Source organism: Helicoverpa zea, chromosome 7 (genome assembly GCF_022581195.2).
Source record: "Helicoverpa zea isolate HzStark_Cry1AcR chromosome 7, ilHelZeax1.1, whole genome shotgun sequence".
NCBI classification, from domain to species: Eukaryota; Metazoa; Arthropoda; class Insecta; order Lepidoptera; family Noctuidae; genus Helicoverpa; species Helicoverpa zea.
The window spans coordinates 6555005-6670964 of record NC_061458.1 but is presented as its reverse complement, the minus strand read 5'-3'; the positions used below and the strand labels follow the sequence as shown (position 1 = coordinate 6670964).

Genomic DNA, 115960 nt, shown 5'->3' with positions numbered 1-115960 from the left:
GCAATTCTCGTCTATTCACGAATGTAATTTAGCAATAACGATTACACTTGGCACATCCTTCACAAAGGATCCAATAGAACTCGTGATATGAGTCACATGACTCGACAAATTGTTAGCTCACATGTCACAATTGAGAAAGGTAATTTCAGTGAGGGGGAAATTTTCACGTGATGATCGATTTGGATCCACGGTAACATTGATCTGACACAATACTTTGAGAGCACTTTATATTTCAAGCCTGCTTAATGCCGAAACATCCACAGTACATCTCAGTTTACGTATAAGTTCTGATTTTTCACACGCCACATTAAGAGAAATGTTGCATAACAGTTTTCTCAATGAATATTTGCTTGTGTATTATTATAATACTTCTAACAATCTGTTACTACATCTACGGAAGCCATATTTCTTTCAAATTCAATAATGTATAGAAAAAGAGAGCGTCGATCATTGAAATGATGGATAAGTACCTGGCTAGTTGCTCCACATGGCCCCAATCCGAGTCACGTAGTGTCGGCATCGTGCACAGCTTCTTCCTGCTTTCCTCGTAATTACCACCATTTTCTAAACTTGCTCACTTAGGTACAATATTTGTCGTTTATATACTTGAGAGGTTTGGAAGTGACCAGAACGTAATTCGGGAACACGATACTTACGCGAATATTAGACATTTAAATAGAACTATTTTTACGGAACGTAACGTTATGTGTCATATCTTATCAAAGCCATATAATTTTCAGGTCGTATAACGAAACGTACTTGTAATCAACAATTTAAAAAAAATTGAGAATCAAAATGGAATTGAAGGAGCAAAGAAGTCAGTCAGGTTATTATTCGATTGTCCCGAGAGATTTTGTTAACGATTTATCCAGAAATCTGAATTTCTTGGGTCTCGGCTCAAAGGGCTCGGAGCAAAGCTCACTATGTGAGGGGACTTTTTTTTTGATTCTCAATAAGAAAACCATACATGTAAACATCAACACAATCTAAGAGACAACAGGACCTCAATATATCACTGGCTGGAAGGAGTACCTACTGCGAGAATGTAAAAACATGTATCATAATATACATAAGTATCTACTGTGTATTAATTGGATCGACTGAATGACAGATGATGTCCGTGGATTGACCTGGAAAATAGCAATCACAATTTCTTCTGAGAAGTCATTGTGTTGACGCTGGGGAAAACTCCAAGGTTTCTTTACATCATGATCTACCAAACGAGTATACCAAAGGTGTAATCTAATAAATCTGTAGCGGTTTACAGAAGGTTCTTTGCTAAAGTTCTTCGAATCAAGCAAGGAGAACTTCATACATTGCTATGATTGTAAGATCTTTATTTCTTACAGAGCAATTCCCTGTAGGAAAGCCAATCCTTATTTTTAATTTGACCTCCCCGGTAAATATATACTATGGTATAAGGTGTTATTGACCAGGAACAATCCGTCCTCTGAAAATTTCAGGTGACACCAGAATTCATATGACACCATTTTCGCTGAGAAATACCTAGATGAAATTTTGAATAAGATCGCGTGATTGGAGACGCAAAACTAACAAATGCATTTATCAGCTCAACTGGTTGACTTAAACCCTTTGCCTAATGAAGGCGTGCGTACAATATAAACTTTATAGGTACCTACTGATGCAATCTACCACGTTACGGAGTCCGGTAGCAGCTGACTATGAAGGTCGAAGGTTCGTTGTCAAGCCAACTAATTTATCAGCTTCTTAATTCGAAAGGATTGAAAGGAGATCGGAGCTAAGGTCGCAGGACCAAATAAAACTATGCTGGTCACATTCTAGGCGAGTGTGTGAATTAAATTGATTTCGATTTGCGATGCCAGATTTTATATGCAGGTCACATCATTTTTTGCTCATAGAGAGATTTGGTTGATAACTACATATTTCATGAAGGAAGGACTACCAAAATCACTGGCATTTCAAACTTACCTATATTGTACTTAAGTATGTACTTACCTTTGTCATTATCGTCATTTCATTTTTTCTTACCTTGAATAAGATTACAAATTAATTCTCAGCTACTTAGACTGACACAGACCAATAGAAACACCTATCTTAGCAAAATCGTAAAAGCCAACTTGCTTCAATTAACTTTTAACATACTAGCAGCCACTCTACTAGATGTTTGCTAAACAGATTATGCATAAAATCTCGTAAAACCTCTTTTATGAAACGAGACCGGCTTGTAATTAAATGTAATCTTATGCACTCGATCACTTACAGACTTCACTTCAAAAGATAACTACATCTTACGTGAATATTTGAGAACGAAGCAACTTTTTTGTGGTGTCGAAAACCGGTCTCATCGGTTTCAGTGTTACAAATTATTGTTGTAAAAAAATAATCGAGAGAAGGCATCATGCCCAAAAGTCTCATCTTCCATAATCATACGTCATTTAAAGCGGTATGAAATTAAATATGGGACTACCTGCGAGAATAAATAGGTGTTGTTTATGATACTGCTGGTGAATAATGAATTTATACTTTTTTCCATACAGACAATAGCGTCATAAAGCACTCACATTCGTATATCCTGAAAGATATGCTTGTCATCATGTAAAAATTATGAGTGTAGGTATTTACATGACAACAAAGAGTTCATTTAAATATTATCTGCTTGTAGTATTATTAATAATTAATACACTCAAAGTCTGTTTCATAAATGCGTGAAATTCAGTTCCATACAGGGTCTATCCAGGAACTTACAAGAGGCGCTCACTCAGCTATGGAACTACATACTTATATTAGGTTTACCTACCTGCTTAGGTTACTTACCTGCTATTGTACGCACATATCCTTGTACCCTTGTCTGACTAAGATTTGGTAAGCATCTTTCCTCGTCAACGTTATGCAGCGAGTACTTAACAAAAAATCATAAAAAGAATCTGATAAAGTATTTCCACATACACGTCAGGACCTTCGCCTCAACCTCCATGCACTTCCACTCCTCTAAAACATTGAGCCTAAAGACTAAAATAGCTGGTTACAAGATCAAACCTTAAATCAGTAGGTAAAACACGGATTCTTGTAAAATTGGGTAACATGTTTAAAATGCATGACACGCGATACTTACTTCGTTTCGTGTTTACTGTCTGACAACGGACAGCTGAACATACTGCAGATTTTTAACGTTTTAGACATTGTAATGATCACTCAGGGGTTCCTAAATATATTTTTAGTGGACTACAATAGTTCAGACGATGGAGGAAGTAACTGTATGCATTAGTCCATTTGCCAGTTTAGCTGGAAAATAAAAAAGAGAGTTCTTATTTAATCATCTCCCCAATCTTGCATAACTATGAAAGACTTTATCATTTTCATTCTTTATATGTATAAACTTAATCACTTACATTTCAAAAAAACTGTTTTAAACTGTTTTTTTTTTATGTAAATATAGATTTAGTTTATTTTAAAATATAAAGTACAAAATAAAAAGGTTCCGTCCTGTAATAAAACAATCAATTAAAGGTTTCTCTTTGTAAGCCTAGAAGTGGCTTAGTACCTACTGTACAATACCTAGTAAGTTCGCAAGTCTGTATTATATAATAAATAGTACGAGGATAAAAGATACGTCTCAGTATGACTAGATTTTTTTAGACACCTTTAATCATGAGCAGCTAGATGAAAAGCAGAATTTATTTCTATTCTTATTTTGAAACCTGCGTTACCCTATATATAAATAGCTATTATGACGGAAAGCGAATAAAGATAATTCTGAATAAACAGATCGTAGCATAACATAAATAATAGATAAGTCTCCTGCTTTGACAACCTCAGAACAAAACTAAGATTTTATAACTGGCATAATTAGTTAACACAGTTAACTAAGCCGATAACAAATTGGATCTATATGGGCAAGTGTTCTAACTTTCCAGTATAAAATGATACGTCACTTGTTTGTCTTAGAAAGGAAGTCTTTCAAAATTGATAGGTCAAGTTAGGTTAGTTATACGTATTACCTTGTCAAGTATCAAAGTCAATACCGTTACTGATCACAATTGTTATTGTAAGGACATTAAGATGTATACACATTTGCTTTGCACGTAAAACATGATTCGACATTGAGCAACAACTTGTGTTAGAAATTACATAATATACTTACTGATTATACCTAATCAATCGTGATGCTCAAAATGTGTGAAGGATTAGTCGGTATAGGTTACCGACATATCATTAGTTATCTTTTCATTTTTTTTCATGGATATCACGACAATACACTCATGCAGTTATTATTCTCAACTCAACCATTTTACACGATGATTGCGCCTGAGTATGAAGGCTTCTTTGAAATTAAGCTTTCAATACCCCTCAGTCTTCAGTCAGGGGCTTATCCCCAAGTAGGCATAAACACCTAAAAACCCAATACCAAAATAGGTAAGTACTTAGTGCTTACGGTTGAAAATAAATATTTGAAAACTAAGCGTAGGTACTATGAAAGCTGAAGTATTTGTGTCAAGAAATACTTTCCATAACTGTTTTTTTTATTGATTCTGCACATTGCACAAGTCATACATATTTTATGAACAAAATGCACGTGTTTACAAAAATCGTGACCGACCTAAAAGGTAAATACGGGATCTCCCGCACACGGTAAAATGATGCAATATGAATGTTTTTGGGTACCTACTGTTATAAGTAGGTGATTGAAGTCATCACATTTAGAAATAAAAAAATTATGAAAAAGATTTGCACCTTTACGTAATTAAGATGTGGACTTGTAAAGCGACACGATATTGGCAGTGTTCAATCAATCAAATTAGGTATATTTATTAGTAAAGATTTGATAAAATATTTATTAGCGTAGGTATCTACCTAATTTGAAAGTTACTTACTTCAGGACTTCGCACCTAATAGTCCTAATTCCATCCACGTAGGTAAGCAAAACATCTTAGAGGGCAGCAGCTTATCTATCATAGCAGCACATAAAGCGATTTTTGCTATGTTAAACTTAAAGAATAGACGATGAACAAAACAAAGATTTATTTCGACATAATTAATTGCCGATTGGAGAACCAAACGAATGAATTTTCAATTTATTATTACGTAAAGATGATATTCCTTATTTATGACGTCAAAGTCATTTTGCAACGGACCCGGATTCACACTCACCAGGAAATTAAAAACAGTGATAGATAGAACATATTTAACTCATGTATATTGCAACAGTTAGGTAAACAAAACCGAAAGATCACTCGTCGCGGAAATGTCTTAGTTTTTTATCAATACCAACACTAAATAAAACTCTTATCATATTAATACATCTTATTTACGAATATTAATATGTAAACGTATTATTATTAAAGTTCAATCGGAACAGGTGTGGATTAATTAAATTAAAAATACTCTTGACGTGATCTCATCTAGGTCATTTGTCACAATTAGGTATGTTCAGCTCTAGAAGCCACGGAATGCTGAAAAAATAGCTCAAATTATAATTCTTACATTTTAATCATCTTTTGTTTAAAAAAAATAACTGAGATGACGTCAGAAGGAAAAGTAAGGAAAAAAATTAGAGACCGATCCCAAATAAAATTCGGATACATTACTACTATTATATACACCGTGACTTTTTAGTCGTCTTACAAAGGTGGTCCACTCAATCTATCCGACATAAAATACCACTAGACACGATTATTAATTTTATAGCCTTACTTAATTAAGATAGTAGGTGCAAAGAAAAATACTGAAAAAAAAAATGTTTACGTATCAAACGGTAGAAAGTAGATACCTTCCCAACGCGCCGCGCTCCATTGATACAAGATTCGGGCAGCGCTCACAACAGGGTGTTCTTATAATCTACGGCATGCATCATAATAATGAATTAATATTTATTTTTAAATTATTCAAATCACATAAATATTTTTTTTTTTATATGAACGTTTACTAGTCATTGGATACATGAAGTGGGTTGCCGTTGTAAGACGACTAAAAAGTCACGGTGTATATACACGGGGATAATTTGCTACCTTACATTTGATGGTTAGATAAGATAAGAGAGTCATTCGTATGCATTTTGTATGGCGAACAATTACCTCTAACCCCTCAGGAATTTACTTACGCACATTCTGACTAACAATCTGCAACTTTCGCCTATTCAACCTAACGTACGAGTATTATCTGTGATATATTGTATTCGTTAAGGCTAGGCGGGTCAAGGTGCATTTTATTATCAGCACTTACATAACGTTATGTCATCGTCATACTTACGTAACTTGTTAGATTTGACTTACTTAGGTAAGTACCTATGTATCTAAGTTACATTAAGATTCGCACGCGATTTCGTCCCCAGGCGAGGGAATTGAATCCCTAATCATAATGAAAAGAATTATACTATGTCCATATCCTATTTCACCTTAAGTGTTCAAGACAAAAAAAACTCTTTCGCATTTGTAATTCGATAAGCAAAACAAAGTAACCGAGAGTAGTTTCCTTAGTTAGTTCCTAATTCTGTAGGTAGAACAGAAATTGGTAATTTATTTTCCCCGGAAATCTATGGTTAATACTATTAATTATTTCCTTTTAATACAACACATTCAATGCAAATATAACGAGTGAAGATGTCACACAACTAGTTTCTTTGTTTATATAAAATAGCTTACCTTTATAAGAATAGTCGAAGGTTCAGCAAGATTCTTCACACGTATGGAAACCAAACATCTTACATGTGTAGGCAGAATACATACAAATACCATACTCATGTCTGACACCTATTTAACTCCTTTAGGGTTGCAATTCCCCAAAACAGCATTTGTCCTAAAAGAGATCTCCAATCTCCATGTAGAAATGTTGCGGCTTTAAGCAGTTGTGATTTCTGAAAATTGCGGACCTTTCATAAAAAAATCACTGATTTCAAAAGTCGAGCGTCTTTTGCAACAGATCTAAAGCCTCTATGTCCTTTCTCAAGCCGTAAGTAAATGAATGGCATAAAATTCTATAGACAGGCAGCTTTACTTCTATAGTATAAAAAAAAAAGAAAATCGACACATAAGTATCTACAGCTCTAGTAGACCATCTAACTTATGTCGGGTTTCTGCGAATCTTTATCAGTGGCTTTTGTACCTATTAATTTTTGTTTTTCAGTGTATTTTGAAGACAAAGTACATAACATGTAACACTGTGCTTAATCCGTGATATTATTGAATTTCTTAACATTTACAGAGCCTCCTATTTCACCACTAGGTAGGTTACCTACCTTAAGAAACCATTTGCACAAGCGTCGAACAATGGTGTTAAACGCACTAAGTTGAAATAGCAACAATATTTGGAATGAAAATACATAATATTGTGCAAATGCCAGCCCCACGGTGTGACTGGAAAACCATGGCCTACTATTTTCTGAACCCATAACATTTTTTTTACAAATAATTTTGAATGAGCATGGTAACGAAGGTACAGGAAAAGGATTAGGTAAAATTTTTACTACTAGGTACCTAATAGTGATCACCTTGGCTGTTAATTTATTACTTCTAGATAAAGATTATGTATAAACAGAAAATCCAAATTTTAAGAGATCGGAATTTGCTTAGAGCTACCTATGCAAGTTATTGTAGCTCTAACCTGCCTCTCTTCACATCTCCGTCATTGTCGGCCAACTGATTTGCCCCGTTTGCCCTACATGTCTAATAACATACTAAAACCACTTAGGTACCTAATATATATGCATTGCTTAACTATCACGTACTACTTGTTTATAATAAGCAGATCCTGGAGTTTAATATGGATGTTAACCTCGAAATCGCACTGCCATTTATCGCCTGATTGCAACACGTAGCAATCTTCAACCTGTAAATTAGTTCAATCATTTTATACGGGCACATTTATTACCGGTTCATTTTATAACTATAATTTTACTCTGAGTAGTGCCTCACGTGTTTATTAGCATATCAATTATGATTTATAAGACGTTGTATGGAGTTATGGATTGTAGAATTTTGATAGCGCCTGGCCACAATGAACAGCAATGGAGTGGAGTGATGCTAAAATTTGCTAATCACGTAGGCGCGATGGCCAGAATGAACGGTTTCTCTCGTTGTTTAAAACGTCCTACTAACGATAGACCATAGTGATAAAATATAACAAGAAAAATACCATCTTTAAACTAAATAGCAAGTATTATACCAAAGCATACCTACAACCAATTAAGTAGGAATTTTATGAAACAGTTTTTATGTAAAGTCCACCTTGAAAGAAAATAGATCCAGATAATTGGGACGTAGTAAACAATTACAATCTAATAAACCTAGAATTAACACACATGTCGGTCAACCAAGACAAGATTTGTAAATAGTTCTAATATTAATAACGTAAGCTACTAGATTAACTTACTAAAATATGAATGCCCAATGACATGTAGACAAAAATCCTTTCAGTCTTTCTAATTTCATTTTTTAATTCTACCTAGGTACCTTTATTTCACCCTTTACCTATATCGTACTCTCTATCCCAATCACTAGGTATGTTTGGATCGACGCAGCATGACTTAATTTTCTATATTTTCTTCTCTTCTTTGGTCATCCCTTTTCTCTATGGCCATCCTCTAATTTCTAAAATTCTGCATGAGCAATATTTTTTAAATGAACACGGTCATCATTTTTGTATTAGAACCCAACCAAGACATTCCTGACCCCTCAAATTTAGTGCGTCAATAGTTTTTAGGACCTTGATAAACTAGGCAGCCAATATTATATCACATACTGACCAGTCTACTTTAACCTATATTCTCCATCTGACATAAGTTATTTTAACTATGTATGTAAATTCATTTCTAAACAAACATGTCGTTAGAGGTATAAATAAGAAATTAATGGCCATTGATTATCAATGTTAATACGTAGGTACACCTCTATTTTGCCCATTTATGGAGATAGTTCATTAATTTAAATTATAAGGGTAATGTTTTGATTATTTTATGTTCACGATAGTATTTTTAAGCTTAATCTTATAGTTTTATAGAATTTAGTTGGATGATGTAAGAGGTGATGAAAGAATATAGGTTCTTACCCTTTGGAAAGAGCCTAAACGTCTGTGGTCCGGTATTTATGGCATTTCCGGTTAGGTAGGTATATCTATCCTTTATTTAAATTTGGTTAAAACCAGTAATGCTCAAGGAGAGAAGATGTTTCAAATAATGCTCGAAAGTAGGGAGATCACTCTCAAAAATCCTTGGGACTAATGGACGACGTAGTCCTTAATTAGTTTGCATTAATCCCAGTTTATAACCTGGATAGATCCAGATGTGACCACGTAGGTAACACTTACTCTCGTTCTAGAATTTCCATAAATCACAAAGTGGGTCACTGAACGGTGAATACCTAAATAAAGTACATTATTGCTCTATCATGGTATAAAAAATAGTTGAGATAAAGATATCTGTAAGGCCTTGAGATTCTCTCAAATAATGGAGTTTATCAGTATCAGAATGATGTTTCATAATAGATAATATGTAAACCTAAAACGAGAGCATATGGCATTACTCAACACTTAATGAGGCATTAATAACAATGATTACTAAAAATGTGGCTTAGGTATATACATTGTTTTGTCTGTGACTAATTTCACCCATTCAAAAACGTGACTGTCCTGGGAGGTTTTTTTTCTAAAGTTTTTCAAGTGTAACTATTTTCGTTCATGGGCACCATCCTCTAGCACCAATATAATTAAGCTCTTAACTGGCAAGTGCTAAAATCTGTGCTCCTTGGAATGCATCAGACACCTGGTATGTGTTATCAAGAGGACAGTTTACTAACCCAGAGAAAACGAAATCGAATTGTAATTATTAAAAAAATTAATAGTCACCCAGGTAGTTGCGCATAATTGACTCCCGCGACAAAATGCTGCACTGATAAGCTAATAAAGAAACAATTTAGTAGGTAAATTGAGTAACAGTTCCAATTTAAATATTTAAATTCTAACGCAATTTTACGCAATTAAACGCCAGCGCATATTAGGTAGATAAGATAATAATATTTGATCTCTAATAAAATAATGGGCAATGTTTTTCGAGAAGTACTATAAAAACCTTAGGGATGCTGTCGTAGGTACAGTATCAAATTTTGATTCAAACTCTTCGAGGTATCTTCCAAATCACCATGAAATATTTCACTGTATTCTGTGTTTTGGCCGTGGTAAGAATTTTTAACATTATAGGTAATATTTAAGCTATTTTTTTATGTTTAATCACTGTTGTTGGACTATCGTGCACATCCCTTTTCTTTATAGGTACCTACTATTAAGCAAATGGACAGCGCGATAGTCAGATGGGCGAATCTCTAAATTCCTCATTAATGATACCTACTGATGCTGCAACTAGATAGGTGGACTTCTAAAATAACTAGGTGCATAAATATAATAAATTGTACCTCAACCTTCCAGGTGTCTTCGGCATTTGGGGCTCCAAATGTGGAAGACCACGATTTGTTCGTGGCCAGCCTTCGTGATGATATCAACGTAATGGCTGACACGAGGTATGTATACCTATGTATTAGCTTATACTTAGTAATAACCTTTTGTATTCTCACCACACACCTTTCAGGAACATAAGGGTTGCTCGTACCAGGTCACTAGCTATGTACTCGACGTTAAGGTCTGATCTAATTTTCTTTTCTACTCAAATTACAGAAAGCTCATTGAACAACTGGTTGAGAATCTGCAGAAATCGGCACAGGAAGCTTTAAGTTTGGTTAATTCCTTCAATGCTGGAATTTTACATGAGGCAAACGATATTAAAAACAAAATCGTTGGTGATGTGCAGAAATTCAAAAACCGTGTTACGGACGCTGTTGACAATGTGATGCACAGGATTTCAAACTCCAGCCACGCTGTTAAGGAGTGTGTTGATGTAAGTAGACCATAAATAAAATGGAATTAATTGTCAGATAAAGATTGGAAGTTCGTATCGTGCTTTGGACCTACATATTAAACATTTGGAACAAAGATGATACCTAAATCATAAACAGACGTGTCACGATACCACTTACGAATATCACGTTTATATACAAATTGTAAAAAGATCGTGAGTAGTGCATTATTAACTAACTTAAACAAAGTGTTAAACTAATTCATGAAATGTATACTAGGTATCTACATTGTATTCTAACTCTATAATATAGGTGATGTGACCCGGAAGGCATTTTTTATTTCATTCCCGATACATAGGAAGGCAGTGTTGTTATTTCATCAATGTCGATGTTGATGTCAGTTCACAGCTAAACATAGGTATAAATATAGGTACTAACCAGGTAATAACAGTCCCACAGGAGTGCTGCAGCTACAGTCTTTAACAACACCTTATCCAACACTCTATCTTGCGTCGACGAGAGGATTTCTGAAGTCTCCAAGGAGATCAAGCACTTGATGACTATTGCCAATGAGGCCATCGCAGCTGGTTCCAAGGCTTTGGAAGATATGAAGAAGTGTACCGGAGACAGCACCAACATCTGGTACGCTGGGACTTGCTTGGCGCATGTTGCGTTCAAGACTCAATTGAAATCTGCCGGATTTCTTGGACAGTCTACTGTTTCGGTTAGTGTTTGTACCTTTTATACATTTGGAATACAATAGCCATAAATTATAATAGAAGATAGCTTTCCAAATAGCTTTGGAAGAGATAGGAATTCCTATATTAAGTAGATACTGGAAATAAATTCTCATCGGTATGAAGTGTTACACTGTTATCACCTCTTGGCATTACTGGTATCCAATTTATCTGCACTTAACACTGGAATGAGTCCTTAATAATGCGTTCCAGCAAGCTAGATATTGATTAATGTTTTGAGTTTTCACGTTTTGTTTTTCCACAGATCGGTCGCATCAACTTGGGCATAGCATCACTGCCAGCGGCACTTGAAGTCTGTGCTGGAATGCAACTCATCCAAACTGGAATCCAGACTGGAAAAATCATAGTGGACATTGGTGGTTGTTCGGCTAGTGGAGTCTTCAACTCAATGATTGGCAAACCTCAGGTTGAATAAGTACTTTCTATGTACAGTAAAATCATGTTTAAGATGAAATAAATATTTTAGCTTACTACCACCACACCAACCTGTTTTAAGTTAAACCTGTAACCCCCTCATTATGTACAGTCGCCGTTTTCACACTATTAATCAGACTTTCAATCATTGATTAGAAAAAGAGATGTAACCCAATACAGCACTTTAATAAAAACGATATAATACTTGTTTTAAGAAAATATAAGTTGAAAATGTAACAAGTAGAGTTTAATGTTTCAGAAACACATAAACACAGCTTAATTAGGTATGGAGGTATAAAATATTATTTAGGTTTCACATATTTTTCTTCCTTCGGATTTTATAAGATTTATTAACATTATCGTGGGCACATTGCATGTCGGCCACCATCAACAGCGATAGTTGCACCAGTTATATTACTTGCACCTTCACTGGCCAAAAATATAATTGTATTAGCAACCTCCTTGGTAGTTCCAGTTCTGCCCAATGCATGGGTCTCCTTACATTTCTCCAAATATGCAGCATAATCTTCTTCACTGACTCCGCCTCTCAAATGTATACCAGTCTCGATGACACCTGGGTTAACTGCATTGACACGAACTCCTTTTCCAGCCAGCTCTAATGCCACACATCGTGTAAATTGATCCAAAGCAGCTTTAGACATGCAGTAAGCTAGTACGTTAGTGAAAGATCTCAATCCAGCTACACTGGATACATTGACAATGTTCCCTTTAGTCTTTATAAGATGTGGTGTGGCCAACATGGTCAAATAATAAGGTCCTCGAACATTCGTATTCATTATGCTATCGTATTGAACCAAGGAAGTATCTTCTATTGAACCCATTTGCATAATGCCTGCATTGTTGACCAGCACATCAAGTTGCTTGAAGTTACTAATAGTTTCGTTCATTAAACGTTCAACATCAGCTTCATTATCAATATCGGCGACAACGGATAATGGTGTAAGTTTCTTGGGCGATGCTTCTTCACACTGCTTCGCTGTCTGCGCTAAATTGTCCTTGTTTCTTCCAGTGAGGACCAGTTTCGCTTCTAACTTTGCGAATTGTATGGCGGTCTCCGCACCAATTCCTGAACTAGCTCCAGTCACCAGGACTACCTTGTTGGCGAACATTCTGGTGTCCTGAAAACAGAAATGCAAGAGGAATAAACTTACGGCTAATCAAGAATGTTATTCAAAGCAGAGGCTTAGGTATTAGTTATCAGTTTGTGTTACATTGATGATGATTGTGATGGTGGCTTAGTTTTATCTGATATATTTTTTAAAGAAAGAAGCAAAAGTTGTTTGAGTGCGCAATAGTCTTGAACTGAAAATGCCTTACACTTCTTGGTGTGTTTAACCCTCGTAACAATAACAAGTTTTGAATATCTGCCGTTAATGTTATCGCCGTCGACATCAAGTGTCTACTGACTGACCTTCGCGATCAAATGGCTACGTTCAAATAATATCGCAAGTCACTTGACTGACACACAGATATGAATGTTTGTATAAAACTTTGGACAACGATGATCATATTGATAATAATATTTACTTTTGATATTTCCAAACTATGATGACTCTCATTATTGAGATTTACTAATGAATCTTCTATGTGCCTAAAATTGAGGCTATCAATCTTAACTTAACAATGCCTGTATTTCTAGAAACACATCTACTAAACTAACACAGTCGCACCTATGAAGTAATAAATAAAGAAAATGATCAATTAGTTGAATAGACACTTTATTAACACAAATAAGATATATTTAGCACATCTTATGTGCATTTATCACAATATGAGGTCTAATAACATTATCGTGGGCACATAGCATGGCGACCACCATCAACGGGCATAGTAACACCAGTGATGTTGCTAGCTGCGTCGCTTGCTAAAAACAAAATCACCGACGAGACTTCCTTAGCATCACCAGCTCTTCCCAAAGCATGGCTGTTGGCGCACTTCTTTATGAACTCTTCATATTCTTGAGCATTCATACTAGATTTCATGTGAATTCCTGTAGTAATCACACCAGGATTCACAGCATTAACACGAACGTTTTTCGGTGCCAATTCTAAAGCAACGCATCTCGTAAATTGATCTAAGGCAGCTTTCGACATGCAGTAAGCCAAAACATTAGGGAACGATCTCATACCAGTCACGCTAGATACATTCACAATATTTCCTTGAGATTTCACAAGGTGAGGAGCAGCCAACATTGTCAAGTGATATGGTCCACGGACATTTGTGTTCATTACACGATCATACTGATCCAGTGACGTGTTTTCGATGGAACCTGATTCGAGAACACCAGCGTTGTTGACCAATACATCAAGTTGTTTAAATTCAGCAATGGTAGCTTTAATAACTTTTTCTACATCACTTTCAACGTTCATGTCAGCAATAACGATTAATGGTTTCAAGTTATCAGGTGAATTCTCTTGGCATGATTTTGCAACTTTTTCTAGATTTTCTTTGTTACGTCCAGTAATTACGAGTTTGGCTTCAAGTTTTGAGAAGTCGATTGCAGTTTCCGCACCAATTCCCGAGCTGGCTCCAGTAATAAGAACCACTTTGTTTGCAAACATTTTCGATACCTGGTTAACAAAAGTGTATCTTAAGTTTCTTGCAACGCATCAAAATAGATTCGTATTTATAATTATTATCCACATGTAGTAAATAGTAACTGGTGTGTAATTATTTTATGTAGGCAAATATTAGTCTGATTCACTTCCTCTAATTCTTAATTATACCTAACTTTCTTTGTATAAAACAACATTGCCAATGACGTTTTTTTTCGAATTCAGACAGAAAATGAAGCCATTCTTCGAAGAAAATTGGTCTGTTTCTATAATCAAATACCTACCTACCGTGAGCTTAAATACGTAATTAAATATAACTGGGGCCCGATTCTCCTAAGTTAATAATGTCAAAATTGAATAGAATTCGAATCGCAATATGATCGCAATAGTAGTTTTAACCATATCGGGCACTCTGCTACTAATATAAGACCAATCGTATTCCAACGACATTCGATTGGTTTGCGATTGGTCTGCTATTTTGGTGATTTTGGTCTATACGGCAGTTTGCTCTACAATCATATTGCAATCGCAAATCATTTGTAGACAAAATGATTCATTATTGAATGACAGAAAAGGATAAAAACGTTTATTTCAAAGAAAAAATAGCGGAATGCCACATACGCTTCAGTCGTGATTGGATCGCAGTCGAATATGAATTGTAGGTCGCTTAAGTAAAATTAGAAGAATCGGGCCCCTGGAAGAAAAAGCCATTGCCAACCTAATCCTATACAAAAAACAGAAACTGAAACTTAGGTAGGTATCCTATACCTACTTACCTAACTTATTATTGAGATGGTGAAGAACAAAATGTTATCAAAGAGATTGAGTTTAGGTAGTACTTAGAAATTCCCTTCGGAATACCTACTAGACTTAGGTCTAGATAAACCTGTAAAGGTAAAAGGTAAGTACCTACATAAACTTAAGAAATTAAATACCCAAGTATAAGTACCTACCACCTTAGGTACGCAGGTACTTATGTAATGTATTTACCTACCACACCTACCTAATAGGTAGGTACCTACTACAACCATAAAATCGTCAATTAATAACCTAACTTTCTAGCCGGTCAGTACCTATAGGCTCGAAGCTCTTCTCAATTTGAATTACCCAACGAGGTATGGAAGTAAAAGAGTTATAAATTCCCGGATAAACACCGTAAGATCAAAAATAACAATAAAACATAATACCCTACAAGCAGAAAAATAGAAGATTTTACTTACAAAAACAATTTAACCGGTGGATAATAAAAACGCCGACTGCAAATCTGCGAGTGTGAAACTTCGTATGCCAGCTGATTGTTTAACCAAAGAGTTAAAACAAATAGAACCACAATGGATAAACGACTCGACACCGGTACTTTACTTGCTAAACTCTCAACTTGAAGGAAATTATCGACAGCTGGGCAGTACACCGACGGTAATCATGACGTCACTCACTATCAATGCACTTGGTGATACCAGTCTCCAAAGATATTTTCACTTTCGTGGAATTTTCTACAGACTTATTGAGGGATTTTATTTTTATTCTTTTTAATTCTTTTCCTAGCTGATGACTAGATTAGTGAATGAAAGGAACAGAATGTCATACTTTATTGACGTCACATCATTTTCAGAGCATATAAAGAAACGTTCTCGCCATCAACAGGTTTAACAATAGAAAGGAGAAAAGAAGTCAGTCAAATTATTATCCGAATGTTCTGAGAGATTTTGGAAACAATTTGTACAGAAATCTGAATTTCTTACGTCTCGTCTCAAAGTTTTTTTTTAAGTAGCAGGCAAAACGCTATCCGTTACTTTTTTGGGAACTATTTTTTTTAATTCTCAAAAAGAAAACCGCCCATTCAGCCAAACTTAGGTCGAAAATATTTTTCTTATACTGGCAACATGAGTGAATGTTGTCAAAAGAAAAATAGAAAAACTATTACTATTCAGTTATTCAGTAATTTTCGGCAAGATTTTTATAGCTCAAATAGCTTCAAGAAATCAGATAATTGTTTTGTATTGTATTTTTCCATCCAGCAGTTTTAACTGCAGTATTTTAATTAATCGACTAATCAATAATGGAGTGGAATGAAACCCTTATATAGACTATAACAGTTCTGTGGTGCTTAGCAGTTGCGAAATAGTGTATAATCTATGGTTGCGAACATGTTGCGAAACGCGACATGGTAGTTATCTGTGTGTGGTTGTCTGTGCTCGAGAAACGAGAAGGTGAAGCGAATGGTGAAATGAAAATTTTGTAAAACATTTCATTGTGCTAATTTAACTATTGTTAATTTAGTTATTCAGATATTTTATGTAACACAGAATAGTGATACAATAGCATAACATGTCTGCACCGTCTGCCGCTAGGTCAGATTCGTTCGACGAATTCTACACAGAGGTGAGGCTTATTTTGTAAATATTCCACAACATTCAATATTTCCACGTTTTCTTTATATTGTGATTCCTATTCATAACTTCCACTAAGTATAATTTGGATAAATTGAAGCTAAATTAGTATTGTTATTATTCGTCACCAAAAGAACGCCGTTGTCCAACATTTTTATGTACAAATACATTGATTTAACGTGCTTCCGTAACTACAATCAGATTACCATGTTTATTGTGATGATTGCACAACGTCTTACTCCACTTCGTTTTGCAGGTAAAAGAAATTGAAAAACGTGATTCTGTACTGACTCCAAAACAGCAACTTGAGCGATTACTACGTCCAGGCTCTACATATTTTAATCTAAACCCATTTGAAGTGTTACAAGTTGAGCCAGATGCTTCCCTTGATGAAATTAAGAAGAAATACCGAAGACTATCCATTCTGGTACATCCAGATAAAAATATGGTAAGTGAACATTTATTTGATCTAATCATCAACTAGAACTTGCCTACTTTTCACAACAAATCTATTGTATCCTTTCATAGGTAAACTTTCTTAAACAACAAAAGGCCAAATTGCATTTTGCTATTACAAAAATGAAATTAAAATATAATTTTCAATGAGTGACCTACTTTTAAAATTATCTCAATCCCAATTACGTTAATGATTAAAATTACGTTATTCAGTTCAGTTCTCAAGTAAGGAGATTTCGTATTCGTTTAGACGGTTACGTCCGTCAACATTTCGTTTTTATCCACAGATCGGATCATACCGAGGGACGTCCTGAGACAGCCAGTAATAGGTAAGGAACTACAAGGAACATAGGTGTGAAAAGACACAAAAAATATAGCACAGAAAATAATTTAATAAATCAAAGTTTAGTTCTTGAGAATAAATAGCCAGACAGAGCCATTTTTTTGTAGCTTTCATAATGAGTAATTGATTTCTTTGTTTTAATTTACAGGAAGACTTGGAACGCGCACAACAGGCTTTTGAGATAGTAAACAGGGCATGGAAGACACTTGAGAATGATGACACTAGAAAAAAGTGCTTGGACATTTGTGAAGAAGCTAAAGAGCGTACTGACCACATGGTAAATTGATTTTGCTGTTTTCAACAAAATCAATGCTATTTTGTAGTTGCTATTTCATTTACTATATCCCACGCTATTGAATGAATTATTTTTTTTAGATTGAGCAAAAAAGAAAAAAGCAGAAAAAAGAAAACAAATTGTCTGAAGGCATTCCGGAGGATGATCCTGTGAAATATAAACATGCAATTTATGTTATGACCATGAAGGTATTTTTGTTGCTTTTTTGATATCAAATAACAAGGCTGCCAGACTGGCCATCTAGGGTTTTATGTAGGGGTAGAGAGTATTCTTAGAATTTGGTCAAATATAAATGGCAATGCAAATTGTATGTCAAATATGTATACACATTGTGTACTTGACTTCATTTTGTATTTTTTGCCTAAAGATCCATTTATCTAATTTTATTTTTATAATTTTACATGCATAGTTTAAAATATAATGCACATTGCACATACTTGGATCAAAGATATTTTTTTTCGAATCTTGTTGAATTATCTTTATACACTTAAACAATTTTGATCAACTAGTCATATTTTAACCAAATAATTTACCTGATTCCAGTTGTTTGCTGACATGGAACGTAAACGCCAGCATCTTGAAGTCCGCGACATGGAGGAGAGGAAGAGGAAACGAGAAGCTGAAATTGAACAGGAAGAACAGAAGTCTCTTGAAAAGGAATGGGCTAAGAACTTTGAGGTAGGACTCTCAATTTCTGTCAGTCAATCAAACTCATAAACGATTATTTAAACTAAATTGAAAAATCAGTGCCGATTTTTCATCAAAACAAAAGACAGTCCTCAAAATGCCCAGCCTTCATCATCAGCTGCATTCGAGAACACATAAAACAAGTTTCTTTTATCGGTTTAGTTTACAAAGGGACCTTATTACTGAGTCTGCTGTCTGTCTGTCACTAGAATGTGGCTCATGAACTTTAATAGATACACAGTAAGAATTTTCACATATCATGATGTATTTCTGTTGCTGTTGTAACAGCAAATTAATTAAAATAAATTCTTAAATAACTGCGAAAATTATTTTTTAAGGGTAACCTTTAAATTAATGTACAATTCTCAGCAATTTTGTGTAGGAGACGTAATAGTCAGATGATATTCCTAAATAAAATAAATTAATAAGTACGCAAAATGTGATTACAGGAATCCCGGCAAAACCGAGTTGACAGTTGGAAAACTTTCCAGTCCGGTGGCGGCAAGGAGAAAAAGAAGAAGAAAATCCAAGGATTCAAGCCCCCCAAACCTAAACCAGAGAGCAGATAACTCTCACTTATCATTATACATAATTATAGTTCAGTTTAGCGCTTTATTTCGAATCTACGACTACGATAGTTGACTAGACTTAAAAAACAATATGCAATATCAATATTTCATAATGAAATTGGACGATCGGTCGGCTAGAAGTCTTAAGGTCTTGTCGGAGTTTTTTGTTCAAATTGTAATAATATCGGGAACTCGGCTGTGACAAATACGAAGCATTGCAATAGCGAACTTGTTCATGAAATATTTACAATTACGTGTCTTCAGTAGCCATTTTTTTGTGTCGCAGTGTTACGTAACTGTTAAGGATCGTAGACAAGCTAGCTGTTGACAAATAGTTGTATTAAATTACTATGTGATTTATGAATTCGACTTCTAAATTTCCGACAAAAATCTAGAATATCTACCAATATCAGTAAAATAAGCCTTAATATTAAAGGTTGGCTCATTTGAAAATTCTATTCAGTAACTTGCTCTTGAAATAATTACGTCCACTTCATTGATATCCCTAGAAAGGGGTTGATGAAAATATAAATAATTTTAAATAAATATTTTTAAGAATGAGATCTGTCCGGTAACAGTTCAATATTGTATAGTGTTCTTATGAGGACTCAAGCTGTATGCACAACTTAGTAGCGCTGCATTTGCGACAAATTAGTGCGAAACTAGCGCCATAATACAGCGATCTAGCAAACATGCAATAAAAATTCGCATGCAATTTAGAGGCGCGTTGTTTCATGGACTCGTGTCTGACTGCGTCGAACGCATTGTAATATTAGCAGTAATTATTAATTCTTCTCTATAGAAATAAAGAGAGTAAGTTAAAACCGCCTATTATTGTTCCTGTAAGTAACCCTGGCTTAAATGTTCGTAAGGTTCCAGACAAGCGTAACAATTGTTCGTTTAAGTAAACTCCTCTGAAAGTGCTCTTAGTTGCGGTTTTGCTGTACGCACAACTCGTGCGAAAATTGTGGGGTTTTTATACCAGAAAAAATGTAGTTCGAAATCGCCACTTGGGTTCGAGCAAACACGAACTCTCGCATTGCTCGCGCAAGTTAATTTAAATTTCGAATGCATCTTTTTTTACATTTCATTCTTCCGCGACCGCACAGTATGAGTTGGCTATCCGTCTATTTCTCTCCTATTCCGCAGCAATACACCAGAGAAAGAAGACGCTCACCAATCGCGGCGCTGGAAATCTTCCACCGCTAGATTCAAATTTTTAGAATGGACGGCAACACCGCTCCGCTATTTTATGTGGAAATAATTAATGAAACGCACCGCTACATCATTAAAACCGCATAAATCAGTGTGTTAGTGTAGCCGGCACACACGAAATAACAGTACCTAGTGATAGTGTAAACTGCGCTTAGGGGAAAACAGCACCGTAAAGCCATGTATTCACTGGGAAACAATATTTCAGATACACAGGAAACATCACGTAGATGTTTACAGCAACAATGTTTCACACAAAATTATATGTTTCTGAAACAAAACTATTTGTTTCGGACACGCAGATATTGTTTCTGAAACAGTGTTTATAAACAATTGTTTCTCAGTGAATACATGGCTTAAGCCTGCATCAACGTGCGCCTCCATATGCAGCACATGTACCCAAGTACCTTTTCTCTCAAAAATTACTACCTTCACTCATACTCGTGTCCCGGACTGCAACGGTCCTTCGGTATAACTTCGGTACCTATACGGTGGTTTACCGACCGCCACACCACCGAGTATTCTGTTCCAAAAATAAATAAAACGCTAGTCTGAAGTCGCACACGACCACAGCTCGAAAATGGTGGCTAACAAAATATATCCTAGTCCTGGAAATATGTATTTCCTTTCCTATGTATTTCCCTATGTACACTCTATGTACTCCCCTATATATTTCCTTATGTACAATCTATGTGCTTCCCCTATGTATTTTTTATGTACACTCTTTGAACTTCCCTATGTATTTCCTTATGTACACTATGAACTCACCTATGTACACTCTATGTATTCACCTATATACACTCTATGAAGTCCCCTATGTATTTATATATGTACACTCTATGTACTCACTTATGTACACTCTATGTACTCCCCTATGTACACTCTATGTACTCACCTATGTACACTCTATGTACTCCCCTATGTAATTCCTTATGTACACTCTATGCACTCCCCTATGTTTTTTTTATGTACACTCTGAACTTCCCTATGTATTTCCTTATGTACACTATGAACTCACCTATGTACACTCTATGTACTCCCCTATGTACTCACCTATATACACTATGAACTCCCCTATGTATTTATGTATGTACACTCTATGTACTCACATAAGGAATTACATAGGGGAGTACATAGAGTGTACATAAGGAAATATTTAGAGTTCATAGAGTGTACATAAGGAAATACATAGGTAGGGGAGTAAATAGAGGTTATATAGGAGGAGGAATAGGGGGGTAAAAGTCGTGGTGGCCTAGTGGGTAAAGGACCAATCTCTCAAGTATGAGGGCGCGGGTTCGATCCCAGGTCAGGCAAGTACCAATGCAACTTTTCTAAGTCTGTATGTACTTTCTAAGTATATCTTAGACACCATTGGCTGTGTTTCGGATGGCACGTTAAACTGTAGGTCCCGGCTGTCATTGAACATCCTTGGCAGTCGTTACGGGTAGTCAGAAGCCAGTAAGTCTGACACCAGTCTAACCAAGGGGTATCGGGTTGCCCGGGTAACTGGGTTGAGGAGGTCAGATAGGCAGTCGCTTCTTGTAAAGCACTGGTACTCAGCTGAATCCGGGACTGGAAGCCGACCCCAACATGATTGGGAAAAAGGCTCGGAGGATGATGATGGGAGTAAATAGAGGTTCATAAGAAAATACATAGGGGAGTACATAGAGTGTACATAGGGAAATACATAGGGGAGTACATAGAATGTACATAAGGAAGTACATAGGGGAGTACATAGAGTGTACTCATATAAATACATAGAGGACTTAATAGAGTGTATATAGGTGAGTACATAGGGGAGTACATAGAGTGTACATAGGTGAGTTCATAGTGTACATAAGGAAATACATAGGGAAGTTCAAAGAGTGTACATAAAAAATACATAGGGGAAGCACATAGAGTGTACATAAGGAAATAAATAGGGGAGTACATAGAGTGTACATAGGGGAGTACATAGAGTGTATACAACGTTATTTTTTGTTTGTGCGAAACCTGAATATAGTTTGTTCAGAATCAGTAACTGAATCGATTCCAATAGTTTTTACACAATGTTATATTTTTTCCCAAAATTAACTAGAAAACTTTGAATGTTGGACACCACAAATAGGTATTTATTCTCGCACAACAAAGGTCACGGCGAGTTCATAGCGGGCGCGAGCGCACAGTGCTATCGCGTTGCGCGGCATGTGTGCGTTTTGTGGTGATTATGTATTTTTACGGACAGTCCCGTAACTTAACAAGCTTATAACTTTGTGATTTTTCATGATACGGTTTTGAAATTTCGTATATAGATTCTTTACATAAAAATACTAGATAGGTGTATCAGGTTTCGCATAAACAAAAAATAACGTTGTACAAGGAAATACATAGAGGAGTACATTGAGTGTACATAAGGAATTACATAGGGGAGTGCATAGTGTACATAAGGAAATACATGGGGAAGTACATAGAGTGTACATAAGGAAATACATAGGGGAGTACATAGAGCGTACATAAGGAAATACATAGGGGAGTACATAGAGCGTACATAAGGAAATATATAGGGGAGTACATAGAGCGTACATAAGGAAATACATAGGGGAGTACATAGAGTGTACATATACATACAATTTACATACAATTTTATTATTTTTGTATGTGTGTAGGTATTGTGGACACCACTATCGAATTGGTATTACACTGTAATAATAGTGTGTATGTTTTTAAATAAATAAATAAAAAAATAATATAAATACATAGGGGAGTTCATAGAGTGTATATAGGTGAGTACATAGGGGATTGCATAGAGTGTACATAAGGAAATACATGGGGAAGTACATAGAGTGTACATAAGTAATTACATAGGGGAGTACATAGAGTGTACATAAGGAAATACATAGGGAAGTTCAAAGAGTGTACATTAAAAAATACATAGGGGAAGCACATAGAGTGTACATAAGGAAATATATAGGGGAGTACATAGAGTGTACATAAGGAAATATATAGGGGAGTACATAGAGTGTATATAAGGAAATACATAGGAGTACATAGAGTGTATTAGTAGGAAATAAAATAATTCATAACTAAAATTAGTTTATTGCCAGCAGCATACGGTTTACATTAACTATTCCGAGTCGTCGCATTCTTCGACTTCTTCACTCGGAGGGCCGGGTTGTAGCGGCGGGCCCCAGTTCAAGTATATGCTGTCGGTATAGAGCATCATGCCTAAAGAAAATATCCACCTGCAAAACATGCATAATTACTTATTGAACACTGCTCATTATTGTAGCTACATATTAAAACAACTACGTAATTAGGTCAGTTAATAGGTGGATAGGATTCTAAGAAATTTCCAACGTGATGAATTTCCAATCACGTTTCCTGTGCATGCTGTTGTCATCAGCCCTTTTTTTTAACGTCAAAAATCATCAAATGACCCCTCCCGCTGTGGGTTAGCAGCGGTGAGGGAATGTCAGACCCTTACTGACTAAAAACCGTCGTGTTCCGTCGTAGGCCTTTTATGTACCAGGGTCACGGTATCTCTTTCGAACAACCCGCAGCTATCATCCGCCCTCCGTTTTGCTGATAGTGAGAGAGCCTTACCATAGTATGCCAAGAACTAGGACTTTATTGTAGAAGCTTTGCTTGTCACTGTACCACGGCTCCCAAGGTACGCACGGCACCGGCAGTTCGTTCATGTGCGCATCGCAGCGGTCTGTTTGAAGTTATATTAATTTTAGTAGTGCCATATTCACACAACTGTAAATAGGTGCAACATAAATACAATCGCCATTTCTTCCATGCGGCTGTAGAAAATTCGTCCTCATTAATTCTTCATTGGAAAGCATTCATAGAAAAACACACCTAGTAGCCTGTACATTAATAAAAAAAATCTGATCTAATCATCATCATCATCATCATCATCCTAGCGTTGTCCCGGTTGCCCTTCCGGGCCCGGGGTCCGCTTTCCTGCTACTTCTCCTCCACTTCGCTCGGTCTTCGATCTAATGTTACTCCTAAATGGTGTCCCGATGTCAAGAAACAGTAAAAAGGTGGCTGAATTTTAGCTTCTGTCAGTGTTGTTGGAACCTGCCTAATGTTATGAGATGCCGCACCTAAGTGGAGTTACCTGAGTAAGTGGGTAAGTAGGTCCTGTTTCTTATACTAGTAACTATTTAGTTACCTGCTCATACTTACAAGTTCTGACAGACGTTACTAATGGACTTGTTGAGCCGTATTTAGCCGGGTTCAAAAGGCCGGCGGCGTAGTTATGTCGTGAAGTTACTTGAAACAAAAGTCACAAAAAATAAGTAGGTATTAGCCCACTGCAATTTTGTACAGTTATTTGGGCATGCCTACAAAAGGTATTGATACATAGGTAAGTAGGTACTGCATGGTCTACATATGTACCTTCAGAGAGGTATAAAATGACGATAACTAGTTAAAATTAATTTTAAACTTACATAATTTTCCACTGGGGTATCTCCTATTTATAACAGATATCAAACCTCTTCGCAATCCTAATATTTTTGCAATCATGATTTATTCCGTATCTACACAACGGACTTGAAAAACCTACAAACTGTCAATTGCTGTCAATGTAATTCAATTTGCGACCACTGTCAAGCCGAGCGAATACCTCAACTTATTTAGTGGCCAGTATTTTCAATGTCAAATCGACAACTTGCAGACGTCGATACTCTTTTAAATATGAGAACCTCCTCCTTTTTGGGAAATCAGTTAATAAGCATATGCATGAGACACATCCTGCATCCATGCCTCGATTTCTTGTCTCGCGGAATTAACACTTATGTAGGTACCTACGTAATATCTATCTTTCCTAGCATTCTAATGCCGTGGATTTCCGCAAAGTAACGCTTGATTCCATAATTTATCTTAATGCCTATAAAGCTTTTAGCTGGTAAAAACACGTGCTTACTAACTTTACCCCGTCGGCCTCAGACCTGAACTTTCAACTTAATTGTCATGCATTTCTTCTGAGAGAAGATACCTACAGTAGGTACCAGTTGAAACAACAAAAAGGTCGACCATGATGATAAGTAGTTTTCATGGTCGAGTTATTTCTCGTTGTTTCTATCAGTTCCTACCTAATAGTTACGTAGGTCAGTTCTTAGTACCTAGGTACCTAATCTTTGCTTGTCAGGCATGACTTAAATCTGTAGGTACGGAAATGTCACAGCATAGAATCTCCTACAATTAGATGATTTTCTAGATTTCCAACTTACGTATATTTGACTGTTGTCAATTGCGTTGAGTATCCAGTCTAGGTAGGTACCTAAGTAACTAAATTATATGCTTACTGATGACCTCGATGGCGCAATGGTCACCATGCTGGACTGCCGAACCTGAGGTCCCGGGTTCGATTCCCGGTTCGATCTGGGTGTTACAATATGTATTTATAAATATGTATACATGTAGGTAGCTTTATGTAGTTTATCAGTTGTGTTAGCACCCATAACACAGGTTAATTAATAACGTACCATGGGGCTAACCGACCGTGTGTGAAAAGGTGTTGCGATGTTATTATATTACTTATTAAACTTTTTACAACTACCTACCTAGGTACTTAAGTTTGTTTCATAACTGACTTCTAGAATTTGTTAGTGTGGAATTTGAGACAGTTTGTTCTCAAGTATTTAACATAATGTAGATATAGATTATAAGTATTTACTAAGTAATTGAAAATTCTGAAACATGACTAGATCAGGCCTACCTACATTGACGTCCTACTGAAACTTTGCCCATTTCACTGGATTACAATCGTGACACCATAACTTTTATTTTATATTGTAACTTTATTATAAACTGATGACTTTGGTACTGCTGTAACTGACATAAAAATCTTTAGAAATAGCTCTTGGTATAATAAAAACTTCACCGAGGCGTAATAAAAAAAATCTCAGTTTCAAAGCGTTAAATATTCCAAAAGTTTAACAATAAAAGTGTCCCTTGAGAAACTAATGTGTTATGTTGCGGAATAGCGGTCGGGAATACGGACCCGGCACACTGGGAAATGCCCACATCAATGATCTTTTTTATTGCAATGTCTTCTCATAATAATTCTGATTGTTTTATGTGGGACTTCAATGTGATGTGATATTGGGTCACATATTTTTAGGCACATGTTTTCCTTAAGGTTTTTATTACTCACCTCACGTTGTTTGTTAGATCAGGCTGTAAATAAATAATCTCACACTAAATAGACTTTAAGAGCAGTTAGCATAAACTTAAGCCAATGTAAGCTTTCTACTCGATTAATTTGTTCGCCATGTTGACCATGAAGTTGGAAAACCGATCAACAACAATCTCCTGAAACTACTCCGTGTAAGTGTGCTCTCGTAATGTTTGCTACTTTTATTATAGGCTTGATTTGTTGGAAGTGACGGGTGTAGGGAGAATAAAACAACTGGATAGTTAAATTTTGAAAACAATATCAAATTTAATACATAAATAATATTTATGTACCTCTACATACATGTTTTGTCTATATATTTACATTGAAACACATAATTTCATTCTAATTCATCTAGAGTTTCACATTTTTGTCGTACAGATTATTATAATAGTAAGCAACTGAAAAATAAAAATCAACAAAATTATTATACCTACTAAAGTTACGCCATAAAAATAATGATGCAAACATAGAAAATTTAAACATTGTACAAAATAATTTACACAGAAGTATCTCTTCTATGGGACGCACACCCATCTCCTATAAATACATGATTACTAATGCAATAATCATGGTCTAATATTAAAATATATTATCTATTACGAACTAATGACAATTCCCATAGGCATAAACAAAAGGGTAATTGTATGCGCCTACATGCGTTTACGCATTTCCATATTACATACCTACCAATTCAATCTATGTACCTAGATCAAATTGTTTACATGCTATCGCGACGTACACCTAACCACACAAGTAACGACACCGTCCAACAAATATTATCCCATACATTATCGATAAACGAGTTCGTAGGTTTTGTATCAACTGATACTGTACTTATCATGTGCATTGTACAAGCTGACCCGTATTTTGTGCCTCTAGTCAAAGATTCCAATTACATAATTTCGAATGTCAATTGTGCAACTTTCAGCATTTCCATTTAACTTTTTCTTAGTAGTTGTTAAAAAAAAGGTAAAAAGAAATATTTTTGTTCTCAATTTTGAAAAAGATTTGTTGCGTTTTCACATTATCTACCGCATACAAAAAGGAAGCCATTTATTTATCAAACCAGGGCTAAAAGCACAACAACAATCTACATTGTTTTTTCAATCATTCACATTAACGCTAGGCTTTAATGGAACAGACTTTTAATTCGGTCCATATTTAATTGACCACATGGATTGACATAAAATACGTCTCTTCACATTGTATGTATATCGTAATATTACATTTCAACAACCAGGAGTTAATATTAACTAACAACCTTAATTAATTCATGAGATACCTCCAAAGAGACTAATTGATTACTCGTCTAAAACATTCATTATACAAACTAACGATTTAATTCCGATTACACGTACATGCATATAATCGATTGTTATTGGATTTTACGTATTTATATTTGGCAAATGGTTACTATCAGAAACCCATCACCTAGGTAGGGCCGATGTCGAACATCCACTGACCGCACTACAGACTTTAAGTCACACAAAATTAACTTTAAACATTATTAACTATCTACATATTTATAGAAATTATAACGTGTGCTCACAACTCGCGTCGCTATCTTGAATTTTGTCTACTAGTACCAATATATACGCGCAACATAATACAAATTGTAGCGTATCAAATGAACCACATTGTACGTCATTTACACATGTATTTATGAAACTAAAATCTGGTCATAATGAGCTATACAATAAAATATATCTATAGCACCAATGTCAGCTGCAAATATACGTAACAAAGTATAAAAGCAGTAAAAGTTTGATAAATGGCATGCGTAAATAAACGTCTCGAAATACATAATGCAAAAACCAAATATTGTCTTTAAAACACATAATATATAAATGGACGCCAAAAGTACAAGAATTGACTTATACGATACACGTATTAAATTGAACACTTATTGGCTAAATCTATCACAAAAAGTCCACTGAGGTAATTCACAGAATGAACTCAATTTTGCTACGTTTATAGTTAACATGGGCTAGCCCGCAATAATGCTTATCTATGAGTAAAATTCTGCTTATATATCTGAAAAGTAGCTTACTGAAAAATAATATCTGGGACTAGATATTTGACTATAACGGATTTTGTTTGTGCGTCATCTATTAGACACAATTTCCAACTTCTCCTGGTTTTATTATACACAATTATTGAAAAATGAGCATATACATATACACATTATCAGTAGACACTTATGTTATAGCAATATTGTGAAGTCGGAGCTTTTGAATATTACGACGAACAAGTTTTGTTGATAGTTAATAGTATCACCGAGTTACTATTTATTCTACATCGTATAGAAAAATTTAACGTAGTGGTACTACCAACCAGCATACAAATGTACCAAGGCCTGTGAATAATTTGGTTCATGATTCCAAATTGCAATTTGAAGTCCGTTCCGAATTTGGCGTCTTTAGATGTATCGTTGAGCAATTACAGTAACGGTATTTGGTTAAAAATGGCGCACGTGTATGTAAATGTAACTATAAAATATCCTATTTACATTATGGCATGATTGATAAAAATAATTGCATTTTTGCTGACAGTAGTTCGTATTTTTGTGTTGTTTGATTAAAATTATGAACAGGAGGCAAACAATATTGTAATGCTTCATATTTGGTTTAATCAACCTCCTGCCATATGGATTTATCAGACAAATCTAGTTTGACATTTACTAGCAATATATTTGTACATAATTTTGGCCCACTCATGAGTTTCCAATTTGGCCAAATAAGCTGTTAAACAAATTACTTTACGGTCTTTGAATGCTAACAGCCCAATACTCATTCGGGTAAATAGAGTATCGGTAAGAACCGCAAAATGATTCGTATAATTTTATTCCCATTTTGATTGCGTAAAAGTCATAAATGATTATTTGGTCAAATCTTCTACTTTTCCGTAGCAAATCCAAATACAAAAGACTAAATTACCATAGTCTATTTAAGCATAGATTCATTTCAGACAGAATAAACTCTCGGTACAATACATTCAGAAATAATTCATATTCAGTCAGATGTGCCTCCTCACATTGAGATGTGGTGTGAACTTAATTTACTAAACACTAAGTCGGTAGATGCAGAAGGGGCTACAACCGCACTTGTTCACCCCTCGCCGAACTCCACGTCTACCAATAACACGTCGTTGATAGCGTTTAACTCGAAACTACACATTGATCATTAACGCGAGGTCACATTTACCTTAAAAATAAAATTCAATGTCTAATATATCACGAAAATGTCACTTTTGATCGTAAATTTTGCTTGCCAATAATAGTTTTAGAACACTTATCAGTCTCCATGATTCAACTGGTCTTCTCTAATTTGGTTCTTATTGTGATGAATCGTTGTATTCATTTGAACTGGCTCAGGAGGCGAAGAGCCATCAGAGCTCCTCGTTCAGCTTCAAACTTTGGTGAATAGATCACGTCAGGATCAGACTACTCCTGTATTTCTGATAGCCGATGGATTTTCGAATCTGTAACAAAGATACGTAAACTTTAAAATAAAGTTTTCAGTGTTGAGTGTTAGAGTGTCCCTACTGCATCAATGGATTCCTCGGGATTTATTGCCAAGCATAGTTTAAAAAATTCAAACATTTTGTATCTGACTTAAAAAATCTCTCGCCAACAGATATTTTGAGTTTGCTTCATTCGATGTTCCATGAATCATAATTGGCGTACCCTTAGAAAGATCGTCATTCATACTTCAACAATTTATTTCCTAGTATCAATGAACCAATTGATTAAAGTCAATCAAAGATCATGAACACTACGACTCTCAATTAGCAGCTGAACTACTTATATCTGATAAACTAGACCACGTTGCGTCTTACCGAGTCAAAAAATATGAGTAGACAAAATGTCCATGCTATTCGATCAACCCTAGGAGACATATACCACGAGTGTATGCGAACCAGCAATTTACATCCTAATTAAATATGTAGGAGTAATAAAACCGTCTCAGGGCAAGGCGGTATCATAGTAATCTCGATCTAATTCTCGCGCAACGTCTGTGGATGTGGATTATCAGCATTTCTCGTCCGGGCAGAGTTTCTGCTGAGTTGGTGGAGTGTAAATCGTAACCTGCCCGCCAAAGCGACGCCAAGTCTGTGGCGCCCCGCGCCCCGCACCTCGCAGGTGACGACCCCTAGGGTTGCACCACTACTATCGATTACATTATTTTACACGCTTGTGGAAATTGGTATCTTTTTTCAAAGTTATTTTTGTAGTTCTTTTTGAGTGGTAATTTTTTTGAAAATCTATTTCATAGCTCGTGGACGTAAAGAAAATATTTTTCCTTTAAGTAGTTTTAAATTACCGATTGCGCTTATGGGTGGGCCTGAATTTAGTTCACAACTTGTGAGTATAAATAGCAAATTATCATACATATATCATATAACATCTCAATGTTTGATTGCTAAGTTCAACAATTTGTAACAGTGACGTTTGCTTTAGACATTATGCTATTGTGAAAAACGCTAATGAATTAAAGTTGTTATAACATTTCAAGATAACTAGAGATTTCATGTTTGTTCGAACTCTAGAGCTGCTAGTATTATTTCTACAAAGGTAATAATGTGCCTTTTAAAATATATCGATAGATTGCGCAGATGTGGTGACAACACTACATAACCACGATAAATCTGTCGCATATTCAGCGATGTAACGGACTTTCTCCTTGCGTGACTCATTGCTCAGAATAAGTGCGTTCTTAATATGTGATGTGGATAATTGGCATACTTATCTCGGAATTAAAACAGCATATAATGAGTTCATTTAACGAATCATTTTTCAGTTTTTGAATTGAATGATTCCCCATTTTATTGTTCTACTTTTTCTACTCTTTGCTTTAATGGGTTAAGTCTTCAGGTAATTATTTTGGTTTTTAATTAATTAAATTGGATATGAAAGTCATGCGTGAAGTTTTAAAACAAAAACAATGAAAAAATTTATTTGTTCTTCTATTATTGCAACTTCCTTAGGACTTTAGCGATTAGTAACCCCTTTCCCGTTATGTGGTTCTAAATTGGGGGAAAAGTCTTCGATTTGGGTTATACGTAGTCGCAAGGTTTAATAGTTGTTAAAATTTTAACTGTTACATATCTCGGCGTATGTACTACATATATCAGATAGATTGAAGATTTGAACTTAATATAGTTTGCTATTATTTGGTACATACTTTCAAAAACATAGACAAACAATCTCGATACTTTTATCCTCATAAAACTAATAAAGCCATCCCTATTTCGATAACAAGCTATCTGTCCACTAGACTATAATGGCGATTAGTTCACGAATCACGCGTGTTAATTGATCTATAGGGAATAACCTTGTGCCGGAGCCATTTTGAATGTCATCTCGTCGCGTCTGAGCGGTTGACTTTCAAGTGTTCGCACGCGCCGAAGATTATTGCGACTCAAAAGATAATGAGTCATATCCTTAATATTATTGAATGTTAATAGAATGAAGTTCGTGGTTCTGTTTATCTGTCTTGGTACAGTTACCTACTGTGCACTATAGATCGAATTCCTTACAATAAATCAGCATCAATTTTCTATCCCTTTTTTTTACTCTACGACCCCATATTGGTCTCAAAAACTTGTAATAAAATATCATCCAGATAGGTTAAACTTCAACTATTTATTTTAATTTAATAAGTACTTAGTTTAATGTTTTTATTCCCATCTGCTCTAATTTTCCTTCTAAGATATTTGAAAACATCTTTTGTCCCAGACATTTTCCGACCATCTCTCGCAAAACATGATTGTACCTAAATAAAACTAGCAAGCGGGTACGCAGTATTAAATGTTCAGATCGCTTAGATTGCACGAGTGCATTACATGAACATCACAATATTGCAGATTATCATCGGTCGTATCATTTGTTTCACGTGCATTAAGTGCACTGGGAACTTCCCTAACGCTACGTTATGGTTTTATAATGATTTCTGATTACGCATTACAATTATGACGTAGAGGTATGTGTCGTGTTAAAAGGACATTGTTATTTGCCATATCAATGTTTCTTTGTGCTTGTTTAAAATATCATTGTTTTCTTAGTTGACGGCTACAAAATGTTTTCTAGTACTACAATGGTACTACGTCGTAGCTCGTAGCTGAAAAGCCTACGCAGATTTTCTTAAATGATATACTGGTCAAAATTTTTTAAGTGATAAGACAGTAGCGGCGATTGTTTAATAGGCGATTTACCTACTTTTGTATATTTTGTGTCATACTTTTACTTTATACTGCCTCAATTAGGTACCTAAAATACTTTTACTTATCTTAGCAATTTTTATGAATTATTTTTGAAATACTTAGCAAAAATCTCAGTTTGCCAATGCCAGCTAATTTGCACAGAAGAGCGATTTACAAAAAGCGGTATGCTCGTCGCACTAACATTTACGAAACTTTTCCGATTTTTTCTTCGAACATGACAGTGTGATAATAAATCGAGTTTCGGATGTCACGGGTTATAAAGCATAGGCGTCGTCGGTTATCGAGAGAATCCGGTGAGGCGGGGCGGTGTTTGGCGCAAATTTATTCATACTAGGGGACTGGCGACCTCTTAACTCTTGTGTTATTTAGGGCACACTTCCTTTGCGCCGATTTGTACGGACATTTGTTAGATGCTGAGTATTTTTAAATAGCTGCTTTAGCGCCGTGGTTATGTAATCTGCGAGGAAGACTAGCATAGATAGGGAATCTTTAAATAAAAGTGACTAAGTTTTTTTTAACCTTCCTATAAATTGCAGTTTGAATCCTTATCGTGTGCATTTGCTTAAAAAAGTCAGTAATGCTGACGTAGGTATTTTACGACATTATTAAGATACAAATCTTGATAGACAATGAAACTCTATCGCTATTATTTAGCCATTCTTGAAGACAAATGTCAGACAAGACATTCTAAATTCGAAAACCAATTTCGGTTTCTAAATTCGAAAGTAAATTTTCATAGCGATATCATGGCCAAACTACGGACGGATTGTTCGCAATTACTTTTACTGCGAAAGTATTGTACTCAATGGGATGGGAATGAAAAAATGGGATTGTCTTTGCGACGGCCCCGTTGGCTTCTGAAGAGGGGTGCGGGGTGCGGGGGACGGGTAACTTGTTGCATGAAGGCGGGGCGGAGACGCCCAACGCCCATCGCACCACGTGTCGTGAAATTTCTGAAAATCCTGAACATGTTATCCGAACAACTTGTCTAAAGAGGATTAGCTTACTGGCTTATTATTTCTACATTCTGTCAAACAGCTTTACGTTGCTCGGTAGAATCACATCATGAAATAATTTCTGTGCTGACAATTAAACGACTATTGGAATTGTCTTTTACTGGAATCGAGCTTATTAACAATACGTAGAAGTTACTCAAAGTAGATTAAAATAGGCATATACGGATTCGAATTTTAGCAACTGCATAATTAATTAATTTTAGGAAAAGTTATTATGTGACTGCAATTTTGCCTGCATCACTTGTATGAGATTCATTGAACAGGTTTTAGGAAGTGAACCTGTATGTCCTGAAATTTAAGTTTATATTTAGACGAATGCTTGTTTGTCGTGTTTTAATTTATTTTGGATGACATTTTCTTTCATTACAACTGAAAGCTTCGGTTCCAGAATCAATTTGTCTTTTATATCGATTTGCCCGTGTTACTGGGTTGTTGAAATCAAATAGGCAGTCGCCATCTGAAACTTAAACTCCATATAAAGTTGGGAGAAGGCTGAACTTAATAAAATATTTCAACCAAATTTAAAACTGCCTTCCTAAAACTTTAAGTTGATAATATACATCAAAATGTACGCCGACCTAATTTGTATCGTCATAATCTCAACGCATTTGGGGTTCCGCAATAAAATCATAAAATCGTTAGCTAGGGGCGTGCTTCTGTAGACAGTTAACACGTAATCCAATTTGGACGGTCGACATCAACGATGAATGCTAAAGGAGCTTGGCAAAATTACAGTACACACCCTTGAACATTTTTTTTGTACGTTACTCTTGAAGAACGCTCAACTTTTCGTGATCAGCCTGTATCTTAGATAGTAACGCTTATTTGAAATTGGATAGGGTCGCTTTTAATTTGATGGAATGGTATGCAACAACGTGTTTAGCTATGACTGTGTATGACTATGTATGTCTGCACATACACCTATCGATTTTAGTTTCCTCCGATCAGGCCCGCCGCAAGCGGGCGTGCAAGGCGTGCACCGCACGCGGGCGGCACGTCCTAGGGGGCGGCAAATCGAGCGACTTATCACGTAGTATAAAAAAAAATACAATATCTTTTTACCAATGATTTGATTTCAATATTTCCAAACACAGCGATAGCGCTAAGAATATTACTTACACTGCCGGTTTCAGTAGCGTCTGTTGAAAGATCATTTTCAAAATTCAAAAGTATTAAAAACTAAGATCAACAATGCTCCAGCAGAGACTAAGTAATTTGGCTATAGTTTCAATCACGGCAGTAGCGTAGCGTAGCGTGGGGAGGACAAATGGCGGCACGATTTAGGTGGCGGCAAAATTAAACCATAATTACTGATTAGGTACTGAATTATGAAATAAAAATATTTTATTATAAATAGATAAGTAGACAAGCAATAAAATTTCAGAAAAAGCCGCCCTCGCTTTGGTCGTGTCCTGTCAATTTTGATGGGTTCACCCTTTGCATCCCCAAAAAATTCGCGCTCGCTCCGCTCGCTCTTTTTTTCATATGGAATGTGTCTTGTGCGGTGACTTTTTCAACGAGAAACCCACAAAAAAGTTGACGCTATCAAAATCTTTTACTGAATGAATCTTTACTAAACATTGCTATAGATATTTAAGTTCTTTAGTTTGGGTTATATAATAAACTGTTCTAAGTACTTTGATATACACATGTTGTTACCCATTAATCACAATCTTTTAAAACATAGGGGCCACTTGGCTAATGATTGCACAAGGGCGCCACACAAGTTCATTTACGGACATTAGCTAGAGACGCCTTAGGCTCCAGTTACTTTTTCAGATTATAAACTATAAAAATTTCGCGCTCGCTTCGCTCGCGCTTATTTACGATAGCTTCTCTCTTCTTGCAACCAAAATCTATTCAGTTCATCGGTTGTTGTGGTATTGGTAATGACAATTGTTAACTTGAAGACCAGATTTCCACAACCTTTTATGGGCTGCATGTGCTAATACATAATACCTAAACTTGGGGGCGACAAAATTGCCTTATGATTATATGGCTTAGTTTTACACTTCAGTAAACAAATATAATTATTGTACCTAATTAAAATACATATTTTATAATCTTAACGATTTTATCTTTTTTTTTAAAACCCAGTATAATAATATGTAGTCGTAGGGCGGCATAATCAGTTTTGCACGCGGGCGAACAAACAGCTAGCGGCGGGCCTGCCTCCGATAGTTCCACGAAAAAAGATCTTACTTTAGATAAATAATAATTCATTAACGGTCTAATGAGTGGTTTATAATTTGAACGATATATTGCCGTTTATGATGTGCGTAACAAATTCGTGCGAACTCCACATAAGGACAAAACAATTAAATTATTTATTTTCACGGAAAAATTACTTCTAAAACAATGAAATTCTAATTACTAATAGGTAGGTACTCATACGTATGTGAGTTCATGTACCTGAAACATTAAGATATTTCAGTAAGTATTCATGGCAAAAAGATTAAATTACAATATAAAAAGGCTACGTAAAACAGCATTATAGTAATTTTGTTGAACTTTGAAATATGTTTCAGAAAGTCAAACTTAACGTAGCGCCTTAATAAGCACCACAGAATATTTACGCTGTAAAGTAGGGGGGAGTGGGAGTCACGTAAATCTCAAGAAAATTGACATCCCTAACTATGTTGGCACTCATTTAAATAACTGATCAAACTCGCCACGAAGCTGTCAAACAATAAAGAGCTACCAACTTATTGGATATGCGACGTTCATCCTTCAGACTTATATTGAACGCCGAAATTGAGCAACTTTTTGAATTGATAGCATTTTTTTTACTTCTTTCGTAAATTGAGATTCGATGTCACGAGCCTAGAGTATTAAATAAAAGGCTTCTGCACTAAATAATTATGAATTATAGTCCGTTATTGGATAATTGTGTCCTTCAAATAATCCTTTTGTCACTTGAATAAATAATCATATTTTATGTTTTTATTATTCGTATTATAGATTAATTATGAATACTGAATGTTAGCTGTTTTACGTCAGCGGTAAATTACCACTCGATGTTAATAAGGAAAATTGACATAGGAAGTCTTATTTTTGGACATGGATTATTTAAACACATTTTTTAATACCCGTCACTTTTTAAAATAAACACTCTTGTTTCGAGTGATTGTTTGGTGTTCGTTTTTTTTTTATTTTTAGACCGACCAACAGTTTTTGGATTGAAATTTCTTAATTGTATTTATTATAAGCAGTTAAGACTTACCCGTTGCTATAATGAACCATTTTCACAACTGTCAAGTCAGTTATGGAAATGAAAATCTTAATACTGTAATAAAAATTCTGAAATAAATGTATAATTCATCACTCATCAGAGAGGCCATGCGGCAAATATTTAAAGTACTTACCTATAAGGCAACACCGAGGTGGGTATAAAAGAGCAAAGGAGCTTTTTTATTAAGTAGAAGGGCGGGGGGAGAATATAATGAATAAATTCCGTGTAAGGACCCCTCCTAACGCAATTGAAAACTTTTAACAAGTGCCGGGAAATCGTGTGTAAAGGTGGGCCCCGTACCTAATTACGCAGCTAGCCGAATGGAATACCGGATGAGTTCAGAAATTTAAACGATGTCTCCTCCCGACTCCCGGACACTTTATGAAAATCAGCTCGTTAATAAAATCGTTGAGTGTTGACCGATGTCTTGGCACACGGATTCCACCCGTCAAAAGATCGGAATACGAAATTAACGAAGTGTGCATTTGTTCTTAAAATTGTGTTACAAAATGATAAAACAAAAATATCTCACGCGCCGATTTATTGAGCAATCTGTAAAATATTACTCCCATTACGTAATTGCGTGCCAAATGAAAAGTTAAATCACGTTTTGGTACTTTTTAAAATCGAGTTTCTCGATCCGGAGTTTTTACCACCCATTAACTTTCCGTCGTGTCCAAGTATTAAAAAATTAACAAGATATTTTCCACCGCAAGTTCACCGTCTGCGGAGGACGTATTCATTCTTTTGTAACCCTAAAAAACAAGTCATTACCGAAGCGGGTTTAATCCAGCGTCGTGTTCTGGAGATTTTTTCGTGATATTCCATTATTCGGAGGCGATCGCTCGTCACGGCGCGACGGGCACCGTTTACGCTAAAATGATATGATTAATTACGAGTGCCGGTAGCTCCGGTCTCCCTCATTAGCGCACAAATAGGATCGTTCAATGGTGAAATTGAATCTTGAACGCTGGCAAACCACACTCAATAGGACTCTAATTATAATTATTATTCATATTAAATAAACGCCGCGAATTCGGTGTTTTGTTTTGATTGTTGTTTATCAATTTAGATTACCTAATAATGGTAATATAATAACATATATTGAACTATCTCTGATTTGTAAATGGAGTAACCATTTACTTTCATTTATTTAAAATTTCAACAAAATAAAAATAAATGTGAATAGCTAGCCTAGCAAAGATTTCAAAATCTCAATTTCACATTCAGTTGTTTATAGTGGCAAAAAATATTCATAGGCATAATATAATTTGCAAACAAATGATATGGCCGAAGCCTTACACCTAAGACTTTTTCTTTTGGTTCTTACATAAATAAAGAAGGCATCACGTCTCATAATCCACGTACAAAGAAACGTAAACATGAGTGATGTACTTATCTTTTGTAATACCTAATGTCGTAAATATGAATGTGACAAGGAATCCGTTCTTTACTGCAGATTTTGGGGGTCGCGTGAAAATACGCAGAGAACTACATATTTTGTGGTTCTGTTTTAGGTATAGTCGTAAAAAGGGAAAATTCATTTACGCTCTGTTTTTTTTCATAGCAATTGTCTTATGAATAGAGAAAAAGTTGGCATGGTAGTGGTACTCTCTTTTTATGTCAGGCATAAGGGCGACACGACTTGGTATAAAAAATAAATACACAATGTAGAATAAAAGAAAAATATTCACAACGGTATTTTCGTGCATTAATTTTGTTTCTATTGGGCGATATTGCAAGGTTGAAGTTTAATTACTCATAAGAACAAGATATATTTGATGAAGAACCTAATAATATATATTTTTTATATATCACGAGAGAATAGTTTGTTTGGTGGAGGCATTTATCACTTCAGTGCCACTCGCTGCAGAACTTTGTTATATCGTTGATATACGAGATTTATTGCCAGCCGCATTAAACGTTCTGGAATTTTCTTTTCTACACTTCGCATACGCAGCTCATGTCTTTGAAAGAGTTTAGAAGTCGTTTTGAAATGTATATTTTCTGCTGAGAGAAAACTGTCATTCGTACATTTCTGAGTAACGAACATCTTGGTAGATTTTATGAAATTTCATGTGTATGAAATGTTTTAAGCCTGAAATAAATCCCAAGGAAATCTATTCAATTTGAATGGCTATTGAGTTTATGTTACATAATAATATAGGTATATGCAGAAATAGATTACCTTTCTCGTGTATTCACGAGCGGTGCACAGCGCTCACCTCCCTCCAGGATCCACAATCCGGATTACGATACCCTATCTATATCACAAGCTTCCACCTAGCTTAGCACTAAAGCCTACACTAACACAATTGACTGCAACAACGATCGGTAACCGTCCACTTAACACTAAATAAAACTCTAACATTAGTTAACATGATAAAAGAACAAAAAATCTCGACTACAATGCAAAAGTAACAAAAGAAAAAAGTTGCGTCACATCGTATTTACAGTGGACAATGTGAACTTGTAAGTAGGTAACTGGTCCGAAGGTCCGAAGGTTCGGATGGTATGTCTCAGTGGACCCAGGAGGGGGCGACGGAGTAGGGCGCGCGGGGCCCGTTGCCGCCCGACAGCGTGGTCGGCACGGGCGGCGCGGGCGCTGCGAACTGGCTCTCGGCCTCCGCCGCCATCGCGCTGTGCTGCTGCGGGAAGTTGAAGTCTAGCGTGCCTTCCATACTTAGCTCGTGCTTTATCACCTGCCACAAAAAAAAGAGTTTCAGTGGCCTCAAAAATAATAAGGTTAGTCAATTTTGGGTGGCTGTAGTTCTTACCTCATCAACATTGCAATCGAAACCATGTTCGAGTGTTTCAATGTTAAGGTCTTCCGCGAGCCCTGTGTTGAGAGCACCCATAATCTGTCCCATAACAGTGGTGGGACCCATCGCTCCCGTTTGCACCATCATGCCGCCATTCATCAGAGCTGCGTCCGACGTCGTCACCATTTGCGTCTGATTGTTTTCTGTAAAAGGAACTGTTTTTAGACATGGTTAATTATCAATTCTTTTGGAAATCCAATTAGTGTTCTTATAAGTCTTCGCACGTATAATTTTGGGTTAGGTTTGTAGCATACCTGTTTGCATAATATCAGCAGGATCTGCAGGTGGGGGTGGCCTGACGAAGTGATCGAGTGCGTGCTGATGTGGGTGCGTGGGATGCGCCGGGTGCGTCGGGTGCGTGTACAGGGACGAACACGCGCAGCCCCCGTGCGGGTGCCTCGGACACCCGCCGTACGGGCTGTACCGGTAGCTGCCGCCCGATGACGAAGACGACGTCGTTGGAACGTACCTAGTGGAAACAGTTGTTTAGAACAATATTCTAGAAGCTGTACTGACATTGATATAGTTTTTCTTAGGCGTTATTAATTAGTTAATTGATTAATTATTGTTTTGTTTTGAGATTCAAAGGCCAGTAACTCTCAAAGGCCAAATAAGAACTGTCAGTATCAAAGTATCCAATCAATAGCCCGGGACATCGTAAAATTATTGAATCTAAAGAGATCTAATAAAGCAAAGCGTACTCTAGGGCAAGGCATTTACGACAATAACTGAATAAGTGGTCGAGGTCGAACTTTTGGACTATAACCAAAATTCCAACGTCGACACTAAGCTTACTACAAAATGCTTACGTGTTGAGGAATGGATCTGTTCCGGCCAGTTTCATGGAATCGGCGAGAGAGCCAGCGAGTTCGTCTTGTCCGAAGTCCGTTTGCGAGTAATCGTTGGCGGACGTGTAGTCTGTGTACTCTGGGCCCCAGTCAGGTTCTGTCGTGATCATTGATGGGATCGGAGACAGGCGGCCACACGACGACGCGTTGGAAGACACCCTCGGACGGAAGTCCGGCGACAACTGGAAACTGCTACGCGCAAGCGAAAAAGCAATCAAAAAAACTATACCAATCTTAACTGACGATGAGTAGTAGGGTGTGTAATTAAATTACCTATTGTAAAGGTACTTTTGTATAATTAATAAAACAGGTATTATTAATTATACAGCCTTATCACTTCCTCATCGACAATTGAGACGCAAAAAATTATAATGGTTAGCAGAAATAAACCTTAAAGCTAAGTTGGACTCTATACAATCTCAAACAAGAAGTGTAATGGGGAGCATGCAAATCTAATGCCTATGTCGTCACTAACATATAAATTTGTATGCTAAATGAAGCGATCACTATAACGGGGTTCAGCGGTCATCTCAGAAATATCTTTATTACTACAAATAGTGACAAAATGTGGGGTAAGATACGGGCGGGTTATAGGCCGGCCCTTCAACAGTCACCGAACCATTGAAAATATATGTCGATGACTCTCGTAATCCAGATAAAATAAATCGGCTATAAAAATGTTAAATATCTGCGAAATGACGAGATTCAGCATCCACATAACTCATCATCTAATGGTTCTGAATGATTTAAAACCTTTTATCATAAAGTAGCAGAGTTGCAATAACTCAATTTTATTAGTCTGGTCAACGCAGCTTTACGTCGATGGTTTTATTATAGAGTACGCGTAACATGCGTGCCTCACTTTGTTTCTAGTAGTCGTAAAATTACAATATTCTCAAGGAGGTAACGTTATTTACTAATAATGTACTCTTCAGTATTTGTGGTTCTGGCAAAACTCGCTTCTGCATTAACCGTGTAGGTAAGTTATTGTGCCTTTAAAGTCAAATTAGATTCGTGAAACAGCGTCCGAGACCGTTACCATTATTGGCTTGGTGCCACTACTCTTTTGGACTCTTTTCTAATCTACCTGTATCACTTGGAAGATGGTACTACATTTCTAAATAATTGTCTAAAGTTCTATTGTAAGCTGCGAACATTTCGCTAAGATATTTCTTAGATAAAAGGTTATATAGTTACCTGTGCATCGGTGAGTCTGGGAACATATCGAGACTTTCTGACACTGAGCTACTAGGACTTGGGGTTGCGTCTGCTGTTGCACCGTTTCTTAATATTTCGGCCTATAAATAAAAACGTGATCTAAGATATATTATGTCATACCAAGCATCTATGATACTTCGAAAATTAAAAAAGGCAAAAAGGATGTAAGAAAGAAGAATGTTTCTAGGAGTTGTGCATGTATTACTTAAATGAAGTCTACTGAAAATGGGTATTCAACTACATTAATGACTGTTGATATCGTACCTTCTTCTTCACCCTGCCTCTCCGCTTTTCGAATTTCGACGTCTCCATGGAGGCGGCCCGCCGTCTGACTGACTTGCCCGGCTTCGCATCAGGGTTGATCATCCACCAGGACGACTTCCCCGTACCCTCGTTTTGTACCCGCATGAACCGGTTGTGTAGTGACAGGTTATGTCTGATTGAGTTCTGCAAAGAAATATAGATCGTTAGCTTTCAGTGTGCAGTTTATATTATACGGACAAGTATGGTAGGCACTTGTAAAGATTGATATTTATTAACTTCGAATATGAGTCTATTTAGTTTATTTAAAGCTTATTAATATAAGTTTTTCATAAATAAATAAAATAATATACATATAATAGTCACTCTTCCTAGGGTTAAAATCGAGAGTGAAGGGTTCATAGTAATTTTCCGCTTATTTTGCTAATTTACGAGTATTAATAATTAAACTAACCACAACTCATCTTAAATCGTTGTATCGGTTTTTGAAAAAATGTTAATTGTTACATGTTTTTTTACTCATGTATACAAAAAACCCGTAATATCATTTTATACTATAGGTAACATAGGAGGGAAATGGTATGTACGGTTAGGTAGGTACATGTTTTCACATACACCTTGAGTCCTGTGTAGGAAGTCAGTTTAGGGAGATAAGCTGACACTAAAAATGAAAGCAATAAACTCAAATGTCACTGATATATCCGGGCTTGGTCACAGTTGACCACAAAAAAAAACTATTTTAATTCCCGCTACTGTAGAAGTTAGTGCAATAACGTGTCCTATCTCACACCGGCAATAAAATCCCGCAACTTTTTCCCGTCGAAGGAATAAAAGCGACCGCAGCAACGAATGAAGTTAAGCTATAAAACAGTCCATAAATAATATCTGCGTGTCCTGTGAGAACTGCCACTTATGGTAAACTGTAGCTATACTCCACTTCACATAATTATGTGCATTTTTCCAAACGCAACTCTTGGAACAAAAAATATATCCTCATTCATATTTTATACAAAATTCAACGGATTTTTACGGGTAGTTTAACAAGAATGTCTGTCATTTAAACGTTTCAGCGAGAACGCATAAATTTTGGATACCTCTACCTATTATGCAAATCGCTGAAATGTTATGCATGTGTCGATGAAAGAAACCATTTCTTCTATTTGCGCAATATAGGTAGCGTGTTGGGTACCCTTGCGATGTCATACCACTATCAATGTACCGTTTTATTATGGAAAAACTTTGAAGAATACCGTTCGACTTTTCAAACTACGTCATATGAATTTCGTGGTGCCCTCAATTTTTTGTTTTCAAAAATTTAAATAAAAGAATCGTAGGAGTAAAGCCACAGAATGGAATAAATTATATAATGATTTATACAAGTGTACCTATTAAGTACGACCAATTAAGTTTATGTGATGTACAACAATTGGACGTGTACATAAATCCAGTAAATGTGGACAACTCCCGCGATTTATCAAGCGTGAAAACACACGCAACAAATGGCCTGTCGACGCTTTGATGGATTTGTCGCCAAGAGCCCTTACCATGAATTACGTGAGCTATAAAAGTGACAACCTCGCGTTGATCTTCGAACGCCCCTGTCACCGATGTATAAAATCTCGACCCATTCGCGACGAGTTTCGAGTTACAAAAGCGAGTGGAACGTGAAAATGCGTGATAAGTTATGGTTTCACCGATTTTCGGTTTTGTACGATTTAAAAGAAAAATCTTACGACTAAATCTAATGTAATAATTTATGAAATTATTTTATTGTTTTGTACAATCTACCTTAAAATAAATACAACAAAACTGTAATACTATGTTACCAGTACCTACTATGTCAAATAAGGATAATTGCTTTATTGGTTCATCACAAGTTGTGTTTTATTTATCTTCGTTAACCTATTAATAGGTACAGGAAAACCCATATACCTACTATATTTTATAGAGGCCTCCATATTAATGTATCCGATATAATAATTTCATGAAAATAATTTATGGGCAGTAAAGATATATAGTTTGCTGACAGGCAACTAAGTTAATCGAATTTTCTGCTACTGTGATATCACGTACGGAGTTTTCATGTAATTTACCTGTTTTTTTTTGGGCGGTATATATTATGGTTTATACGGCCGTATTTCTCCTCGCTCCGGTGAAGATTGAACGGGTACCGAATGCGGTACTTTGTACAGCGAATGCCAGGAATATAATCTGACGTGAAGCGTCGCATCTTGCACACAACTATAAATCTTCGGAGAATCGGCACGTTTATAAAATTTATGAAAAAATCTCAACCCCATGCCTACAATCCCGCATAAAACGAAATATATGTCATCAAACAACATCGACATCAGCACAAATAAATAGAAACACAATTCTTTTTTCAGCTAAAACTCATCGTTAAGTGATTCAGAAGTAGTGAATAATTGCTATTCGTAACAGGTTAATAATATAGGTCACATTCACATTTATGCACATTTAATTACACACAACCGCAGTAAACCACTGCGTACTTAAACAATAACAATTACACACATCTCCCTTTTATTACCCGGTTCCAACTTTCTTCGCTTACCTGACTCGTTAATTAGAACTAAGTAGCTGCATTCAAAACTGGAATTGAATAAGGTATTTTAATTATACAAGGCGACTTCGTATATTTTTAATTATACAGGGTAGATACGATTCAAATTAGGAATATATCGCAGTGTGCCAATTCCAGCACTTTGTGAAATGAACATCGCGACAAGCGTCGCACAAACCGGGGCAAGACATCGTACTTAGAATTTTGTCTACGGCAGGATCTTTGGCGCCACTGCGACCCTTATGGGGTGAATTAACCGTCTACGCTGTCTACAGTCCCCTTTAATGCTCCACCGACTTAAATTTTGTCGAATTTTCACCGCTATTATATAGCGTTACGCAATCTTCGAGCGATGGCTTATGATTTCCGCTCTTTATAGCCTTCGCTTGTTTTGTGGGACCAATAGCTGTGAATTGACGAGCCTGCTGATTAGTTACGATATCATAGTTTACTTCTACCCCGGTTTCGCGTTCTCGAAAGGAGGATTGAGTGTCGTAAAATAAAATAACTTTGTTCTGATAACTTACTGGCTTCAAATTACGCGTACCTATTAGGTATTTAAAAAGTTGTTTCAATTTCATTTCGTCACAGAATAGTAAAACAAGGTTATTAAATATTTTAGTGAAATAAGTATTTAAATTTTCAGATAGGTAAGTCTAAACGTTCATACCTACAAAAGAGCGTGGAAAGGCGAAGCAACAGTATAATCGATTGTTGAATAATTCAGCGGGATTGTTCTCTTAGGTTGACATTCCCGCTGCACACACGATGGACCTTCAAAATGAATTTTAATGTATTACAAAACTATACTCTGTTTTCGATTATTTTATACGGAAATTTTGTTATTGTGGCCGGTAGATACTCAATGATTGTGCGTATTATATCTTTTAAAATTCTGTTGGAACCGTGTTCGAAATACACTTAGAATTTTGAAAAATATATACCTAGTATACAGTTTGTGGCAAATAGGCATCAGTATCTTTCTAAAATAAGTCCATTTACAGAAAGGCTTGATCAATGAAAGTTATGTAAGTGTAAAATAGTTACTCCCCTATGTCCTTCGCTCAGTCCTCAGACAATGCGTCACAGCTGAATGTATGCGCATATAAAAATTTAGTACTGTTATTAGATGAATGAAATTATGGAAGCTGCCGAACGTACGATACATATTCTACGTGGTTTTACTAACCTCTCGTCCCTTTGTGTTTACTTTGCTCTAAGTAGGTGAGTATTGGCTAAGCGCACGTGTAGCTGCAACTTCAACTTCTATTATGAGCATAGTGCTTAAATGGCAGTCGAAACATTGTAGCAATATAGTAACATAATATAGTTTTCAGAAAAGTTATTAATATTTTATGAGAATTCAATTACAATTCGACTTACGGTATTTGCTGAAAAGATTCAAGAAAAAGGTTTTTGTTGGCAGAATTTTACTGTAGATATAGAAATTTACTCTAGATGCCACAACGGCAAACGTAGAGTCCACTCACATCCATTTAATTTAAATGTCTCAGCTGTCCCTTGAGATCATAGGAAAAGTGGTGTGAATGACAGAAAAAGCTATGGTGCCTTATACTTAACTAAAAAGCTTAGCGATGAAATGAAACGTTTATTGTAATAGACTCATACAAAAGTACCTAAATAAACATCAAATAAAAGTCAGTCTAATTACAATCGCCCAAATCGATATTCGATTTGAAGAAATCAAAGTCTGCATTGATAAAATGGCAAGAGAAAAAAATATAAAGCGTTCGAAATATTTCTGAAGTGTGAAATCAAATAATAAATAATTCAAATTAGAGAATCGGGATTACACAATAAGGGGCGTCGGCCCGAGGGGGGCCGCAAACGTGACGGCCCCAAGAAATTTGGAAGAAACCCGGTGACGTGTCAACCGCCACTGACAAATTTAATTATTCAACTTACCGAAACGTTAGCAAGATGACTTTTCCCGAGCCGATAACTAAGTAGGAATAAATTCACTTAGAGCTGCCGAAGCAAAGTTTAACTTAATAAAACATTGGAATTTTCGTAATTCGATTGTACTGAGGTCGGATCCCGCTGTCACCCTGATTTGAATACGTCATTAAGAACCGTTTGTCACGCTCACCTGAGAAGAGTTAGCGAAATAATGAACAACATTCCTTCAGTGGATTTGTATGGGATCTAGCCTAATTCAGCTTCATATCGAAACAACAGTTCAAACACAACAATAGGAACTCTAATGAACGAAAAGTTTTGTCAAATTTGAAAACATTTTAAGTAATGTTGTTTCTAAGTTTTCATCAAAGTTTTATCTCTGTACTAGATACCTGAATATTATTTATCTTATTTCATTTCCATAGTTTATCAGTTTGTGTGAGTGACCCATATACCCAAATTAATCTTAATATATTTTCTACTAAGGAAACTGATCACGGTCTACCAAACAAACGGTTTACACAAGTTATATGAATTAATTTGCTCTGTAACACAAGTTCAACCTTTACAAAATTAATTTGTACAACTTTTGATGATTTGTCATGAATTTCGAGTACATGAAATTAATGTAATTGTTCTTGTATCTGCTTTGAATTTATTCATGACATAAGTTCTACCTTTACTACGAGATTAGAATAATAAGCAGTGGATTGTAAAAATATGCTATAGATATTCAGTCTTGTGCATGTTTATCAATTTATTCATAATACTATGTACGCATATAAATACAGTCTTATCTTGTGAATCTTACAAATAAAAGGGGCCATAATGTAGGCCTCATAACAGAAAAAGCATTCATCATTCACCAATAATTTGCATGGAGCAGACTGTAGGAACTGACCACCAGATTTTCCTCCATTTTTTTTCGAAAAACTCGAGAAAATCGTGGGACGAAAAAGTGTCACAAAATTAAAAACCTATAACATTGCTCTTAACAGAATACGATTCAATAAAAAATGAATAGTTACAAAAAATCTAACATATATAAGAAATCCCAATAAGTAACAATATTCATTCATTACGCAAAGAATAAGAAAAATTCGACAGGCGTGCTCGAGCTCGCGGATTCTTGGATTTATATCTGGGTTCCGTATAAATCACGTTAATGGCCCGATTAATGTCTCGACCGTGCTGAGGTGTAAGATGTACGCAGAATAGACATATGCAACAGAATTGTTGCCAGCAAAAGAAAACAGGAGACATTAGTTACTGTTTATATCCGAGATATAAGTAGACAAGCGGGTAAAATAGAAACAAAAATACTTCTGCAGACGCTACCAATTATAGTTGCTATAATTATACGAAAATAAACATTGTTGCGAAAGTCTAATATTTCAAAGTGCATTTCATGAGCTTTTAGAAAGACGAATAGAACCCAAATAAGAAACTAATAAAGTTAACCATAATTATTATTTTTTGTGAACTGAAAGATAAATCAGACCCATGAGTTACTTATGGTATAAAAAATACGTGTGTCATAATTTTAATTTATTAATTTTATTACAAAAAAAAGGCAAAACGTAGGCATTTTTTAGGTAGGTATTCTTGTAATATGTCCTAAAGTTATCCTTGTGCTGCAAAGTTTGAATGTCGAATTCTTGCAATAGATTTAAAATAATAGTGGATGTAGACAAGAATGTTCATCACAAAATGGTAGATACCTACCTACCACAATATTGATCAAATAAAAACATCTGGATTTTTTAATCTGCGAATGATTTTCTTTGGGTATAAAGAGTACATAAGATAGAAGACTTTTGAACTGAAGGATGTTTTTTTTATGAAAGCACTTAGCTTTAGTACCGGGGGAAGAAGTAACGCTTATCACTTGACTGACCTCGGCCGCGCGGTACTGATATTGAATTATAATTAGGTCCAATGACTGCACTCACATAATCACGAAATGACCGGTGCATCACAAAGAGCGAATGTGGCTGCAATTCAAAAGATTTCATAATAAATATTAGTTCATTTATTACCTAAAACTATTTTGTGAAGAAGTATACTTATGCAAAAAAAAAAGTTAATAACTATTTAATGTAGTTAGCTATAAGTCATTGAAGAAGACAGAGCCTAAATTATCAAACCACATACAGTACTGCGAGTGAAATAATTAAATTGCATATTTACTTAAGGTTAAAACTGAAAGCTGTTTAATTGCATTTTATTAAAAATAAAAAGCGATTTTAATTTATGTAAGACGACCGAGTAAATCCGGAACAGTTGGCGAGTTCCCAGATCTAAATTCGACATCTGCTCATCATGCTCTTGACCCCACCTAAGATGCTTTGCAGTGCGATTTTATTATAACAATGTTCAAGAATGTACCAATTTATTCATGAGTGCAATAAAACGCATTCACTTGAAAGAAACCTCCCAAAAACTTGTAGGAGCGAAAGAAAAATCTTTTAAATAGAATCTTTCAATTGAACGAACAAGGAATGACTGTATAAATTTTTCCTTAGATCTATTGTTTGCGGATGACGATGGAAGTTTAAAACATTTCATTCTCGGGGTATAATAACTATCAAAGCCTAAGTGATTCCGAGACAACGTTTTAAAAACCGAAGGGGAAACCTATTTTGCCGCAGACGAACGCAAACACCTTTTCAATCCTTCAATGGGCCTAACGATGAGACGGTGGGAAGAGCTGTGAAGTACCAACTAGCCGTGGCAGTTTCTTAATGGTATTGTAAGACAGAAAAAATACCGGGATAGCGGTACAATGGTGCAAAGAGAAAGATTAATCGTTCGTTCGGAAGGCGCACTCGGGAACGTACTAGTATCAGAGCGCTTCTACAAAAATTAATCATTTTAACGCGTCATTGTCGTTCGGTCTCCTCCCACGCGTGAAAACTTCCCCGCTAATTAAATTAGAATTAGGGAGCCGTTTGACAGATTGCGTTCGAATTTTTCATTCGCTTTTCGAACCAAAAGATGAATTTCTACAACTGCCATAAAATCTGTCTTCTTGATTAATAGACGGATGTGAATACTCGGATAAGTGGAAAATTTTATTCCAGTAACTATCCTGAGATATAACGAAGAAAGAAGAATTACATAAAGCTTTCAGAAAGTGTGATGTAATCTCGACCGTCGTTTCCATAAACTTAATGGCGAAGTATCACAGAACTTACATATCGCTGTTATAACAACCCAAGTTGGCATATTTGTTACCCCCTCAGTCAGCATATTCGCGTCGAATGACCGCCAATTTATGTGAAAACTTCCACCGGTTAGAGCATGACCTATCTATATGAATAAAAGTTTTCACTCGTCAAGGAGCTATCGGTATGTTTCGAGAAGAATACCTTAAGTAAATATGCCAGGTTGAAGTTTTCGCACGAAAGTTTGCGTTACGACAGAGCTATGTGTCAATTTCTCGATTGAAATATGGCGACGGAGTTACCGTGCATGGGTGGCGGCGACGCCACTGTTTCCGTGTGCTATAACTCGATGCACCCTGCATGCTACATGCTCGCATACAAATTTCATACAAACTGGAAAAGAGCTCGTATTTCACACGAGGAATGGACGATAAGTTAGAGCGTCGATTTTATCTGTACCAAAATCGGGCACCTTGACAGATAACAGTGTCTACACGCATCGCGTCAAAACAATCGTCATGCATTACGATCGACTGATGTCAACGCATCGATTTTCTACCTATACACATTAATAAGCGTGTACAGTAATGAATGCCAGCAATACATCTCAATGTATAAGCTGGTAGGTAGTCGTGCCTTGCGGAACGCCTGGAGGATAAGTAAAATATTCCACTTAGTGAATTGCGTTCCGTAAATTGCCACAATTATCATACCGTTTTACCGGAGCCACAGTTGTATTAAGGGAACTGTGCTTTTATTTTTCTAAGTAAATCACTACGACATCAAAAAATAGTGTAGTTGGTGACAGGGTTTTATGGATGCGGAGTATGTACTGGAATTTCGTAGTAGAGGAATAATGTCTCATTAACCTAGTACGGAGGCCGTGGTTCGTATTCATGTGAGTCAGTAGTACTACGTATGAGCAATAAATAGACGGAAAATCTTACCCGGAATGATATCCGGAATGTGGAGAAAGTGGAAGTAGCGCAGCGGTAGTTAGGCGCTCGCTACTACGCCTAGCGGAGTAATCACGTAGATGCGTCATGTCTGACGATTTTACCGACTTCATATTTATGGGGAGGGGCGGATTGATGGCTTATCACAGAAATAGTGTTTTATTGGACATTATGAAAATTAAGTATTTAGTGTGTGGTCCTTAACTTAAATTTTACACAATTTCGATTTACATAATCTGAGAGTCTGTAGCTACTCCACATAACAATTTTCTTAGTCAAGTTACGTTTGAAGTAGCAGTATATTTTCAAAATTCAACTCTCCATGTAAGAAGAACTAGTTATTTATCAGTTATGCCATGTATATTTCCATACAAACTAAACTTTCAACCTACAAATCACTTCACAGTACAAAAAGTTATATTTGAAAAAAGTTACTAGCATAGCTTCATTCATCAAACGGATCGCATGAACGTCAATTTCCCCATAGAGTGCGACACTCAATAAATTTTTATTTTATACATATTTGCACATGTTGAAAATGTACGATCTGTGTCGTTAGATAGGCGTCCGTGCGTCGCGTCGCCAGGTACGTCGCTGGCGCCACATGGGCTTCTGCCAGATTAATGGATCATTGCCCCCCCCCCACCTCACTACCCCCTCCACACCCGCAGATGCGAAACTACTGTTCGACGACATCGCTCCTTCCTTCACTAGATATATGGCCTTCGTTCCTCCACTTAACACTATTTCAAATTACGAACGCTTTTCACCCTATGACTTCTATACGACGGCGACGTTTTCCTAATAGACTGCGAAGCTGGACTGGAAGCTATTTGCACCATACGATACTTACGAAAATAGACCATCCAACGCATTGAAGCAGCCTATAAAACACTGACCCACTAATACTACGATCATAACCCGCTTCGACCTTCAGTCTCAACAAGTAGTGAACTTACATTTATGCTCGATAAAACACTTTGAAACGGCTCGTCGTAAATCACGAAGACATCGAAAGTTAGCCGCCAAGCACTTAAAGTTTAACAGACAATAATAACTGACGATGAAAAAACCGGCCTTCATCGGTGGGGGTATAAAAAGTAATGTGGCTATAGTGGTGGGGCTAAAGGGCTAAGTTGGTGAGTGGGTAAGTTTTGAGGAATGTTGTAATGAGGCGCGCGGGACAATCGATAAATTTGAATGTTCGCCGGCGCCGCCCATCGACTTGCAACTTTTTTCGGTAGCGGGGGGAACGCGCGCCACACTGACGCCACCAGCCTGGGGTCGCTTTCCACTGGAAAAGCTACGCTATACTGTAAAAATCCTAATAAGGTCACGATGTAACTTTGCTGAGAAGAAACAAAAATATAATATATTTTGGGATTTTTCTAGTACCTAAATAAATACTTAAAAAAATACAGTTAATTTGTTTAATCTATGGTCAATTGGACCTAAAGTGGACCTGTCGAAGTTGGTGGATAAAACTTCAATAGCAAAAATAAAACCTATTTTTATGACATCATACACCTAAGTACATTCACCGATCCAGGATTAAAGAAATAAAACTGAAAGTACCTACAATCTACATCCAATAAAAATAAAACTCCTCGATATTTTGTATCGCTGGAGGGCAGCCTTAAAGGTAGGGCTGCCCTGCCGACCATTCACACATTTGATGCAATTGATATCACACTTGCTGCGAATACGTCTCGAGTCTTATGATTTATATTCAGGACTTTGGACCTGCAGTGTCTGGGCATCATGATTAATGAATACACGTTCCTACGTGTTCTTTATTTAAAATACTGTTGATTTGATTAGTCGAACTGGCCTCTAACTCATTTTCATTCGTCTGTGAAGAACGAGGTTCTATAAATAAGTTTTATAAAAATACTAAAATTAGTATGAATAAATCCGACTTATGAGTAGTTTCAACCCTATAAACAAGCAGGTAGCGTGTAGGCGAACGCGGAAGTGATAATCTTAAAAGTTAGATTGACATAGTTCTGTCGTATAAAACTGTTGCAAAGTTACAAGTTACAATGTCACAGGAATACGAAGGTACGTCCCCTGATTTATTGGGCCTGGCACTCTTTCAACTGGTAATTGGGACGAAATACGTAAACCCGTGGAATAGCTAAACTTTTTACGATAGATCCTTTGGTACGCCTTAAAATTTGCTTACGAAAATTCTTGATTTTGTTCGTATGTCTTGTCCGTAGTAAAAGTTTAATTTATCGTTTTATGTACCGGGCAAATGTTCAGGAATTTGTTTTATTCACTAAACTAGTTGTTTTAATTATCTTTGTAAGATACGTTTCCATTAAGTCTTTTTGTTAGTAGATAAAAGTAGCTTGTGGGAATTAACAAAATATGTACAATGGTACTATCAAGGTTAATATTTGTTGTGCTATTTTAAGTTACAAACACATTGTTAAGAGAACGCTACCAAAAACAAGTTAGAGGAAACGTTTAACATGTTTTTATTTAATACAACATTAATTATTAAATATTATAAAGTAAATTAGCACAACAATGCAAACTGACGACATAATTGAATTGATTCGTCCACATTATTCCTCTACAGAAATAGATGTGTCTATTATCCGCGATAAAAGGTACCGTACATAATGAACGATAATGTTTATACAAACTATCTGTTATGTTCACGTGAGTAAATTTACCCATACTCCACGGTATCTTTATCCTTGTAAAACAAAAGACGTGCTGTCATTGACAACCTGTCAGGAGCACGTGGTGAGTGATGGTAAAAAAAGGCTGTCTTCTTGTAATGTTGCTTGAAGCAAACTATTGTATTAGTTAGGAGGATAAAAAGCTGTAAGATTATTTTAACAGTTCTGATAAATTGAGATTTTTTATGTCATAAGTAAAAGATACTTAACCTCAAGTGTAATAAGTTACTTTAGAACAAAAGTAAAAAAAAAACTGCAGCATCGAAAAGAAGATACGCTACGAAGCATAACTGAAGATGATAATCGTAATCAAACACTAAGGAAGCAATCCATCATTGCACAAGTCATAGGAAATAAACTATTTACAAAATGCCAGATTCATGCTAGTTTTCATCTGGCATTGCTCAATTTAAAGAAAAGCAAAGATCTCTTTCCGACCGCCAAAACTAAACTTAGGACACAGCTATTAATCACGCTTACAGAAATGCTGTTATTCACAAAAACCTGAATGTCTAATAAAAGGATTACATCAGCGTAGGTGAAGCAGGGGTAAAGTTTTGTATTTGGAATAGTCGTAGCAAACTTAGCACTCACAATGAATTACAAGTTCCCTTCAAAGAAGAATGGATTAAAACTACTTGGTGAAATGTGGCCCAGGGAGCGGAGAAACTTTCAATTTTTATGACAAATTCAATTAGGACGAGATTTATACATCTTTGGCGCACCAAATCTATTTTCCATTAGGGTGGAACGGTAATGTGTCCAAACTAACCCTTTGATGGCTAAGTTTTGGTCGTAATTTGTAAATGCATTTGTTTGACTTGATATAAAGTTTTTACTTTTGTATGTAATTCATTTGAATTACCTTGTGAGTATTTGACAAACTACGCAGTTATGCTTTAAAGCCCTATTTAAGGACCAAGTTGCAGATGTTAGCAACAATTAAGTACGCTAAAGTAAGACAGCGAAATCACCAAATGAGCACAAAGAACAGTAACATTGTTGAAATATTTGAAACATTTAAAGTTAAAAATACTCTTCTCTAACGGACCGAACTTTATGCAAAATTTCTCGACTTACTCCGCACCGGCGACCCAAACTATTATCCCACGCAGGTACAATGTTGCCGACTAGCAGTTCGCAAGTTGACATTTTAAATCTTTCTGAAACTGGTGTCCGATAGCGACAGTAGAACTCACGACACCAAATCCCATTACCGATAGAGATCTCGCGACATCGGTGGACAATAAAATTGTTCCATCATATCTGAAAGTTTGCCCCATAATGAAGCGTATGGGGAGAATGGTTTACGACAGTCGTCGGCGAATCTTTATTGGTAGCGGACCAATTTAGATAAAAGGAAAGAGCTTTCGCCCTGAAACACCAGAGATAGCAGTCTTAACTATCGCCAAGTTAGCGGTAGTTAATCCGGTCCGTTCAGAGATAAATCAACAGTCGAAAGCGATAAATTTCGACCGGCCGCGGTAATAGGTGAAAACTATTAGGTACCCGGATTATTTAGGTGTGGAACAGAAAAAATATGAAGGCCGGTTGGGCGCCAGCTTTTACTCGCCAGGTAAATTGTTCAACTAGCAACATTAGGGAAAACTTTGTTCATGAATAAGTTATGGAAAGATAGGCTATAGTCTCTTTTTTCAATTATATAAATGTACGAAGTTAGTCTTGAGACATTTCAAGTGTTCTGTAAATGTAGAAAAAAACGATCATATTTGAACTTATTGTAAATATTACATACACGTTTATATTTATAAAACCTCTCAAATAAAGGAATGATGGAACGACCAATAATTCGTTTTCTTTATTCGAAACAAACTATCGTATAGCAGAAACCGCTGAGCAAATTCAATCGCTCGGATGAAAATATGGAAAAATCATGAAAATTAAGTTGTCAGGCCAACGTTGAACGCATGAACGGTTGGGGGATGTGAGAATAAAACTATTGTAGGGAGATTTTCCCTCAAAAATCCTATTACCATTTCCTACAACCATTCGTATTCAAATGAATAAATCAAAATATGTGAATGCAAAGAAATATAAAAATTCAATTGTTTGTAATTAAAAATAGGTCTCTACTGAGATTACAAACCTACCGAAACTCTGCACTGGAATCAAAAATGTTCGTAGAACCCTTTGTGTGAAATAAAGCTATTTCATTCAAATAAGTGCTGAAACAGCAACCTTCTAATCTAATTTAATTATCTTGTCAAATAAAGGTTGAAATAGGTCTAATTATAATGGATACCGATTGCAAAGCCTGCACGAAAACTTTTACGCTACTATGAACCTCAAAGTCGTCACACATCTCGCATAAACGACTATCTCGCGCATTATCTATTCAGTGACTTTAGAAAAGGACCAACTGAGGTGGGAAATGTAGAGAGGATCGAGTTCACGTAGTAGATCTCCGAATCCTTAGCTCATTCATTCGGCTGTCGTCAGCCGACGGCGCCCGTCGTCTCGGCCGAAGTACATTGGAATTTTCCGCGAAAACTTCGAGAAATTTCGGCAACTAGAGCAATAGATGACTGCAGGAGAGGTGATGGTTTGAAGATGATTTAGTTTTATGACTATTATTATAATTTTGAATGGTTTTTGTAAGGAATTAAAATTAGATGATCAGTATAATATTCATATTGATAAAACGTTTGCTTTGTTAATTTTTGAACAAGAAGACCATGTAAATAATGTAGATAACAATTTAATACTTTGAAAATAAAAGTTACGTGAATAAAAATACCTTAATTCTCTATAAAACTTTAAAGCTTCTGATTATGTAAAACTTTCTATGTAATGTAAAGGATGTATGTGCCTATATTATAATGTAAAAGTTGCTAACAATGTTTTAACAAGCTTTTGTCCGAAAGAAAAGATTTTCCAATTCACCGAAGGCAACAACGTAATCCACTGAGATCTTAAAGTGGACTTAGCCAAATCGGCGTCTCCCTTTCTTAGCTTGTTATCTCATATCCTAAAAGTTTAAAACGTAGGAGCCATCGAAACGGGAACTTATTATAGTAAGTTCAACTCAGTCTTGCGCGCGGCCTTATGTGTGGGTAACCCTTGTACATACACAGTGACTTTGTGTGCGTGACAAGAGGTACAGTCGGGTACAAATACAGTTATTTAGGGGTTACGGCTGTTTAAAGAAAAACAGTTATTATAGTTCGGCCATTCAGAGAATGCGTTCCTGACACGTCGCGATTGAACTGACGACGTAACTTTGCAATGGCGTTGCAGTTACGATAAAAATATTTTTGCTGGTTGTTTACCGTTTTAACAATTGAGGAGCATTAAAACAACATTATTATATCAATAATCAATGAATGTTATAATTTTGTGCCAAACTGAGTGTCAAATAACTTGGTAAACAATATTTTTCTAAATCTATACTGCGCTATTACAAGGTTATGTCAGCGGTTTATATTTTGTAGTGCTGTGCTAAAAATAACAGGCAAGTATCGTAATCTGTTCTTATACAGTTATAATATAAAATAATACGTTTTGATTTTCTTTTTAAGAATTGGAAAATAATGGACTATAAGACTTAATTATAACGTTTATGAAATATAAAAATAAAACTATGACCAAACCGCATTTTTATACTTAGATTAAAAATGGTAACCCCAAATGGCGTTATGGGCCGCCATTTTGTGACGCTAAAACAGTCGTCCGTTGTCGTTTCGTGCGCATAGACCACGTTTTTCAAGTGTTTTCGATCTGTTTTTATTTGATTACCCGGCTTTTGTTAGACCGAGATATCAGGATTGATTCTGTTATTGATAATAATATAATTATACATGTAGGCGAAGATGATGATGAAGACACCACCTCCTCAAGCAAATCGGAGTCTGATTAATATTCTGTTCGCACATTCAATTCAATGTACTTGTAACAAAGAATAAATAAAACAATTTTATTATATGAATATTACCTTTTTTTGGTTTCCACTTAAATAACTAAAATATAAAACAAATGATTCCGCCAATTTAAAACGAAAATAATCTTAAAATAATGCGGCGGTTCATTTTGAAGGAACGGTAACGAACTCAGTGTTATGTTGTGCCCATCACTAGTCGTGACTAACTGATAGGTGTCAGGAACGCATTCTCTGAACGGCCGAAGTATACGTAATTTAATGTTTATTTATTTATAATGATTCCGAATCGCTACTTGAAAAATCAAATGATGAATTTTCGGATTCGCTACTCTCACCGAGGTAAATTATAAATTTTGACTCCATGTCAAAATGTCTATAGTATTTTTCTTTTTTCTTTTGTACATGTCGACAAGTATTACCCAACATCCCTTCATCAATATGACTTAAACGTTCATTTATGAGTTTCATTATTTCCGTCTTATTTTGGTCGATATTATGCGAAGCAATATTATTTTTTAAAATTCCCCACACATTTTGTTTACATTATTATACTAGATTATACGTCTTTTTACATTCTTAGTCCACACTTTTATTTATTGTCCGCGTACCCCGAGATCTAGAAAATATGTAAGGAGTATTTAATTCATCTTAGATATTTCACCTCATTTATTTCTTAGATACTGTCAACGTCAATTTGAAAAAACTTATGAGAAAATAATGAAAAACTGTAAAATGTAATAATAAAAAGCTTTGAATGTTGTTTCATTTTTTGAAACGCTACCTGACTCCTTAAACATTTTCTCCGTGAAGAACTAGACATTTTCGTAAACGACTGTACCCATAACAAAAAGCGATGAGAACACGTCATGCTCGGACGACGTCACTGTCACACGAATGAAAGTTGTATATTTACAAGCCGACGCACACATAGGGCCGCGCGCAAATCTGAGTTGAACTATCTATAACTCGATGTGATCGCCCCCGTGGAAACTGCTTCACGGTAAAATGTTACAGGAAGGAAAACTTTCGACAAACTGCAAAAAGAAACTGACTAAAGTTTAAAAAGAGAACGCTAAATGCGATCCGTACTTAGCGAAGTAAAGCCTTGTCCACACAAGCAGCACGGAACTGTTATCATCAATAAGCTGAATCAGATTCTGACGAACTACAATGCTAAACATGATCGTCGTAAAATATCAAGTTTTAACAACCGTACGGATTGCACTCGTGTGAAACGTTTTTAAAATTCATCGTACCAAAGTTCCGACTTATTATATTTGTCTAAGCTTTATTGAAGGAAATTTGCTGCGACGTTACAGAAGCGCTATTTAAAAGTTTGCACAATCACAACGCGCGTTTCACATCGCAGATCGCATTCTACCTTCTGATCATAACAAGTTGGAACTTGGCGAAATATGGCAACTCTTTTTATTGTGCTCAACCTGGGGTATATGCGTGCACGCTTTTATACTTGCTCAGTGTAAATTTTTATGTTAACTCCCGGTTTTATTCGACTGTCATTTTCTCATATAAAATTTAAAACTCTTGATATGAGCAAACTTTAATTGGATGAATTTATTGGCGATTGGAAATTTAGCGAGAAAAACAATCACTGCTAGAGATTTGTTTAAAAACTTTGGGTCAGTTTATGGATAGCAGAATTGAATAAAAATCTCCTTTTGATTCTGCGCCTTGCATCTTCGGAGAACTATTTTAATTTTATGTGTCATCTTATTACAAATTCACGATAAGGATCTTAATTTTGCGTCAATAAAACTGCAGCGGTAGTAAAACTGCACTTTTTTCAAGATCCGGGCGTATGTCCTATTCGTTAATCGTCGGCGGCACTTAAAGATTTCCACGGTACCTGAGTTACCAGACCATTTGCATACATTGCGATTGGCTATCCAACGTCCACTGCAGTTATAAATAGCACTGAGCACTCGCGGATGTGGCATGCTCGCAGAAAACACAAAATTAAAATAAATCGTAACTTTGGAATATAAAGTTTATTCCTAATATGACGTGTAGCATAATATACCAAAAATGACTTGAATATTTAAGACTAATGTAATTTTAGTAGCAATATTTTACGTCAGAAATAGATACCTACGAAAAGGCTTTAAAAATATCCGTAAATTAGATTTCAAGGTTTTCGTCAAGTTTGTTTTTCCGTCTTCGAATTTTAGTTTCGTAGAAATAAATGAGCTTATCCATTAGCGATTCCTTAGGACATGAAAGACTAATGCAAATAAGGGACGTTCTGGCTTGCGCTGCATGTAACATGAGCATGCATTTGTAACCACGTCTTCATGTTAATTGTGAAAATTATCCTACCCTACTCTATGAGCGTTTCAATAAAACCTCTTGAACTTCCTGGTTAGGTCAGGGAATACAAGAGGAATTCATAGGGATTCCACATCCGTAGTATTTGATTCCACCTGAGAAGTGGTCAAGGGCTAATAAATAAATATAAAATAATCAACACCTACTTCAGCGAGAATTTTCATGTTCCAATAATATTTTTATTTATTTTAATACTATTTACATAATTAAAACATCATATGAATTTTGGTCACCAGCTGGAATCGAATTTTAAAAATTCAAATTCAATCTAAATATTTTACTAAAAGATTAATTCTTTTGTTAAGTTTAACTTCCCAACAAAAAAACAGGGTCAGTGAAACTTTTATATGACCTAATTTGCTTAACTATTTGGTTAATTTAACCGAATCTTTAAATATGTACACGTATGTATTAAATTATAAAGGGCAATAAGTCGTCACCGTCACAACTTTAATAAAAATACAAAGAAGCTGTATTAATTAAATTATATAAACTCCTACAAATTATGTTTTGTTCAGACTTTGCATGAATTTCAATTTTTGACATTTTTGTAATTTTTTTCTAATCTTCAACGAGCACATTAACTGTCATTTGGTTTTATAGGTATACTTGATTTAGTATCGGACCAACCTAATAAAACCGCAGCTGAATTAAACATTAATAGTATCGAATTAATGAACGGTAGCCGACGGTAAACGATTGGAGCCGAATGCCGAACTAAACTTGAGAACGAACGGCCTTGACTCAGAGCCGGACGAATGGCGATGAGCGCAAAAAATAAGAATGCAACATTCCAAATATAATTACAGTATTTTAAAGTATACGCCACTGAACTGCGTAAGTTGCAAGTTCAAATATCGAAGAATATTTAACAAATTGACGGGATATAACACAGGTCTTATATAACACATGCCGAGCCCATCAATTTGCTAATCTGATATCGTGATACTCCAAAAATCTAGGAGGTATCCCAAAGATAGCACGACCTTGCCAATACTTGCTGTAGATTTTGCAATACCCAGATTATTTTCACACTATTTATTACACACATATTAACGACCTAAACACAATTTCTTTACGCTTTTAGTATAATTTTTAATCTGAGTCGCATCAGTCCTCGCGAGTCTTCTGTTATGGTGTTCTAGATCCATTTTTCAGAAGGAAACACAGTTCTTATAATTCTTCACTTATTACACAATTTTCTATAAAGTAATTGGTATTCGAAGAGAGAAAATTATTACCGGTAACTAGCAACAAGACCTAAGATTACCATAGCAACCGTTTCCTTCAGTTGATTCATACATACATCAACGCGGAAAGGTAAATGACTAATGAATATAGTTTTTCTCTGCATTCCTAGATCACTATGGGAATAAGAAATTATTTATAGGTGTGATTAATCATGTGTCTTACAAAGCTATAGTGTACAAGATGCTTAGCCATAGGAAGAATTGTACCCATTGAATAGATGAATCGAATACACTGTGACAATAAGAGGTGTCAATTACGTTGTCACTTCCACGTGTTTTTTGTGGACTACTTCGTGATTAACTATTAAATGAGCCAAGAAATCGTTCAATCAAAGGTTCCATAAGTTAGTGGAAATGTGAGTCATATCAGAAATCTATCTTTGCCTTTGAAAGTATCAGTTTTGTCTGTTAAAGGCTAGACGGTACGTCCGCCTGTGGTATATTATCTACAGATAAAGGCTTCCGATGCAATTTGAATCGAACCTCAGTAAGGGTAATGAACTGATTAAGATGTCTGAATGGTGTTATCGTTAAACGTGGTCTGCAAAAATGTTGGATAAAAATATGTGTATTTGCCCAATTTATTTTGACATGACTCGCTTCTTCATCTCATCGTAGGGGGATCACCTTGAAATTCTTTTAGCGTTTAGCTTCATCATATCCGTCACTTTTTTGGGTAGGTACTAATTATTGTCAAAGAGATCATCAGACATGCATTTTGAAGGGGACAATTATTTAAATCGAATTTGTGCCTTCATGTTAGATTCTTCCCAAAAAAGAAAAGAAAAATTGTTATTAAAGCCCATATCAAAGGTGTGTTTCCCAAATCAGTTTTTTGTTTTGTTGCTCTAACCTTATGCATCTTCTATTTTTTGTCCCAATCTTGGAACCTTGCACGGAGTTGCACGTATCACAAATCGTGTTTCGGATGTATTCATTGAGGTGTCGCAATTCATAAACTATACATTGTAGGTACTTAATCTATAGAACCGGTCATCAACCTGAAGATTAACCCGGCGCGGCAAGGTTGAGGAGGTGACATTGGGCCCAGTAATGCGCGGGCGTCGACGTCGACGATCTGACAATGAACACATGCGCAAAAGCAATCACATTGCGTGTATTCGCATGTGTGCACTCTGAAATGTTCGAGAATCAGCAGTAGCACTTTATGAGACTCATCCTTGATAGAAAACTGGCCTCCATTATCTTCACACAGATCAACTTTAATATCTCTCCGATTGGCACTTATTTAAGTAGGGCTGTCAACGCGATTGCCCACAGACAAGTATGAAATATGCTTCATCAATCAATCATCGATATCTCGTCTGTAATCTTAAACAGAGTAAAATGTTACTTTATCAATACAGAAAAAGTACATTTCTTAGTACCTAATTAACAAAATAATATTATGTTTATTATAATTTTTTACCAAAGAAAAAATAGAATTATTCAAATGCCATTTTTATGTCTGCGCGTTATCTTTGACATTTATGTTATTTTTTCGAAGACATAAAAGTTATATCGGGATGAATTGTATTATACGGTTGTTGTACAACCACTCAATGGAAAATGTAAGCGAAAGCGTAACGAATGTAAATACAAGTTTAATACCAAATTATCATGTAAATATAAACGTTATTGCATTACATTTACGATACGGAGGCATTAAAATAACGCCTTAAGGATATAAACATGTAAAACAAGCGAAAGAGTCGGAAAATCATCATAAATCTTGGGGTAACGTTGTAATGTGATATAAACGCTTCGGAGTGATAAAGAATCACGGTTGAAAGCCCGTTTTAGATTTAGTCGCGTTTGTAAAAATCCTTAGAACGTCAAGGGATCCGTTTTATAGCTTCAACCGCATAATGTCTACGGTAATGTATGCGGTTGGCATTCGTTGGTACACGGGTACCTAGAACCTAGCTAACTATGTGTCATTGAACCTTAAACGCAGCTTTCAATGCAGCTACTTATTGCAAACGTCTACATCATAATTATTATAATTATTTGCTCAGCTGAATTTAAAAGTGCAATTAAATTAAAATGTCCTTAAATAAGCATGAAATTAAATAGCTGTGGCAAACTAATTTAACCTGTACAACGACTGAAGTTCTTGGTTATAAATTAAAGTGGGTAGTTTATGTGTGTAAAATAATGAATCTATTTTTAACCGACTTCCCAAAAAGGAGGAGGTTATCAATTCGGCCGGTATGTTTTTTTTTTTTTTTTTCTATGTATGTACATCGATTACTCCGAGGTTTATGGACCGATTTACGTGATTCTTTTTTTGTTCGACTCGGAATAGCTGCCAGTTGGTCCCATAGTCATCAGGTCAGGATCTGATGATGGAAACCCTGAGAAATCGAGGGCAACCTTCGAAAGTTGTAGGCATACATAGGGTAAAAACTTGACACTCAGGTGTACGCCTAAAAGCACTATTCAACTGTGAAGATTTGGAGCTGATCTGATGATGGAAACCAGAGAGGGTCGAGGGAACTCGACAACTGAATATGTAAATTACCTCGTGTTTGGGCTTAAATTATTTGTATTGACAAGACCTTTGCAACAGTGAAGGTTTGGAGCTGACTTGATGATGGAGACCAGAGAAAGTAAGTCGAGGGAACTCGACAACTGAATATGTAAAATACCTCGTATTTGGACTTATATTCTTTGTATTGATGAGAACTTCTCACTTGTATGGATAGTGACAACTATTCGTATCACTGAAAAGCTTTAAATAAAAAACTTTTTTACAAAAAAATTAAACCGACTTCCCAAAACACTAAAAAGCAAAAAAAAAAACTATTTTTAGGTGCATCGGCCTAGAAGTCGGTGGCAAAATTAACTTAGTAACATCCATTAGACACCGACTTCTAGGCCGATGCACCTAAAAATAGTTTTTTTTTTGCTTTTTAGTGTTTTGGGAAGTCGGTTTAATTTTTTTGTAAAAAAGTTTTTTTATACTAATTATAGACACAGCCAAATGACATAGGTTATACGTGAGCAAACACATGCACAGTAAAGTACTATTATTAATAATAGGAGTATGTACAATAATTTAATTGGTGTACATATTCTACAGCGCGCTGTGATAATACCGTTATCGTTAGGAATTATAAACGATGATTTAACCATTGACCTTTGTAATCTAGTGTATTCATACAAACATACATAGACTATGAATAAGGACACATTGGTTTGTTAAGTAAACCACATTAAGCTGTGGTATATTAATGCCTACAGGAATTAATAACTGCGATTCTCCTTACACTAAAGAGGATTAATTTATTCCAAAAATATGACTTATTGTGCGTAGTGTGTGTAATATTGTGCAAATTAATCCAGTGTAAGATGTTTTCGGAATGACATAAACATATATCATATTTAATAACAAAAAATACATATAACGATAGCTAAATGTATACTAATAATTCAGAGACTAACCTATGCCATGTAGGTACAGTTTTTGTAAGTTTTCTTTGGAATTTTAATTTAATTTATAAAACCGGTTCCTTAGCCCTTTGGCTGATCACTAAAATCCTTGAAGGTTCTTTTTTGTTGTACCTTAAAAACGTTTCCGTATGCCATTGTCTTGAATAAAAAAAGTAAGTACCTATGTACTATGTATTTCGAAGGTTATTTAATTTGCATTTAACGTTTATTTTGGAAATATGAAACATATTTTTCCCAGTAGAAAAATTTCTTGCTTTAATTTCGATTATTCACGCCATCTTTCCACAATAATGAAGTACATATGAAATGGAAGGTACCTCCAAAAGCGAACTTTTTCAAAGAGTTATTCATTCATGAGATAAAACAGTTTTCTTTTTGGACCGTACAAGGTATTCTCTCGGGTAACGGTAATCCGCAGATATTTTTAATTCCTCTTATCTTGGAGGCTTATTAACGATTCCCTATAAGGCGAATATTAATCCGATTTGTGAAACGTCCGTACCCCTATTATTCTCGGACCGGCTTTCCGGAAAAATGGATATAATTTTTACCGGCCAGCCCCATTTTTTTCTCGGTTGCACAACGTGAAGGCAAATTGAATTTTTTGCCATGCCTCAGTGGACTAATTCGACTAATGCATTTAGTACGATGCATGCTCCGCGAACCACCGAGCGTACCAACTACGTAGTACGATTTACCAGAAATTAATTTACAATACTTTCAACTTAATTTGTACCAACTCTTGACTTACAGAGTTGTTCCAGACATGGTTTTGAAATTACATTTCGTAAAAGAACTCTGAATTTATTTTTACCAATGTAGGTTTTATTTATTGATATTAATTATGAAATAATTTTATGGTTTACCCATTGCTATATTAGGAACTGATAATAAAACAGTAATAATTGACGTGATTTTGTGGAACTCTAATAAATCCGTAGGTAAAGTACTCTATGGAACATATGCATATTAATTTAATAATTTTGTAAAAATGATACATATTCAATTTTATAACCTACATGCTGAATTTGTCGCTGTAGTGTCCTCATAGAAACCAGGTGTGTTATATTTAAAACTAGGATAATGCTATAGTTATAATTCGGTTTCCCCTTAGAAACAAATCTACAACTCCGTCAATTTTGGCAGGTTGAATTCAAGTTTAATTAACTAAGATAAGGCCTGGTCCATGAATTTTCCTTGCCCAATACATAGTACCTAACGCGCATCGCATTCAGCTGAGATCATAATTCTCAAAACAATATATTTGTTCACAAGTACCTAACTATCAAATCTAAATATACTAAATATTAGGCAAAATCTCTTGGAAACTAATAAAATTGTGAATGGACTAGATACCAACCATATAATTTGGATGAACTAAAACTTATTAGGAAGACAATTTTGCGAAGAACACCATAAGAGGTGTGTTAGAATTTCCATAGATGCTCTATTACGTAGGTAGGTAGCCTATCCTATCGCAGCTGTGAATATTAATAGAAGCATTAATAAAGCCGAGTGGGTAGAGTAATAATAGTGCTATCTACGATAACAGCACTGATGGGTGCAACGGCGACCACCTGTTTAGTCGCACGGTACTGAGCCTACTGAATTTGCGATCATGCAAGTTTCGTCCGCAAACTTGCACCATTTCTCATATAAGTTTTATTATAGTCACCTTTAGATAAACTTGACCCATTATTAACTATTATGTACATACCTATTTAAAAATTTTTTCAGCCCTGTAACTTGTTTTAGTTAAGAGAAATTAAATGATGTTCAAAGTATCTTTCAGCGGTTTTGTCTTTAAGGAGATGTATCTAGTTTGCAAAAAGCCCTAGTTTGTAGAGTTGAATAATTTAAGAAATGTCATAGCTCTGAGTTTAGTGCTTAGATATGAAACGAAAAATCTGTAGAAGTTTGGTGTTAGGTAGATAATGCTTATTCCAAGAGATGTTCTTCTTAAATAATAAGATTTTAAAACTAGAATTTCTTACCAGTAAAATTGTAATGATCTAAAACTATGTTGAATTACCTGAAACAGAATAAGATATAAATTAGTGACGAAGGGACCATTATCATAAAATATGTTAATTTAAGTGTAATTAATTATAATAATTAAAGAGATAACGTTAAAGTTAAAATTCTTTGAAGACAAGGATAATAAGTTGTTAGCGTTTGAAGAAGATCGAGACAGTAATTTTGCTTCAGCAGTCCAGAACTTGTAAAGTACATAGTTGCCTAAATGCTTAAGCCAAGGATACTAAGTGATAACGGTAAAAAAAAATACATTCAATCAAGTCCATCTCACTTGGCCAATAGCCAAGCGGAGAGTGCAGACGTTTCCCCAAGTTTTGCATAAAACTCACTTCCAAAGGCATTTGAAGAATAAAACGTTGTCACAGGAGTGCAGTTTTTTATTTCCATCCAAAATTTATTAGTGCAATGTGTATTTACAGTATCTCCATCGTCTGCCAAGTTAGTAACCATGTTTCGAAAGCAGAAAAATGTGGTTTGTGTAACTTCTTTATTTTTATTGGATTCACTTTCTTTTCTGTAGATAGTTGCCGTTTTATCGGTCATTGGGCAGACTTTTTGGGGACGGGTGACATTCGTAAAAGTAATCGTACGATGTTTTTAGATAATTCTAATCTAATCTTCGACGCTTTGGCCTGTCGTGCAGTAGAGGACAATGATAAAGCTATACACAAATTGCTTAATTCCCAATTTTAATTCGTCATGATATATTGTGAATAAGTTTTCTAGATTTGCAGTTGGGTATAACCCATAAATAATCGATTGACTTACTTTTCTGTTACTAGACTTGTTCTTAGATTTTACAGTCTGATCGAGATTAGCACCATCTACACAAGTATGAATGCATGCTTGATTCAATACAGTGAGCAGTCGGCGCCGTGAAACGGTCGTCGCATATAAATTATATATGTAGATAGGATTCCACACGGAAGTCATTAACGTTTTGTGACCTTCGCTCGCCGCGGGACCGAGTAGGAATTACTGCGCCCTATTTCCCTGATGATGTAATAGAGCAAACCTAATAATCACGTACGCGAACCAGTACACTAGATTAGTTCACGACAACATTATGCGCTGACCTTATTACCTACAAGTGATGGAATTAGATAACGAAGGATTATAGGTAATAATTTTATTCCGTCGATTGCCATGAGAGTGAAGCGTGGGTTTCTGTAACTCATTAACCTAAAAACTTATTAAACACTCATAATCATAAACATTTAAGTCCTCATAAAGGTGTAGGCGAGTAATTATTATCTACATCAAGGTTCTCAAGGTCAGAAATACCTAGTCCTCATTATTTATTTACATTCGCAATATTATGTCATGTAGGTAGGTTTTGCCAAATCGATAGCGTGGAAAATGTTTTGTAAACAAAGTGAGACAAAAATACGTAGACGTCACCTGCTAATACACTATCGATATACCTACTACACATACGATTTTCATTACTACTCAAAGTCGTATCGAACAAATTATGATCATAGACCTAATGACCTTGCGCAAAGTATAGGTGGGTAACGAATAAAAGGTAACGTACCGATAGTAATAATGTAAATAAATAAATAAAGCACCTAGAATCACGTGTTTCATGTTACATAAATCGAGCTCTTGTGTGATTAGACGCTTAGATTATTTCATATATCTAAAAAAGGCGCGAAGCTTCCATCGCGGCAGTGGCAAGGCCGCGGAGCACGTGGCCGAGGCGCCTGTTGCTAGTCGCCCCCCTCCCGCGAGCCCGCTGCCTCATTGCGGCTATTGCGACGTTGCCGTTCTGACTTCTACGCTCTCCGGAATAGCATGAGAATTTGGCTGTAATGTCAAGTCAACGGCCTGTCATAACGATATACGTGTGTATGAATTTAGTATGCCTACGCATAGAACCTACTTTGAATGAGGCTCAGGATATCAAGGCTCTAAGTAAAAAAAAAATAAGCCTGTATATTCACTGTCAATGATTTTCATAAGACACAGTGTGCCTGGTGCAATAGGCAACTTGTTCATTACTTATAATAAAATCTGTTTAAACATGTGTACTGAAAATATTGCATTACAAAACTGGAACTATTGTGAGGAGGTTAAAAAGAATTCGACCTTCACGATTAAATCCATGATACATAGCATTTAGCTCCGTAGGTGGTTATTATAAAGTAGGTACCTATAACTTGTAATGCTGAACGTAGGTTAGGTACCTACATGATGTTCAAATTCTTTTAATTTTATTCAGAGGGTTTGATTTTTTACTTAACACAGTGATTTGAATATAATTTCAAGGTGCTATGACTAAACAAATTGGCTCTGAAATATTCTATATCGTCAGTATTTTCCACACAGAAAGATTAACCGACAGCCAACCTTTAGATAAAGAAGTTATCGTGTGTCCCATCAGGGTTATTTTAAGTTTACAATGACGAACTAAGTTTATAGACCTTCTGTCTATTCGCAGAATCTTCTGGCATATTTGAGTTAACATTATTTTGACAAAAAATATAATTTATAAATATTTTTAAGGCAACCTACGATTTTTCTTAAGCTGTTTTCGTAGTTTGCTATATTCGCGAAAAACCTCTTCCAATTTCTGCGAATTACCCATTATCGCGCCTAGTAAACAAAGATAAAATAGGTGGAAGCAAATATTTGACTTGCGTATCTAACGATCTAGGAACCTAAGTGTGGGCCTAACAATAAAGCGACATATCAATTTATTTCTCTAAAAATAGATCGCTTGTTATCGTCCCAACACTGTTTGTAAACATTCATGATGTAATCTACAACTTTTTAAATGGCATTTACCCGACTCACTGCTCAGTAAAATACAACTTCTAATATGGTGACGAAAAATTTCCTTGAAATCTGAGAAAACATTAGCAATCGTTCCAGACGTGAGTGGATAGGGCGTGTAATTTCAAGTTACATTAATAAGGCTGTTACGCTGTGAAATCCCAGTAGACCAAGGCTATGGAACATTTTATAAGTCGACAACTCGTTGAGCTATTACGAGCACAGCGTAAGAGGAAAAACTGGCTGATAATTTTGTTTCAAGCTTTCTTACCAGCACGTGGAGTTACGTCAAAAATCTGGGGACAAAAAGTTTGAAACAAAAAACAATCGCTTAATCAGATAGGCAATTAGGAACGAACTTGCTTGTCAACGAATTGTTAGCAGTGGAATGCCACGCGAAGGCACGAGCGATTTTTTGTCTGTGATTTTTCTACAGCAAGTGATGGCCCCATACCATTAAGTGTTACTTTACCGTGATATATTTTATCCGTACTTGTGTTTTTTTTTACGTTCCTTCCCATATTTACTAAAATTATGACTGAGGCCTTCTATTTGTAGTAAGAGTTGGTATTTGTTGTATCGGCTAATGCGTTCGGACAAGTGTCAACAGTCTCTGCGAATGACCGTTTAACGTGGGTCCAACGTTTGAATAAAAAAAGAAAAATAGGAAGATCGTTAATAATAGTCACCGAATACCTATTTATACACGAGTAAGTACGCAAATAATGTATAAGTGTTTTATTTATAGCTTCTTGTGATCTCGTGTCAAACACACCGTAAATTCATTTGCGCTCGGTGTTTACAGGCAAGTCTGCCTTAACAGGTTTACGAAAAGCCATCATAAATGCTTATCTCTGTCCAATGGCATTACTACGATTAGACCAAACCCAAAAAGATATATCCGTGGAAAATGTTAACATTGTAAATGTATTTTCAAATCACTGAATATTATTAGGCGAAACGTTTGACTCTTATCACTCATCCCGATCATGGCCATTCGACAAAGCCGTGTGGCTAAGATAAATATTTAACGGAAATAAAACGATACGAGTTACACAACATCTGAATAGGCAGTTAGCCCTGTACGATATTAATCATTTGTAAAAACCCACACTAATTAATGTTAAACCCAGTCTCACGTGAAATCTCAGAATAACGCTTCCTTGGAGGCGTGACTGCGAGTTTGTTAGTGAATTACGAGCGCTTATAAAACTTATTTACTAACACTAATTCACAAAGAAAGATATACAGGTCTTACTGCCACACTCAGAATGGATACTTAAATTAGTCTTAATGAATCCTTAACTAATTATCATTAAATCTGTTAATGAACGATACATCCCAGAGACGAAATTTAAGGGTTCATTAGTTAATGACAGCTTTAAGTATCCGTAGGGCAGAGTATCGTCAAATTGTCTTTGATAATGCTTATCGATAAACGAAAGGTGTAGCCGCACCTTAAAATGTGAAATTATTAAGTAGCAAAAACTGTTATTTAAATACATTAAAACCTTGTATATCAATAATAGAAATAAGAATTTGTTAATTTCGGGATCGTTTTTACGTAAAAACACCTATTTTCATGTAAATGATATAAAGTACATGAAAACTTTTTTCTGGTATCACTGTCAATATTGTACTGTCAGTGTCAAGGTTACATTTAAAATTCTTGTTCCGTTAACCGACAGGAAAGAAAAGTGTGTGGAAAAGTGTGATAAGCTCTGAAATAAATAGCTTTATCTTAACATATTATCATGGTAAGTTTCGTTTCTATGTACATTAGCAGCTGCACATATGTATTTGAAGAATTTAACTTGTGCTTGTTTCATTTTAGGAGTCTTCAGGAACAAGAGCACCACGCAAACGTGTGGCTAATTTCACGGCGGACGAAAAAGCTTTGTTAGCACAATTAGTTAAAAAGAGACCAATCGTGGAATCTTAAATAACAGATGGCAAGTCAGTCGCCAAGAAACAAGCAGCATGGGATAGTATAACACAGGAGTTCAATCAGGAATCAATCACCAACTTCCAGACTACGGGCTGCTTTGTGAAAGTTTAAGAAAACCCAAAAAGCGATTTCGGCCCGACCCGGAAATCGAACCCGAGACCTCAAGCACAGCAGCCGCGCTTGCGACCACTAGATCAACGAGGAAGTCAAATAAACTTTGTACTACATAATTGGCCTCTTGTTCAACAATTAAAAAAGTATTCCTCTTATTTTATGGATTTTTATTTATTAAAAATTATATTATGAGAAAAATCTATCAACTATAGATTGTCGCACCAAAAATCCATTGCTGTTGGTTGTGCTTTCACGCCTTTCACTCAGGACAACATCATCATTCTCAATATGAGGAGTTTCCTAGTTCTTTGGAACCAAATCATCAACCTGTAAAGAAATATTATGCAGTGTCGCACAAGCACATATAACAGCCACAACTGTATCCATCTTAATGCCCATGCCAAATTGGAGACAAGGAAACCTTCTTTTCCAAATGCCAAAGCATCTTTCCACAATATTCCACATTATATTTTATTTGGCTTCTGTTGTAGTTTTCTTGTGCAGTTGAATTTGGTGATAAAAACGGTGTCAGTAGCACATTGCTAACTGCATACCCGCTGTCCCCTAAAATTATCCCTTTTAACACACCAGTATTCAGTCTTTGTTTACTTGCACTGCTGTTATAAATAAAACTATCATGGGTACTGCCAGGCCAACGGGCTACTAGATCATAAAATTCCAAGTTTGTCCCAGTGACTGCTTGAACATTGATAGAAAAATACCCTTTTATATTCCTATAGACTTCTAATGTTACTCCTCCTGGGCTTCTTATTTGGCCCCACTACTCCAAACCTTCTGCTATAGTCTACAAAATCAATAAAGTCAAGCAAATCACTCATCTTTACTTTATTGTTCAAACACTTCTATTCCTGAGACTTTTTAAAATATTTTATTTACTTTTATAACCTTAAACATAAATGTCAAAATCAATCATTAGAAAGTTAAGTAAAGGTTTTGCTGTACTTAACTTTAATTGTCATTAAGGGATGGTAACGGATCATTAAGTGTCTCTGAGAGTGAGCTTTTTTAAATCTATACTAAGGAGCCACTTAAGTAACCATTAAATGACTCTGAGTGTGGCAGTTATCTACAACTGCGATCTTCTATAATTTTGAATGATTTTGAATTAAGAATTGCGTGTCAGCTTTCGTAGTAAAACTGAAAAGTGCTACCAAGGAGTTCTTTCTACTAACAACAAACGTCACGTGTTAATCAAACATAGCCTGCACAAACGAAATTCAAGTCATTTCAAAACTCCGATACTGACATCAAAATTCATGATTTATTATAATTTACTAGAATGTTCCTTCGATATATCAAAGTACCTACTATCTTGTCGACATTAGCAGCCAATCAGGGCAACTGAATGGGACCGTTTTAGGTACGATACCTATCGATAATTTTGTCATGATCGTTGGCTATCACGCGATACCTACATCACTGGTGACGCTCGACTATGATAAAACTGGTCGTGATTAAAGGTTAGGAAAATTAATGATGATAGTGATAGCACAAATGCACTGTACAGATCTCTACTGCAAAAGTTACACGCGAACTCGCTTATGATAAACGTACCTACTTACTTATTTATATTTAGGTACCTGTATGTACGTTTGATAAACATTTACACGTGGTACCTGGTTCTTCAAAGGCGTACTTGGGTAGTTCAGATTTATTTTTGAACATACTGATTTTTCATTAAATAAGGACCTAAATTGATTATTACATAAATAGCAGTTTGTCATAGATACGAACGTTTATTGACATAGTTCTAGTTAGCTCTGAGCTAAAAATAACATAGTTAATTAGTTCTGTGAAGGATAATTAATAAAAGAAAAACAATTGTAGAAATTGCTTACTTCAGATTGCAAGTAGGTCCTCAGATAAGGTAGAAGAAGGAAATATACCAGTCCGCCTTACCGAGGAATGAATGAATTCATGATTAGAAAAAAATATAATATACTTCCTTATGAGGATGTTGATTAGCGAGATTTGTTTTCAGTACCGTAAACGTGTTATTGATCTTCATACGAATATATAATTGAAGTAACGACTTAAGTTATCAGTAAAATAATCTTAAAATTAAAACATGTGGCCTGATATAAATACGGCTTATTATATTTCTAATCGAGATTTCTATTACTCGTGTTGTTTTCGATAATATGTGCTGTAAATATAAAATCATATCCTATTTAGTTGTTACAAGCACTTTTATCATTTATTTGATCAAGATGAAATATTTTTTATTATGTGCCTCTTTGGCTATCAATAGAAAAGTCCCAAACGTGGGGTAACTGCTAACTCAACTAAAAGGCCGTATTTTGAGCGTCGTCGTCGATGTTCCGTTGCTAGGCAACCGCGAGGCGCCTCTAGTCGCCGGCTACCGGGCCGCAAAGTAAAGTCGAACTTGAAATTATTGAATCGTGCTTTCAAATAAGGGCGACTAATTTTGTAGTGTGTTTATATTTACCTAATTATTTGAAAGTTATTCTTTGTGCAATTTGATCTACGGAAAGACACTGTAACTGAAAATAAAATTTAAGGAGATTTATCGATCATCAATCGAAAGTACGTAACCTATTCCTGAATCAATTTTCAAATAAATTATGAGCTTCGAATCCACACGTTCTACAAAGCCATATTATTACAGGCTTAATTCACACAATCCAGTGTTGGCGGTGAATTTAGCATCTTAATTACGGATTTTACGTGCGCTTGCGTAATCGTCGCGTAATCGCCCAGTAATCGTCACGTAATTGTCGATCTGTGACATTTGCCGCGTTTCTTGTTTCGATTCCGAACACAATGGAATCGCTAATCGTGTTCGATTCTTGAACACTTTGATCGGAGTGTACATTCTTGGGGTCGATTCTATTTCATTTGACGCCAGTGTTTTAATTCGAGAAATTGTACAATTTTATCCATTTTCAGGAGAAAATGTCTTACCTGTATATTTGAAAATCACACCCAAAAACTACATTCTATTTTACCCAGCTACGCCTGAAAATCGTTTGAGTGAAATTAATTAATTAATTTAATTAGTATAAACCTACTTGCAATTCTGATAAAATATTTTTAGTGTTGCGTAGGCAGGTACAAACCGAAAATAGGGCACCGTGTCAAGTTTGCGTGGATGACGTGCCACGCAATTATTATAGTGCCTTTTAAACGTAATTTCTTTCAAAGCACATCGTAATTTTCCATGAATTACTTCAGTAAGTTCCATTGCGTTGACTTTTTAACTTTTCTTTTCCCTAATGTACTTTATAGATGTTAAGAAGCTTCAAGTTATTGGAGAAATGTACCTATAGGTTGAGTTCGACCTTTACCAAGCGTTCACCCTACAGGCGTGCCAATATGTACACGTGTAAGTTTTATTCCACTTATTTATACTACTTAGACATAAAATGTGTATAAAATCTTCTTAACGAATTCCAAGTACTTTATGTAATTTGTCTATCACTTAAGTATTTTGATGGTAAACATTGTTTCCACTTTTATACTAAAGGACAACTGATTTCTTTATGGTCTCTCTACAGCTTGAGGCGAAATTTTCCACCCAAATTCAGGAGTTACGTTGAGATGGGACATTTCTTCTTCTTCTTCCTCCTGCCCTGTTCACAATTTTATTTGGGGTCGGCGCAATATGTCTTCCGCTTCCATTTTTCTTCCCTGTCACTCGTCATACTGATACTCCCTCTCCATTTATCTACATTCATACTTAGCACACACTTTGTTGCATGCGTATCATCCCTCCTCATTACATGCCCATACCATGACTACTTGTCATCTTTTCTGTAAGATGGGACATTTACAACACTTTCAATAAACGTGCAGTTGAATTTCAGATGACAACAAAACTTAACGTAAACCTAGGCGTCGTAGTAGCGTTAGTGGAAAAATACTGATGTGATTTTTGGTTTCGTTCGGCCGGGTGAGTTGCGCATGCGTAGTTCGTCCACTTGTTGCGTCCACATGGCCGGGGCGCCCCCACCGGGAGCCGTGGGGCTGTGAGAACTGGGGGGTGATCGTCACCTGACAGCTGAACTAAGCCTTACGCGCTTTACTTACACACGCTTTGTGCCTGTTCATGACAATAAACGTATGTTCAACACATCGGTGCTTATGTAAATATTGTGTATTCAAAACAATTGCCTCTCAGTTATAAATAAAGCATAGCACAATAACATTTAAGCTTTTATTTGACAAGGTCGCGTGGTTTGAGGTAATATAGGGTTCTAAAGGAAAAGAAAGGGAAAAGTATACCGTTTGGAAACCCCCCATAGATTCTAATAGTAAAAGCGAATGTAGAATTTGGCATGTTTTCATGATAATAAATATTCGATTTTTCGCGGAAAATCACGAATGAAAATGTTCAAGACCAATGTTTTCTCCGTAAAAAAGGATTGTTAGTAATCATTTCATCTTGTATAAATGACTCACGCTACACCTTAATGTTCGGCATACAATGTAATGCTGACGTAGTTGACGGGGCCCCATATAACTCATATTTCACTTAAACTTCAATACCCCGCCAAGTAATTAGTAGGCTGATTCCCATTTTCACCAACAAATACCTAAATTAAGGGATCCCCTAAGAGCATTTACGGAACACTTAATAAGAATTTAGTTTTCACCAAAGTTTAGGTATCCCTTATCCATAGTTATTTATGTCAAAATTGGGAGAGCCCTTATTCTAAGTGGCACTTAGATTAAGAGATTGTTGGTGAAAATGGGCATGAGGTGCTTTAATTGCCCGTGCGCAAAGAACGGTGCTAAAAACAATTTCCATAGTAAATGTTCCTAAACGAATGTTTTATTTTGTTCTACTTATCTATTAATAGATCCGCTCTTTTTTAATGCTATACATCGAACAGCCTTGAAGATGTGCTTGAAACGATAATAGCGATAAATGTTACGGTTGAGTAGGGCTCGATAAAAAAACAATGCTATTATTGTGTACATTACTTTTCAACAAATTCTTGTCGACGGTCACGTATAGTCATCGTCACACGTCAGTTTTGCGTTAGCTCAAAATTTTCACGTTAAATTTTCAAACTAAGCATTTGTTTAAGAAAAAAATCGGACATATGTGTTTTTCTTGATCATTGAGAATAAGAGGCCATTATACGAATATTAATTGTCCATAGGGTTTTAACTATATACAGCTAATTTTCCTTGATAGAGGTAGCATACAGAGAGATTGTGGAAAAGGCAGAACAAGTCGATGTCAACCTGAGGATATGCTAGGCTGCAAAGGCAAAGGATTACGTCCAACAATGAACCAATATTAAATAGATTGATGACGTCCTTCGAAGTATTCTTTTTCAAAGAGATTTTATCCAAAGTAATTACCGTTTTTTGTTTTATTGACATCATTCTTACTTTTATGTGATTAATAGATAATCACTTTAATTCTTAGAAAAATATTTAGTAAAAAATATAACCTATTGTTATTGCATTAAACTTGAGATTATCTAAAATCTCTAAGATCTAGATAATTGATTGTAAAAAATAAAGTTCTGTTAATTGTATTCAATATTCTTTGGGTATAAAATTAAACATGACCGTAGCGTCATCAAGTGACAATATTACACTAACTTTGTCCTTCGGTTTCCTCTGCAAGACCTTCAATTTGAACCTTAACACAGAAATAAATTTTGAGTTTATAAGTAATATGCAGATATAAGAATTTTATCCAAATAATTTGTGTTGTTTCGGAAATGTGCGCTAAAAAATAAAAACAAGTCTTATCACTATTACTTTAAGCGTTTGCTTCGTCCGATCTATTTACTAGTTATTTACACTAACAATGTAATATATTGTCTTTAATCACCAGAAAAAAGAATGATTTTAGTTGCACCAGTCTATTGGTTTTTCTATTTTTTTCTAAATATAGTTTGAAATCAAGATTGTAAGTACTTAACTTATTACTACAACAATAGAATAAACCGGATTAAAAACAAATGAATTACGGGAATAACATTGATTCATGAATTTGAAACGGGAATGCCTTCATTGATTCCTAGAACTAAAATAAATCGAGAAAACTATCGTAAACAAACAACTGCCCACTTTTCTACCGCTCAAAAAAGCGAACAACAAGCTAAAAGTCTTAAAATATTTAATCATTTCAAACAAGTGTTATAAATGACAATTACATTTTTTATTACGGTCATAAACACTGAAAAAATTTAAAAAATTAAACAAAACGTTCATTATTTTAGACACGTTCCATCGGTATGTGAAAATATCTAGATCCCGTTCGATTGCCAGAAGGGTGTAAAGCAAAAACCCTGCGATGGTCAGTCAAGGTTGCAGTTGTCACAAAGTCGGTATCCGCGCACCGATCTCGCTGTAACTGTGAAGTTCACCGACCTCTCCTTGCGAGTGCGTCAGCTAGCTCTTTATAAAGAGCAATGCGAGAAAATAAACTCGCGATAACCGCATCTGTACTATATTTCTCACAATGTAAGTACTACGGTGAACGAACCATGTCAAATAGGTCGTAAACCGGTCATATAAGTATTACATCGCAAGGGTAGCACATCAGTGGGTTAATTGAAGGTTGACATGACTAATGAATCCCGAATTATTGTATGGGGCTTGCACGTCAACTCGAACAGTACTCCTCAGGGCATCGGAGGCGACATCTAAACTACGTATTAGGTAGTGGTGATAAAACTATTAATTTATAAGCATTTATATGCTAGTGCAGCGTACAAGGCAACTTCTATACAAGGTTGGAGCAGGTTACAAATGTCAAACGAGCGATAGAAGCGCAATGTCAGTAAAATGTCACAGTTTACGATTGAATGCTCTTGCGCCGAGTTCACGGACGCAGCCGGAGGCGGACACGACCAAATGAGTGGGCCGCACTGGAAGAGCTAGTTTTAAAATGATATTACCCGACCACGTTCGTCCTAATACGCCACATATTAACATAGACGACGGAGAAAATTGCACACCATTTTACGGTAAATGTTGGCAACTGAATACCACTTTTACAAGGCTCGCTTTCAAATAAGATAAAACTATAAAAGCCTTACCTTTTACACAATTTATATGTTGAGGTAATCGGATACGCAACCATTGCAATTAAATTCCGTTAAACAATATGTAGTCTGAAAGCTTATAAAAGCAACCTTAAAAGTTTCGGTTTAAAAGTTTGTTATGTTGATGGTAAAAACGTATTTTTTTCTCTATTGTACGTAGCCGGAATACAGTAGAGTTTTAAAAACATATGTATTTATTTAGTTATTTTCAATCGTTTTTCTGCCGAGAGAGCCAACACAAAAAAAAAGACGATTTCAATGCGAATCAATTTTATCAAATTTTGTTGCCTGTTCTAGATTTAAATAATTATTTATGAAGCGTACATTTCTTGCGGAGCATGGAGTTGCGATTACTTACAAGGTTCATTACAATTCACGTTTAAACTAATTAATTCTGGAACAATTGTATGTTCTCGATATAATTCAGTCACCAAGGTTATACAGTTACCGATTTATGTGAAACTGTATTGGAAAGGCGAACGGGTTATTAAAATGTTCTTGTTTGTTATTATTAGTGGCTATAAATAATTGCTAAACGTTCAGTAACGGTCTGGATGTGGCTATAGACCGCATGTCGGCGTCGGACGAGACATTCCGCAACTGTATTATAGGGTTACTGCTATATAAAACTTCAATATTTTTTCTAATATCTTCGTTCCCTTTAGAGCCCTCTTGTCCAGAACCTCAGGTTGTTAGATCCATCTAATAGGCTTGTATGAACTTCTGAATACTTAAAATAACCAATGCTAAATGCTATGCAAGTTCATTTGGGCAATGTCTTGACATTGAACCCTAGTCGCACAATTGTATATAATTTGAAAACATAGTTTAAGTTAAAAGGACTAATAAAATAAGGGACATGAATATTTGTGAAAAATAAATAGAGTAAGATAATTAGATAGGTATCAAGTCGATGTAAGAGGTGTATCAATATCATTTTTATTAAATACCTTCACTATTTAGGCTCTATACTTACACAGGCTTACTCAGGCAGTTATGTCAACAGTTAATTTGATGACGATGAATCAATGCTACACCTTCAAAACAATTATCCTATTATAACTCGAATCCAACAAATGTTTCCATTTCAATCATCCCGTTCCAGAAATTACATTGGTTGCGCATTCTCAGTCTTTCAACACAACAGTAACACCACGTCTATCAAATACAATTGCTTGTATTACAAATGATGGGCTCGGCATACCGTCACATTATACATTGATAACACACGATTCACTACGCGTGATGTGCCAATAAAACATACAAAAATAACTCCAAGTACGTAACTATAACGTTTACGTTAAACTTAAAATGCCATCATCAAGTATAGTTAGCGATCATGTCTGTTTCACAGACAATGCGGAAACCAATTGAGGTAATGACACCACAATTGGTGAAATGAGCTCTTAATAAAAAATCAGCGGGGAACATACTTAAGCTTAATTAGATAAATTAGTTTTGTAACGACGTTCGTTTTAGTATTTATCGTGGTTCTCTATAAAACCGTGAACTTTCCTACTTGATTTTCTACAGAGCTAATACGAGTGATACAAAATATTCAAATGATAATGAAATGTTCGCAGATAACCTGTGACGACACAAATGAGGTGATTATGACGACTGTTAACCTTTGAATTTTTTTTATATTGATAAAGCTGAAGAGACAAATTGATAGTCTTGTTTTTTATTAAGCTTTGAATCCTTGAGCACTAAAGATTCACGAAAAAATGTTTGTGAGACCGGTTTTAGCACGCGAAGAGGTTTTATTTTACCCAGCTGTGACACAGACATGTTTTTTTATTACACGTCAGATTACACAAACGCCACTTAGCTTCATGTCGTTTTTTCGCTACTGTACCTACAGGTGACAATGTCAGGGCGAAAAGGAGTCATTAAAATTAAATGACGTGTGATTTGAGCACGAGTTATGAATGATTATTCATTTATAAAAGACGCATATATTGTAGGCATAACTGCTACCTAATTAAAAAGGGATGGCAAAATACATAACCTTAAAAAAATAGGTCGAAAAGAGAGCGTAACCACGAACATTTCATGAATTGCCAATGAAATATTCCTTAAAAGTAAAAGAAAAAATTTAATAAAAAATAAATCAATCATTCGAATTTCGAATACCGAACTAACCGGTCTGGTATTATGCAACGCGGGTTGTTTGTTACGTAATACAACCTTGAACGTGTTATTACGGTCATATAAACTGCAAGGGTTTCAAATTAGTTTCATCACGTCAAAAAGCGGCTGAAGCCAATTATTAAATTTTAAATTAGTTAGCCTAAACATCGAAGGTTTTTTCTTAGTTTTTAGGGTCTTTAGATAACTAGGTATCGCTTCGCATTAATTTGTCAGCTTTTAATTTAATATTTATTATCATTGTATGTATATGGTTTTATAAACTGCACATTGATTTGTGTTAGTATGTAGTGTAGGAATAAGATACAGCCAATCTATTGGCTTCAAAATTAGTTACACATAATCGTGAAGATATTGCTGCAGCACGCTGTCATGATCTTTAGTTTAAAACCATAGTTTTCACAACTCAAAGCCTACTTACTGTAAAGCTTTAACTAAGAACGAGATGAATTCGTGGGTAGCCGATATGGTTGCTATTAATACACAAGAGTCGCAAAGAACTAATATGTTGACACACTGCCAAGCTATTTTACGCATTACCTACTATTGGTTAGAAGAACAATTTGAACGAACGATTGTTTTGTATCTATTTTGTTTAATATTTTAGTAATTAGGTGTATTAATGCTTTTGTTATTATGGTGTTGGTTCTTTGCCATGTGTTCTTTGCCATAGGAATGTAAACTTCTTGGGCTTAGTAATCCATCAATCTAAATAATATTCTCTTTCTGTTAGTAAAAATCTACTTATCAATGAGAAGTATTTTGTGATACATACAGTATCTATCATTGTACTTGTGTGTATAAAAAACATTTGTGTGGTATCAGATTCTTAATCTTACAGTTTTGTAATGCAGCCTCTTTAGTGGTTTTTGTAGATCTTTATTACCGAATTATTCAATGCCTACTTCAATTAAAATCACTGAATAGGTAATTTGCAGTTCTGCACATACAGTTCAATAATTGGATTTTGAAACGAACTCTGCATCATTTGAGGAAAACCGAATCAGAATTAGACGTGGTTATTAGTCTCCATATATTTAATTTACAATTTATTTATTATGAACCTTATTAACACGCATGTTCTACATGTTAGAACATACATTATAATATCGGTTTTCCTTTGTCGAAGTCAAACGTCAGGAGATAGAAACTTTGTGGTTTTCCTGTCACTTTAAATACGCATGTATGTATGTACGTATGCGTAATTTAGTAGGTTCATATATTTATTTTAAGTACTAAATGTAATTAGCAGAAGGTAGGTAATATACACGGTCACAGACAAAGTGTCAAAGGGCAAATTTAGTCAGAAATCGTAGAATGTAATTATCAGTATGTAAATTTATCGTAAAAGAGTTCAAAACAAAAGTGTGAGGCGTGATCAAAACACTGTCCTTAGCATAAGTACACGTGGTAGCAACATTACTATGGGAAAGACCTCCATTCATTCAATATTTGCCAATTAGGGCACTTGAATCATAAACCAATAACCTTATCAAGTAATAGCTATTATATAAATGGCAACGCATAATTGGGAAGTTACCATTGTTCATAATATTGACACGAGTAACGTCGGAATCACGTAACTCTGTTTTCAATAACAAGAAAATATAAACTTCTTATACGTAACTAATATATGTCATTTACATAGATTATGTAGTATGCACTTGACGTACTTGATATAGTTTCCGTATAGAGTGCACTATTTAGATAAGTAAACAGAAGAGCCTCTTGTACCATTCATTTAGTTTGATTGCACTTGTCTTTTGTTGGTGGGTGAAAAGTTTTGCCATTTGAAAATGATATTTATATCGAAAGAAATAGGCACTGTATTCAAACTCAAGCGAATAGGAGAAAGTACAGGACAACTATTCCTTCATTAGTCTTCATAATTTGCTTAATAAATGCTACGTAGAAGCTACAAAATTACTTATTTCATCATTACAGTCTTGTCATCATTAGAGGTATGTTACAAATTAGTGTAAAAGTGATAGAAATTAATATTGCCAATAAGTAAGTTGTAAGTTTAATCTAAATTAATCAACAATATTCTAGAAATGGCATATTGAATGACCCTGTCATCTCGAACGATTGTTGACGAGACCACTTACAACTAAATACGCAGTACACATTCCGATAAATTAATGGGTTCGCGGGCATCAAGCGGCGAATTTTGTTATGTCTTACTACGTACCACGTTCTCACTACGTTACACCCAATTATATAAATTGTAGAGGCGGATGTGTGTGGCGCCTCAACGAGACGTAGCAATGATTTCTCGCCGTACCTACTACAATACTGACCAAGAGCAGGTTGGATTCAAGATTTGACGTTGAGCGAAATGGGTTTCGTAAGTCGTTATTTAATAAGAAATGCCTGTCTACTAATTTCATGTATTTGGAAATATTGGTTGTTTTAAATTTTAGGAGATAAAGTGACATAAAATACACAGGAGCTCGAGTTTAATTCTCGTTTTCAGTATCTTTCAGGCGCATTGAAAAATCAAACAAGAATTTTCACTTCGAAAGCTGCTTCATATAAAAGGCAAAATGTGTCCTTAATGAGGTGGATTACATAAATATATCAAGGCAGTAAGCTCAGTGATAAAAGTCAGGATACAAATAATTGACAAGTTTGTACGCAATGATCCACTTTGTCGCCAGTGAGCAGTAGTACACCGCGGCGCCTCACAAGGTCAACCGCCTTTCGACTCGCGCCTGAATTAACATAATATAACAAATTATAAATAGTTATATTCAATGACTATTAGGTCGGAATGCCAAGTGACGTTTTCCCTCATAATATCAGGCTATAACTAGGTCTGGTTAGATTTAACTGCGCACTGAAGTTTCTAGCGCGCAATTACAGATATCATACGTCTCAGTATATTTGCTCTGTATTTTAGTGCTTAGATTATTATGTATTATAATATTGTATGCTAATCTCTGAACAGCCTGCATCGGTATCTTCATCATAATATAAAATCTAAATGAAATGATATTAGGGACAGCAAGAACGATCAAAGCTTAAAATAAAATATTCTAAGTTGGTACCTAGAAGCGTAGCTAGCTGCCTACGCACATCAGACATTGTAAGATTGAATTAATATTCATCACAACACAGAAGCTCGGAAAATTTTCTGATCGCAATACCCGTTAAGCAATAATCGTTCAAAGTTCCTAAAATAATTAAAAATTATAAAATTTATTACTGTTTTATTTAAATTTCTCGAAGGTCGAAATACACTCAAAGTTGGTTGACCTTGGTAAGGTTCGTTTTGCCTGCGGTGACAGATGGTCACATCAAAGACCACACTTTAATTGGTAGATATAATTAACACTAAGATATGCAGAATGGCTGGATAAACTGAATGTCATTATGTTACTAAATGAGTCACGTTTGAATATAGATGTGATCTGTGTAAGTTTCAGGTCAAAACAATACGCGTTTAAGTGACCTCACGTCTATAGGTTTGTAAGTACGTACGCTATAGTAACGTTTATTTACAATCAGGAGCAAATTACGCCATTCTGTTAGTTTGACTGTTGGATGATGATCATTTTCAAGTTTCAGTTCACATATGTACGATCTTAAATGCACCACGGGCGCAGAGTCTTGGGACTACGTCCACCGAGAGCAAAAACATCTTTTATTCTTAAAACAACTTTGAATATTTTTAGAAAACTCGTTGTTTTAGGAAACTAACGTTTATGTTGTCGGTGACCTTGGTATTAGTACTACAATTGCACCGATTTAGTTTGCTAGTCAGATGTCAAAGGTGTGAGACAGTTGATGGATTTCTATTCTTGAAAATGCATCAATCAAGATGCATTGTTTTGAGAAAATATGCATCTGAATCACTCACATGAATCAGTCTAAAAACTGTGCTTGAAATACTTATAGACGGATAATCCTATTCACGAACTAAACTTAATTCATTATAAACCTTAATATTTTCGATTTGCAGACTGCGTTGTGCAAATCTTTACTCACGCTTATTATAATTATCTATAGAGAATGGAGGAAATTTTCTTCCATTCAGTTATCTCAATTGTGTGACGTCCTTATCAGTGATAAAGACATATCATGATAACGTGATATGATATTGATGTAAATGTGATAGTAGTATGATGGGTTTGTGCAACTTAGAATCTCAAACAGAATATTCAATGAATAAATAAGAATGCTTTTAAAAAAATAGAATAAAAAACGTATAATAAATTTATAGAGGCACATTATCAATTTATTTTTAGCTCAAAGCATAGTAAAGACATAGGTATGACGTTATAAATAAATGTGAAAGGTTACGGATTGAGAATAACACTAAAATATTTTATATAAGCACCTAAAATGAATTTTCTTACAGCGCTTTCACACTGGCGGTTTCCCGTGCGTAGCAATATCGAGCATTATACGTGCAACACATTTTGAGTCGACATCACTACATTTTCTTACATTACTTAAAATGTACGACTGTCATCGATATTATCTTTGTTTAAGAAACCTTTATAATAATTTAGAGATATATCATCATTAAAGTCATTCAACTAATGTGCATAAACTTAATTTATTTGCATAAATTAATGAATCACGCAACTAATAAGGAACTGCCAGGAAAATTACATCTTAATAAAGTGGAGGCAGTCAATAGGTAAAGGTATTGTAAAACGTTTCAATGTTAACTAGGTAATCACTACACACTTCCCATACTTATACAATATTTTATAATTTTTCATTCGTCCCTGAAAGAAGAAAGGGCGCCAATAAAGCATATTTTGAAGTTATTTTAAAATTGCTTTTATCGTTTTTTTAATTCTGTGTCTTTTTAATATCTCAAGAGGCTGAGTTTGTGAAGGAAAGGATGAAAGCTAGAGCTAAAGCTAGAGCTAAATAAATGTTTTAACAAATGCGCTGGTGACTTGTCAAGTAATTGATTTTCCTTAAATCGTATTTAAAACTCATTGCATTTAAGAAATAAATCACTCATAGACGAGACTGACATGTAAACGAATGCTATAAGTTTATTTGAAATTCAATTTATGGTAAACAGATCATTATGTGTCGCGCACTACCCGTATTAACTTAGGGACACTTACTATATGGAATATGGCTATCAAAATATTACTTTGAAACTTATTCAAAAAACACTACGAAATTGTCACGAAATATTATGTAATACTTTACTGCGGGTGTTGATAAATAGTTTTACTAAAATAAGTAGGTACCGAGGCGAATAAAGATAAATCACAAAAAACTAGTGTGAAAATAACACTAAAAACCACTTATAAAGCCACAAGATACCTAGAAGCTTCCAGAAAGATTGGCTCCTGATATTGATCGAATAGAGGTCAAATAAAAACGTTGTACTCATATATATTCATAGATTATATTCCATAACATTAGATATGTTAGATAAACCAATAGTTTTGATAGATAAGATTACCTGCTTTGAAGAATTTAAATCTTAGCCCTGATATCATGACCAATGACAAAGTAGTGACGTTAGCGATAGATGATATACATAATAATATTTTGTTCCAACAAATGACGTATTATTTTAATAAATAAGAACAATAAAGTCGCCTACAAGCTATCCGCAAATATTGGCCGAGCCGCTTGTCCCCGATACCTGCAAATATTTTTCACAAATACAGTATCACTGGTTTTCCTTACTCATGAAACATAGTTATAATTTACAGGAAAATTACACAGGTAACATACATTGTATCAGTCATAATTGCCTATGTATATTAGTTGTTCTACGAGCAGGATTATAATTTATGCTAAATTGTGTAAAATACATCTACAAAGAAAATCAATCAGAATATCTAAAAATACACCCAATAGAATGTCTGACGTTAACATACTTAACAAAAATTATATATCTTATGAATTTTTCCACGAAACCTTCAAACTTATTAACGATCGTATTATTATTATTCATTAGATATTCACGTAACCACATGCTAACAGTGTTAATTTTTTGTTCTTAATCATTATCCCAAACCGCTTAATTTCAATACAAAAGTTGTCTTGAACATTACAAATGACCTTAAGAATATTATACGTCAAATTAGCCCTACATAATTTTTTATACCAGTTTTGAACAATCTTCCAAAACTTGATAATATCAATAATTTCGTAACTTAGTTAAGTCATACTTTATTATAGAAGTATTTTCCCGCCTTCATATTAAACTGATTACGAAATAGTTCTCAAGAACTAAGTACGCAGTTTCCTTAACGAGTGTAAAATAGAAAAAATGGCGCTATTATAATCCGCAAGACGCAATAGAACAGGATTGGGCGGCGGCAGGGCGCGGCGGCGTGCGGCGACTAGCCGAGGCAAGTGACGCCGGCTGTGACGCTTCGTGACGCCTGCACAACGCGTTATGTCAGTCGAGTAAACAATTTACTGTTTGTAAACACCCGCCGCAACCCGCCACCGAACGTAAACATGACCACGTTGCTTAGAAATGTCAATGGCGAACGATTCTCAGAATTTCTGTTCGTTTTGCGATTAACAATCGCCGTCGCATCGGCAGCCGCAATCGTCACGTTTACCGAGAAATCCTATTAAATGTACCATGCAATTTAAATCGGGGCACATACGATACAAATTTATCGTATGGAGTGTACCACTGTTTGTCAATAAAAATAAAAATTGCGCAATTGCTTTATCTAGAATACTACGAAATCAGCCTTTTTTAGCGGGTTCATATGTTTTCGTGTCCCGATAACATGGATAACTTGATGTTTGTCTCATCCGGAGTAGAAATAGGTAAAACCACGTTTTATCAAAGAAAAAAACCTACAATAAATATAAATCGGTTTAATTTGGTCATTTACACAACTTCCAGTGAAATAAAAGATAAACAATACCTACAATATCTATTGCTTGAATAACCAGGAATTGTTATTTCGGGTTTTTTGAGCAATTTGATGTCAATAGACTAGTAAAAGCAGAAAAAAATGAATCACGAGATACTTATTAAAAAATATTGGCGCGCAGTTCTTTGGTCCACAGATAAAAATCTGAGATCGGTTTCAAAACGATTGGAAAGCTGGACAGAGTCCACTCTACTAGTTTAATTTTAGCGTCCACAGAAATACAGTAATATCGTAAAATCCTCAAGATAGTTTCTCACCAATAATAATGCTATTTTTAGACTTGTCATAATGTCCACCCACGACATTCCACGGCAGTTCATATAAATACTGAGCAAACAGTATGATTCGGACATCCTGTAGTACATGAAATTATATCAACGTCTGTGTTCAATCCAAACAATCACTATATTAAACAACATAAAAATACTATTAATCCCACAATCTTGTTCAGAACGATAGAGATTTTAGCACGAGAATGAAGATTTAATGTTCTTTTTTGAAGCTCTATTAAACCTCAATTTTTTACATATAAAAAAAACATAATTTCAAGATTGAACTGGCGTGCTTCATCGATCAACTTTCACTTGACGAGAATATGATGCCAAATGGCTACTGGAATGTAGCGGCCTACAAAGCCGTATAATAAAACTAATGGAAGAAATTTAACTATACACTATCCATCAATCAAATTGATATCGGAACTAGTAATTTTGTTAATTTATACTCGAATCTTCTGGTGTAAATGTAACACGTATTCATGTGCTGTGGTTGTATTTAACATATCAGTTAAGATAATTAGTACTTCACTGTGGTAGGAGTAAAAGGGTGTGAAAGTACTTTATAACTACGGTCCCATTTTGATATTGCCCTAAGTATGCCTTTGAACCCTATTATATAGCTATAAAATCATTGTATATTAGTGACTAAACTATCGGTCTGACTAAACACCTTATATGGGGCACTCAAGGGGCACTTTATCTCACAAACTCTCGGTATGACTTGCTTTTCTTCTACGCCCACTAGGATAAAAACCTCTTACTGCGCATTTTGATAATGCAAAAAATATGAACATTACTCACCGACAAAATAGGAAGTACAGAATATAAGCGTAAAAACCATCATTTTTAGGAAATCGACGTCAATAACATAATTATACAGATAAGTCGTGATTTTTTTAGAAATGTTTTTCTTATGTTTTAACATAATTATTACATCTAGCAGTTAATTGTTAACGTGAAGAAAAAAAAAATAGAAAATTATCCTTGGATGACGTTTTAACCCAGTGGTTTCACGATTTTTTAAAGTAATTTAAACACTTATCCAATTAAGATAAAAACCCAAATTAACTGTAATTAATCTATAAAGATAGATGCAACTGTAGAATTAGTTATTGTTTTGTAGTGTTTCTTGTTAATATCGCTGGAGGTCGGTATAACCAGACTGACGTGGCCTTGAAAACTATTTTCGCATCGAGGAGAGAACTTTCAAAATGTCAGGAAGGGTTTGCTTTTTATTTTTGGTGTAAGCATACGCAGACACATGAGTAACATATAATTTTACCGAACAAATACTTTTAATATTTTCAGTTTTTGAGGCATAGGCAGCAATTAAGGTTTTCACTTATTGGCTTTCGTTTTCAGGTAGGTAATACCTTTTAGCATTCCCGATGGTTGGTTTTAAGAGTCTTTTCTTTGCTGGGGGTACAGAGAGGGCTGCTTAGTTCACTCACTTATAATTATATTATACTACTTTACAGGATTATTTTAATGAGTGCAACAAAGAATGAATGTACATATAGGTATGTGTTATCAAAGTTTATTCACAAAATGTTATAAAGTTTTTCGGTAAAATTAAATATGTTCCTCTGGGCATATGGTAGGAAACCCTGCACTATCGCCATGCATGGTCACCCAGCGTGCTCCGAGACACTCGGGTGGCTTTACTTAATAACAGATGACTGACTTCAGTACCCTTATTAAAGCGTGGCTCGACACGCTCTTGACCGGTTTTTACATTTCTGCCTGACTTAAAAACCAGTACTATATCATGTTAAGTATATGTATATGTAAACGTGCTCTAAAAATAACTAAATGTCAGAGGCGTGTTATAAAGCAATTTGTTAAAAATATGTCCTTCAAAGTTGCCTTAGGGAATCCTTCCTAGAGGTGTGATAACTTTAACTGGTACAATAAAATACTGTACTAAATATATTACGCACAATAAATGTTCTTTTTACTGAGAGATGTAATTAACATATTCATCATAATCGCTTCTTGCCACGACCGGTTATGATAATCGCATTGTACTATACAGTCAAGTGCACAAGTCAAGATCTACAAAAAATAAATAAAAGGAACGATGATTACAGTCATTGCATAAAAATGTGACGAGAGATCATAATCTTTGAAAAACGTAATATTTTTGTTTATGTTTGTGTAAGATAATGCTGAATTTTTTACGAATTTGAATCCTATGCTAGGTAAGTAAGTACCTAAATAGTTTACGCTAGACGTTTTTCACACCACACTCAAAACAATGATACAAAAATATGCGAATTATGACAAATAACATAAAGTTATACTTCTATATTTAACGTAAGTGTGCGTTAAATGTGGATACATTTTACCACATACATTTTAAGCAACCAGTCGTTTGCATATTAGAATTAAAATAAAACAATAACGATGAATTGTACATTATTGGATATTAAAGTGACTTATCAACTCGATCAATAAAGGAACGTCTTATACTGATGATTCGTCTTATGCTGATCAATGATAAGGTTCAAATGAGTTTTGTGCTCAAGTGTACGTAACCCGTAGAGGTCGTCGAGTAGACAGACGCGTTACAGCTCGGAAATCGACAATCTTCGTATTCGTAATTTTATGATTAACGCGATTATTAGACTCTCTGGTCTAATTGAGGTCGTGGCCCTACAATTATGTACATTAGATTAAACCTCTCTATGTATGGTAATAAGAGCAATAAGGTCTACTGTAGCGATTGTGATATCAATGACAAATATGATTATGATGTTGAATGTCTATTTGTTATCTTTTATTTGATGTGCTATTAACTTATTACAGTAGATGATTGTTGCGGATGTATCTAAACCCTGGTTAATACTGTTACACGTTTCTTTATAATTATTGTGTCGCAATTAATAAGAAGCATATTTTATTATATGTTTCCGCTCTTGTGAAAGCACAAGCAAGCAGTGTATGGAATTTACCATCTAACGCAGACATTAGTAATCTCAAACATTAAGATGCAGATATAAAGTGGACTCGTTAAATACTATTGAATTCTGTTATCATTTACCGACATTTTTTTTAATTGTTGTTGGCAGCGTCGGGAAATTAATACACATTATTTTTTCGTAGCTACAAGTAATAGTAAGAAGTGCGAACGCATTGGCGAAGCGACGCGGACGTAGCAGTAGTTTATGTAGTTTAGAACTAAGAACCGGTTCTACTAGATACGATGGCTCGTAGTGGAATTTTTTCGTTCAAACGCGCCCGTTCGTTGCTTAACCCTTTACCGTTGTACGTATGCGTGCGGATGACTACACGCGGTACCGCAAATCTACGCCTTTCAAACCATAAGATTTTATGAAACTATACCTGCATGCTCAAAAACCGCTGCATGTTTATGAATTTTCAAACATTCCAAGATAATTTTATCAACATTTACTTCAGCAGTAAACTTCAAGTATGCATTCCCCCAGTTTTATATCAGCAACACGTGAACTGTTTCCCCCAATAAAAAAATGACGGTACTTGGTTGGTTGCATTAAACGGCAGTAAATGTTATGCGATACCCAATTCCCGAGCTGCTCAGTTAATAGCCGCCGGGGTTTACGACTGTGAGATTTTTCGAGTCCCCAGTATCATCGTTTAGAAGTTAGCTGCCAAATCGCGTGTTCCCAGCAAATACGAATAGTGTGCGATCAAACTAAACCCAGTAATCCGAAACATTTTATATTTCCGCAATAGGCATTTCGGGCGGCAACACAGTAAACGCTCGGCGATCGCGCCAGTCATTTCACTAAATCCAATACATTTTTTATTCATGAAACGATTGACGTTTGTATGTTAATTCACAGCGTAGGTCCCGGCCCGAAGGATGAAATATTGAATTATTGCCCAAAGTCGGGGATATATCGCGGGGGTCTGTTCGATATTAATCCGTTGGCTGCCCGGGGCTCTGGCAGGAATTCAAATAAATCGGCTCTGTGACAAACAAGACGTATAAATCAATCAGAGCAAGGTGGCGTGCAGCCTCTGTTGCAATCACCCCTTAGCCCCGCGCCCCGTGTCGCTCGTAGGTATATCAAAACTTGAACTAATTTGTATCGGTAAATTTATGGCCAAGGTTAAAACTAAACTCGTTATGAGTTTCAGGTGGAGCGAATTTTATTTACACGATTTCTTTTTGATTTATATTTTTCTCCTATCGCTGAGCATGAATAATTTTAAAACTGTCAAAGCGAGTAATTCCAAGTTATATCGACGTGCCTGTCGATAAGCAATACTTGTATATAATTTTGAAAATATAATCTTATCGTAGTACCTAGCAATCGAGTACTTACTTTTACGCATTTATTTCTATAGAGAGCGAGACATATTTTATAACTTTATATTTAATACTTTATTTTGATATATAATAATACTTAATCTTTATATTTAATTTGTTAAGCATACAAAAAAGTAATATAGATACTTATGCATAATTCCCGGCGTATAATCATTGCCATTACTTATTAATATTTCAGTTTTTTAACGTACCTACTTTAATATTCACAGCTTGATTGGTTTTATTTATAGAATACATTTCTCTAATTTTATAGATATACCACCTGAGAGAGTATCATAAAAAGTATGCAGACAACATCGACGTTCATATTAGACGTCTAATCATTCACATAACTAACTCAACCTATATTATCTGCTATGAGTAGATACTAACTAAACCAAATGACCAAATCTTCCTCAACTTCTCAACTCAATTTAGGCCTATGTGTATCGTTTAAATAAGCGATACCAAGGCCAGTTGCTATCCACTGAGAGTGGTCACACCTTCTATTATAAACGCTACAATTTATCAAATGTAACGACAGATTGCTGTGGACGCGATACATTGCTCGTTAAATACGATAAAAAGCACTAACCTCCACTCACGAAAGCCGCAATGTAGATAATTTACGGAATAAAGTGTGAAGTGATAACACAAATCACAGTGGAGCTACTATCGGCCCACGTCACCCGTTGCTAAGACCCGTTGATAAGATACGAAGAAGTATTTATTTCGACTTAGTTGAAAGGCTCGACATTTAATGGCCTTTCTGGTTCGATTAAAATTATACGTTTTGAAATAAAAGTATCTCAATTGCTAAGTGTAGCGTATATGAGAATATGCGCAGAAATGACCACAATTAAAACGCGTGCTCAAAATGCGGTTTGGAAATAATTCATAACAGCATTATATGATAAAAATAAAATAAATAGGTATCTTGAACTTGAAGCAGGTGTTTTGCTTTGGTGCAAATCTATTATCATAAATAACGGTATGAAAACTACTCTTTCGGCATTGCCTCCCCATGGATAACCCAAAAATTATTATGAAGAACTCATAATCACACATGATAAATTATATTATAATTACTTTGTTTTTTTTTTCAGTCTTTTCAAATCGATTACAGTAGATCTTAATTTCTAAAGTCCGTTCATTTAGAGTACTTAACTTTACACAAGTATATACTGCATCTGGAACATTTCAGATGAATAAAGAAAATTGAGATGTGTTAGTTCTAGACTGAGTACCAACCAACCAAAGTATTAGGAATACATAGAAGAGAACTTGTTCCTTGCAAACAAGCCTGTATTATTCGAAGTTAGGCTTATTTCGTTTTTAACCGCATTAAAAATTGGTTGTATTATTCATTGAAATGTAGGTGTGAAAACCGCTCAGTGTATCTGGGGACATCATTTGGCGATAAAAGGGAGTAAGGAAATTAACGCAAACGCGTGGGCTTGACACACAACACCCAACTGTAGGTTGACATCGACTGTAAACGATACTTTACTTACTACGACACTACTGGTAAGAAATTATATTGTTTAGAAGAAAGAACTTTAATCTGAGGTAATATTGTTAAGGAATTTCTGTTAAATTTACCTCTAAAAAATATGTATTACAACATTAATGGTAACGACTGTACCACCATTACAATAAGTATGTATTAATAACTGAGTTACCCACTTAATAATTAATAGCAAAATTTTAGAAACATCCAATTTTCACAGGTCAAAAAATTCCAGTTTGTAGGCACATGTTTCTTAGTAAAAGTGTAACGGTATATCCATGTTATGATTGTAGTTCGCAGAACTCACTATACACACCTACTCTACTCTACTATGATTTCGTACACGTGTTTTATTCATTGCATTAGCCATTCATATTGACAACACTGAAGTACGCAGTGCACTACTGTTTTTCCTACATAAATCGTGCAGTATGTATCCTGCAACAGACATCTGTCATGTCCATGTCAGTATCTATGTTTTTCTCACGACTTCTTTTACAAAATAATTGTTATTTATAACAAGAATTATTTAATAATTTATAAAAATATTTATGTAAAATTAAATGAATATGAACGCAAGAGCAGTTTTTCTCATCTTTCATGAAGGGAATGCCGTAAAGAAATATATTTATGGACCTGCGTAAATTTATTCTCAGCTTTATTTTTGTCCACCATATGTAGGTCAGGCAGAGTACCGCTGTACATTTTAATTTAATACTGATAATAGTTCATATATTTAGCTCAGTATTTACGTATGTAAGCTGAGATACTTTGCAAAAATGTGTCAATGTCAGTATTTGTATCTTATCAATAATGTCAATGATAATGTCATTTGCAACTAAAGCTACTGGTGGTTTCTAAAAATAAAGAATATACTGATAGTGGTCAAGAACATAATCTTTCGTTTCGAGTACAATTTTCCTGTCAATCATTATGAAGTACGTTTCACGTTAAAATCTTTAAAACTTGCTACTGTTTGGAATTCACTTTTTGACATTCCATATCTTTTTTTGTTTTGTTTAAAAGTCTGTAATCCTGGTGGAAGGAGTACATTTAAAATAGACAAAGCTGAGTCTGCAATCATTAAACTAGATAAAAAGAAAGAGATTCAGTTAACTCTTTCTTTCATTTAGTAGTTGTGATTCCCAAAAAGATTTTATCGTTGTAAAAAAAATCATTACCATATTTTGACCTGATTAAAAAATACTTGAACTCAAGCTAATACATTTTATTCATAAAACCATTTTTGTGACAAATTTCTAGCTATTAAATGAGTTTGTTTCAATAAAATAGGTACAGAATATATAAATAAAGTATAAGGAATTCACGGTTGACGTAAACTCTAAAGTGGGACAAAAACCCGTCATGCTAAGAGGATGTAGGTAGCTTCGGTTAGATATACTTAATGTACTAGAATGGGACCAGGAAAAACTTTATAGCCAGTGGAATACATCCCATTTGTATATTATGTACTTATGTCTAAACCCATATTTGCATAAATTATATTACATGCTACCACATTGTCTTATAACACTGAAAAAACAGCCAACGCGTATCTGAAAGAAAAACGGCCTAAGTGCATAATTAGCTACTACCAAAACCATTAATACGCACAAGGAATTAAAGTTGCAAATTAAAAAAGCTAAAACTAGATTATAAATTTAGCATTCGCCTTGTCCAGCAGGTGGTTCGTTCAAGCTCATTTTAATACTTAGCGTCTGCAACTAAGTATTCGTAAATTGTTTTACTCGTACTGTACTTCCAAATATGTACTGCAATCTAATTGTCATTCTATGTGCGTAGGGTATGTGAATGCCTTTGCATTTTGTAGTAAGAAATGCTAGGTACCTAATGATGCCAAACTCCTCTCTTACACTTTGTACTTAAGCGGATAAATTAATTAATGCTGAAGTAATAAGTATGTATGAATAAGAAAAAATGCATGCTTACTTTATCGTAAGAAATGATATCTTTAAAAATCTATATTGCAGTATTATTATCGAATATTATATCATATACCTATTGGAATTGTAACGGTTTTAGTATATTACGTAAGAATTGCGTTATAAAAATACCTATTTTTTCTTTATATTATCAAATATATGGTTTATTAATGTATTTAAATTTCCACTTGCTGCGAGTCATTATATAACGATGATTTTCAAATGAGTCAATGTGGGTTTCCTTTTTATTATTTCCCAGAATTTGCCCATAAGAGTTTATGTTGACTATATTATAACTATGACATAGCTGTATAAATAATATCGCATTGTAAACAAAAATATAAGAAATACAATGTTGATTTCCGTCAGCATAGAATATAGTGCAAATCGTCATGTTTTATGTAACGTGATGTTGTTTTCATGATATCAATTAATTATTTGTGTATATATTTCCTATTAATATTTATACTAGTTATTGTCTTATAATCTGAAAACAAATGCTTTAATAAAATAATGATTAAAGTTCTGATTTTTAGGGTTCCGTACCCAAACGGTAAAACGGGACCCTATTGTTTTCGCTCCTCTGTCCGTCCGTCCGTCCATCCGTCCGTCCGTCCGTCTGTCCGTCCGTCCGTCTGTCACCAGGCTGTATCTCATGAACCGTGATAGTTAGAGAGCTGAAATTTTCACAGATGATGTATTATTGTTGCCGCTACTCCTTGAAGCCAGTTAAATTAACAACCCAATACCCCTTGGTAAGATGGAGTCAGACGTACTGGCTTCTGACTATCCGTAACGACTGCCGACGAAGTTCTGTTTCTTTTAACGTTTTTTAAAATTAAATAATGATCGAATAATTATATTCGCCAGTGTCGGAAAGCAAATCATAATTAGATATATGAATGAGTGTCATATGGTTTTGTTATCGGGCTCATATACTGCTGTGAAAATATATCATTCAGTGTTATCAACAACCAAGATGGCGTCGGTGTAAATCAATGTAACCTCAATTACTTATTAAGAAAGGTCTCGGTTGGAATTTTCCTACGATTAGGTAATGTGAAATTGTCTCTCTAGTTCTCTAGTCGAGACAATACTGTCACAGATGTTTTGTACAATGGTAATGCTTTTGACATTTATTTTCGAGCTAATTGTTGGAAATTTTACGAACTTTCTTCATGTGAAATTATGATATTGTTTTAATCTTTTTTCTATTTTATTTTATTTTATTATGTTAGGGAAAAACAAACAACTGTACATTGTTTCTTATATCTAGGTTTACAATAAAATTAGGTTAACGTACAGTCAACGACGTTTCCACATATTACCGTTAAAGTATATTAAAAGCGAGGTCATCGTGAACACGATGGAAGTCAATTTGCAAAATGCTTAACATTTTATTGCTTTTATGTATTCCTGTAAATAGAACTGAAAATATTGCGATTCCAGGAGAGGCACAACTGACATGACCATTACATTTCTATGGCAAGTTTTTTTCCAATATGGGTTACCTAGCCAGGATATAAGAGATTTTGCGAAGGTGTGCTAACGGTCGCGGATAACGGTAGTCTTCATTTGCTATTCAACTGGACCCACCGCGACATCAATACGACGAATACGAATTTTTGTTCTAAAAAACGTTTCTATTCACACATCCGGCACTACTAGGATATAAACCGTGTTTACGGCCATTCGCATATTTAAAAATAAATGCTTAATTAAGTTACTCACTTGTTATGCTTATACAAAACTCGTACTACGTTGTTGTGAAAAAAAAAACTATTATATTCAATATTACAGTATGGTAATGATCCCCGTATTATTTTGCTTTTTTTAACTGACACGAGCCTAACTTTTTCATATAAGTATAATATCACAACAATTATGTCTGGACTTTAAAAGAGTCTGTGACCCTTGAATTTGTTTCGGTGTTTCTTCTCGAGGTTATCATATAGGAAAAACCGGCCTCGTCTAGTCTATGCATACCTATATGTCGACTTTACTATGAATTAATTAATATTAAACATACTAGTACGTACCTACTATAATGATTTGAAATTCTAATGTCTACAACCGCAGTATTAAAAAGCTGAATCATTGGTTGTAGTCGTTGCCAAAACAAAGTTCTTTAAATACAAAAATTGTTTAGGTGTTAACGAAAGAAAAACAATACCTACCACTCGGTAATATGTCACACGATGTGACTAAACTGAACTTTGATTGTTTTTATGTTTTACCTACACGTTTAAATAATAGGGTATTTTAGTCTAGATGAGAAAAAAAATAAAAGTGTATTACAATGATTGTTTAGAGGAAAAGCAATCGGGAAATGTTAGTTTCACTTCGTAAGGTACATAAATATATTTTTTATTGCAGTTTAAAATTTTTAGGTTTTTTTATTTTGTATCTTTGAACACTACGAAATGTCGCCGCCATGCTAATGACGTCATTACGGTAGTAAACAAAAGTGTATAACCTCTAAATATTATCCACATTTCCCAAAGTATTGATTCTTGAAGTAGTTAACCTATCATTAAAGAGTATATTTCATTAGATAGGTAATGTTAATACAGTTACTTACATCAAAGTGATCTTCACAAAAGTATAAACGAGATTTATCTGATAACAGTCCGGGATCGTCTCGCAACTTTTAACCAAGTGTTTCTCATATTTATATCCACTGGTACTTGAATCCATAATTTGTCTGGTGTTTTTACACTAGTGTTCTCACATTCAGAAACAACACACCAACGATACGGAGCATAATTACTCATTATTAAAATTTTCAATACATATCAAAATATGTATTACTGACAGCTGTAGTTTGTTTACTAACGTAATGACGTCATGACCAAAAAACAATCATGGCGTCCGTCGTGTGCCGCGTTTTCGCGAAATACGCGCGAAATTTGAAATTATGATAAAACAATTAATTTATATTCGTACATAACGTGAGAAAAAAAAATATTTTTAATTTTTTAGAGATATATTAAGACTAAAGAATTTATTTAAGATATATTTCAAAAATGCATGTAATACCCTATTGAATTAGTATTATTAACTGGCATATTCATTACAAAATTGACGTCAGAAGTTTTCAAAAACTGAATGTGGCTTCGCAATTATTGATCAGGAATTTTCACATTACAATCATTAAAAAAAAAGGTAATTATAAGAGCCGCATTACTCGAGGTGAAAGTAAACGTGTGTACAGAAACTCATAGTAAAGATTTTATCGAAACGATCTTAGACGGTGACGTGACTGACATCCCTAACGTGCATACGATAAAGATTGGTACGATCAACATAAAAAAGTACAAATAGAAAATAAATAACTCATGATCGGGATTTGAACTTGTGGCATACCAACATACTCTATGGTATATCATCTCTGGTATACCAACATACTCGAATAAATCTAGAGACTGGAGTCAGAAGTACACAAGTATTTTAGAGTTGAGCGATGCTTAAGTACCTACAGTTTTAAAAATAATGTCAAAAAAATAATTTTCATGCCATTCAAATTGAAAATGATTTAATGCAGGTACCTACGTACTTTTCATTCAATTTTAATAGGTAATTGTAAAGTAAAAACTTATCAACGCAAATTAATTTGAATTCCTATAATTAATATGAATTTTAAAACATTTTTGCGCATTGACGTTTTTCGCGTTATTTTAATATGCTATGCTATTTGATTTTAGTGTATTTTCTGCATACTTAAAATTTAAGAAGGACCTTCATATTATTTTAAAATTTTAAGCTAGCGACAAGTTTTTAAAACCAGTCTAGTAAGTGCGTACGTTTGCCATCGACCAATAAATAAATTGCCGCTGAGCATAGCGTCTTTGCATTCTATATCGTGATGTAGTGGGCTCGCCACTCAGCTTTGCAACAGTAAAGTTATTTTTGTCGAAGTGTAAAAGTATACTGGAATGCGCAACTCGAAAACCACTTTCAAATTGAAGTAAAACTACAGTAGCGGCTTGACAAGACATTGTCTTTCAGGAATTTAATAAAACAAACTATTTGTCTCATGGATACATTTTAATTATATATTTTTTTTATTCCTGAGACAACTTTAGCTAACAACTGGCTTTTTTGTATGCCAATTTAGATACATTGTTTGAAATAAACCACCCTTGATTGATATAAATTAATGAACACATGTCCGTAATTGACGATTCATTCACCTTACAAGGTGTCATATCATCCGTCTCTTTTATTTTACATAAATCGTGTCATGTAAGAATGTGACGCACGACTTCAACAGTTTGCTAATTAACTAAGCTCACAATGACACGAGGCGGACCGGTCCGATTTTCGACCTTATTGCGCTGACTTTAATTGCTATAATTGCTCAAGACGCGTGCAGCTTGAATGAGCATTGTATGCGTAAACATTAATCAATGCCATGGGTACGCTGGTGAAGGTCACCGAGTTCGTGGTATTCTACGCTAATCTTCGACAAGCGAATAGTTTCAATCGAACATTAAAATACTAGTGATACATTGAATACAATCTAAGAACGAGACGGAATAGTTTCATGTCTTATATTTTTATTCAACAGCGTAGCGAGGGCGTGTCAACGTCGTGTGACCGCGAGATAAACAAAATCTAAATGATTCGAGTTGAATGATGTCCATCGATGTCTTGCTTACGGCGCTCGTGAAGGAATTCGTTGCGTAACAGTAATGTATTGCAACTTGGAGATAACGTCGTTAAAAGATTTTTCGATTGAGCGCGTAATAATGTTTTTATTATCATTTATCGGTCGTGTCACTGCCGATTGGGATAACGTGTGCGACTGCGCAGTTCCAACAAAAATCCGTGAAGCTTTAAAATTATGTGTTTACAGAGTGAGTTTTAGAGATCGAATCACATTAATATTTATTCCCCTATACGGTTATAAAAGAAACCATTTAAAAATAGGTTACGTATTTAAATGTAGTTAATTTGGTTTTAGACAGTCTTGTAAAAAATCCTGAAAAAATACCGTGTTTTTACATAAATTGTGTTTTGATCAATATTAAAAACTAGTATTTTTGTAGATCTAAGAAATTTGTTACCATACGTATCCATATAGGCCCTGCCTATAACCATACGCTAATTAATCAAATAAATAATAAAATAATTTATTTATAGTTAAAAAAGGGGTTACAATTTTCCTTCCTACTAATTTACACGTGGCAATAATGCAATTATTGTTTTATCAAATTTGGCAGTGAAGAACGCGGAAAGACTAATTCATGGTGGATTTAAAACACGAACGGAACGCTTCATAAACTTTTAACTGCGTGAGCGCATTGACGCGCAATTTCAATGTCAGTTAGCTAGCTCGAAGCCCGAAAAAGATTGAATCGGAATGTTTCATACATGAAACGATTCTGATTTGCCTAACTCACTGAATGAAAATTGAGTTATATGATATATGGTGTAGATTAGGCTAGTAAGTACTTTTTTTAAGAATGAATTTCGGTTTAACCTTCTTTTCTTTAATTTGTTCTTTGCATCTGGACTAGAGTTGGTGACTTTTTTTACTTTTAGATAAAAATTCGTATATATTACCACAGACATCACGTCGAAAATTTTACTGATAAATCTCATCAAAAAATACTACCTTGTTAATTGTGACAAATTAATGAAGGCTTATTTGTCTGTTGCGATATAGTGCCCAGATAAGATACCACAGTATAACCACAGATTATATAATAGTTACTACGTAACAGATAAATCACTCCATACAAAAAAGTCCATACCTACTGTTATAAGCACCTACAAGTTCCCCAACTACCTACAAATTCCTAGCTGCGTTATAAAATGAACCTTAAAAGCTCGAGCGCTTGATTGTTATTCCAATGCGATAGCGCACAGTTCAGTGACCGCAACCGTGCCGTGGCCGTGCTTAGGGTTGCTTCTTACAATTTATTAATATTTAAGTAGGAAAACAAAGTTACACTTATTTTAAGATAGCCTTTTATAAAACTGAATTCTTAAATAAAAAGTAATATCAAGAATATTTTTCTTTAGTTAACTATTGTATTGCCTACTAAAATGGAGTATGGGTACATACTACTAAATATTACCTAATACGTAAGCATAGGTAAGTACTTAAGTAAACCTTTCGTCAAAATCAAAGGCGGTTTCCAACTATTTTTCGAGCACAAGTGCCATAACCCATATGGTACAACTCCGTCGAGTGTTGATACAAACCTAAAATTGGTTTCTGCGTAGCGACGCGCGTAATGTTCCGAGTCGTCATTAAGTTGGACCAGAACTATACCTACTTACACTCGAGATGTGTTTTGAGCTACAAAACTCACAATACAGTTCATATAACTAAGTAAGTATCTAAAGTAAAATAAGTACCTAATGATCTCTGTCGTTAAAATCATAAAGTAGATTAGTATTAATTTATTAAAAAATAATAGAATTACTAGATAAGGTCATAAATATAAAATGTTTCTAAATCTTACAATAGTCGCATATAAACCAACACAACTCAAAATTATCCATTAGTTTGTTAGGTAGTAAAAAACCTAATAAAAACCAACAGCATAACATGCCACGAAATAAAAATAATAATATTGGAACGCGCGCGGCACGTGTGACTATTGAAAGCCCTGAGCCGCGTGGGGCTACCGGTAACCCAGCGAGCGGTAGGCATTTATCGCGCGCAAGTACGTCGAGTGACAGAGGCCTGGTATAACGCACAAAATGGCATGATGCCACCATCTTTTATTAAACAGTCAACCTGATGGACACTGGCCAAAATGACTCATATTAAGGAATGCCCTTAAAAATATTTTCTAAATCACTTTCGATACAATTTTCAGGAAAACCACAGAATACATTGAAAACAACATTTCAAAGCACCACTCTTCAATAATACTCGTCATAAATGTTTACAAGAATCTTTTTTGAAGGTGACGCCGGTTTAACTGTCAAAATTATTCAGGGTCTAATATACAAGTTAAATTTAGTTGACCACAGGGTTTAAAGTGGGCTCAACTGCTTTGTCAGACAGCATGAAAAACGTTTTAACTTGATTCGAAATCACTCTGAAATAGATTTAGTTAGGTAACATGACACACAATCATACATAAATAATCCAATTCAGGTATATCAAAATCAAACACGTTTGAGTTTGGAATGCGTTTGTTGTTCTGCTGAAAGTGTACACCTAATAGTTAAACATTTACCGTCTTACTACAAAAACTTTTAAACGTCAGTTTAAGCCTTGTCTAAGTGTAGTAAGGCCAATATGGCCTTACTACAAAAACTTTAACAACTGTTTTACACTTGTCTAAAAAAAATGTATTTCCAAAATGAACCTTATGTCAACGTCATAATTTAACATTTTTTTAGACAAGTCTTAAACTGACGTAAAAAAGTTTTTGTGGTAAGACGGTTAATACCGTTTTAAGTATTTAGTCCAATTTTTTTTTATTAAATACTGAATAAAATATAAAATCTTACCTTCCATCCAGCCGAAGAGTTGCTGTCTCCCTTATCTTTAAAATATGGCACATTCTGAACCATCCACTCGTATATTTGCGACAACGTGAGCCTGTTGTCTTGCGCCGACGTGATGGCTTGGGTAATGAGATCAGCATAGGAGAGGTTCCCCCACGCATTCCGACGGGACGAATTTTTCTTGGTTCCTACGGCGGGTAGTGGTGGGGCACCTAGAAAATGAGGCTAGATTAGCGGTTTTTTCAGAATCAGATTTGGTATTTTTTGTGATAAATGAAGTATTGATTTATTGAAAATTAATAAATGAAGACGCTGGATGCAGGTCGCCTCCAACAGGTATCTGTGGAGATCTAAGGGGGAGGCCTATGTTCAGCAGTGGACGTCCTATGGCTGAGATGATGATGATGATGAATAAATGATTCTTAGTGGTGTAGGTATCTTTGTGATTGTCTTTATTTTTTCAGCAACAAAGTAGCTTTCTTGGAATCATAAATTTTTACTGAGTAAAAGTGCAGTGAGACATATTTAACTTGAATTACTGACATATTTATTACTTTAATGTACGTGAAGGTATTATCACAATTTAGCACGCTATTAAGAAGGTACCTATTGAAAGATTGTGTGATTGCATATCTGTGTTCGAAATTTTAAAAGTAATGATGTCTTATCTTCGAAAAATACGTCTTTCACGATGATATTTCATTTTAGTTAGATGTTAAACAAAATTAGATTAGAAGTTATGACACCGATATTCAGATGTCGGTATTAAAGAGAAGTGGGTGTGATAAAGAAAATAAAATTTGTTAGTTTGTATGTGTGGGGTAATCGCTTGAAATACTGGACTGATTCCAGAAATTCTCCATGCCTTTTTTTTCTTCGCTCAGGAAAAATGATTAAACTTTTGAGTGCATAGGTACTGTTATGAAAATATTCTGCTACACATTGAAAAAAAAAAAAAAACTTGACAAGTATGCAAAAAACTAAACGTATTCTTGTATGCGTAAATTCTTCATTATTCAACATGAAATATTATTTTGATGACGTTTATAGAAGGTCACAATTAGCATACAATGCCAAATATAGATCGTGAATGAGTAAAAATATTAAAAAGGTATAACTAAACGCCACCTCTGTAAACAGCACATAACCGTCACATATAAGTCAACATTTGTTTGTTTTTATTAACAAACCACGTTCTGAATCTAGTACATGCGTGAATCGTCAATCAAATGACGTGAAAAACCCCCACAATTGCGTGATAATGACGTAAATATATACTTCAGTACAAAATAAATTATAATAACACTTGAATAACCCGTCATGTTTATCTATTGACCACCGGTGACATCCCTAGACTTCGGCAAAATGCGTTATCAATAATTCAACGGGTGTCAACGCAACTAATTCCAATTAGGAATATTAAAATAGAGTTTTAGTTTGAATGTTAAACCGCGATATTATTAGTTTCCTGTAATTACAGGTTTACATGAAACTCGTGATGATGTGCATATAGGGTATTTGCCTCACCAGTCCAGTAGGAATGTCGATTTCAGGTCAGGCAAGAACCAATGTAAATGTTTCAAGTGTTTATTTCACAACAATGAGTGGGTAAAGTTGAAGGATCTTGAAACTAGAATCTTGAGGACACATGGATTTTGAAGTTTGAAATTGTCCATCCACTTTAGGCAAGCGATTAACGCTTATTCTTTCTCTGTATTAGAAGAGCATTCGATCAATTTGGCCAATTAAAAGTCCGATGACGATGATGGAAATATTTAATTGAATGAAAAACTAATATTCAGCATTAGTGGCGTATACGTGCTAATGTGCTAAGAAAGTTCGAGTGCATTAGCCTTTCGCATCAGCAATGTCAAAGCACTTCGTAGGTGTGCGATCATATTATTCATATTAAGCGGTAACGTAACTCAAAGTAAATAAAAAGTCAAAACAATTATCATGCAAAGGTATTCCGATGTTTGAATGTATTTAAAATTATAGTATTTTTATGTGAATTTAAAATAAATAATGTGTGAGAATTATTATACTTTTTCGTTTTATGCGAATTTTTTGCACATAGTTATTTTATGTCCCTACTTAAGGTTTGATAAAATATTTTTGTGTTCTCATAATGAGTATTACTTGAAGTTTGTTTTGTAGTTTTTGTGTTGTTTCATTCTTGTTATTTGCACGTTACGCTACTCCACTATTTGAAATGATGTACCTAGTTTCTTCCATTCAATAGTTTTTTTTAAGTATTATAATATTTCTACGGCTTATGAATACGTGCAACTGATGACAGTTTTAATTTGCCATTATGATTTGCTATATGTTGCGTTTGAAGTAAATTATGAATGAACATTGTATGTACGTAGCAGTAGCAGTAGCAGTATGCAATATGAATGTACGATCAATTTATTTACCACGTGTAAGACTTAAATGTATGGAGAATACACAACGAAGGAACGCGAAGTAAGTACCTACATCATTACCAACAATGTTTTAGAAGTTTAACGATGACACACTACTTCATTTAGTTTGTTTGTTTCATTAAAGGAAAGTACTGTTCGTTAATAATATTTATTACCTATAAATTCCGTTCATTCAGAAAATATGCTCGTTTTATTGCGTTTAAACGGGTTTAAGGTACAATTATACAATTACCTACTTAGTTAAGGCAAAATATGAAAAAAAATATATGTGCCTATGTATAGTTCTTTAAAATAGATAACTACTTATGTTTTTCTTACATACAATTTAATTTGATTGTAATTTAAATTATTCCCATTTTTATAGATATTAGGTATTTATGTTTTGCTTGGTGCGCGAAATATTTTTATACATGTTTATTCTAATTTAACAAAATAATTTCATTACAAATCATTAAAGAAGCAGTACTCGACTCTTAGAGATCAAAAAATATATTTTCATGAAATGAACTGGGAACCTTTGCGTCATACTTATTTTATTTATTCTTTTGAACATTATTCCATTTTATTTCCTCCATGCAGTTGGCTAGGCAGCATGTACTTTTACAGCAGAAATCCTTTATTTTGATAGCTTTTTTCCTGTCACAGGAGGTATATTTATGAAATAGGATACATTTCTGTAAAGTGGTTTTCGTTAAGATGTGAATAGTACGAAACGTAAATTAAATATATAGCTGTTTTTACGCTTAATTTTAAAATATATAATAATAACTATTTACTACACCTCAGCCTCGACCAACACCTCAGGAGGCTCTCGTAAGGCGGCTGGATCAAGGGACTGATTCAGAAGGCAGTACTCCTTGATACGGCGCGTATTGTGAGGAGGTTTCTGTCTCTGGGACCCTAACCACCGGTACCTTGGACCCTGTGCCCGATATCGGTGGCAACCAATTTTTTATATTGTTAAATGTTTTTTATTTTTATATTTAATATTTAAAAATGTAAAATATATGTTTAAAAATAAATAAAAGAAAATAATAAACTATTTACTACTATTGAGTCAAATGAAGATACGTTACGTTCGTTTTTTTTATCGTCCTACTGCTGGGCCCATGCCTCCTCTCACATGGAGAAGGATTGAACATTAATCACCATGCTTGCTCAATGCGGGTTGGTGATTTCAGGCTTGCCAAATTAAGATAAACAAAATATATAGGTACCTAGTGAAAACCATACGTCTACATTTTTGATTTCCATAAACTACACAAAAAAGCTTATCCCTGTGAAGTTTAAAAAACATTTGACCTTTTTTACGTATTTTATATGAACCTAAAGCATAACAAGATTATTAGGTACCCACTCGACTTGGTTTTCATAATATTTAATTATTTTCCTTAGCGATTTGCAATATTTATTTTTGTTTTGACCATAACAATATTTTTAGATGCAGGATATGTAATAGGTAATAATACTCAAGTTGTAACACAAATACGGGTAAGTAAGCAACTATGCTTTCATGAAATACCTAAACGTTAATGAAAAGTGATTCAATATTTCTAGTAGTTTCTATCAATTTAACAAATGAATGAGAAATGACATACGATGAGGTAAAATAAGCAATTAACATGTACTTTAATGATTAATTATTCAATCCGTTAAAACTGGTAACATAACAGCCGAAATTAGTAAGAGAAGAATTTAAAATGTATTCGATATGACGGTGTCACCCTACGCGCCTACGTCGTAGGCCTATTGAGTTTCATACATTTATGCTATCATGTGGTAAATTTGTGCTGCGCAAACAATTTCGATATCATTGTTTTTGCGACTTATTTGTCTACTACCTAACTATACGTGACTATAGGAATGTCAAACTGATGGCAAATGTAGGTAGGTGCAACGATTATTATCCATGCGAGTAACAAATACCTAATTATGCAGGTAAACAAAGATTGTTATTTTTATTTGTATCAGTTCCCTCTGCGTGTTTTTGTTTTTATTGGGATTTTACACGCGGAGTGATTTCGGACTACCTACGTGGGCCGACCTAAATAGCAGCGCGTATCGCGACTGCGACCTCACACTATCGCTTGGTTGGACAAATGGTATTTACCACTCAAATTCTGATTGGAGTTCTTCTTGGAGCCGGTGTCGTCAGCCGCTTCGACGTAGTTGTCTGGCCTTGGTAGCGGCCACGTGTTGGATCGCGCGCGCGTCTGCGGTTCAAAACCGACCTCTGTCAGCTCGCCTAAAGGTTCCAATTCCAGCGTGCCGTCCAGCTCCGAGTGCCCGCCCTGCGACGACCACGGGCTCTGGTATCCACCGCTGCCCTGTATAGACATGTTGCCCACTTTTTCTCGAACAGTGGAATTTTTTGGTAGGTGTGTCGGTATGAGCGCTCACCGGCGCGTGCCGATACCGGCCGTTAGCATCTCAGCGCGCTCTCTTTTCTAATATTTTCCACCGATTAAATCGGTGAAAAGTTAACTACTTCCAGAATTTTCAGAGCCAGATCGAGATCCGAAGAGGTTATCTGTCTTCTGCTTATCGGTTCTGTTATTCGAAGCCAATAACATGTGGCGTCTCGCTAACGTTCATAAACAGCGATGTGCGCAAAGAGCGTCGGCCGTCGGGCCGCTCCCGAGAGGCGATTTTCGCTAAATATAAGCGCGGGCGAGGCGGGGGCGGGGCGCACACCACGTGAGCGACTACGCGCCGATTTTCCAATTCATCACTGGCGGGCTAGAGACGCGATAACCTTGTAACGTGGCTCGAATCGGCCAACAACGGGTAAACTATCCTCTCAAGTCGTCAGAGACGACCAAAGTCCCAAAAACTCGCAAATTCGGACGTCCTTCCGAGTTCAGTATACACTTTGTAACTTTTCCACACTGATAAGAGTTATCACTGGGTCTATCGGGGGATAATTCACGTGTTATGTGGTTTATAGGGGCATATAACAGGTAAGGAGTCACTAAAAGTAGTTTCACGATAGTCCACGCGGTCAGCGATAGTTTTAACTGCGTAATAAGCAGAGCAATGCGCGTGACGCGGCAATTCGTCCTCGGCCGCGAGCGGTCGCACGTACACTGAACCGCGTCGCGAGGCGCGCCGCTTGTGCAAATTCCGCTCAGCGGGCGCCGCACGGCCCGCGGAGAGGAGGGCGGCGGAGGGCGCTGATAGAGAGAAGTGGCGTCGTATGACCGCGCGCGCCCGCCATCTCGGACGCGCTCGCCGCTCCACTGTCCTGCACGCATCTCCGCCACTTACAAACACTCCAACTAAAAGGAAAACTTTTTCAGTTTCAGTGGCAGTCGGCAGCCGCGGCCTGTCGACCTGATAACTGTGTGTAGCGGGCAACGCGTGTAACACTATCAGGCGGCCTCTGCATGCCTCATTGTTTACATACAATTATTTACACGCGTACGGCCGCCTCGTTGGGAACTAATTAATTCCTATGTAGTAGTTGGATCATTAAATCGAGTAAGCACCCGAGTAGGTATATCACATTACGCTAATAATAGTATTAGGTAAGAACTTACCTACCTAGATAAAATGAACCTTGTAAATTTCCATTTGACACAGCATTAATATCTTAACCTGTGGTTACACGGACTGTTGATAACTTTTACTAGTTAAACGATTAATTATAATAATTGTCAAATGCAATCAAAGCAATTTATTGCAAGTTAAAAAGGCTTTCTTCTATGACTCTGCATTATTAGTTTTCTAGAAACTCAACTAAATGTAAGTACTCAGAAGTAGTTACAAGATTTATAACAACAATTAAATTCGAAGATTTTAAGAACAAAAATGCAATATGTTAAATCTATGTACTGTATAATTTTGATACAATTTTTGCGTCAAGTACTTTTTTTAAAAGTACGATATGGAAATTATACGGAACGATTTATTTTAGAGTTGTCCAATTTCCGTTTCTCTTCAAAGGGCCAAAGCTTTTTAAAACAATGAGTCAAAAACTATTACGCAAATATTTACATCAGCAAAAAGTATTCCTTTATTGTGCTACGACCGCGTACTACGCTACGCCCGTTTACTACGCGACGCTCGCGTACTACGCCGTCGCTACGAAGTGATACGTTCCCATCGGTCTTACAGCAGAATAGTATAACATGATTTAACTTAATTCTATGGATATATTAATCAATAAATATTTATTATTTCCTGTCTCTTACAATGTCAACGTGTGTTAAGAAAGATTCGTTTATACTGACTATAAATTCGACACGGTTACGGCAAATACGTAAGAGATTTCCTTGAAAAATGTTAAACGTAATAGCTTGCAAGTCATTGTCAAAACCGTATCAATAACAGAATCTACAGACGAATATAAATTTTAATTTGTTTAAAACTTATTTTATTAAAATAAATTAAGTTTATTTTTCTAATGCTACGATTTCGCAGTTCGTAGCAAGTAGCCCAAATATTTCGTAGCAGGAGGGATAAGAATTTTGCTCTGGATTTTGAATCAAGTTTACTGTCTACGAAATTTTAGGCAAAGCTATATATTAAGTACATAATTATTTAATGTATATATACTTGTAACTGAATAATAATAACGTAACATACAAGTCAAATTCAGACAGTTCTAGTTTTATTACAAGGAACAAAATTAATGAAGGATATAAACAACGCACGTTGCCTACCTCAAATGTTACATTAGTGTCTATCTGCATTGCCAAATTTAAATTTACATAGATGTAAATAAGCAACTTTAATTTCATGCTCAAGGTTTAAAATTTAACTAATCGTAGAATACAGACGATTTTTTTATTTTTTCATGTTCCGTTTGCGATCAAGTGTTACTAGCTGAGATAAATATTTGGTGATCTGAAATTTGCTTTAAAGAAAATCTGTAAGAAGATTGAGTATTTTTCAGGTTATCAGAGGGTGTAACTATAGTGGGGCTGCGGGATTGTTCGATAGAGTTACCGCGGTCCTGGTACATAAAAGGCCTGCGAAGGAACATGATGGGTTTTTGTCAGTGAGAGTCTGACACTCCTTCACGCTGCTAACCCACTGCGGGAGGAGTCATTTGATGATATTCCATAAAAAGGGGTGTAACTATAGTAGATACATCTTTTTCTCCTTGGAAAATATTTATGTTATTGTAATTCAGAAACAATATATGTGACATGTTAAGTTACACATGTTAGAGTGTATGTAGGCATGTGTAAGAGCAAACAAAATAGATTGTTGCAAAAAGTCAAGAGATTAATTACTTTATATGACAAACTCACGACATTGATTTGTAAACTTTTATTAACTTTGTATAATCAAACGAAACAAGGTAGAAGATTGAACGGGAACGAACAAAAACCGGCCAAGTGCGAGTCGGACTCGCTCACGAAGGCTTCCGTACCATTATTTAGAATATGAGTAAAAAATCACGATTGTTGTATGGGAGCCCCCCAAAATATTTATTTTATTCTAGTTTTCAGTGTTTGTTGTTATAGCGGCAACAGAAATACATCATCTGTAAAAATTTCAACTTTCTAACTATCACGGTTCATGAGATACAGCCTGGTGACAGACGGACGGACGGACGGACAAAGGAGCGAAAACATTAGGGTCCCGTTTTACCGTCTGGGTACGGAACCCTAAAAATGAGTACTTCCCATTAAAGTGATGGCAAGTGTTAAAAAGTTATACTTTTCTAGCAAAATGGATGAACTGGATTGACGAAAAAGAATTGATGACAGCTTATTTTTTAATTTAGTTTTCGAACATCATTTCAAATTTCGCGCCCTATGACATTTGTCGTTCTGTCATTGTTCTTTGTACTCTGTGACATCAAGTGCCGGTGTAATTGTGTATTGTATTTCTTTATTGAGTTTTATTAAAAATCTGATAAATAAAACAGATTTAATTAATCTATACTAATATTATAAAGCTGAAGAGTGTGTTTGTTTGATTGAACGCACTAATCTCAGGAACTTCTGGTCCGATTTGAAAAATTCTCTCAGTGTTAGATAGCTCATTTATCGAGAAAGGCTATAGGCTTTTTAACTGGGTTCGTGCAGAGGTTCCCACGGGATGCGGGTGAAACCGCTGCAGAAGCTAGTTTCAAATAAAAGGTTGTGCTTCCACTGCGCGGAAAACTAAAGTTAAGGTAACCTATTATCCGAATATTTTAATAAGAAAAAAAAAAAGTTATCGTACACGAATAATCAGTAACAAATCAGTTTTAATTGTAATATAGTTCTCAATAATATACTCGCGCCAAGTGATCCGGGTAGGCACTTGTATCCCCAAGTATAATTATCGTCTGTAATTTTCCGATCAAGTGTAACCCTGTGAATGTGGGGTAGTTAATTTATTTGGGGAAGAAGCCTTAGCGGCTACAATTAAATAGTTGAAAGGGTCATTACTGAAGATTAACTGGGTGCACATGTTGAGGTTCTCGAGGAAATCTTACGAACATCTTTTTTTTTTTGTTTTACATTGTTTTAGATATACTTAGGTCTACATATATGAATGGGGTTTAACTGTTCACGAGTTTATAATGCCCGTAAACTTTTGTTGCAAATGGTTACTTTTCTTTGTTTACCAATTTATTTTTAAGGAGGAAGATTTTTGATGAACATAATCGTATGAACTTCATGTGCGTGGAAAATAGTAACAATATTTATTGTTAAGAATTAAAGAAAGGGCAGTCGCTCCTTGTATAACACTGGTACTCAGCTACATCCAATTAGACTGGAAGTTGACCCCCACCGTTGGGAAAAAGGCTCGGGAGATGATGTTAAGAATTAAAGAAGTGAGGAAATGTTAACAAGTAACTGCAAGAAATTTTCTTTTCCGAAAAAATCACACCTTAAATTAAGTTAATCGTGTGCACCCAACCCTTACCAATGAGTATCGTTTATGATGTCCACTTCCCTTCCACTGTCCCATGATATTATTCCCCCACTCAATAGGAAGCAGGAAATACTCTCTGTTTCCTTCACTTGATCATTTATATCGCTCGTATGTTATGATTAATTCTTATAAGGGCAGTTGTGATTTGTTGGTGAACTTTTGAGGAAAACTTCTTTTTAGGCGAAATTGTTTTTTGGAATAAAATAACATTGAAGGTTTAACATTTTATTTGTATTGATAGCAAAGGGTAAAGGTGCGTTTTGAAATCTAGCTGCTGACTGCAATTGCCGACCGCACTTGCAGCGACTACGTGAAATAGGTTGATGTCTGGGGGCGACTGCACCGGTCGGTAGCTGTAGTCGGCATCTAGCATTCAAAACATACCTTGACTTTTAATAAGTAGGTACCTGATTAAAATCTGCACTTAATAATCAATATTCAATCCAGATTTTTTTTTTAAATTTTACAATCAGCCCCCACTATCGCTTTTTCATCAAAAGAAGATATAGCTTAAATTGATAATTTTGTAGGAAGTGCTGCGGAATAGGTGGCAGCCTTAATAATAAAAACCGGGATTGTAAGTCAGACAATACAGAGGAAACCCCGAGACGAGACATGGGATGGATAATTTGGGCTAAAAATAAAACAAATGCCGTAGACAAATATTTGATGCGTGTTGTTATTCAGTGTTTGGCAACTTTGATAGTTGCGTACATCAAGTGTTAGTTGGCACATTACATCTACCTATAATTTAATGCAAGTACAAGGTAGAGGAATATATGTCACCGGAAAATAATAAGAACCGCTAATTAACTTTCGTAGGATTCTAAACAAGTGATAAATTGTATTAAGTATGTAGGAAATCCACGTATCCACGTAGATGAAAATGGATTTTTATAAATCGGAAAATAGAACTGCAAACATATTTGTAAATTTTGTATAATGGTCGGTAGCCTGTTGCCGGTAAAAAGCTTTGATCCGAAGACATTTGCTAGAAATATCACTAAAACGGCTAGTATTTCTTTAATTAGCGTCAAGCTTACTTAGATATTTAAAATAACGAAATAAAACCTGAATTGCCTGCACCTGCAGTCTCCCAAATCAAACTCAATTTTCCATAGCTCTTAGAAAAGATTGACTAATCAACTAAGTCACATACCTATTGGATAAAAGCTAATCAGTGTCCATATCTGTATATTTTTTACTATCCTTTTTTTGGCGATAATTAATAAAACAGCTGGTATAATTTAAATGCTAAAAATACCACACTTCTTGTAGACAAGACGGAAATAAAATTATTTAAACGACGAGTTAATAATCATGATAGCAATAAAATTACGTCTATGTTAAAAAATCTAGTTAAATACCAGTGGTTGGTATTTAAATATTCAGCATATTAGGTGTTTAGTATTCAGGTCGAGTTCAGATTACTAAATGTACTAATGGTTATCTACATATTATGTAGGTAGGTATGGCAATTATTTGAATTTAAACAGTTCAGTTAAAACCTACAGATATTTGATCTTAATTAATTCGTACCACACCAACCAGAATTGAATATTATTTATGTGAGAAAAATATGAACTTTATCAGGTTAGATTATTTGGTGCTGTTAAAAAACTAATGTCTTCGTTCCAAGTCGGCATGACACACCTCGTTCCCAGCGGGGCCCAGCAGGGCCAAGGCCTGCCGGGGCTGCGGGTTGTTCGAAAGAGATACCGCGGCCCTGGTACATAAAAGGCCAATGACGGAACACGACGGTTTTTAGTCAGTAAGAGTCTGACACTCCCTCACCGCTGCTAACCCACAGCGGGAGGGGTCAGTTGATGATTTTTGACGTCGTTAAAAAAAAAACACACCTCGTTTAGTCAGTCTAAATGTAGGTACTTATTCTAATTTCAATTCCCAGACGGGATAAATGTAAAGTTTAATCAGGTACTTAAGTATGCGGGCAACTGCTATCATACATATGCATAAATAATGTTATGCTAATACAGAATAGTATTACAATTAATATAAATCTTTTGTGCATTCGTAACGTCTGTATGACGTACTTTGAATATTTTAAAACAATATAATACTGATAGATTGTAATGCATTCCGTGATTAACTATTCGTTTCGGTGGCATTTGGCGCTAAGCAATCTTCCGTCAAGACTTACATGTTTTGATCGAATCGAAATCGATAGATTAGCCTTATAGATAAAGTGGTTTAGATTTAGAGGTCGAATTACTTTACAGTGCAGAATAATGGTATTGGATAAATATCTAGGTGGGTCTTTTGTTTAATTGATACTCTATTGACTTTTGTTATCTTATTTGTTCTATAACCACTGAGACCCAAACAAAAAAAAGTTGACCAAGACTAGAACCCTGTTGAGTACCTGAAAGTTAATTACTTATATTATTTTTACATATGGGTCTTGAAAATATATGAGAAAGGTACTCAAAATTTTAATTATTTTGGACTGGAGAATTTCAAACTGTATCAAGTAAATGCATGATCATACACATATGTTTCTACATATGGGCAGGTAAGTCAAAGACCACTGCAAAAAAGTTTTATTCAGTTTAGTACAAATTTAGTTTCATCTTGATATATTCAGTCAGTCAATATTTATGTAGTTACTAGCCGTACTACGGCTATGATGTCTTTCAGCATTATATTTTCAAAACACCGGTAGCTACCCACCCAATTATTATCAGAGTAAATATTTGGCACTCGTTGACATCCTGGTTGATTACAGTGCTAATAAATTATATAGTGCAGGCAACCGTTTTATTGGTAGACAACATTATAATTTGTTTCGGTCGTAAAACTACTACGCATTGCTACTACTCACCTATTCACTTGTTCACGCTCTACCGGCTCTGTAATGATACTTTTTAACTGGCTACATTTTTAAGTATCCCATTAAAGTGACAGCGCCATCTGTTGACGGACGTCGCAATCTGTTACGCTACTAGCACGTTCAGTGACGTGAGTTTTCCTGTCTAACAACACGTTTTAGTTCCAACAAAATCTGCAGAGGACGCTACGTAGTAACGCGTATCTAACATAGATGGCGTCGTCTAGGGTTTGCTTAGCTCCCGAAAGATCCGAGCCATCCTTCCCAAAGTTACACTTTCATGGAAAATCGGGAAAAGCCATCCCGGATACGATTCAGTCGGTTCGGGGCACTCAGCGCGCGAACTTCCCTAACCCATTCCCTTGTGGTTGACTACAAAGGGCTGAGTTTAGTGGTTGCGCCTTTACCTTTTAAATCTTGAATGGACATTTAATTAAAAAAAAATATATCTAGCTTTACTCAGGCAATTTTTTGCCGGGTTTACGCTGTGATCAAAACTTTTAAAAGTATTTTTGTAAGGAGTAAGGATTTACGTAGTCGCTGCCGGATATAATGATCGGTAAGTAATTTTTATATGTGAAGTTCTACTTATTACTATCATATATTTACAGTTTCCGCATATCAATACTTTTGCTAAAGAATAACTACTATGAAACAGTTAGTTTAGTTTCATAGAATTAAGATATTTTTAATAACTGGGCTGTTTATATGAGCCATGCCAATTTACAAAGAAGGGAGTGTAATCAAAT

General features: G+C 35.3%; 6 protein-coding genes across 9 annotated transcripts; 2 read left to right on the top strand and 4 right to left on the bottom strand.

Annotated features, from left to right (window-relative positions):
• Positions 1–10068: 10068 nt before the first annotated feature.
• Positions 10069–12046, top strand: LOC124631834. Its single transcript, XM_047166461.1, has 5 exons — positions 10069–10145; positions 10393–10484; positions 10639–10858; positions 11269–11541; positions 11820–12046. Exons 1-5 carry the CDS (start codon positions 10110–10112, stop codon positions 11988–11990), a joined length of 792 nt encoding a protein of 263 aa, XP_047022417.1. The 5' UTR covers positions 10069–10109; the 3' UTR covers positions 11991–12046.
• A 110-nt stretch (positions 12047–12156) lies between these two features.
• LOC124631833 (3-oxoacyl-[acyl-carrier-protein] reductase FabG-like) lies at positions 12157–15969 on the bottom strand. Of its 2 annotated transcripts, none has more exons than XM_047166460.1 (2): positions 15786–15969; positions 12157–13128 (listed from the first exon to the last, which is right to left on the bottom strand). In XM_047166460.1, the coding sequence occupies exon 2, from the start codon at positions 13117–13119 to the stop codon at positions 12346–12348; it is 774 nt and encodes a 257-aa protein (XP_047022416.1). In that variant the 5' UTR covers positions 13120–13128; positions 15786–15969; the 3' UTR covers positions 12157–12345. The 2 variants fall into 2 exon arrangements, with proteins under 2 accessions (XP_047022416.1, XP_047022415.1); XM_047166459.1 differs by lacking the exon at positions 15786–15969 and adding an exon at positions 13328–13451.
• Positions 13712–15938, bottom strand: LOC124631835 (3-oxoacyl-[acyl-carrier-protein] reductase FabG-like). The gene is made up of 2 exons (XM_047166462.1): positions 15786–15938; positions 13712–14580 (listed from the first exon to the last, which is right to left on the bottom strand). The coding sequence occupies exon 2, from the start codon at positions 14569–14571 to the stop codon at positions 13798–13800; it is 774 nt and encodes a 257-aa protein (XP_047022418.1). The 5' UTR covers positions 14572–14580; positions 15786–15938; the 3' UTR covers positions 13712–13797.
• A 753-nt stretch (positions 15970–16722) lies between the features above and the next one.
• Positions 16723–20129, top strand: LOC124631980 (dnaJ homolog subfamily C member 8). The gene is made up of 6 exons (XM_047166634.1): positions 16723–16947; positions 17212–17403; positions 17903–18031; positions 18130–18237; positions 18593–18727; positions 19186–20129. Exons 1-6 carry the CDS (start codon positions 16894–16896, stop codon positions 19303–19305), a joined length of 738 nt encoding a protein of 245 aa, XP_047022590.1. The 5' UTR covers positions 16723–16893; the 3' UTR covers positions 19306–20129.
• Positions 20130–23576: 3447 nt separating this feature from the next.
• LOC124632101 lies at positions 23577–25035 on the bottom strand. The gene is made up of 4 exons (XM_047166768.1): positions 24960–25035; positions 24694–24780; positions 24100–24211; positions 23577–23738 (listed from the first exon to the last, which is right to left on the bottom strand). The coding sequence occupies exons 1-4, from the start codon at positions 25033–25035 to the stop codon at positions 23621–23623; spliced, it is 393 nt and encodes a 130-aa protein (XP_047022724.1). The 3' UTR covers positions 23577–23620.
• Positions 25036–26928: 1893 nt separating this feature from the next.
• LOC124631652 (forkhead box protein O) lies at positions 26929–108689 on the bottom strand. Of its 3 annotated transcripts, none has more exons than XM_047166151.1 (9): positions 107595–108689; positions 103059–103267; positions 42315–42497; positions 42030–42130; positions 40794–41021; positions 40239–40453; positions 39940–40139; positions 39351–39864; positions 26929–30172 (listed from the first exon to the last, which is right to left on the bottom strand). In XM_047166151.1, exons 1-8 carry the CDS (start codon positions 107821–107823, stop codon positions 39682–39684), a joined length of 1548 nt encoding a protein of 515 aa, XP_047022107.1. In that variant the 5' UTR covers positions 107824–108689; the 3' UTR covers positions 26929–30172; positions 39351–39681. The 3 variants fall into 3 exon arrangements, with proteins under 3 accessions (XP_047022107.1, XP_047022106.1, XP_047022108.1); XM_047166150.1 differs by having other exon boundaries at positions 40794–41024; positions 107595–108688; XM_047166152.1 differs by having other exon boundaries at positions 39940–40127; positions 40794–41024; positions 107595–108687.
• Between the last annotated feature and the right edge of the window lie 7271 nt (positions 108690–115960).

What these genes read in the sequence shown, in the direction of transcription:
- LOC124631834 (XM_047166461.1), top strand. Translation starts at nt 10,110, where the DNA reads ATGAAATATTTCACTGTATTCTGTGTTTTGGCCGTG. An exon ending in AACGTAATGGCTGACACGAG is followed by an intron (nt 10,485 to 10,638) that starts GTATGTATACCT and finishes CTCAAATTACAG; the next exon opens with AAAGCTCATTGAACAACTGG. An exon ending in CTGTTAAGGAGTGTGTTGAT is followed by an intron (nt 10,859 to 11,268) that starts GTAAGTAGACCA and finishes AGGTAATAACAG; the next exon opens with TCCCACAGGAGTGCTGCAGC.
- LOC124631833 (XM_047166459.1), bottom strand. Translation starts at nt 13,402, where the DNA reads ATGTCGACGGCGATAACATTAACGGCAGATATTCAAAACTTGTTATTG. An exon ending in GGTTAAACACACCAAGAAGT is followed by an intron (nt 13,129 to 13,327) that starts GTAAGGCATTTT and finishes TTCTGTTTTCAG; the next exon opens with GACACCAGAATGTTCGCCAA.
- LOC124631835 (XM_047166462.1), bottom strand. Translation starts at nt 14,571, where the DNA reads ATGTTTGCAAACAAAGTGGTTCTTATTACTGGAGCCAGCTCGGGAATT.
- LOC124631980 (XM_047166634.1), top strand. Translation starts at nt 16,894, where the DNA reads ATGTCTGCACCGTCTGCCGCTAGGTCAGATTCGTTCGACGAATTCTAC. An exon ending in TTTATGTTATGACCATGAAG is followed by an intron (nt 18,238 to 18,592) that starts GTATTTTTGTTG and finishes ACCTGATTCCAG; the next exon opens with TTGTTTGCTGACATGGAACG. An exon ending in AATGGGCTAAGAACTTTGAG is followed by an intron (nt 18,728 to 19,185) that starts GTAGGACTCTCA and finishes ATGTGATTACAG; the next exon opens with GAATCCCGGCAAAACCGAGT.
- LOC124632101 (XM_047166768.1), bottom strand. Translation starts at nt 25,035, where the DNA reads ATGATTGCAAAAATATTAGGATTGCGAAGAGGTTTGATATCTGTTATA. An exon ending in ATACCCCAGTGGAAAATTAT is followed by an intron (nt 24,781 to 24,959) that starts GTAAGTTTAAAA and finishes TTTTGTTTCAAG; the next exon opens with TAACTTCACGACATAACTAC. An exon ending in CTAGTTCTTGGCATACTATG is followed by an intron (nt 23,739 to 24,099) that starts GTAAGGCTCTCT and finishes CATGTTTTGCAG; the next exon opens with GTGGATATTTTCTTTAGGCA.
- LOC124631652 (XM_047166150.1), bottom strand. Translation starts at nt 107,823, where the DNA reads ATGTCTATACAGGGCAGCGGTGGATACCAGAGCCCGTGGTCGTCGCAG. An exon ending in ACTCTTCGGCTGGATGGAAG is followed by an intron (nt 42,498 to 103,058) that starts GTAAGATTTTAT and finishes ATTTCTTTGCAG; the next exon opens with AACTCAATCAGACATAACCT. An exon ending in TGCTGATATTATGCAAACAG is followed by an intron (nt 40,140 to 40,238) that starts GTATGCTACAAA and finishes GTCTAAAAACAG; the next exon opens with TTCCTTTTACAGAAAACAAT.